This window comes from Ornithodoros turicata, chromosome 3 (assembly GCF_037126465.1).
Source record: "Ornithodoros turicata isolate Travis chromosome 3, ASM3712646v1, whole genome shotgun sequence".
Classification (NCBI taxonomy): domain Eukaryota; kingdom Metazoa; phylum Arthropoda; class Arachnida; order Ixodida; family Argasidae; genus Ornithodoros; species Ornithodoros turicata.
In genome coordinates, this window is record NC_088203.1 from 86085784 (window position 1) to 86203928 (window position 118145).

At 46.9% G+C, this 118145-nt stretch overlaps 4 protein-coding genes across 8 annotated transcripts; 2 read left to right on the forward strand and 2 right to left on the reverse strand.

The window, feature by feature from the left end:
* Positions 1 to 215: 215 nt before the first annotated feature.
* On the reverse strand, positions 216 to 20821 carry LOC135388759 (geranylgeranyl transferase type-1 subunit beta-like). Its single transcript, XM_064618533.1, has 9 exons — positions 20653 to 20821; positions 20282 to 20403; positions 20155 to 20222; positions 19932 to 20080; positions 15813 to 15945; positions 15708 to 15753; positions 10454 to 10638; positions 8341 to 8449; positions 216 to 4711 (listed from the first exon to the last, which is right to left on the reverse strand). Exons 1-9 carry the CDS (start codon positions 20745 to 20747, stop codon positions 4575 to 4577), a joined length of 1044 nt encoding a protein of 347 aa, XP_064474603.1. The 5' UTR covers positions 20748 to 20821; the 3' UTR covers positions 216 to 4574.
* Positions 20822 to 21086: 265 nt separating this feature from the next.
* On the forward strand, positions 21087 to 23853 carry LOC135387425 (regulator of MON1-CCZ1 complex-like). The gene has a single exon (XM_064616635.1). It carries the CDS (start codon positions 21349 to 21351, stop codon positions 23239 to 23241), a length of 1893 nt encoding a protein of 630 aa, XP_064472705.1. The 5' UTR covers positions 21087 to 21348; the 3' UTR covers positions 23242 to 23853.
* A 1460-nt stretch (positions 23854 to 25313) lies between these two features.
* On the reverse strand, positions 25314 to 32579 carry LOC135388761 (NADH-quinone oxidoreductase subunit B-like). The gene is made up of 4 exons (XM_064618539.1): positions 32473 to 32579; positions 31297 to 31511; positions 28944 to 29123; positions 25314 to 25596 (listed from the first exon to the last, which is right to left on the reverse strand). The coding sequence occupies exons 1-4, from the start codon at positions 32483 to 32485 to the stop codon at positions 25363 to 25365; spliced, it is 642 nt and encodes a 213-aa protein (XP_064474609.1). The 5' UTR covers positions 32486 to 32579; the 3' UTR covers positions 25314 to 25362.
* A 248-nt stretch (positions 32580 to 32827) lies between these two features.
* Positions 32828 to 63920, forward strand: LOC135388760 (acetylcholinesterase-like). Of its 5 annotated transcripts, none has more exons than XM_064618536.1 (7): positions 32828 to 33077; positions 41453 to 41630; positions 48051 to 48254; positions 55947 to 56249; positions 56410 to 56541; positions 60389 to 60567; positions 63650 to 63920. In XM_064618536.1, exons 2-7 carry the CDS (start codon positions 41586 to 41588, stop codon positions 63813 to 63815), a joined length of 1029 nt encoding a protein of 342 aa, XP_064474606.1. In that variant the 5' UTR covers positions 32828 to 33077; positions 41453 to 41585; the 3' UTR covers positions 63816 to 63920. The 5 variants fall into 5 exon arrangements, with proteins under 5 accessions (XP_064474606.1, XP_064474604.1, XP_064474605.1 ...); XM_064618534.1 differs by lacking the exon at positions 32828 to 33077 and adding an exon at positions 38578 to 38723; XM_064618535.1 differs by lacking the exon at positions 32828 to 33077 and adding an exon at positions 41013 to 41046.
* Positions 63921 to 118145: the final 54225 nt, after the last annotated feature.

A 118145-nucleotide genomic window follows, 5' to 3' on the forward strand; every position in this document is an offset into this window, starting at 1 on the left:
AATATGCATTAGTCCACCTGTAGAACTTAATGTGTGGCTGCTAAGTTGAGCTGCGCTTGAATTCTATCAGAGGCTTCATTTACTGCAAAAGTGTAATTAGGGAGAGATTTTGGAAATTGGGCACGCTAATGGTACTAAGACACTTATAGGGCGAGAGAAAAACACGTCATTTGTGCATTTTAATTTTTGTGGATAGCACCCTCACTGGACAGCAGTGAGAATCGTGAAAAAAGTTTAATCCACAACAGACTTTATATCTCGAAGGGTGGTCCAACTCACAATGATGAGACTGCACAAACTATTCAGCAGTAACAACAATCTAAACAATGTACAAACACACATACATGCGTAATTAATACTGTACTTAGTGTGCTAGTAAAGAGCAATTTTTCATGCAAAGGCAGTAATTTATGAAAGACTACTGATATATGAATAGAATTTTGAAGAACTTGTTAACAAAGATGCACTTGTTAATAGAAAAGACTGGTGTTGCAATGTTGGGTCTCGTTCTTTTGGATCGCCATATGTAACTTGCAGACAAGGACCGTGTTACAGATGAACAGCAAAACATCACTGACAGTTCGATCAAGTTCATCGAGAGAAAAATGAACAAAAATCAATCACTCCTAAGAGATACCAGCATATCAAAACAGCTAAATGTAGTCGAATTTGAAAAATACTTGTAGCACAACTATAACAAATACAATGTGCAGGTCTAACCCAGTTACCTTCCTAGAACTGCCTCTCTTGGACAAAGTTTTACCTGTGAATTACATTATATGAATACAAATATTTTGTGATAACAGCAAGCTCATGTGGCACAGAAAAGCGGAGTGTTATATATTTTCATGAAATTAGGAATGCAATGGGATTGAAGTAGCAATGAAGTTTCCAGTAATACTCCCTCAAGTGCAGTATATCTAGGGCCTGACTTTTTAGGGTTAAACCCGTATCCGCCTGATATTTACCCCCCGAACGAAATCTGTAAAATTCGGGTTTAACCCGAATCTACCCGAAAACATCCGGGTCGCGTGGCACACTCATAAGTGTGCATTAAGATAAAGTTTGATAACATTGCTAAACATTAGTTCCATGTTAAGACAAATTTTTATTAAACAACAAAAAAATCACCCGAATACACCCGAATTCCTGACGACAGCATATGCCGTAACGGGATTTAACCCGAATACACCCGAATTTTCAAATGAAAAATATCACCCGATATTTACCCCCCGAATTTGGCCAAAAATAAAACCCGAAAAAGTCAGGCCCTAAGTATATCTAATTTCCTGTAGTGCTGCTCAGCGTCTAGCAGTGCTTCTGCACCAGGTGTCGGGCTTCTTATATCGGATAACCTGTTTTCTTTTATACTGAATAGGATGCCATGTACCAAAATATTTCACCCCGATTTACAATAGCTCTAATCTGCAAAACTTATCTTATAACTGTCACTCCTCCAAGAACTTGCAGAAATATTACCAAAGCTAGACCAAATACTCCATATGCATCAAAATGTTTCCTTTCGACTATACCTAATTGCAGTAGTACACAAGACTAGAAATATAAACAGTGCATAGCATACGAAGTGACCTTATCATCAATGTTTCTCGTATGTTTGATATACAACACATCTGGCCAACAGCTTGATTATAGCGCAATATAATTTGGCTTTAACTAAGTGACATCTGGTGTGGAATGGTCATCATCATCATTATTATGCACTAACAATGTGGTACACATACAAATGTAGAAAGTGGTATGAAAGGAACACATTGTGAGGCACACACTGCAATGACACTAAGGTTATGTCGCATTCCAACGCATTGTAAGTGATTATGTTTCGAACAAGTGTGGCATCACCTCACCTGTGATCACAGTTCATTCGTGGCATAAAAGTTTCAAATTCTGATAACAAGGTATGTTATTGTTAGGGGTCAAAAATAGAGCCCAGAATCAAAGAAAACAAAAATACAGCCCTATAAAATCGGCACTAACCACTATATTGCCTCATGTAGCTTCATCTAAAATTATCAATACTGCTCAGTTCATGGCCTGTTCCCATCATTCTCTATCTACTTACCTACCCCATAGTTTCATACCCTTGTCACACGACATCATAAAAGAGCCCCCATTAATTAAAAAAGAAGCGCAATCACATTGAATGTGCACCACTGCCACTGTGGCAGCAGAATGTGTTGGGAGCATATGGTGAGAGCGATGGTGTAATTGGCATAGTGCCAACACTGCATCTAATGCATCTGAAAACTGTTGGATAGCAAGTGTGGTACAGTTGCCGTCCTGGACTACAAATATTGTTGAAAAATTGAGATCTGACTGTCGCTGTCAGATGCCATGTAAGCGAAATGCCTCTCCATAATTTTGTATCATTCTCTGTAGGAATGACTTGACTTTCCAAAACGAGGGGGGGGGATCGGGTCTTATACGAGGAGCTGTAAAGTAGGGTAAATTTGGGGGGTACGGGTACTTGCCGGGTGGGAATCCACAATTTTGGATGAAAAAGAAAAAGAAACAAAAAACGAAAAGAAGAAGAGGAACAGCCCATCTCGCATTTCAGATGAACACGAGATGCCCAGCAGCTGTGCTGAACATAAAGTGCCTGCATTAGTGGCTGAATTTGCACTTTCGCAAGTTAATTTACAGGTTTTTCCAGTTTTACTCCAAGTGACTATGATGCGAATCACAGGGTAAAAACGAGTTTTACTGGGATTAATCCCAAAAACATCGGACTCTAATTAGGCAACAATGGGAAACACCACAAACAACAATCTTTTGTTAGAGACATGCACATGCACATGGGCCTAATGTACGAGCTCAAAGAAGCGGTTTTGCAGCTTTGTGTTTAGAGTATAGGTGCCGGTCATGTTACGTTTCATGCGAGAAATCAAGCAGGTGAGCTGGCAGGCACGGCTGTCGATGTTGATGCACCATCAGCTCAGCGGAATGCCATGCTAAGACTTCGACTGAAGCACTGGAGAGACCCCATTTGCACAGCGCAAAAACATTTTTAGTCGTATAGAATATTGCTGGCAACAACCCAGGGAAGAAAAAACTTTGCGATATGGACTGCCTAACAAGTGGCCTCGGTCTTGGGTGTCTTGCAGACTGAAACACCGGTGGCAACAACAGTGTAAGCGTGCATCTAGTAAAAGTTACGGTGTGAGCTCATAACAGGATGTCAGAAGGAACACGACTTACTTGATGATATGACACGCCACATGTGTGAGGAGTATATTACATAAGCAAAAAAAAAAAAAAAACATGTTGTAGTGAGATTAGCAATGGCAAGCAATTAGTTTTATTTTTATATTTCAGCGTGTAAACAAGAAAAACTAAATTCATGTTGTAGTGAGGTTAGCAATGGTGAGCAATTAGTGTTTTTTATTTTTTGGGTACTATATTATGTAAACAAGAAAAAATAAATTCATGTTGTAGCACGATTTGCAATGACAAGCAATTATTTTGGAGTATACAGTGTCCCACTGCACTACTCGTGTGCCTAAAAAACGTATCACATGATCAAATAAATGCGTTAAGCTAATTCACAGACCATGTAACAATATCGTGTTTTACCAATACGCAGTATGAGACGTTTAGGGCTGCATGTTCAACAGCTTTCTATGTGATTGTCTGCACACTTACCCATGTAGTGATCTTAATGGCATATTTATGATGCAGGGTGACAAGGGGAAACAACCAACATTCAGAGGGACCCTGTCAAGATTTTTGCATCAAAATTAGCAAATACTGAACAACATTTGAAGAACATTTTTCAATATACAGGCTGCTACACCGTAAAAGTCTACCCACGCCAGCATGCCATGCTCGACAGTTATGCAATGCGTTCCTGGTGAATTTCATAGCACATCATAGCACAAAGTAAAAAAAAATGCAATATGTACAAAAAGGTATAAAAAGTACGAAGGTACAAACAGGTGGGGTATAAAAAATAATAAAAATCCCGTATTAAAAATAATCAAGTTTTCCACGTGTTCAAACAGGTGTCGCAGAGAGTAGTTGAGATGCTGCTCCCCAGACGCACAACACTCTTGTGGCTGTTAACAGCTCGCCGTGACCCCAGGCACTCGAGTGTTGTCTGGGGAGCAGCGTTTCAACAGTGCTTTCCTACCGAGCCATTTCAAGTGTTTGGAATGCAGGGTTGGCACCTTTTGCATTTATAACTTTTCGTTACATTGCTCAAATCACTTTAAAATTCACCAGCAATGAATCTCCTTTAGGGCCTAATACGTGGACGGCACAATGTTCCACCTGGCGTAGTTGCTGAGCGTGGCATGCCGATACGGGTATACTTTTGTGGGGTAACACACGGTACTTTTAGAATCGCTATGAGTCAGGCAACGTGTGCTAGGTGAACTAACTATGATATGACACAGTGTGCAAGTTATTCCTGTCCAAGAAGGGCAAAGCAAAATGCCCCTTTTTCGTAGCCATTGGGCTCCTAGAAGTAGTGCACTATGTTGATTCATTGCTTTTTGTAAAATGTTCAAAGCTCCCTTTCATGAGAGCCCAGGAAACGTGGAAGTGGCCCACCATGGTCAACTGGTGTCCCGATGCAATTGCCGAAGATGAGAAGCTGCTCTCTGACTCACGTTCAGCGCTGGTTCCAGTGGTGCCACACCTTCGACGCCCATCAACGACAATCCGGCTAGCCCCAAGTACGAGTGCATGGGATCTGAGCACAAGAGAGAGCGCCTTTTCGTGAAGATTAAAACGGATATTGATGCAACTTCATCGCTGACACATTTCTGGTGAAGAATTCATACCATTTCCATTCATCCATATGGCTGTATAACTTCGTGGAACTTTTTGCATTGCAGTTTGGCGTAGGGTTGAATTCATTGTTTAATTTAATTAATATCACTGGTAACATAAAGTAATTTCATTAATAAATAATTTAATTTAATTCATAGAGTAAGTAAGGATTATATTTTGTGAATTTTGTAACATAAAATTCGGTAATTAAATTTACAGACACCAAAGTAAATTCTATACCCAAAAGCTCCCCCAGACGTCTTTAATAGAGAGAGCCCATATCTCTCCACATTTCTATATTGCGCAATATATTTTTAATCTGGTTATACACCAAAGACCCATGATGGTACTACATAATGGAGGGGGCATGAGGAATTTGTATAAAAAAGAGTGTACACAGAACAGAGCATACAACTAGAAAGCAATGTCATGCTAACACTGCACTGCATCAAAGTTGTCAACCAAAACATTGTGGCAGGCTTAAAAACGGAACATTCTTAATACACGTGCTAATACAAAACAGCTTATATTACCCAAGCATTATATTACCCAATAGAGCACTGCACGGGGTCGGGCTTACCAGAAAACTGGGCCGGGCCGTGTAAAGCTTTCTTTTGTGGGCCTGGGCTGGGATTGGGTTTGACCATTATGGGCCCGTGCCGGGCTCTGGCCCATACACTGCCGGGCCTAGGTGAGACTCGAGGCTGTGTTATCCCTCTCTTTGTTAGCCACGGTCAAATTTTACAGCCTGATACAGTGGGCCGGGCTGGGCTGGGCCAGGTAGCCTATTCTCGGGCTCGGGCTGAGAAACTTAGAATCCTTCAGGCTTGGGCTAGGTATACAGCCGTCGGGCCAGACCTGGGCGGGTAAATCAAAGGAAGGCCGGGCTCAGGTCGGGTCTGAGCCTAAAAAATACGGCCCTGCAGTGCTCTATTACCCAAGCAACCTTGCACATCCGCCTACTTTTTTTTTTTTTTTTTTATTGCGTGTTAGCACCGCGAAGCAACTGCAGCTATGAGCGGCATACAGATGTGGACAGACGGAGAGAGGACAGCAGGAAGGAGTGAGGGACAGGGGGATTAGTGTGCGTCCTGGGCCGACTTCAGGGGGAAACTGTGCCGACATTCGTCTGGAAAGTCTTCGGAAAACCCAGGGAAAACCTCAGACAGCACAGCCGGCGGTAGGATTCGAACCCACCACCTCCCAGTCTTCAGCACGACCTTGGTTGCCACCACCGGACGCCTTAGCCCACTCGGCCGTGCCGCTGGTCCCGCCTACTAGTACAAGCCACATTGGTGGGACCGAAGTCAAGGACAAATACTGAAGAGCGAATGAACAGTACTTTTGACCAGGGAGGTAATTTGTCACAGCAGCCTTTGATTGTTCTGGTCCTTGCAACACGACTACAAGCTGGGGAAGAGCATACTCTTTCATAACACATGCACCACGTTGTCTAGTTTACCAACAATGGAACATGTAGTGCAAGAAATGGCTTAATGTATTTTCCGGGGTACAATGCACACATCATACATTCAGAAAGTGTCCCAACGAGTTAGACTGTGTTGTCTACCGGTGTCCGTAATACAGATCACAGAGTTTTTCGTGGAAGAACCGTTCCTAAGGAAATGCTGTGCAATCTCTAGCCTTCTTGTCTGTTTCAGTGCCATTGTTAGAGGAAAATGGAGAAAAAAATTCTATATCCTGCAATATATTTTTAATCTGGTTATACGCCAAAGACCCATGATGGTACTACATAATGGAGGGGGCATAGGGAATTTGTATAAAAAAGAGTGTACACAGAACAGAGCATATAACTAGGAAGCAATGTCTGGTTATAGACATTGAACTTTGCCTTCGGAGTGAGGAGAAGTCACGTGATGCTGACCGAAAGAGGCGAAAATGGGAGAGATGTCTTCTCACTCCTTGTGTTTTCTCGAAGGTCGGAGGATATGTCACGTGGGGCTCAAAGTGAGTGCAAAAAGTGAGCCCCCCGGAAGACGCCAAGGGCAACAACGTTGCCAGATGACAGCCGGGCGCTCCGTCGGAACCTAACATGACGTCACAGTTCTCAAAAATAAAAATTACTTTTCTCAACCTTTCACGTCACGTAGAGCAAAGATATTTTGCAGGAATGTGAAGCGAGACAAGAAGATTTCGGTAATATAACTTTAGTGGGATTCTGAAGACACGAGTTTTAGTCCATAGTGGCACTTTAACCACTTGCATGTTTCGGACGAGCCAGAGTCGTCCTCGAAGTCCAACCCCTTAATTGTTTAGGACAAGTGTGACTCGCTTCCTAAAAAAAAGCTTCTTTTGGGATTGCTTTGGACGATTCTGACTCTTCCAGATGATATTTTGGTTCTGTACGGGTCGAGGGCAGCACGGCATGTCCCGGAGCGAGTTTCATGACGCTATTTGAAGCTAAACACTCGGGATGAGCTGGCAACACAGGTTTTTAAATATGGTGTCCTGAGGACTGTTGTCTACGTCTCGGGCTTCGCAGTTATCGCAAAAATGAAGTTATCACGAGGTTTCTGAGGACTCTGACAGTGACTCGAGTTATGTGTGCTCAGCAAGTGGAACCTCACAGTGTCGAGGCAGACTTCTTGGCTGAACTGTGGTACTGACTACCTACTACATGGGAGGAAGCTCTCTAGCCTAGTTGTGCATAGGGTAGACCGAGAACCAGTACGGACCCAGGAGCAACAGACCTGCTGGACCTGTAGCGGAATCCCTGCCACTCTTTTGTATCCTGCCCTTGCCCCTTTTGCGTACGAGGAGCAGACAGGGTGAGCCTGGTTGGTGGGGGAACGTCAAGGCAATGACAAACCAGTAATGTGTGTCATGAAACACTGGAGAAACGGCACAGGTTCCGGCAGGATGGAACCTAACTGTTATGGATGCGGCATGCACAGACACATTTGACGTGGCTGGCTGCACCAAATCCTGGCCACCTCCAGAAAAAAATGGTAAGAAAATCCAGGACTCTGGTGATGGTAATCAGAGATTACACAATCCCTTTGCTGCCTGGGGAAAACATCAATAAGAAGCCATTCTGATTTCTTTGTGTTCAAGGCGCAATGCGAGTGGCAGTTGGGATCGTGAATAAAAAAGTTGTTATGGCACCTGTGTTGTTCTCTTGGCCTGGGTGACATGGATGGGTCTTGGCCCAGTGGAACAAAAAATCCCACAATGCGAAAATTATGCAATCGTACACATTATGCAAGCTAGTATGGTACTCTAGTGCATGTAAATATACCACTTCTGCCTAATAAATGTGTTTTTGCAAAAATATGTTATTATTCAACTAGGATCTGGTGGCTGATATATTTGGCCCACGAAAATCATTATGGCATCAAAGTATTGTGGCACATTACTAAAAACACTGCACAGACATAGAGAACCACACGCCCATGCCCGTTTCGTGTTTTGTTCTAAACATGAGCTCTTACTGACAGGCCTCATACACTCACACTGAAGTGGCACAAAATGTTTAGTGTTTTATGTGCTCAAAGACTGAAACATGCTAAAAGTAACAAGAAAGTATACCTGGATCACTGTCTGGCCACTTGCTAAACCCTCCAGTGATGACATCTTGTGTTGACTCAAGAAACTCAAAGTTCTTTTCTTTTTGTACAAATTGATATGCACCTAAAAGCTGAAAAATAAAAAAATAAAAATAAAATAACATAAAGGCAAGGAAAAGAAAGATTTACTACTGCTGTGCTGACTTGTGTGATATGCTAGTACTGGAAGTGTTGCAACAAACATGCTCAAGCTTTATGAAGGGCAGTACCTCAGGACGAGAGCCGCCGATATTTCGAACAGACAGTGTTCTGTTCGAAATATCGGCGGTTCTCGCCCTGAGGCACTTCCCTTCACACTTCCTTACCGATTCGCTGGATTTCTACCTGTCTATGCTCAATCTTTGTATTTTAGACTTTCGGCAGAGCTGTGCGAATATTCAAAATTTAGAACATATGAAACGAATATCTGATGCTATTCGCAAACCTATTTTCAGCACTCAAAATTTTCGAATATTTTTCAAATAATTTTGAAGCGAAGTGTCGCTATCGCCATTCTGCAAGTCGGCTTCGCCTCATTACATCCAAGAGTTAGGTGAAGCACACTTCACCTTAGCGCCATTGTTCTTTTAGTGTGCAGCTCCATTCACCAAGTCGGCTTGACCTCATTACACTCTAGCGTTAGGTGAACCCCGCTTTACACTGTTCAGAATTTTCTGTCACTGAAGTCTACAAATTTTGTGAGCTCATGGTTAGAGGTGAGTGCGGGTAAGCAAACTTGGACCTGCACCCGTACAGTACCCGCACGTGTGTGACCCGCACCCGCAAGAATTTTATCTGGGCGACCCGCACCCGCAGTGCTGTCTGTATACCCGCATTGGGACCCGCAGTGGAAAGTGATCCTCATCCGCTTTACCACTGTTTCTATTTTAAAACAATGAAAATTCTGAGTGTTGGCTACATGTCTCGGAAGGGTTTAGTCGTATGCCAATAAAACTTCAATTCAACACAGAGCCATATATGTCTGCCCCCCCCCCCCCCCCCATTAATAATCGAACTCGCCCGCCAGCACTTGCCTGCTGCAGTCTGGCACATCGATTTATACGGCCAACGACATAGGGCACTGCTGAGATCGCGTGTGACAGATAGGGATCACTTAGTTGGCCATGGAGTGAGGGTAATGCGGGTATGCCCGCATTACCCGCGGTCGCCATTGCGGTTACACCCGTATTTTACCTGCTACCTGCAGCGATCGCGAATTCCTACCAGCAAATTGTGACGATGTACGGGTAACTGCGGGTACCAGCGGGTATACCCGCACTAGCGCTCAGCTCTACTCATGGTCAACACTGTACTCTGGGCATTGCAGGTTCCGGTAAATGTATTCCCAACTTCCAGAGCTATGTTCAGTAACAGATGGAAATATGTGAATTTTTTCAAAAAAGCACAGGAAATTCACAATGTAAACATCGAAATGAGGAGATGCACACAAAACAGGCTGCATGGAACACGTTAAACAACTCTCAACGCAGTTCATCACGCTAATGCAATCTACCATACAAAACACAGAGGGACCCTTCTCTCATGGTATGTTATGCTGGGTGAAAAGGCTCACATGTTTGATGCAGAAAATCATCTAATGAGCACAACACCACAAAATATTTCACCATGAGGTATTCGAAATCATTCAAATCTGGCCTTTTGTGATTATTCAAATTCGATTCACAGTGCAAGTGAAATATTCGTAAACCATTCGCAATGGAAATTTTGCTATTCGCACAATTCTAATTAAAACCCTCAGATCCGAGTAAGAAAAGTTATAAAATTCTCGTTACAGAGCACTGCTAATCCCCTTTAATACTGTTTTTGTTTTATGTAAATTTCCTCAACAGCTAAATGGATGAGAAGTCGACTGGGGGGGGGGGATATGTTTATTAAAGAAGAAGAAGAAAAAGGAAAGGAGGAAAGGTCAGACAGGCCAAGGCCGACTTGCTATTCCCAAATGAGAAAACAGAATCAAGGCTAGGCTTAACTCATTAGCCATCAGTTTAGTCTCCAAGATATTTTTTGTTTGTTTGCAAGACAATTCAACAAACAGCTTTTGCAAGATTGAAGAGCACAAGAGAGACGTGGAATACCTGCAGAGCAGCTCCAACCCAAAACGAGTAACACGTGTCCACAGGTTTGTTGGGACGACCCTGGAAACCGGTTTGCTGCCTCAGCAGGCACCAACGTCGTAACCGATCCAGCTGTTTGTGGCTAAACACGGAGTGAAGTCTACCCATCAGCACCAGTGACGCCACAGCACAAAATGTTGGTCCACCTGTGACATTGAGAACGCTGCCTTACACAACTGCCTCTTGCACATCGGAACCAGGTATGAATGCGATACACTTTCTGACTACTGCAATTTCACGCGTATAAGCCACACCGCAGGACCCGTTTTTAGGAACGTTTCGAAAATTTTTGGGCAGGTAAGAAGCACTCGCGGACAAGCTGCGGGCAATACCACGCTATTGATTTTTGTGACAAAGGAGACCGTAGAGAACGCCATAAACCTTGTGGTACGTACTCCGGGGTCGGCATGGTGTACAACAGAGGAGGTCAGTTCTAGTGTTCCACCATGATCGGAATGTGCCCTTGTTGTGCGTTTTTCATGGATCGACGGGTCAGTGGCCTTGCAGAAGACACGAATCACTGTCACCACTTTCGTTAAAGCTGCTTGGGAGAACCAGGAAGGTCAGTCCACTCGAAGTTGGACGCGACCCTGTTACGCATTGTTCGTGTTTTGGCAGGGCGGTGCTGCTCCAGAGACACTGTCAGGCCTTTCGTCAAGGCCGGCGTAGGAAAAAATACCAGGGCAAAATTGTAATCAGATAAGCCGCACCGGTGGATAAGCCACAGAGTGCTCACAAGAAAAAAAAAAAATTACGGTATACCCAAATTTTGGCATTGAATTACCAGTTAGGAAGGTTTCAAGAAAAGCTATTCTCTCTGACTTGCTACTGTGAAGTAAGGCAGCTGGCACATTCTTGTAGGGCTCTGATGGTTTGTAATGCACAAATAAAGAAGTCACAGTCAAACCTCGATATTATGAAACGCTGTACAAGGAAATTCGGGGTAAGCAAAATAACTTATGTACTATTCCCTGCCACAGTTGGCTGCCATATTTCGTCAGGCTTGATACAACGAAAGAAATCGTCTTCCTTTTGAGTTTCGTTACATCGAGGTTCCCCAGTACCACAAGAGAGCATTGTGGTGAAGAGCTATGACTCCGTGGTGAAGTCACGTGGTCCGTTAAGAGGCCATACCAGTCGGGGAGCAACTCAGATTCCCGATTTTCCCGATTCTAGATGGCACCACGGTTGCCGTCCTTATCACGCCGTTCGCCTCCGACTCCGAAATAATCCCCATTGTACATGGTTGACGTCGCGAGTTTAAGGCGGCCTGCACCCTCTGCGCTGTTTGTCGAGAGGTAAAGCGTCGGACTTTGACACGAAAGGTCCGCAGTTCGATTCGAGACATTCACGTCTGTTTGCTTGTCTCCTGTTGCTATATGAGTACTTTGTTATTTTTATTTGGTTGTTATATATTTATGCTACAATTATTGTTTCCTCGAGTCACTGGCGTCCGTGCTGACTGATTATGAAATTTTTAGTTGCTCTTCGTATTGTTTTACTAGTGCATACTTACAGTATGCCGACGTACAAGTGTGATCGGATAGTACGGATGGCAATATGGGCAGTACACACACAGATGGTTTAATAATAATAGGGGGTTTACGTCGCGAGACAACTGAGATCATGAGCGATGCCACAGCGGTCGGTCTGTGGATTGCTTTTGCCCACCTGAGGGTTCTTTAACGTGCGATGAAAGCTCACCACACGGCACCCTGTATTTAACGTCCCTCGCGGAAGACGGCGTGTCTAAGCAACTTGTACCCTGCCACCAAGTTGCTGGCGTCCTCGGCCGGGTTCGAACCCGCGATCTCGGGACACACAGATGGTATTATAAACGAATGCTGCCAGCAGTGAGTCTGAGCACAAGGCGATTGCCAATTAAGAAATCAGGAAATGGCCAAGGAAAGGTAACTTCATATGTTATCAAAGCTTTTAGTGCACAATTATCTGCACTTTACCCACACTTTCTTTTCGTAGTAAACATGTTGTGGATTATCGTTTTTCATCTTCGCTTGCTGGTCTATTTGCGAGCACAAAATGCTATGCATTCCAGTTATTTGATTTCTAATACAATAGCAACAAAACTTTTTCGTAATCTACACCATCCCATTCAGTGGTCATTCACTGGAGTGCTCACCCTGTGTCTCTTTGGCTTTTCCATTTTCAGCCTTCTTATTTTTGGCCTTCTGAAAGTTTGGCGTTATGATTTTTCGGTCTTTTGGCTTTCGGCCTTCTGATAGCTCGGTGTTATGATTTTCGGCCTTTTGATAGGCTCAATACTTACACTCAATCAGCCTAAATAAATGCATTGCATTTAGCAATAGCTATGCAAAAAAAGAAAAAAGGATAACAAGGAAGCTCCTAAAAGACCTTGAACTCCGTCTTTATGTATAAATGAACAAGATAAAATGAAAGGAACTTGACACGCGAAGAGGTCTCGGAGCACTAATTCCGTCTCATAATGTGCTGATTATTACCCGGAAACTTTAGTACTATATTTTTAGGCACTCCTTAGTTTTCACAGGGTACTTCACATTACATCAGACCTTTTGTTCAGCGTAGAGTCACTAGTTCAGCGGAGAATCCCCAGTGACCCCGAGCTTTTCCTTATTTTCGTCAGAAGGCCTCCCTTTGTTCGCGGTTCAAAGACAGACGGGTACAGGTTTTGGGTCATCCAACGCGCAACCGGCAAGGAGTGTTGAAAGATGGAAAATCTAGGGAACCGGTATCGAAAAATTGGGCGTATCTCAAAATAAATTGATTGTGGTCCCCGCTGAACTGCCAAAGCCCACTTAGACTAACCTGAAAATGAAAATGCAAACACCGAACTTTTACTAACCTAATAATCAACTAAACAACGTGCTGTTCCCTTGCGTCCGCCTCGCTAAGCCTAAGCCTACAAAAATGTGGATTTCGTTCGCTAAAATGGCTTGGACAGACATCGAAATTTGTTGAGTTTGCGTGGCAAATAGTGATGTCGGACTTTTAACCACGGCACATCATCGTATGAAGCAATCGAGCATTGTCGCTGGTTTTCCTTGTTTCGTGGACGTGAATTTGGGTTCCGGAAAAGACAGTTGCTCATTGCGTGGGCGGAAATAATTGTGCAGCGGTCGCTTGATCGACTTTTCTTATTGGTTCTCGTGGAGCGTTGATGGGGAAAAAAAAAAAGAAAATAATAAAGATAAAAATAAAAATAAATCAAATGAATAAATGACATCTTTGGATGACGCCCCAGTATGGTATTTTCTTATTGTAGGTCAGACACAGACCTTGCAGTTGTTCTCTCATACTTTCGATGTCCATGAACCGTATCTTCAGCAGAAGGGGAGTTATACGGGCCATGAAACAGTGAATAAATGAGTGTACAGCTTTCATAGAACATAAACATCGACACAGAAAAGATGCAGGGGACAACTGCAAAACTCGTGTCTGGCCAACTGTAGAAAAATACTAGCATCTAGAGAACGATATCACTAGTGAACTAGTGTAGCGAGTTATATCGACTTTATGTTACCCATTCAATGGAATTTCAAATCAGGAGAGCGAATACACTTGGTCGGCTGTTATGTGCTCCATCGGCTATCTGCAACTACGCCCCTGTATTTTTGGCAGCGCAGGTGCCTGCGGGACCATTTTTTCCGTCCACACAAGCAGGGAACCGGGAATATAGAGATCCTCCCGAAAACTTCAGAAGTTTGGAACTGACTGAGGCATGCACTCTTAGCGAAAAGAAAAGGAAATGTCGAATTATTATTATGGGAGGCGACGGTAGAATTTCTGGTATTTTTTCAGCATTGCGAACATTACAGCACGGCCCTGTTGAAAGTTACTGTAAAGAATGACTGTAAAGCCTGGCTTGCACTAACCGGAAATACGAGAGATTCTCGTTAGCCTTATGAGACAGCTCGAAGAGCTCTAAACAGAACTCTGACATGACAATGCTGTCTCAGACGATAATCCCTTTACGAGCAGCTAAGTAAGCTTTTGTTCTGGTCTCCAAGGCCATGCCCTAAGTCAGCGGTCCATGAAAGTAAAGAGGAGAGAGAGGAACCAGCAGTACGGTGCGCATGCGCAAGCTTAATCGGCGGAAGGATATGGTCCGCGCGGTTTTGCTTTCGCGTCACTAGATGGTAACACAGAATGACGTGTTTCAGACATGTTTCGCTGGGCTTCGGTCGGTGTTTACGCGTACTCACATTTCATGCTTTTTCATAAAAAATAAAAGTGGTAGACATATAAATTTGCTGTCTATCGATTCCTGAAATATTTCGAGAGAAAGTAAATGATTATAGAAGTTTAATAAAAACCTGTTCAAAGAGGGAGGAGAAAAATTGTGTATTTTTTTCACATTCGTGATGTCGCCGTAAAATACATACGACATGTATGAGAAATCTAATAACATTATTCTCTTCATCTCGTCTTCCTCTTTATGGTGAAACCGCCCGCGTCAAAATCTGCGCGATGGTTACCGAAAAAAAGCATAAAAACTGTTCCATAGGAAATACATTGGGATGGAGAGCTGGTATGCCCTCTCAAGTAGCACCTCTTGCACTCTGGAGGGAATGAAATTTCCAAACCCGACTGGAAGCCTCTCCTTAACGCATCAAATGTGCAACACCTGGTGGCTGGTGACATACTTTAAGGTGGCCAGTTCCATTCATATATTCAGGTGTGTGTCTGCTTCTGGGGACATGGGAAACATTAACCCATCATTTGTGGAGTCTATTCGCTATTTCAGCTTGCTTTACATAATCACATGTCAGTAATGATACATTAAGCTGTTAATGTATATGTGTAAGCCATGATGGAACAAGTCTGAACATGGTCTACACAAAATCAGAAACCATTCGTCCTGCATTTGGTTAACAACTAGCTTGTGCTTATGCTAATTTATTAGTTAATAAATAAGCATCCCCCATCTTGACAGGCACGATGTCAAAATAATGCGTGGCTACCGCGTCGCGGGTTGGGGCAAGGTCATGATAGAGTCCAGTGAATACAGTATTGTGTCGATTTGGAGGCATCATGCACTTTTCTTTTCACCAATAGCTGCTGGAAATAGTTCACCCTTGGCAATGTCGCGTATTGCGCACAAAAAAGTGCACCTTGCATACACATTTAGTGCCCCCTTAATAAATCCCTCAGAATAATGGTAAACCATGGACTTCAGTATGATGCATGGTCAAAGAGGTTGTCTAAGTGATCTCACCGTGTCCTTCCGTTCCTGGGTAAGCAGAGATACCGCCGTCGTAGCACTACAATGAAAAAGGACGGTTAGCACAAACATGCGTCTTCTGCCTTACCAGTAACACACATAGCAGTCCGTGATAAACTTTGCGGCTCGCTCCATGTCAAAGCCCGACCAGTCCTGAAGGATGTAACTTATGCACGCCCCACAGTACAGGAATCGCATGTCATCTTCACTACCGTCCAGCGCAGCACAGAAGCTGCAAGAAATAGTTGGCATTTAAGCAACGCTGTGTACAAGGTGTCCCCTGAGACCACAGCATTTAAGGATGACATAGATGTTGTTGTGCTTGCACCCGTGGCATGTTAAAGGGGCAATAAACAGGCATACGAGCTGCACTTTTTTTAAATGCATTGTGGTACGTTGCCGATGGTGAACGTTTAAAAAAAATTGTTGTTGCAAAAAGTAAGTAATGGCTCGAAACTGACCGAATATTCGCAGCACTCTTTCGCGCCCATGCCCCAACCTGTGGTGTCCTGGCAACGATAGCCACACGTCGTTTTGACGTTGCGCACCATCGACTATTCAGAATGCGGGACCCTTATACATAAATTTGTTGTAATATTGAGAAGTGAGATCAATTCTAAACGTGTTCCCACTTGACGAACGCAAGACAGCCAGCTCAGACTGTACCAAAAGGCCCCAATACTCCAATACTCTAGAGCTCTGCGAATATTCGAAATTTCAAATATGAAACGAATATCTGATGCTATTCGAATGCTATTGGCAACCTATTTTCAGCATCATATGTATTCACAAAAATATCAAAAATAAAAAATTTATATAAAAAATAAAAATTATTCGCAAATATAAATTCGCAAAATTTTCGAATATTTTTCGAATAGTACTGAAGCGACGTATGGCTGTCCTGTCCCCACTCTGCAAGTCGGCTTCGCCTCATTACAGGTAAGAGTTAGGTGAAGCCCGCTTTACACTGTTTACAATATTCTGTCTCTAAAGTGTGCAAATTTTGTGAGCTCATGGTCAACACCGTATTCTCGCATTCCAGGATCCAGTATATGCACTCCTTACTTCCAGAATTATTTTCAGTAACATTACAGAGAGGGACCCTTCTCTCACCATATGTTATGCTGGGTGAAAAGGCTCACATGTTTGAAGCAGAAACTCATCTAATGAGCACAACACCACAAAATATTTCACCATGAGGTATTCGAAATTATTCGAATTGGGCCTTTTCTGATTATTCAATTTCATTCGCCATCTCAAGAAATTACTCGGATTCGATGCGCAGTGTAAGTGAAATATTCGAACCTATTTGCAATGGAAATTTTGCTATTTACACAGCTCTACAATATTCCATTTCATGTGCACACTATGTTTTCAATGCTGTGTCGCTCTGCAAGATCACCGCGATGTTCTCGCAACCGATTCCCTCGCGACCTGCAGCTTGTCTCAGAGGGGTCCTTCATTGGTCGGGAGAACGGAATCTCCCACACTTCCACGCCTGGAGTGTGTCGTTGGTACACATTGGAACGTTGTGACGTGACTCCATTCCAAGGATGAAAGAGAGACTCACGCAGATTATGTTCTTTGAATGGCAATGGTTTTGTGGTAACGACGCTCACTAAAAGCAAAAGTATTTCATATTTGGATATCGTGAGCCACATTCTTTCATGAAGCACAATTATTGGAGAATGTTCGTCGAGCTGTTTTGTGCCCCTTTAACTGTGGCATACAGTATACTTCAGTCACACACTTTTAACTGCATTTTCAAATACATTTCAGCCCACATGACAACTGCAAATATTGTTTCAGCCGACACGACAGGCAGCGCCCTCAAATTCCTTTTCCAAACATGCTTGACTTTCTTTTTACTGCTACCATGTGTAAATATTCTGCCAAATCACACCCAGGGGTTGTGTGGCATGAAAGGCATTGCCACTGCTGCATGCATTCAGACTAATTTCTTCTGGAAGTCCATGCTTTCCAAAGGAAATATCATGTCTCCCAAAGGTAGTACTACGTTCATGTCACGCGGCAAAAAAATATATGTTCAAACTGGCTTCCATGCTCCTGTAACATCAAAGTATGAAGAACTGAGCTGGCTGCACTGCACATTAATTTTGTACGCTCGAAATAGCATTGCCACCGACTGTATTGTGATTCCTCTACATCGTGTCTGGCCACTATCGGGTCAAGCTACGCCGCGCTATAGTTGCTAGGCGATGTACTCATCAAGTACATGGCCAATTTAATTTGTATCACTTTGCATATCACTGTTTAGTATCTGTGTCTTGCTCTTTTGGCAAAACTTTAGTGAGCATTCTCATTGCACTCTAGTGAACACTCAGATATATAGCCCTATCTGTGTGTTTTCGTCTTCGTGTTGTCATTTTAGCACTTTTAGTAGGGTGCATTTTTGATACTCTTTTGTGATTTTTTGTCAGAGTCCAAATTTGGGTACTTGAGTACTTGATCGGAAAGTACTAAAGAAAAGTACTTTAAGTACAGTACAAAGTACGCAATTTAAAATGTACTTGAAGTAAAGTACAAGTACAAGTACACAGAAATGTACTTAAGGTACTACTTGAGTACTTGGTACTTCAAGTACTGTCCATCACTGCCCCTTTCTTGCTTTTGCATTTCTTCTCTACTGCTAATCACTGTGGAGCTTCATCATGTTATGCATATTCCTTTAAAGTAGCACAGAAGTCATTTTTAACACCATGTTTTCTTCCTATAAAACTGTTAAGTAGGCCAGTAAGATGCACCATGCGAAGTTATTCACACCACATAGTCATATTGCAGCAATTGAATTTAAAGTACGCCGCAAAAAGCGACCATGTGCAATGGCGGTGGAGAGCGGTACCAGCCTGTGATCTGCCTGGGACCTCGCGCTGACTCTACAAGGATGACGCCCGCTGATTGGTCCAGAGAAATGTTGTCTGCTACTCGGCTGTTCGGGGTTCTAAAGAAGCATTGCTCCTGGCTCGGTCATGATTCAGCCGCTCCTTCTATCCCCAATTCTCCGGGAGAACTAGCAAAACTGGTTTATGGCGGCAAAGGGACAAGGCGCTCACCCCCACTGACCGGCGAACCAGAACAAGTTCTCCCTGTAACGTCATCGGTGACGTGGCATCATACCTTCTCCTACTCGTTATACCCAGAGTGGCGAGTTAAGAGTGAACGCGCAGAGCCACGTTTATGTGAGTTTTTTTTTCCTGGGAAACAAATTGCACACATCAAAACCTTTCGTGCTGTGCGGTAAAATGACACACAGACTTTCATCAGACGTCTTAATTTGAATTTTTCTTTGAATGGCCCTCTGTACTCCTTTAATGTACTGCTGTGACGTACTTGTCTGAAATTGACAGCTCGCAGTCACCCAGTCTGAAATCTCCATTTGTTGCAAGATTGGTTCTCTCAACTAGTAGACTCATACGGCAAACTGCCCACACTCAGACACAATAATAGTACAGCTTTTTCATGGACGGCCAAGCCAATATGGGCTGCTGTACCTTTGAGTGAAGATTTCAGACAAGTGTGCCACAAGCAGTACTCTCCTTCAATCGTTTGGGATGTTTTGACGTATAATACATTTTTCTATCTGGGACGTTCCTTCTTCCCGCTGAATATGGGCACGACAGAACAAAATGGCGATGAGGATGTAAGAAGCCTGTATCTACAGCTGCAGGATAAGTGTCCTAGGGCTGCTGCAACTTCTGTTGCAATCCTTGTCAATACCAGGAGAACTGGAAATTCCATGGGAGCAATGGCGTTGTGTTTTTCAGAACTATTTCGACACAACTGCCAACACTACATTCACGCTGGATCGGAAAAAGGCAATACTTCTACGCTGTCTCCGTGTTGAAGGGCAGCGTATCTTTCAAGCCCAGGATTCTAGCCCATTCCTTGCCTAGTCGTTCCTTTTTCCTGCCGAGTACTAGCACGACAGAACAGATGGATCTGATGGAACAGATGGAACAGAGATGGATCTGATAGATGATAGGAGTTGGGTATCACCAAAATTACAGCGGTTACAGAAAACACAAGTCTACAGATAAATAAGATTCATGACTAATCACAGTTTCATTACTACGCACAAATGACACAGTCAGAAATCAAATAAAAGGCATTCTGAATTAATGGCTGACCCAAGATAACACAATTTTCTATATTTTTGAGAGCTCTTTTGCAGTGAGCAACCAAAAAACATTCATTTACCTTCCACACTTCTGCTGAAGGGCTTTGAGGCCACTAGTGATGGCCGCCTTGTTCACCCGGCTAAGGTCGTCTCCCAAAATGATGAGAGTCACCAGTGCTGTGTACGTCATTGCTATATGTCCCCCGTCAAACCTGTGCAGCTCGCCCGTCTGCAAAGCCCGCAGTGGAATGAAATGAAGCGGGAACAGAATGCCCATAGCTTCACAATAACTGCTCTACCTACATTGCTGCTGCCCTTTGAAACACAACTGGCTGGTGAACCTCGAAATCCGCACCTAGACAGATTCGAACCTGGGAAGTCAAATACGAGTATAACAATGTTGTGCTAATAAAACTCGTGTGTATTTTACCGTCAGGAGAAGGTAGGACTTGAAGAGAGTAGATCCATTCAATGATATCTTCCTTATCTTCCAGTGTGTCCAATGCATTTAAGAGATCAAGTCCAGAAATAGCAAAATACGCAATAGTCATCCTGGAAAAAATGATAAGGGCGTGGGCAGTCGATTGGTCAGTGTAGTCCCTCCCATAGCCACTACAAAAGCTAGAAGCAATTGTGGTTAACGACATTTCACGTGGGCTGTTACAAGCACGGCATTCTTTCAAAATGGGAATCGTGTTGTTATGTTCCTCATGCATACAGTCCAAGCACCTGCTTTACGCGCAAACCACTCCTATATCCGGAAATTAACTAAACTTATCAGCGATAAGCTTTCACGCCTACCTCATTTCATCCATGGAAACAGACGCACTTGGAAGCACCTTGAGGCATCTCTGGAAGAACTTAATGTGACGATCTCTCAGGAATACCATTTTCATCAATGAATTAGGCCGGCTGCATTTGATTACGTTACGGCCAGCTACCGCATTTATCGCACGACTACCCAAATGGCTATCAACGGCTATGGGCTATGGCTACCATCGACTATTGGTTATTGGTATAAAAAAAGCAAAAAAAAAGTGACTTATCAAAACAAGAGCGATTTTGTATGTATGGTACAGAACTACAACTGTATACAAGAAAACAATTCGTTTAATTTCGTTATCGAATGAATTGCAAGAAGAGAACAACAGGAACAAGCAAAATATTGAGATTGTTTTGACCGTTTTCACTATGGCTACGGCTTTTACTTGGCTTTTATGACCAAGCTGACCAAGCCTGGCCAAGCCAGTTGGAAATGGACGGAGGTGGCTGCTCGATCACCCATTGCCGGATGGAGATCTTTAGTGGACCGTTGTTTTCCTGCGATCTTACTTTGGGATTGTGCTGCGATGAGCTTCTTGCTTCACGTCACCTGTTGAACAGAAATGAAGCCTCAAACTCTTCGTGTGCACAGAAGTAAAATGAAACTCATCGCAAGGGGTTGAACGCAGGGCATCACTGTCAACGAAAGTCCGTTTGCATGGTATTTGCTGAACCATGGAGGCTACGTCCAGTACGTCGCCGTCAGTGGAGACGTATACCTTTGAGTTGAGTCCAAACCCCATTCGTTTCGACCCCGTGAGTCAAATCACGAAAGTGTTCTTCGACGACGTAAATCAGCAGGTGTTCGCCGTGAGGTCAGGCGGCGCGACAGGAGTAGTTGTCAAAGGTCCCGAACCATTGAAGACCATAGATTTTCGGATGGAAGATAAGGGTGATGTAATGTCGATCAAGTTCTCTCCAGATATTAAGGTCCTTGCAATCCAACGATGCCAGAAGTCTGTAGAGTTCATAAATTTCAAAGGAACTCTAGATACTGTCGAGTATTCTCAAAGCTGCAAAGGGAAGTCGACAAAAATTCTCGGCTTTACGTGGACATTCGTGAACGAGATCGTGTTCGTAACCGACCACGGCATCGAGCTGTACCAAGTGAGCAGCGAAAAGCGAGCGTTGAGGCTGATTAAAACGTACAGCCTGCAAGTGCACTGGTTTGCTTACCAACCTGCAACCTCACTTCTGTTGTTGTCGTCAGGAGTGTTGGGTAATCTTCTTCACCCTTTCCACCTCAAGCCCGGAGTTGTCTCGCGTCTGCCCAAGTTCGAGGTGGACCTCCCTCACATTCCAAAACCTCCGCGGCTGTGCCTACTGGAACGAGATGTGACCCTCGCCGTGTTGTACGGCAGTGCCACAATACTGGTCCTGCGGCACCAGGCCAGAAGCTTGGGCGCCGAGATTGTCATCTACACGATGCAGAAAGAAGGACCTCCCAGAAAAACAGACATCCTTCGCCTTGACACAAGCGGGCGGTTTGCTGCCAACGTTGTCGACAACCTCGTCATCGTGCACCACCAATCTTCCAGAACATCCATGCTGTTTGACATCAGGCTCCCAGGGGAGAGTGACGGATTCGTGAACTACCACAGACCGATCGTGCCACCTTCTCCGATCCGCCCTTTCAAGTTCAGAGTTCCGGTAGTCCCTAATAGCGCAGAGACCGTTAACTGTGAACTCTACTCGCCCAACTGGGTTGTCTTCCAGCCCAACATCATCATAGATGCCAAGCTCGGCTGTCTGTGGTACGTCAAGCTTTCACTACAACCACTGGTGCTCCACTTCACTGATAAGTGCCTGCTCGTAGACTTCCTCCTGCAGCGAAACAATTCCAAGCAGGTCTTGCTCCAGGTCTGCAGGGAGGCCCTCAGTCGCGACGGAGAACTCAACCTCGCACAGATTGCCACCATTTTCGACAAGATCAACGCGACACCACAGTTTTCCGGAGGGCCGTCCGATCCCTCGGAGATGTACTCTCAGGTCTTCTCCGTATTCGAAGAGGCCGGAGAGGACAGGTTCCAGTTTGTCGTTTCGGTCGTGATCGAGTACATCCGGTCACTCGTAGAGAACCGCCTCGGAGTGCCACACTACCTCAACGAGATGATAATCAATGTCTTGGTGCGGAACGGGAGGTTCTACCAGTTACACCAATTCCTGCAGTACCACATCCTGGCTGACTCCAAGCCCCTGGCGTGCACCTTACTATCCTTGCACTCCCTGTACCCGCCGGCCAGCCAGCTGGCGCTCGACATGCTCAAGAGGCTCGGCTCGACCGAGGAAGAGATCGTGGAAGTGCTGCTGTCGCAGGGGAAAGTGCTCTCTGCCATACGCTTTGTACAAGCCAGCGGAAACGTAGACGCAATGTCGGCGCGCAAGTACCTCGACGTTGCCAAGAATCAGTGTGAACCGGCTGTGTTTTATGCTGTGTACAGGTTCTTCGAACACAGAAATACTCAGATAAGGGGACAGCCGGGTTTCGTTAAGGGTGAACACTGCGAACAGTATGTCAAACATTTTGAAAGCTTATATGGACAGCCAGAGAAGCCGAGCAGTGTGTAACTGTCATTCCTAAATGCCCTTCTGAACTGTGCTTGTGGGGTTTAATGGGCTCTGTCCACAGGACAGAGCTTGTCAAGCCTTGTCCAGGACGATGTAGTTGCTGCATAAAGGATAGGTTCCTTCCTGAAGTTTGTGGTAGTCAAATACTGTTAGTCGTTGCACTTCGTAGTATTTAAACACAAGCATTGTGCATAACATATTTACCTAACATATCGGTCTACTTGTCCCTTGTGAGCAACGCTTGCAGTGAGTTCTGTCAGCCTCTAACTGTTTGACAACAGCTGTTCTCTTTACCACACTGTGCCAACAGCTTTCTTATACTGCAAGCGCTGTCTCATCATGTTGTGATAGCAGAGAAATGTCTTTGAGCAGTATAACTTTTTTTTTGTAGTCACACAGGTGATTCCAGGCGTCTGTAAGGTACAGTGCGAACTAAAAGACACATCTTTGGCCTGCGAAAGTCTAAACGAGCTCCCTCTAGTGAATTGTTAGTACCTCTCAAGCACCTCACCAGGTCTGCATAGCAGAGTTTCCCAGTGGGGACAAAAACCATGTGAGAAATAGATTATTACATGTTTTGTATGACAATAATAAATTTTCTCACGGAATACATGTGTTGTGTGCCAGCTCTAAATGTACCTCCATAGGAGAGCATGTCTGTCATGAAGGTGTAAAAATGTTGGAAAACTGCCGAATATTCAGCAGCCTGAATGTGCTAAAAGTAGAGCTGGAAAAAAGCTTCTCTAAAAACCGTTGTCGAAGAGTTGCATGCGCTGGGCATGAAGCATATTTACTGGAACTAAACTGCAGCTCCTGAAAGAGCAAAGTGCTGATACCAAAGGATATTGGACAGCAATGGGCATATAATGAATATGAAAAATCTGTTGAAGAATACTGGAAAGAGACCGGTCATGATGTACAGCAACTGCACAAAGAACAAACAGAACAACTGCTGACTCTCAACGAACAAGTTTAATTCAAGCAGAGCAGTGTATCTTGCACTACATTCCTGGAATTGCGAGTACTCTCCTATACTTGGCTGCACCTCAACAGTGGGTACATCCAAGAGCTGCATCAAAGGATTGCTTATTGCACAAGCTGGAAACAATCAATATGTCAACACTCCTTCACTGGCCCCTTTACCAGCTGAATCGGAATACCGTAGGTATCTTGAAACCTTCACAGTTTGCTGATAACTAAATAACATGCTCTGAGTACTGTGTTTAGCAAGCCTGGCTTACTTTGGACCAGATGATAGGTCTCACACTGCCGTGTGCACTAGAGTTTTCCTTTCCTTGAACCTGCATTTAAAGGGGTTGGGACACTTTCATAAATAGGGTTAGTTATGTCATGGACACATTGTACTGCACGCGAATATCCAGGAAAAAGAGAATTCTTCTACGTACCTATCATACTTAGCGAGATACAAGCCCTCGAATGCATACCCTAGCAAAGCGCAGACGTCGGAGAGCTCAGAGATGCGTTAATTCCCGTTGGCAGCTGTAAGCACGACTCCTCATGCGCTGCCTCAGTGGTGGCAGAGAGGGCTGCCTATGTCAGAGCCGCATGAGTTCCCGTATTCGTGGTGCCCACTTTCTGCACTTTTATACCCTTTTTGCTGTGAAACTTTCAGTGCAGTGCAGGTTCGCGTCGGTGCAAATAGCTGTACGTTACGTTTACCTGGAGTAACCTGGGATGACCTGTCACAACCCCCTTTAAGCTGTGCTTGAAGTACTAGAACTTGCTAGTATTTGAAAGTCAGCAGCTGGGTGCTCTTTGTGCTGCACCTTGTTGTGCTGCTGCTTTACATAATGACTAGTTTCCAACTACCCCTTCTCTATGCTAGTAGTGGAGAGAGATTGTTCAGCCAGAAATATTTCGGACAGAGTCTAGTACACTGAGCCCACCAGACAGACTCCGTTAGAAATGCTATTTTTGGCTTCCTAGCTGATGCTTCTCCTCTTTCTGGGACTGGGAAGAGCCTGTACTACAGCACCTTGTACATGATAGTAGCAGGGTTACTGCAGTTGCTGCATGTAAGGAAATGAAGCTCTGTGGTTGTGCGTCGAAAATGAAAGAGCACAGCGAGACTTTTATTACCTATCTACAGAACATACAGCATTATTTACGGTACCACATCTGGACACCATCCATACGCTTAATCTTACGCTGTAGCTGCAGTATCCCATACATGAGCGCTTCAGCTGTGGGCGGGCAGCCAGGCACGTAGATGTCTACGGGGATGATCCTGTCGCAGCCCCGGACCACAGAATAAGAGTAGTGGTAGTAGCCTCCGCCATTAGCGCAGCTGCCCATTGAGATCACCCAGCGGGGCTCCAACATCTGGTCGTACACCTGCATCAGGCAACCGTTACGAGACAAAAATGCTTCCCCTTGCTCTGCGACTCTGAGACTGATGTAGTACTGTGAGACAGAATCAGCACCCTCATCAACACGATCGTCAGCTCCAGAGTGCGAGCATTTGGGCTCTTTCAAACGGTATCTCGTTCACTATCTTCTCCTCCCATAAAAAGTACCTGTTGTTACATTCCTCCGGCTGTCACACTTAATCATCATTTCATACTTAACAATACGTAATCTTTCTCTTTGTTTTCTGCTGCAAAAGTGATATTTGTGGCATGCGATACATTTCATTGTTGCGTTAATTGTTAAAATTTAGTTGTTTCTCAATCATAATGTTGACAATCAAACTATGCTATGGGTTGCACCAGAGAACAGGGTATTTAACCCACAAAAACAGGTAACAAATGAATCTAGCGGTAAAAGCAGGGACAACGTTTAGCGCTTTATGGGCATGGTTTCTGAATATCTGCGTACAAATGTGTAACAAATTTCAAACACTATTTTACTCCTTTGCTCATATCACGCAGGTCAGCTGTAGTACCTTGGAACTGGGTGATGCTATGTGACAGCTCAGTGTAATATTCCCAGAGAGCCTGTGGGGGGGTGCACGATTGTGGCATCCCCCAGACCATAGGTAATGGCTCTTTATTCACACGTTTTTCTTTACTTGAAAATTTGAATCCACTGCTAGATAATAAGTGTGTATACCCTTTATTCCTCAGTTGTATTTTTGACTTGAAAGGAAAAGAAAGAGAGCAAACATCCATACAGTATTGCTAAGGCCTCGGCTTTTCCGCGATTCCACGAAATATCGCGGAATCCTTCGTACGGAATTTCACAGCATCCCTTATTTTTAGGGGTGTGCGGATATTCGAGTTCTTGAATTTAAATCAAATATCAATCACTCTAAGTATTTCATTCGCGAATCGAATACCAGAGTATCAAAGTATTCGCCGAATACAAAAGGCACCTCCCAAAGGTGGGCTTCACCTGAAACTTTCCTGCATGAGGTGAAGCCTGCTTTACGAAACTGCCCATGCTGCAGGACCAGCACAGACAAACTGTAGTTTAGCTTAAGATAACGTTAGCCCAAGTCTACTGTGCTTACTTCGCCTGAGGAAGGGTCGGCATCCCTCCTGTGTGCAGCTTAGCGGTGGCAGTGGGGGACTTTGATTTTATGTCCAGGAGTTTGCCTTTAAAGACTCTTAAATAATGCCTACAGCCGAATAATAAAAAGGGTGCCCTGTAACTTCCACAGGGCATGTATTGTAGCCTCCTTCCTATAATATTCCTATAAAGTTCCTATAAATTCTGTAGGTGCTGAAATATCTTTCAGCAGGTATAAAATTATTGCAGGTGACAGACCTTTGTCTTTGTCAGAGGAGAACACAAGATATCATGTATGTAATGCTGAGCCACAACTGTGCTTTCAATCTGTAATTTTATAAAATATTTTTGTTCGCACATTATCCAAGAAAATAAAGTGCTTCCAATTTCAAGCAGCCGTTGAGTGCTTGCCGCGGAAAATCGCGGAATTTACAAGTCGGTGCCGCGGAATTTTGAATTTGCCGCAGCAGAAAACCAGGGGCCTTAAGTATTACAGTCAACCCTCGATTTGTGAACTCTCAACATGTGAATTCCCTCGCTTTACGAACAGTTCGTTGCAGCGTGAAACACTTCCCGTGTATTTCTCCCTCGGTTTATGAACCCTCGATATCCCAACGGTGAACATACTATTTTGCTGCAGCGAACCCAAGAAACTTACCATTTTTTATCTCGATTTATGAAAAGGACAACCCTGGTCGCCCGCACCAATAGCACGGAGGAGTCAATGGATGTCACAGGAAGTTCAGCGTTCACAGTCCAACATTATCTGCGGTTGAGACTATGGGGAGGATGACCAATTCGGAAAGTGAAGGGTGAGACCGACTCCGAAATGGAAGGCCGTGCGAGATTTCGAGGACAAGAATGATGTCTCTAGTGTCAGGTTATTGTCTTCTCCTCTGGGCAAAATCAACACTGGAGGGGCAATGCACCACAGAAAAATGGGCCAAAGTTGCCATCGCTCAGGAGCCTCACTTTTTTCATAGTGCTCGCCCAATTTTATGGCTCGATTTATGAATCCCTCCTTTTGTGAACGATTTTCGAGGACGGTCACTGTTCACAAATGAGGATTTGACTGTACGCAGCATAATGTGCGACGAAAAAGTTGCAAGCGTGAAAAAGCTGTAAAACACACGAGGACACCTCCAGATGTAAGTCAGCTGACGCTAGTGAAAGTTGGTCCTTGCATAACAAAATTCGAGATGGTATAAAAATGCAAAATCAGCCCCTGTGCAGAGATGGCACTTATACAACGTTTCATGAGTTCTGCCACGGACAGGTACTAAAAGATGACCCCTTTTCTTGACATAATTCATAGGGGGTGTGACATTCACTCTGAATAATAAAAGTTCTAACTCTGAGATATGCTAAGGCAGTCTCTCTGGAGCAGCATAGGTAAGGCCCCTGGTTTTCTGCTGTGGCAAATTAAAAATTCTGCAGCACCGACTCGTAAATTCCGCGATTTTCTGCGGCAAGCAGTCAATGGCTGCTTGAAATGGGAAACACTATATTTTCTTGGGTAAGATGGGAACGAAAAACATTTTATAAAATTACAGATTCGAAGCACTGTTATAGCTCAGCATTACATACATGATATATTGTGTTCTCTTCTGACAAAGAATCCCGTCTGTCACTTGCAATCATTTTATACCTGCTGAAATATCTTTCGGCATCTACAGAGTTTCTAGGAAGATTATAGGAAGGAGGTTACAATACATGCCCCGTGGAAGTTACATCTTTAGGACACCCTTTCTGTTTCTGGGTTGTAAGCATTGTTTACGAGTCTTTAAAGGCAAACTCCCAAACATCAAATCAAAGTCCCCCACTGCCACCGCTAAACTGCACACAGGAGCCCCTTCGGCCCCTTCCAGAGACAAAGTATGCACAATAAACTTGGTCTAACGTTATCTTCAGCTAAACTACAATCTGTCTGTGTTGGTCCTGCAGCATGGGCAATTTCGTTAAGCAGGCTTCACCACATGTAGGGAAGCGTCACGTGAAGCCCACTTTCGGGAAGTGTCGTCCATATTCTGCGAATAGTCGGATATTCGGAAATCCGAACATTGGCTATTCGATTTGCGAATAAAATACTTCGAGTGGTTGATATTTGATTCGAATTCGAGAACCCTAATATCCACACACCCCTAAAAATAAGGGATTCCGTGAAATTCTGTGCCAAACGAAGGATTCCGCCATATTTCACGGAATTGTGCCAAACCGCAGGAGTTGCATACCTTCCGCAAAGCAGGTGCCATTTTGTTTGTGACTGTGCCTGCAACGATGATGACATCTGCCTGCCTGGGGCTGGCACGAAACACCACTCCGTAACGGTCCATGTCGTAGCGAGGAGCCGCAATGTGCATCATCTCGACGGCACAGCACGCCAGACCAAACGTCAGTGGCCACACTGAACCCTAGAAATTAACCCTAGAGAATTAAACAACGGGCATAAAGGCAACAAATTGCACAAGCATTGCTCTCCATACATGAATATAGGTGTATATTATTTTTACAGCGTGACTGTCACGCAAAGTGCGGTCACAGCAGCGGGGGCCACAGAGCAAAGACAAGAAGACCCCACAGGGAGACGACACGATTTTGTGGGTTCGAGACGTAAACGGTTCGAGGTGTGCGTGCGTACGTGCAACTAGTAAGCATCCGTCGGAGCTTCCTGTGGCAAGAACATTCCCACGGAGTTGCAGTCAGCGTGTCGAACCGAAACGTTTTTCGTTCCAGTTTTCGTTTTGGTTCAAAGAAAACGGTTCAGTTCCAGTTCAGCTCTGGAGTACTGTTCGAAACCGCTTCAGCCAAACTGGCTTGTTTGAGGCAATGTCAAGGACGTAGTATTTTCTTGCCGTGTTCATTCAGTCGCACCCCATTGTAAGTCCTTTAGGTTACTAAGCCCCACACAGGAGAGATGAAAATGTTCTGCATGGAACAGCGAACATTGCGTCTGTGACTGCCAGAGGCATAGCCTCTAACCCCTTACGAACTCACTTAAAGTAGGACTCTGCAACAAAATCACTACAAATGTTGTGGTAGATATCTGTAATCTTTGGGATGTCAGGGACTTGTGTACAAAATATCTCATTTCAAAACTGCGCAGATTTTATTCGAACAAATTTATTACGAAGGAAGCGCATCGCCTCTGTGAAGTGAGAGGGTGCTTAAAGCAACACCGCTGACATCATCTGGCATCTTTTCCTGGTGCTGCTTCATTTGACCTGCTCATGTTTTGGAAGGGTACTACCTTTTTCCAAAGCCTATTCGCTTCTATCCCGTTGCAATCGACGCCGTAATGGTTGGCTCAATATGTTGCATGAGTGGTTGCGGCAAGACATTCGCTACACGACGGAAACGGCAACCACATGGGATGTCCGTTTTTGTTTCCTTGAAAATGCAAGAGAGAATGCAGATTTAGAAGCAGACGACAATGCGACAATGGGTGACGTCACGGTATCCTCCTCTGGACGAACGGCCGTAGTATGGAGCTCTTCGCAGTTCAGTTTCGGTTTGCTATTATCATCATTTACAAATTAATTACTCGAGCAAAGTGAATGCGAATGTTGTATTCGGAGTTGACAAGGTGGTTCGTGTTCTGTATGATGCTCACCTAATTTTTTTCGAATCCTTGCGAAGTCTCCCTTTGACACAATATCATCCGACCCACAAAAAAGGTGCCACTCCGCACGCGCATTCACTGGCAACACTAGTGTTGCCAACCTTTTTGAAGTTCCCTACCTAAATGCCAATGATGTCATGCATTGTGCACTTGAAGTCTTGCAGTATGTGCTTTTGAGGCCTAAGCTGTTCAATTTTCCACATGAAACGAAAACAATTTTTTGCGGTTTCCCTCCAGAACATCAAATATTTTTACGGTTTTCATTCCTTTCCGGTTCACCCCAAAATAACTTTTCTTTTTCTGTTTTTGGTTCCGGTTTTCAGTTCACTTCGGAAATCCTGGTTGAAGTGTCTTGCCTTCCCAACATCCTTTACTGGTCATAAAGGCCTGTTGTCGCTCTTTGAATAAAGCAAGTGTGACAACAGTTGTCTACATGAGCTTGATGGACACAACTGTAAAAACATTGTGCTACATTGCACGTAGATGATACAGCTATTGCTGTCACTTCTTTCACACTAGGGGGCCAAAAGGAGTGTTTGTTCTACTCCCTCTTACATGTTTTATTCCTCCTATTCTTGAGTAACAGTGTTGTATTTGCAATTAACTTCAGTGACCACAAGCATACTTAAGGTATCTTATGAGTTAAAAAGCATATATGACATGTAGGGGTGCAGCCTCTGTTCAAGAGAATTTGCATGTTAGTTAACCTAATTGCCACCTCATAGTTATTTGCGAAAGCTTTGTCGAGGTGACATGATCTAACCGGGTATGAGTGCATTCTTCTTCTCTATTACACAATATCTGAAGTTACAGTTATACAATATCTCTCAACAACATTGGACATTAGAAATTAGTTCACAAATGATACAATGAATTTTGTTCACGGACCAATAAGGCAATATGGCATCCAAAAAAAGGTTTAACGTATTTCAAGGGTCAGACCCCCATTTCATGTTTTCTCTTACCTTCCTTCCCCAGTTGAGAAGGTCATCAGCCCTGGCTAAGGCAAACTCCACTGCATTTGTGGGCTTGAATGGGGAATATGGCCTCTTTTCTGGGAGACCTTCTTTTTGCGATACATTTTCAGGGGTGGCTTGCTGGGCAAAGCTCACACGGTTGCTTGCTCCGAGTGGTATGAGAAATTTCTGCTGCAGGAGCTTTCCACTATGCCGTACGAGGGCTGAGAAGAGACAAAAGGTTTACTTTGCAAAGGAGCACTATAACAAAACCCTGTAACATTATTATCAATATAATTAATCTTGTCATTGTAAGCCACACAACAGGCAGCAAAATGTGCTGTCTGCTTCACAAAATGTATGAAGGTAGGGAGCAACATTAAATACTAATGAAGGAAACAGCTGCAGCCGAAAAGTGAGAATTGTGTTTGTGGCTTTATGAGGAAACAAAACCGCTTTTCCCAAAACATATGTGGTGGATGACTGCAAATCGCCCCGACAAGTGTGAACATTACAAGGACATTACAATTACAATTACAAGGAATTACAATTACTCAATTAGGAGGAACACAAACAACGTATCGGACATCCTGCATCAACAACAACTTCGATAACGTAATGAAGAAGGGAACAATTCAGTTTTTGAGAGGTAGCGTTGAGAGGTAGCTTCACGTTCATATACAAAAAGTAGTGCGCTTATGTGCCATTCCTACGAGTTTCATAGGGGAACACCTCAATCACTGAAGAGCATCAGTAGCAGCTTGACGGCAATAACAGTAGAGACAACATGCCGCTCGGTGCTGTCAGTAACTCCTTCACTGTTTACTGTTCAAAGGAAATAACGTTTCGCTTGAGAGATTTATTTTAGTCGCAAGTGCGTAGTTCAAGGATATGTGTGGATCCAATATCTAAATGTGTGCGGACGAAGTAATAGCTACCTACCCCAAATTTACATACATGTAATTATGCAATGTGCGCTTTAGTGATGCTGATGAACATTTCAGATTACTAGGATAAAACTGGAGGTCAGCACAGTCCATTTACAGAAGGGGAGAGTTTAAAAAACAAGAGTCGTTGATCACAAACGAGCGAAAAAAACGCTTGTCATAGCGACGGCTGCTATTGTTTCACCTGAACCCGGGGCGGAAAAAGGGCAGAAGTGACAGTAAATAAACATTGAATCACCTTGAACAACCATCTTCAACCACGAAAGACACGGACGAAGTTCAAAGCATTAATTGTACACTCCATCTAATTTGCGTTGCTACGCGCAGGCAGTGGATGGAGTGTCTTATTAGGCGCACTTCCGCGAAAGGCACGCATGCGCATGTCCGTAAAATATATTGGTTTTCCTTCGTACACAGAATATCGGCACCAGATAAAGTAGTTATAGTGTAACCAGTGTAACATCATGTTAGTTATGTGTCAGAATCTACAGGAGCGGTCACCCCGTCGAGTAGAGCCACTGATCTCTATGCTGGATCGCGCATAGGAGAGGGACTCGTGGGAGAGAGGCGCAGCAACCACTAAGCCCATTCTTTTCACTTGCACTGGACTGCACTACTTTGGACTCCACGCAAGACGGGTTTTCGGGAGCTGCACTTTCCAGCTGAAAGGAACTTTATTAGTAATGCCACGGTCCCTCAATACTCTTTCTGGTCAGGAAACTCCCGAGAAAAGTTCGCTTAGGGCGCCCCGACGACACGTGGCGGCGCATCGTCGCTCGGGAGGAGACTTTCGTGTCCGCCGCTGCCTGCGCGTATGGATTGCATGTGTTTCTGCGGGTGTTTGTAAGTGAGAACTTTTTTTTTTTTTGTGAGAACGTTTTGAGAAGTTTTGCGTGCGTAAACAGAGGTTCATTTTTCTAAATATCCTCGCGATGAATTTGACACCTGAATCTCGTCAGCCGATTTCTATGGCTGAAAAGTGCTATTAGGGCCACACTTCAGTAAGCGGAAATTCTATCCTGTTAATTTAGTAACCCAGCTTAAATCATGTTGGAATCTCCTTATTACAACTGGTTGGTCAGTCAGTCCAAGCCGCAAAAATAGTAGAAATACTTCAGAAATATTATCATGGGGTGATCATGTACATTATGTTTAAAGGGAACGCATGAGAGCCATTGCTATCTTAAGTCGATACATCTTCCCAATTTGTAGAGATATCTACAATACGTTAATAGTGTAATATAGATCAGTTATTGTCAACCACGTCGAAAAACAACATAAGTTTATTTCTTCACCGAAAACGATCGAGTCATGCGATTTATAGCATGTGTATCCCCCGTCTCTCATACCGCCAGAGACGACTTTCAGATGATCATGATTAAACGCAGGATTTCTATAAGTACTTCTTCTGAGGTCTTATCTGTCTTCTCTGAAATAGAATCACCTCGTAATTTTATCTCTGCTCAGATTGCAACAAACTGCATGCTACGAGGAAACCACGCGTTTGGAAAGTTTCGCCGTCACGAAATAACTACCGAAAGCGGCATTACTTTATAACACATCACTAGTTTGTGTGATTGTGTAACCGAATGAATTAATATGTTTCTCAACCTTCATTGAGAGATATGAGTGAGAGTAAAATTAATACTTTCCGTGTCAGAAAAAGACAACAACGAAAGTTGCAATCTATGCGGAAAATCTGCAAATTTACGCTAACTGAACTAAAATGTGCGGGCTGAACTCATGAACCTATTCGAGAATTATTTTTGCTCTAAACTCGAAATGAACTGTAAAAAGTAGCTGATCAAATATTCCCTAAAAACACGCAGCGCTATGGAAACGTCGTCTGCTCCACGAGGGTGTCTCCTCCCGAACGACGCGATCGCCCCATGCGGGAGCAATTGTCCCTAAGTGACCTTGTCTATTGTATTCGAGCGGAGTTTCCAGACCAGAAAGAGTATTGAGGGACCGTGGTAATGCCTTTCTTTTCAACAGGAAAGTGCAGCACGCAAATAACCCAGTTCAGATATGGTGCAGGAGGTGCAAGCGAAAAGATCAGTGGAAAAGAACGCACCTACTGGCAGCAAGCGGCCGCCATGTTGGATTGCCCTCTGCATGGAGGCAGTGTTGCCACACGTAAAACAAATTTATCTGTAGATCCGAGCCCGAAAAATCTGTAGATAGAGCTAAAAATCTGTAGCCACTCAAAACTTAGTTTCTTGAACATTTTGCCTTCAAATCCGTATTGTCTGCCTGCGCCTCTAAATTAGTGGGAGAGCAAGGGCTTATTTCGTTCCACTGCTGAGGACCACAGCCGGAATTTTTTGCTGCGGCGCACTGACATTACGCCTTGTAACTTTCGGTTTGCGATGTCGCGTGTTCAAATCTACCACAATCACAAAAAAAGTGTCACTGCACGTAGATCTTAATACTTTGGCATGTGATATATCCACATGAGCCGTGGCGCTCCAATGCAAGAATAACGCATCGCGTGTAGGATGAACAATTCTCTCGCTCGTCCCACCATGACAATGTTGAGCGAGGATCGCAATGGGACCACAAAAACAATAAAGGTCGATATTATTTCCACAGACATAATGAAAGTGTACATGCGTGACGTGAATTATAAACGTTGTTGTTTCACTTCAATGCAAGTCAAGCTGTGATGCAAACTGGTAACGCGCACACAAACACTCAAGAAAACTGATTTAGCGTTGAGGCTAGCCAATAATTCAGACGTAGTAGACGTCCTTCTCCTTCGGCGAGCCCCGCCAGTTTCGTGATCGACGGGTCAAATCCTTGTCAACGGCGAAGGCGAAGCAGTTTGACCGAAGAGCATGCGTTTTGTGTGCAGGAGGCCAGTTGGTGGTCCTTGAGAGGCTGTTTCTTTGCTTCGTTTTCGTCAAATTAACTGTGGAAAATATTATAAAAAATAGTCAGTAAAACACTCATTCCCGCGTCTGACGTTTTTCATCGTTGTTGTTTTGTCCACTGATGCGAAACACTGGGTCGACTGACTCATTCGTTGGAGCAAAAAAATCATGTGATTTTCAGAAATCTCTGTAGATCTGTAGGTTTTTCAAAAAGTAGGTAGATCTCATGATAAATCTGTAGGTGTGGCAACACTGCATGGAGGAAGGAAACACAAAGCGCATGAAAGATGAAAGTCACTGAAAAGGTTAGCCAGCTGTAGGACTCGAACCCACATCTTCTGGATTACCGGTGCAGGGCTCTACCAATTGGGCTAAGGGCCAGTTCTCACTTGGCGACGCCCGACGCGGCGTCGTGAGCGGGCGGCGGAAATAGACGCGCATTTCCGGAGTCGGGAGAGGAGAGACGTCGAGCCAAAAAAACTGCCATGTCGAACTTCTTTCACGACGTCGGCGAGAGCTGCCGAGAACGACAGCTGGCGACCAATTAGGTGACACAGAAAGGCCACGCCCCCTGATTTTTCGTTTGGACGACGGAAGGCCACTGTGGTGGGAACATGAAAATTGTGCGCGCTGACGGGGCGGAGGAAATGCACCTCTACTTCCGCCGCCCGCTCACGACGCCGCGTCGCGCGTCGCCAAGTGAGAACTGGCCCTAAGCTAACACGCCTTCTCAGTGGCTTCCAGGGTGCGTCCATCTGAAGGGACAAACCAGCCACTCTCTCTCACTCATCCTCCTTTCACTCTTACATTTTTGCACACTCATACACGCATTCATACGACGGGATCGACGCAGGCGGCAACTGATGATACATTTTTGCACACTCATACACGCATTCATACGACGGGATCGACGCAGGCGGCAACTGATGATGTTCTTTCATGTTCAAGCGCATTCTTTTAACTTGCACTGGACTGCACTACCTTGGACTCCAGGCAAGACGGGTTTTCGGGAGCTGCACTTTCCAGCTGAAAGGAACTTGAGTAGTAATGCCTTTCTTTTCAACAGGAAAGTGCAGCACGCGAATAACCCAGTTCAGATCTGGTGCAGGAGGTGCAAGCGAAAAGAATACACCTACAGGAGCGGCCGTTTCGAACAGATTTCCGTGGGACCCCTCTGGCGGTCGCTCCTGTCAAAACCGCCATTACTTCCTGTCCACCACGTGATCCTCTCTAAAGTTTCGATTTAGCAACGCTTTGTTGCTCGCGCTCCTTTCTGTGCTTTTATGCTTTTCCAAAGTCATTTACGCTTAAAATGTGAACACCAGTGCGGGAACAACGTTTTATTAGCCTGTTCTTACCGCGGTTGCCGTTCAAATCAGCTCTGTCACGGGAATAACATTTCATTCGTAAGTACGGTTGTTTGGATCGGTTGTTTCGTACTCCTGTCTGTGAGAGTCACCCTGAATCGTTCCTTTACAAACGGGCGCTGTGCTACAGTAGCAGATTCATTTGATTTCCTCCATTGTTGTACCAGTTTGATTACTGTCATGCTTTACCATGCACTTCAGCAACAAACACACAAAACGTGGTCACATCTTCACAAAAAGGTCGCTGCCACGAATGGTGTTTCTGGTCCTACGTGGTTGTCCTGCTGACCATGACCAGTCTTGCATTAGTGGGGTAAATCGAGAGTAAACTTCCGAGCACGCACTAATAAAACTGGACGCGCGGCGTTCATCACAATGCAGATATCTGAACTGCAAGACAATCACGACTCCCGGCGTCTGCTTTGGCAGCTGGCCTGCGCACGCTCTTGGGGTCACGTGAGCGGTCATATGGTAGACAGGAGCATCCCAGAATGCAGTGCGAAGCTGGCACGCCCGTCCCAATGGCCAAAAGTTGGAAGGGCCGCTCCTGTGTTTCCTTCCTCCATGGCCCACTGGCACTGCTCCCATAGGATCTGATTTGGAGTATTTATTGCGCTCTAAACGCTCCTCATTGCTGATTAGCACGCATCTTTCTTAGGAATCAGTGTGCTGATGTATTCCAAACGTGAGTCGTTGCACAGGGCGCGTACGCATTGGTGAATGTCAACCTATAAAGTTAATTATTTTTACTCAGAAGGTTTCACACTGTCTGTTATTGTAAGGTACCTCCGTTTTTATATTTTTCTTTGTTTTCGTTTGTTGTTCGGTTTTCGTGTGGTGTTCCGCTGTTCTCGTTCGTTATTTGTACGGTTCTCGTTTGCCTTTCCATTATCGTATTATGTTCTACGAGTGAATGTGCGTGTGTGCTACAATAAGACCTCGATCCTTTGAAGGGGCTCGCTATTTTATTCACATCGCCACCAGCAATGAGGTGGAGTATAGACCTTGGCAATGAAACTCCCCATTCCTCATCTTAAGATAACGTTATTGTCACGAGTGCTTTGCAGTTGTTCAGCTGTCAGCGCATTTCATTACAGAAATTCGAAGCGCTGTGCATGAAGAGTATGCACATGCATGACTTATCACACACGCTGTAGGAGCGACTGCACATACGAGGTTAACACAGCAGTTTATTTGCTCCCACCGCACCTCACAGATTAAAAGAACAGTGGAACAAATTGGCATATTGGCGTAGGTTCTGCATCCGGTTCTTCGGCACAGCTGAGTGACTGAGGGGAACCTGCAAGCACAAGCGCATTGTTTATAGAAAATACATGGTCTTGAGATCTGTAGGAGCAGTCACACGTACTTTTTTAGTACGCAATGGCTCCAGCGAAGTGCAAACAAGTCCGAGTTGCCAGATGCATGCGATACGAATAAACAGATTCCCCCCCCCCCCCAAAATAAAGAGCTTACCTGTGAAAAATTATCCCGCGTTCTCTGTCCGTGTGAAGTGTACTCAAACCTGCAACAAACTGACATGACATGCCCTTTAGTTTAAAGTAAATCTTAAAAAATACGGGCGGCCCCACTTGAAGTAAATGCAGACGACAGAATGCGTTGGGCCCACCAATATGGCGGCCGGTGACCACGCTGTGGTGCACCCTATGCGCGATCCAGCCTAGATCAGAGGACCTAACCCTCTTTCTTTCGCGAAGAAAAAGCGACAACACTATGCTTACAGAGCCGAAGTTCCGTCCCGTGTTTTGTTGAGCATTCACACGGTGCGGAATATCGGTAGTGGCGTACAGCGCACTTAGCAGACGACACCGTCAGCGTGTTTTCCTGTCGTCTGCTACGGAATATCTTGTGGCTGTGTAGCAGGATATTCCCCCCGGTCAGCAGTGTACGTGCATTTTTGAAGCAAATGGACGGAAAACACGGTCGTGCGAAACAGGCCTAATCGTATGGCCCATGCGTTAATACAACAAACTGAACGTTCAACAGACAACAAAAATTTGAGCGCATGCCAGCTCCCTAACTTGCGCGAAGAGAAGATGATGAAGAAAAAATTGTGATGAAAGAAAGGAAAGGAAAGTGGAAGTTAGTTCTTGTAGTGCTGTGCGTAGAAAGCTGCGGTGATGGCACTGCCAACAAAGCAACGTAACGCCGCTGTGCCGTGCGATGTCAGTGTCAGTACATCAGGAATCGACAGACCATCAACAAGTACTGCAAGAGATACGTTGCCGGTGGGTTCTTCTTTTGGTCATTCGTGCTGTGCTTATTATTTGTGATAGACGGTAGAGTGGAATATATCACGCCACACGGAGCCACCGACACACCCGCTATATTCAACAAACAGAACTAAAAAGCAGCAGGATGTTGGAAGCGAGACGACCGCGGAGCCGATACTTTCGCCGAAGGAAGACGTCTTATCCTATCTCCGAACGAGAGACTGCTTTCGCAGAGAAGTATTTCTTTCCTGACCCCCAATTTTCTGGTACGACAACCATGTTTAACAATTGTTCTGCAGCCTGCCAACATCCCAGGCTTCCGGCACGGATCTGCGGGATTTGTCTTCCGTTAGGACTGGCTTGCTACAAAACACTGGCGAGGACGGAAACGGAGAAAGGCGTTTTTAATGAAGATTGTATCGAAACGTTAGGAGTAGGTTTGGAGTCGCCTGGTCAAACATGCGCTGGCTTCACTACGGCCAGCAGTTTACCCTCTGACCTTCCTTTCCACTTGCTGAGTCTTTACCCCAGCTCACGCTTGCACATTACCTCCACTCTTACCCTTGCCCTTATTTCCGTTCTGTCCACTACGAATTTCTAACGGCATTGGTCAGATCCTTAATGACGTCGCAGCCCACTGGATGAGTGTCCATTGGTGTGCGTAACGTGTAGTGCCGTCGACGAGACAGGCGCAGAGGTTTCGGCGTAGCGAGTCTGATGATCAGTGCAAACAGCCACCTCCTTCCATTAAAAAAAATATTTTGGCAGAACACAATAAGAGACATGTAGGTTGCAACGACATAAATTAGGTGGGATTCTGAAGACACAAAATTTAGTTCATAATGATGAAAAAAAAGAAAAGAAAAGAAGAAAAAGAGCGAGCGAGCGAGCGAGAGAGAGAGAGAAAGGTTTTCTAAAGCCTCTGTGGCGACGCATTCTTTGCCGGTCTATTCTACGGGACTGTGATGCTTATTGTCTTACTATCCAGTAGGTAATGTATTTTGTTCCCTTCTCTTGAAGAATGTCGTTCCTCGTGTATGATATAGCTCGGATGACCCAAGAAATAGCCTTGACGGAATCGATTTTCACGCAGTCCTGATAGTTATTGCTTCCAAGGAGCATTCTGCATCTTATTGCGCCTGTGAACTGAGGACCTTTAGCTTACCCTAACCGTATATTTACAGAAGCGACATTCTCACGGAATATGCTAGTGGAAGAAAAAACAAACAAACAAAAAAACAAAAACAAACACACATTCCAAGTTATGTTGGTCAAGCGCACGGTGATGGAATGCCGGTGGTGGCGTACTGTGCATTTAGCAGACGACGCCGTCTTTTTCTGTCGTCTGCTAAGGAATGCGTGTCCCGTGGCGCATGATATTCCATGCACAGTCTCGACAGTCGAAGACAAGTCCGACAATGCAAAACATGAGGTTTAGCGGTCGCGCTCAGTTAGAAAGCTCCGACTTTTTTCTCCCATGGAGTATTCTGGGGAGTGTCGTTCATGTGAATAAACGGTTATGTCATGGTGTTTACGGGAGGAAGAGGGAGACGACGTTATATCAAATCGCGTTCTGTTAGGCATATTGTGTGTCGACTCATTTCAATCCCACTCATGAAAGCTTGGGTATCCCACCTTAAATGGGGTGTACTGAAATCACGCATGGGACAACAAAACAATGAGAGAATACGCCGTTCGGTCTTTCATCGCACCGGAAAATCTCGTAACATACATGGATACATGACATGAAGAGATCAGCTGCTACCTGCCTGATAGACGATCCAGAAGTAATTATTGGGGTCACTTAGAAATTATTTCCTTTGTAGTCAGTGTGACTGCGTCATTGCTTGGCTAGTGGATGTTACGTTGTGCGAGCTTCTCTTATTTGTTTGTGCCGTTGAGTTGCGCTTGCTCATGTGTTAGGTAGTGTTTCTAAGATAAAACATTGCGTTTGCGGCATGATGGTCACTTCGATGACTACTAGACGACCTACTCTATACTAGAGACCTGAACGACTGGCAATCGCCTATGGGAGAGCCGGGTCATGGGTTAGTTACGCTAGTGGCCGCTGCAAGCGCCACATAGCATTATTTATAACATTACTATTATCATCCTTGCCACCGTCGTTTGTCTGGTACACAGGGCTACACAGGCTGTTGCTAAGCACGTGCTACCCTCTCCCGTACCGCTTCATCGTTGTTTACACAGCCCACCATACATTGCCGCGGTTTCGGCAAATCACACGGTAATGAATAGTGCTAGCTAGCGCCAAATCCCATAGCCAAGCGGCGATTGCCAGAGATACTACCCCGGTGCTGGGAGCTTTGCGGATGTCCAGGTATATAGTATAGTAGTAGGTCGTGCACTACTATCTGTTAGGTCCGGCTACTTTTGGCTACATTTCGACACAGTCGGCTATACTTCGCGTCAGGGAGTGTGCAATCATTAAATAGTACCGCTCCTTGTCTCTTCGGGCTGTCGAACGGACATGCCGTGGTAGTACTGTACGCTAAGAAAACCAGCTGCGTAGGTGTTTTCAGCCTATGAATCGTAGAGAACACGGTACGCTTATGCCTAATGCCACTTTCAAATAAAAGAGGCTATTTCTAATCTGTTGTATGTATCTAATAATTGTATAGGCGTACATGACGAAGCTGACTGGGGTGTTTGAAAGCACCATCGCTAGTCGCTTTCCTACTTCCTGTCATTCTTTTTATATACTTCCTGTCAATTCTTTTCTACAGTTAGCGCCGTCACCCTCACACAACGGCCGATCACCGACTGCGAGAACGACAGGGCAAGAGATTCCCAGAGTTGGTTTACGCCAGTGCACCTGCAAGCCCCGTCCCACGTGGTTCCAACTCATCGCTGGCAACCATGATAGCCGAAGGCGGCCTCCCGTTAAGGAACAGTCCGTCAAGTGTAAGCGCATTCTTATCTCTCCTCGGGGTTTCTTAACGAGCTCTGCTATATAGTGCACAAGGGGGACTGGAAGAACATCAGTCCTGGCACAGCGGAGAAGCTGCAGAGGATGTGGGCACGCTTTCAAGGGGGAGAGCCTGCAAAGTCTGACACGGATGTCACGTGGAGAATGTACGGTAATTCGTGTGCAGTGTACGCATTATGACAAAAAAGGTTTTGAATCGAACTTTGTGTCACCGTGTATTCACACGAGCGGCATTCCCCCAGAAGCGGAAGATGCGAAAAGCGTGCTTTCTGTTGTCTCCGCGAGCGCTCAACGTCGTGTCTTCACGTACACTGCTAACCGTGGGGAATATCCTGCTACACAGCCACAAGACATTCCGTAGCAGACGACAGGAAAAGGCGCTGACGGTGTCGTCTGCTAAGTGTCGTCTGCTAAATGCGCAGTACACCACTTCCGGCATTCCGCACCATGTGAATGCTCAAGATAACGCGGGACGGAACTTCGGCTGTGGTGAGAAGTGATTTCGCTTTTTCTTCTTCTAGAATATTCCGTGAGGATGTCGCTCGTGTGAACACACGGTCAGGGGCGTGTTCGCGTCATACCATGCCTCTTCAGCAACGTCGTTGCAGGAAGATCTATATTTTACTCGTGAAACGTAGTTCGTGGATTAGGAATCGCATATCCATGCACTCTAAGGAAAAAAAAAGGTAATTTTACTCCTTTTGGGGATTAAATGCATTGCCACAAAAAGTAGTCCATTTCGGGAGTAAATGCACGGGAGTAAATGAACGTCACAGAGTGGAGACTGCATTTCACGTTCTGTTCTAACAGTTCCAGGTACATGATTCGCCTGCATGCATGAAAATACTTAGAATCGAACCGTCAACGGTGATATATCGAGTGATATAAAATCTTGCGACCTACATATAGGGCACAATTTGCCAAGAAAGAAGCCCTAACTGTTTCTTACTTTGTGTGGGTGGAAAATTTCTTAGTTGACTGAGTTATATTGCGTTGTGCCATCCAAATTGACCGAGAGCACATATTCACATAGTCTGTTGCATCCGGGAAACCATTTGTGAAGTTCAGTGACAATTTGCAGTCCTGGGGAGTAAATGTCGGGGTTAGTGAACTAAAATAGGGAGTAACTGCAATCTAGGGGACTAGAAGCTGTAATTATTCCCTATTTTGCTCCTTTTTTTTCCTTCGAGTGCAGTCGATACGTGATTCACATAACGAGGAAGGCACGGATACTGTCCTTGCCTTTCCAGAGCGGTGTCCGCCAGTGACTGAGTGGGATGAATAGATGTTAATGGATCCTTGAAATTTAACCGCCATTATTATTATTCGGTTATTTTGAACGGCACGTCGTTTAATGTAACGTCCACAGAACGCTCGGCGTCCCGGGTGTTCCGCCCAGGGGACTACAGTCTCTAACCATAAGTGGTTTATTCCTGTATTAACTAGTCGAATGTACGAGATTTACAATTAACAGTTTCTTAGTGAGAGATGTCAACGGCAGTTGTTATTGAACGGATGCCATTGGGGACATTCTCACTGAGAGATGCTGCTGATCGAATTGGCAGCTTGGTTCTTCTGAAAAGTCCCGATGAATGTATAGAATCCGATTTCTTCCGCCATGTCCGTGTCTGAGACTAGAACAATGCCCTTTACGTTCCGGCTCGCAAAGAATGGACCGATCCCTATTGAAAAAACCTAGTAATAGTAAAGAGTAGTAAATAGTAGCAGTAAAGAAAGTAATTCAAATAGGTCCGGTATAAAATTATATAGGATGATACAGGATCCTTATAGGTTACGTAGGAACCTATATAACTCCTATACAAGCCCACGTAGGAATCATGTAGGAGCCATAAGGTCCTATATAACTCCTGTGTAGTTCATTATGGGATCCTGTACGAGCCCATACGAGGAGTTATGTAGGACCTATTGAGGATGTAGGAGTTACACGGGGTCCTATATGCAGATCATGCAGGAGTCATACACGGTCATATACTGGCCACACAGGAGTCATCCTTTGTCGACTAGTTATGACTCTCTGAAACCATGAAACAAGTAAGAACGTGTAAGAAAGTCGGATACGTTCTTGGTGTGGCTCGAGCCACATCAAGAACGTATCGGACTTTCACTAGAATTTGTTAGTATAGGATGAAGCTGCATTAATTTTCCCTCTCCGTCCCACTTAGACTGGTTGTACTACCTGAAACTAAGAGATTTTGTTTACAAAGATTTAAAACACATATAAACTCCAGTTACTTACTTACGACACTTATCAAGGTTGCGGTTTCAAGGAAGAGTGCAATGGGCTTAGACACTGCGTCCTTTCGCGGGAGACGTTAAATATAGGGTGCTGTGCTGAGGTGTCGGCATACGATAAAGAACCCTCAGATGGGAAAAGTTATACTAGAGTCACTAAATAAGCTTCGCTTCAGAGTATCGACACTGATGTCCAAGGGAGAGCAGGAGCGCCATCTTGTTTCCGCACCACACTGGTACCATCTCCAATTGGGTATAAAGAAGTCTTACATAATGCTCGCTGTGGGATAGAGAAGCGTGGATGATTGTTGCGCGATAATCCATGTATTGTCATCCAGAGCGTCCCGAGGATGCCAAGGTGAGCTCAAGGCCGTCATCCTTGATGAGCTGCTTGCAAGAGAACATTTCATCCGCGCGCGATATATGGCGTCATGCGGTGCGCATGCGCGTGGCTACCATGGCGCGGAAACAAGATGGCGCATGCTCGCTCTTGGGACTCAGTGTCGATACTCTGAAGCGAAGCTTATTTAGTGACCCTAAATTATACCAGAGACCGACCACTATGGCGTCGCTCACGATCATAATTGTTTCTCGGTGTAAACTTCCAAGTTATATATATCTCCACGTTTCCCAATGTCTGCGTTCATGTTTTATGACAAGTTAAATAAATACTTATGTCTGCGCTGACAATCCTATAACCCGAGCGACAGAAGTTTTTCTGGAGCTATTATTTAATATCCTACAGTCAGCTGGTGTACCTTGTGAACGCCATGTTCGTCGTCGGCATCGTCATGGTAGTGTACGTGGTCGGCACCTGGGGCACAGAGTCGAGCGTACTGGTGACGACGCCTCGTGGACGATACCGAGGTGTGTCATTGGCCGTTGGTACACAAAACGTGTTTTACTTCTCCGGCATACGGTTCGGCAAGCCAGCTTGCAGCCGGTTCCGTTTTGGAGCTCCGGTGGCGTCCGCTAGCATGGACAGCCTGGTCATCGACGTTGCTCCAGCATGCCCCCAGCTGACCGAGAACACCTTCGAACAGCTGGACACTGCTGAGGACTGTCTCCACCTGAACATTTGGACACCACTCCTTCCGATCTACTGCAAAGCTGGCTGTGAACTAAGGCACGTTCCTCAGCAGCTTATCTCAAGTTAAGATATAAGGCATACGGATTCAACTGATCATAAGTCCTGCGGTTCATATCTGTGGGATATTGTAAAGAAAGATCACATGACACCTTATTCTGTGTGCTATACTAAAGCTACACTTGGGGCATGAACACTTGTTATTCAATAGCGACATTCACTCAAGACGATGTCATTCTTATCTGTTACCAAACCTAACTACTCGGCATTAACATAGGGACGCTTTTTCCTTTTCTTCTTCTTCTCCTTTTGTGTGATGAAATGAGCACAAATTTACCAAAATAGAGTGTCACAAATCTCAACGTACGAATTCAACACACAGCTAAGACATTCCTACCAGTGCAAACGCCTTACTAAGGTATAACAGATTTTTTAGGTGGTAGACGCCGTTTCTCACGGTGAGACAGACAAACATACTCGAATATTTTCTGGTTCACAAGACCGGCATCTACCTTTGCTCCCTGCTGGAGTCCACGCTAGGTGGTGTTGGTTACACGCCAATAATACAGGGTGTTTCACCTAAGGTGATAAAAAATTCTAACTGGCTACGTACTCGCCGGAGGACTGTCGGCTGGGAAAGGTAACAGAAACGGTAACAGAAACGGAAACGGTATTATACCGGAAATATAGCAGGTAACGGTAACAGAAACAGAAACGGATATCGCACAGTTAGAATCCCTGAAACAGAAACGGAAACGACAATAATTTACGGTAATAATTCGGGTACCGCAGGACCCGAATTATTGCAATTCTTTACGATATCATGTAGATAAATTTATGAAATGAAGCAGACTAGAATTAACTGAACTAAAACTAAAATGAACTATCAAACTGTAGCATATATAGGTAAGTGGTATACAGTAAATAGAAGAAGCGTAGTTCTTATACGCTTATGGTGACTTGGAAGTTGTAAGCGTGAGTCACATTCCTGGAAACCATGTTCATATTAGCTGTTCACAGAGATCACGTACCTATATGTGTATAATATGTGCAACGTTTCGAATAAACGTTGTCTCTTGTGTGCATGTGTCCCTGGAGTCCTCAAAGTAGACTTCAGAACTTAGAGGTATTAAGTTTTGTCACGGTCTCAATGCTCTTTTTTTTTAAAAAAAAAGAAAGAAAAGAAAGAAGGAAAAGAAAAAGCTGGAGGTGGGGGCGGTACCGAAAACCGAAACGGAAACGTAACGGAAAGGAAAGCAACAATGGTGGTAACCGAAACTGAAACAGAAACAAATAAGGGTCAGTAACGGAGGTGGTAACGGAAACGAAAAATATTCCCTTACCTTTCCCTGATTGTCGGACTTTCGGCAATTACCTTCTGGAAACTTTTGCCACCATTGAGGAAGGCTTTGGACAATTTTTAAATGCGGGAATTTTTTCTTTCAATTTAGCTTTGGAAATTGCCAAGCGAAGCTCACTTTTTTTTAACAGAAACATTAGGTCCTCCACGGATAACCACACACCCAACCGAAACTATGCACAGTATCGCAACAGAAATAGTATTAAAAAATTAGTAAAAATTCGGCTTTAGCCTAGCCCTGCTTGCTTAATTGTCGCAAAGAAAAGCGCACGGTATTTGCGGGGAGACGAGGAAGTGTTCCCTCTTCTTGTTTTACCTTTCTTTATCTAAATTGTCTAAAGCCTTCCTCAATGATGGCAAAAGTTTCCAGAATGTAAATGCCGAAAGTCCTATAATCCTCCGGAGAGTACGTCGCCAGTTATAATTTTTTATCACCTTAGGTGGAACACCCTGTATGTGCCAATGGAAAAACATAGCTAAACTTCCTTTCGTCACACTAAAGCTAGGGGACCAGCACGCATGGCTTCAGAAAGTTCCTCCAAGACGAGATATATGGTCTCAGTTTTGTGTGTGTAGCGTGGGGGAAGATACACAACATAATCACTGTCGTAGCATAGCACGTTTGGCTCTGCCCCTGAACCTTTCCAGAAAGGGGCAGGTGTTCTCAGGGAGGTGGTGGTATTCCTGACTGGCCGTGACTTCAGCTACGGTGCCAACACCGCGCACGACGGCCGATACCTGTCCCTGTACGGAGACCTGGTGCTCGTGGTGCCCAACTACCGTCTCGGTCCTCTGGGGTTTCTCAACGCCAATCTGAGTGATTCGCCCGGGAACGTGGGCCTCTATGACCAACGCGTAGCCTTCAAATGGATCAGCGAGAATATCGACTCTTTCGGTGGGAACGCTTCCAAGGTTCGGTTCTCTCTTCGTCGTTCTCACGATTTCTCGTATATCAGAACAACATCCAACATCTTGGCCTAATATTGGCCCGATATTGTGTTGTGTTGTACGTTGTACGATGCTGTACGTTGCGCGTTTTGGATGTATTTGTGGTATTTGCACTGTGTGGTGATTTCTATTTCTCTGCCTTTCTTTATGTCCACCAACACCAAGGAACTTGTGATTGTTCTTGGGCACGAATGAATCAATAAGTCAATCAATAAACACAAGGCCGACATTGCCAAAATTGGATCAATATTCCAATATTGGTCCAATAATTTGCCAATACGTTGTGCTGTTTGGGGTATCGGGACACATCGTGGGTAGGGACACGCAGGAACACTCGAACAGGGAGAGTGATGTGCCATGGCACGAAGACGGCTACGCCCACTCGTACAGACACTGTAAAAGTAGTAATTTTAGCAACAACCTATTTTCGGGACTTTCGCGATCGCCATTTTCCCGCGAATATAAAGTTCCGTGAAATATTGTTAATGATGACAAGAAAATTTTAACTGCAACGAATACGTTTCACTATAAGTCGAACCCACCAACCCAGAAGTAAGAAAAAAACTGTTAACTGGGCAAAAATTTCGCCACGTATCAGTGAGCATTCGCGCCGTGTGTATTTGAGTATATAGCCCCTCGAGTAAGCAACAATAGGGAGAGGCTCTTGCAGATAGTTGCCGTTGTGACATGCGGCTTTAGTCCCGAAACATGCAATAAAGTCTCACCCTAGGTAATCTCGTTTAGCAGGTGGCGGTGATTGGCCACGATGCCGGGGCAGTGTCATTGGGCTACCAGCTGCTTAGCCCAGAGCCTCATGACCTCCAGGACATGAAGCGCTTTGTCTTGCACTCTTCCTCACCATTGCGCCGCTTTCCGGACAATTCAGGCAAAGAAAACTTTATTCACCTGGCGCGCATTTTGCAATGCAATGCAGTCCACGACGCCAACAAGGTATGCTATTACTACCTACTCCGTATTTTCTCCAAGGAAGTGTAACTGTTGCGAAAGGAGAAGGGGGAACTGAGTAGGGCGCGTGATCACGGGAATAAAATCACTTGTTGTTTTTCGTTGGGGAAGAAGGCGAGCAGTCGTGGTCCATGTTACTTCGTTTCGCTAATTCGGAACATTTGGTGCCGAAACCCGGGACGACTGCACTCGACAATGCCCCGCGAGGGTCAACTAGATCGCCTCAAGAGGACTCGAGCTGGGATCCGGGGGATGGTTACCCGCACCATCGCGCATCTAGAAGAATGCCTCGCGCGCCCCGATATTCCAAAGGCCAGCGTTGAGGTAGACATGGACTACCTGGTTGCACGGAGGGCCGCGTTGTGCAACCTCTATCAGCAGATTCTCGAACTCATCGACGACGATGCTGGGTTCGATGAGGAGAACAACGCTGTCTTGGAGCAGGAAAAGCGGATCGAAGCAGCCATCAGTCAGGCGAAGCGGGCCCTCCGCGAACAGTTGCACACGACTGGGGATCCGCCGTCTCAAGCAGGCCGCACCGTATCGCTGCCGAAGCTGCAGATCCCGAAATTCGGAGGGAAACTGCAAGATTGGCAAAGATTTTGGGAACACTACGACGCTACGATTCATGGAAATGCTTCCCTAGCTCCAGTAGAGAAGTTTAAATATCTACTATATTTTCTTACGGACGACGCCAAACGAGCAATTGACGGCATCGGTCTCAGCGGGGACAATTACGCTACCGCAATACTGACTCTCAACCAACGATTCGGGCGCACAGATCTACTCTCAGCAGAACATATAGATAAGCTACTGGCCCTCCATTCGGTGAACAGCTGTAGTGACGTAGCCCAGCTGCGTCATCTGTACGACGAGGCGTCACGGCATACAAAGGCTTTGGAATCGCTTGGCATACCCCGATCGAGTTACGATGTCGTTCTATACAGGGTGCTTACGCGCTGCATTCCTACCGACCTCTTCGTCCAGTTTCAGCACAGCAGGAAAGCGGACGCTGCATCTGGCGGGAACAGTGGCGGCGGGGCTCCCTCCGCTGACGGCACAAGGACTTTCTCGACAGCGGAACAGGTGACCGCTCTTCTTACCTTTCTGCGGGTGCAAGTCGAAAGTAGGGAAGAAGCGGCCTTTCACCGTCCCCGCCACGTTCAGAAAGACAATTCGGAAGGCACCCTGCAAGCATGCTTACCGTCCGCGGCAGCCCTCCCTGCTGCTGTCAACGTCCAGGGGCAACGTCCAGGGGCTCCAGTTTCCCAGAGGAATTGCGCGTTTTGTCGTGCAAGCGACTAGAGCCCTGCGCGGATGAGGTTTTTGGCATCCGCATCCGACCCGCATCCGCGCACACGTTATCCGCATCTGATCCGCATCCACACCATACACAAGAGTTTACATCCGCATCCGATCCGCTGAGCAAAACGCACCATCCGCATCCGATCCGCAAAAATCCGCACGTTTCGAAAGACGCGTAAAGACCGCCGGAAGCATGTTGGTATAATTTCGGATGCCTCCATGCTGTCACGGAAGGACTCAGTCATGACGACAAGCAAATGTAAACCTTTCAACAAACGCGATATGGAGATACTTCTGGAACGCGTGGAACGCTACCTCGTCGGCGCTCGCGCGGTTCGAGACGCCTGAATGCCTCCTCTCCCGTCTTGGCGCCGTGCATGGTCAAAGGTGAACCAGAGCATGCGCTCGCTGTCGGCTGTCGGCGCGCAATACAAATAAATTGCGGGTGGAAAAATGACAGCACGCGGTATATCCGCATCCGATCCGCTACCGATCCGCTGCCTTCGTATCCGCATCCGATCCGCATCCGACCTCGAGCCATCCGCATCCGATCCGCACACCGCAGAAAGTGCTAAATTTTCATCCGAATCCGCAAGTATATTGCGGATATCCGCGGATATCCGCTTCCATCCGCGGATGGTGCAGGGCTCTACAAGCGACCACTTCACCGAAGATTGTCCTGTTCCCACAACACCAGAAGAGAAAAAGCGGCTGCTGAGCTCCACGCGGCGCTGTTATCGATGTGCAAAACGCTACCATCATGCACGCCACTGTCGAACCTCAGCCAGTTTAGTTTGCAGGAAGTGCAGTGGTCACCATCTCACAATACTCTGTGATATACAGCCCGTGGCAGCGTCTCTAGCCGCCGAACCCCATCCGGCAACGGCCGCAGTGCCGTCTCCAGTGCAAGCAACACCAGCTTCTATGGACAGTACAGTCATACTGCTTCAAAGTGCTGCGGTGGATGCCTCTGGCCCAGGAGGCAAGGCAAGAGTCCAGATCCTGCTTGATAACGGAAGCCAACGGACCTTTATCAGAGAGGACCTCGCTATGAGCCTACAATGTGCGACAATCGACATTGAGGACTTGGCCATCTACGCGTTTGGATCAACGCAATCTGCCCGCCACAGATGCAGTAAGGTCACTGTAAACATTACAGGCCGTGACGCCACCTTCGAGTTAGAAGCTCTCACGATTCCCGAGATATGCAAGTCCCTGAGCCCTTCGCTGGATCTGCGTTTAACACGCATGCTACTTGAGCGTGACTTGCAACCTGCGTCAACATCAGGCGTTTCCCGAAGTGTTGACATCCTGGTCGGAGCAGACAACTACTGGCGTCTTGTAACGGGACGAATTCTGAGGATGACGGAGGATCTCACTGCCGTTGAAACGGTGTTTGGTTGGGTTATACAGGGCTCAACGACCGTGCATACCCGGCTCCCCCAATCGACATGTGCCCTACTTCTCACTTGCGGAGATCCAGAGTCTGACTGTAGTGCCGAAGACTTGTGGAAACTTGACACGCTCGGAATCACAAGTACCGAGCCCACAGCCAGCCACGTGTGCAGCGCGGACCTCCAGGTCTTCGAGGCGGGCATAGCAAAGTCGAAAGAGCGGTATGAGGTTCCCTTGATGATTCAGGAGCCTGGGCTTCCACCGGATGCCAACAACAAAGCCACGGCAGTGCATAGGCTCCGAGCCCAGCTCAGACGATTTAGCAGCGCATCAGAGGTTCTGCGGCAATACGACAAAACAATAAGAGTGTGGCGGCCCGTGGAAGACGACGACGACGCGCTTCTGCTGCCACGCGCTACGGCGCTGGCACGGCAGTTCTACCGGCACCGTCCTAGTGTGAGGCCACGTCCATCTGCCCGCTGGGACATTCCATCATCGCCGGTCAGGACTCATGTAGAGGAACTCCACCTCCTCTACATTTGGTGACCCGAAACGGTACGGCAGAAACTGAGGCGACGGTGAGGTAGGCGGGCTTCAGCCTGTCGACTGCGATGACTTCATGGCGCCCCTTGATGTCAACAACGAAAGTCTTCTGGCTGCGCTGTACCACTTTGAAAGGACCATCGTAGCGGGGGTCGAGAGGTTTACGCACCGCGTCACGCCGCACGAACACATGGGAGGACGAAGACAGGTCCTGGCTGATGAAGACGTGGGGGCCAGGCGGTGTGCGGGGAGGAACGGGACGCAGCTTGCACATGGTGTCGCGGAGCGTCTGAGCAAACTGCTGGATGTCTGGGACACTGGTGGTAACCGATGAGGACGATGTGCGGAAGAATTCGCCAGGCAAGCGAAGGGTGGAGCCGTAAACTAGCTCTGCCGACGAGCACTGAAGGTCCGACCTTAGGGCTGACCGTACGCCGAGGAGGACGATCGGCAGGGAGTCTGTCCAACGGGTGGAGCCATGGGCCCGTAGCGAGGCTTTCAACTGCCGATGGAAACGTTCCACCATGCCGTTAGATGCCGGGTGGTACGCCGTCGTGCGGGTTCGTGTTATACCCAAAGTGGCTAAGAGGTCCTGGAAAAGGCGCGACTCAAACTGACGACGCGGTTTGGCGTGCCTACGCCCATCCACCTGCCCGCTGGGACATTCCATCATCGCCGGTCAGGACTCATGTAGAGGAACTCCACCTCCTCTACAAGAGAATATTTCGTAGAAGGCCATGCGGAACAAGTTACCGGCCCTGATCCCGACCGTAATCTCTACTATCTGCCTCACCATGCCGTAGTACGTAGCGAGGCCGCCACAACCAAGATCCGAATTGTTTTTGATGCGTCATCCCACATCACTGGCCAACCGTCGTTGAACAACGTGTTGTCGAAGGGGCCGAACATGAACAGTGACCTCTTGCATCTCCTACTCACCTTTCGGTACCACCCGGTAGCCCTCACTGCCGACATCCGGAAGGCATACCTCCAAATATTAATTCGGCCGGAAGATCGCGACGCCCTTCGTTTCCTTTGGGTTTCCGACCTTCCACCTGCCTCCAACCCGTACCCGCCGTTGCAGGAGTGGAGAATGACACGAGTGCCCTTTGGGGCTGCCTCAAGCCCGTTCCTCCTCGCGGCCACCTTGCAGCACCATTTCAGATCTGTCAGCCATCGTTACCCAGCCACTGCTGCACGACTTTCCACCAGCTTTTACGTGGATGACTTGGTAGTCGGGTGCAGGGATGTCGCAGAATCCCAGACTTTCTACAAGGAGACCAGAGCCATCTTGCAAGAGGCGGGGATGGACATTCGGAAATGGGCGTCAAACTCCCCAGTCCTTCAAGAGAAATATCTGAATGATGGAATCGCATACGACAACGTCTCTGAACTGGGCTCTGTTCTTTGTGTACTCTGTGTGCCGTGGGACAGACAATTCGACGAGATCTGGGTCCCCACGCGGTCCGTCCAGGCCTTCGCTAAAGACGCCCCTTCCACGAAACGGGGTGTACTGCAGGTTTTTTCTCGACTGTATGATCCTTGGGGTTTCCTCTTTCCATTCGCCATTACAGCGCGCCTACTGTTCCAGACTTTATGGAAGGAAAAATGGCCTTGGGACTCCCCTCTACAGCCGCCACTGCTGGACGCATGGCACGCATGGGTGAACGATCTGGCAACTCTCTCGGAGGTACGGCAGTCAAGATGGGTACTCGGATCCCAGCACAGCTTGCTCGATCTTCAAGTATTTGCAGACGCAAGCCCACGGGCGTACGGTGTCGTAGTGTACGTTCGCAGTCGAACAAGCGACGGCCGCATCAAGGTTTCCTTGCTCATCGCCAAGGGTCGCGTTGCTCCACTAAAGCCTCTAACATTACCGCGACTAGAGCTTCTCGGGTGCCTACTCGCTGCGCGCATTTTCTGTCGCATCATCAGTTCCTTGCCCATCGCAGCACTCCAGGCCACCTTCTGGACGGACTCTACAATAGCTTTGCACTGGGTCAAGAATGACACTGACAAGTGGCCGCCGTTAGTCGCAGCCCGCACAACCGAGATACGACGGCTCACAAACCCGCAACAATGGTTCCATTGCGAAGGCAAACACAATCCCGCGGATCTGCTAACGAGAGGCGTATCCGCGAAGGCTCTGCTCGACAGCCAGCTGTGGTGGTCAGGTCCGCGGTGGCTATCGCAAGAGTTCGACTCAGCGGCTGCTCCCGTGGTTGATGCAGAGGTCTTTCCGACGGAAGAAGTTTGCTGTGTGGCAGTCGCGACAAGATTGGACCTCCCGCTGCGGTTGGCCGATTACAGTTCACTGAAGCATATTCTAAGGCTTACGGCTCACGTGCTCAGGTACATCCACAATCTGCGCTACCCGCAGTCAAGGACGACAGGTCCACTTTCTGCAGATGAATTGACGTCAGCCGAACTTGTCTGGGTACGCAACACGCAATCACAAGCGTTTCCTGAGGAGGTGGCAGCACTTCAAAGATCCGCGCCAGTATCGCGCACCTCTACCCTACTGACCTTGTAGCTTTTCCTCGATGAGACTGCCGTGCTTCGCGTAGGAGGCCGGCTCCAGCAAATGGACGACTCCATCGATATTCGTCACCCGATTCTCCTCCCGTCGAAGCACCGATACAGTGCTCTGATAATCCTGGACACGCACGAACGTTTGCATCATGCGGGAGTTCAAGACACCCTCAGTGAATTACGTCAAAGGTACTGGATCCTCAAGGGTCGTCAAACAGTTCGCCGCACGCTGCACACTTGTCTTCCATGCAAGTACAGACGGCTGTCACCCGAAACCGCACCAGCGGCCCCGCTGCCTAGAGAAAGAATCACGCAGACTCATCCGTTTGATGTTGTGGGAATTGATTTCGCCGGGCCTCTCTACGTCTCGCATGCCGCACTTCGCGAACAAAAGGCCTACATTGTTGTCTTCACATGTGGTGTCACACGCGCCGTTCACCTTGAACTTGTACATCAGATGTCCACCGAGCGGTTTTTAACAGCATTCCGCAGATTCATCGCACGACGTGGTCTACCCTCTGTCATCATGTCCGACAACGCTAGGACCTTCCACCAGCTGTCCCGTCTTCTCGCAGTCCTCTCGTCACCTGGTGTGCAGAACTTCGCCGCCAACCATCGAATTCGTTGGAAGTTCATCGTCGAAAGGGCACCCTGGTGGGGCGGGTGGTGGGAGTGGATAATACGCTCGGTCAAAGAAGCTCTTAAGCGATGCCTAGGAAGTCGTCGACTGGACTTCGAAGGTCTGGTTACTGCGCTGTGTGACATAGAAAGTATCATTAATTGCCGACCACTGACGTACATTTCTTCGGACGTATACGACCTGGACCCTCTCACGCCGGCGTACTTTCTCGTTGGGAAAAGATCAACAGCACTTCCAAGCTACACCGCAGCTACCACGCCGCAGAACGCTGCGGAACTGCGCCGGTATTTCAGGACTCAAGAACAGATACGCATGCAGTTCTGGTCAAGGTGGCGTAAGGAGTACCTCCTACAGCTCCGGTCCGCTCACCTTGGCAAGCGGGAACCAGACACAAGGCTCAAGATTGGAGACGTTGTCGTTATACACGACACAGGAGCGCCACGAATGGTCTGGAAGCTCGGGCGTGTCCATCGGCTGATATTGGGTCGCGACGGAGTAGTCCGTGCCTGCGAGCTGACAATGGCGAACGGATCGCAAATTCGGCGCCCCGTCCAGTTACTGCATCGCCTGGAAGCGGATATAGAGCCATCGGCGGCGCGGGAGGATGTTGCGAAAGGAGAAGGAGGAACTGAGTAGGGCGCGTGATCACGGGAATAAAATCACTTGTTGTTTTTCGTTGGGGAAGAAGGCGAGCAGTCGTGGTCCCTGTTACTTCGTTTCGCTAATTCGGAACAGTAACCTGCACAGAGGGAGGAAAAGCACGTGTTTTCGTTATCGCTTAGTGGCAAATACTCCTGGCTGTTACTTGGTTACGAGTCACACGACTGCTTCGAACTATGTGCTCTTATCACGGCTCGGGGGAAATGACCAGGAAGAACCCGATTGCGATGCGGCGGGGATGTTTAATATGCGTCAGATAGTGTTCTTGAGGGCTCCAGTGTCTCGAGAAACCGATAGATTCCTCACACACCGTCTGTTCACTCTCTCTCACGTGTTTCTGACCTAGTGAAGGGTATACACACAGCGTCGTGCATTCCTCCTGCCGCAACTGCTTTCGATGTAGCATTGACCGGACTGGAGGAAGGCAAGTTGGAGGAAGGGCGGTCATCACACTGCCTTTGAAAAAAACGGATTCTTGTTAACGTGTTGAGTAGCCTGCAGCAGTTTCCCCAATGTTATTTGCAGACAGTCTTGTTGGCGTGTGTAACCTTTAACATGACTTATAGCCATCAAAGTTCAGGCTTGTCTGTTCTGGAACGCAGGTGGACTGCCTACGCGAGAAGTCTGTCGAAAGTCTACTACAGGCGAGTGAGGCGATTCAAGCGACATCGCCGGTATTTGTGCCCAGCTTTGGGACACATCTGCTGCCGTCTACCGAACTTCTTTCCCTTCCGAGCCGTATCTCAGGCAAACAGTTCCTGCTGGTGAACGTGAGAGACGAGGGATCCTACTTCCTCCAACTGCTGGTGCAGCGTTTGCGCCATGGCAACTATGTAAATACTGAGGCCGTACACCGATACATTCTGCAGCTGCTCGCTATCCTGGGTATAGGAGACCACGCACAGGTGACGACTCTCTTATAACTTGAGATTCAGTGTGACCTTCCGACAAGTGTGGTAACTTCATGCACCTACATGTGTCAGTGAAGGATATTCGGATTCTTTCGACATCTTTCGCACTGCTTTTTGTCTGGTGAATTGCTAATAGAAATTTTTTATCCCGCAGTCAATACGAGCGATGTATGCCAACGTGACATCGGATTCAGAACTGGGCGTGTGGTGCTCCATTCTGGGCGATGTGCTCTTTGTTTGTCCAATGCAGTACTTGGCCAAATATCTCGTCGCGGCCGGAAATTCGGTATGTCGTGTCCGAGAGATAGGAAACAAGCCAATCATAACCATTCCATTATACGTGGTGGATCATAGCATTATAGCTTATGTAAGTGGAAATAGCAATAGCCTGCGCACCAATACATTTTCTCTTTTCATGTGCAACTCGGGATGAACTATGCCCGACGTCGATAACAGGCGACGGAGCTGTCGTGACTGTCACACTGATTACTTGCGACCTGCGGTTACCACACTCTAAGAAAAAAAATGAGTAAAATGGGGAGTAATTGCAGCTTCTAGTCCCCTGGAGTGCAATTACTCCACATTTTATTCCCCTAACCTCGACATTTACTCTCCAGGTCTGCAAATTGTCACTGAACTTCGCAAATGGTCGCCCGAATGCAACAGTCTACCTAAATATGTGCTCTTGGTCAATGTGATGACATAAGGCTGTATAAATCAGCCAACTTAGCAGTTTTCCACTCACACAAAGTAAGAAACAGTTGGCGCCTCTTTCTTCGCAAATTGTGCCCTATGTATGTCGCAAGATTTTATATCACTCTGTATATCATGGTTGATGGTTTGACTCAAGTTCTTTTCACGCATGCACACCAATTATATACCTGGGACTCTTAGAACAGAGCGTGAAATGCAGTTTCCACTCTGACATTCATTTACTCCCGAAAGCGGCTAGGATCCCTGAGGTTAAACTTCCGATGCTACACTCTTCAAAATGAGGCTGGTGGTGGTGATGACGAAAACCGGCTTGCCGTTGTTGGCCTCACGCATGTGGGCTGCGTCACGACTGTAGCCAGCTTCTTAAAAATGAACTTCACCACATAGCACGCTCCTAGCCAACCATCGTCCCGAATGGCAACGTTCTCGCCCCTGATTTGTCGAAAACGGGAGGCGGAGCCTATTTTGTACCTATCATGCAGAGTTGTGCCCGTTACTCTCTCTCTCTCTCACACACACACACATACATACATACATACATACATACGTACGTACACATACATACATATATATATATATAAATATATTACCGTTACCGTTACTCTTCTTGCAAAAGTAATTAATGGTCTTTGTTGCCTTTGTGCCATTAAACACATAATCAATCAATCAAAAGTAATTAACTACCGTTACATATTACTCGACTCAAACTGTAATTGAGTAACGGGTATACATGTAACGCGTTACTCGGGCCGTTACTTTCGAAAAAAAAAAAAAGAAGAAGAAGAAAACAAAAAGAAAGTCCCAACTCCCATGTGATTACAACAGCGAACACGAAAGACTCGCGCGTGAAAAGCAATAATATTTTGCATGTCTCAACAAACGAGCTGCATAATGTTGCTATTTACACACTAACACAGTTAGGGCTCAAATTTTTTTGTCTTTTATCTTGCCGTACTTATTAAGGGAAATGCGACAACGCTAAAAACCCACTCTTGGTACTTGGTGAGAACTGACAGGGAAGCGTTGCTAGGACAAGACATAGGTATGCCGCCCTCGGGGTACCGCGACGCAACACCATTCCCAATCACTTCGGCGACATGGCATGGTGAAGCTGAAGTAGTCCTCCGTAATCATCTTTTTTATCGTTCGTTGTTCACTTGCCGACTCCAAGATTAGGAAGAGGGGCCATAGAATTCCAGAACGATATCACGGTGGCTTCCGCTTACTACAGTAGAATAGCCGAACGAAGACACAGGCAATTTGCCACAGAGCATTGGTATTATGAGTCAGACTCTACTTCGAAAGTAATTGGTTACTCAAAATTGTAATCGGATTACTCGAAAAATTACTTGTCCAAAAATGTAATTGATTACTGGAAAAGTTACTCAAAAAGTAACTGATTACAAGTAACGCAATTACTTGTAACGTGTTACGTACAGCTCTGCAGTATTATAAGGGAAAAGAAAATTAGCAAGAGCTCTTTGGCTGCACGTATAACATATGTTTGTAAGTCAAACGTCGCCATGCCAGTACTGGACAGCTGTTTCGGCCTTGTTGGGCCATCATCAGCAGTACGCAGGCAGGCAACGTTTGAGCGGATGGCGTCAGAAGGTCACGTGGCACGTGATGCCTCCCGTCAGGGTGTCCTAAGACACCTCTGAAAGCCCAGTGCAAAGCCAGTAAAGTGTATAAGGGAAAAGAAAATTAGCAAGAGCTCTTTGGCTGCACGTATAACATATGTTTGTAAGTCTGGTAAGACTGGCATGGCGACGTTTGACTTACAAACATATGTTATACGTGCAGCCAAAGAGCTCTTGCTAATTTTCTTTTCCCTTATACACTTTACTGGCTTTGCACTGGGCTTTCAGAGGTGTCTTAGGACACCCTGACGGGAGGCATCACGTGCCACGTGACCTTCTGACGCCATCCGCTCAAACGTTGCCTGCCTGCGTACTGCTGATGATGGCCCAACAAGGCCGAAACAGCTGTCCAGTACTGGCATGGCGACGTTTGACTTACAAACATATGTTATACGTGCAGCCAAAGAGCTCTTGCTAATTTTCTTTTCCCTTATACACTTTACTGGCTTTGCACTGGGCTTTCAGAGGTGTCTTAGGACACCCTGACGGGAGGCATCACGTGCCACGTGACCTTCTGACGCCATCCGCTCAAACGTTGCCTGCCTGCGTACTGCTGATGATGGCCCAACAAGGCCGAAACAGCTGTCCAGTACTGGCATGGCGACGTTTGACTTACAAACATATGTTATACGTGCAGCCAAAGAGCTCTTGCTAATTTTCTTTTCCCTTATACACTTTACTGGCTTTGCACTGGGCTTTCAGAGGTGTCTTAGGACACCCTGACGGGAGGCATCACGTGCCACGTGACCTTCTGACGCCATCCGCTCAAACGTTGCCTGCCTGCGTACTGCTGATGATGGCCCAACAAGGCCGAAACAGCTGTCCAGTACTGGCATGGCGACGTTTGACTTACAAACATATGTTATACGTGCAGCCAAAGAGCTCTTGCTAATTTTCTTTTCCCTTATACACTTTACTGGCTTTGCACTGGGCTTTCAGAGGTGTCTTAGGACACCCTGACGGGAGGCATCACGTGCCACGTGACCTTCTGACGCCATCGGCTCAAACGTTGCCTGCCTGCGTACTGCTGATGATGGCCCAACAAGGCCGAAACAGCTGTCCAGTACTGGCATGGCGACGTTTGACTTACAAACATATGTTATACGTGCAGCCAAAGAGCTCTTGCTAATTTTCTTTTCCCTTATACACTTTACTGGCTTTGCACTGGGCTTTCAGAGGTGTCTTAGGACACCCTGACGGGAGGCATCACATGCCACGTGACCTTCTGACGCCATCCGCTCAAACGTTGCCTGCCTGCGTACTGCTGATGATGGCCCAACAAGGCCGAAACAGCTGTCCAGTACTGGCATGGCGACGTTTGACTTACAAACATATGTTATACGTGCAGCCAAAGAGCTCTTGCTAATTTTCTTTTCCCTTATACACTTTACTGGCTTTGCACTGGGCTTTCAGAGGTGTCTTAGGACACCCTGACGGGAGGCATCACGTGCCACGTGACCTTCTGACGCCATCCGCTCAAACGTTGCCTGCCTGCGTACTGCTGATGATGGCCCAACAAGGCCGAAACAGCTGTCCAGTACTGGCATGGCGACGTTTGACTTACAAACATCTGCAGTATTATGTACGGTATAATGGTACAAATGGTACAATACTCTCCGCCTCCCGTTTTCAAAAAATCAGGGGGCGACAACGTTGTCATTCGGGACTATGGTTGGCTAGGAGCGTGCTATGCGGTGAAGTACATTTTTAAGAGCGTAGGCACGGCCGGGATCTGCATGTTGTTTCTGCTATAGCGACCAAGATTTGTTGTTGATGCAGGTGAAGGTGATGGTGTTTGGTCAACGTCCTTCATGGAAGGACACTACGACATCGGGCTATGGAGATGACTTGTCCTTCTTGTTCGGTATCCCGCTGCTTCCCAGCGGCAGTGGCACGTCTGACGAGAGGGAGTTCAGTGTGACCGTAATCAAGTACTGGAGCACCTTCGTCAAAACAGGGTGCGCGTTACGAGCGTCATATTAGTAGATTCGTCCGAGTGAGGACGCTTTCCGTTCGATATTGTCTTGTCTACTGCGTTCTGGTAGACTGCCTATTGTCCTATAGCTATAATTCAATTCAAAATTTATTGGTTTACTACATTACATGGTGGGACAGCAACGCTAAAAGTTACCGGAAGTAACTTGACGAGGCAAAGTTTCAGCAGCATACAGCATGTCATATATTACACACAAACTAAAAATAACAATCACTATTTATATCAAGCGTGGGAAATAAATAACAATGTGCAATAACTGCATGGTGATGATGAAAAATAACATTTCTATTTCTTAACAAAGAAAGTTCCAAGATATTTTTAGTACGTATGTGTGTAGAGCAGCACTATTGTTGAGTTGTTCATTGAGAAACTGCGGTAAATTATGACGAAGTGATTGATTCGCTAATTTGTGCGAAAGAACGGAATCTTCCATTTATCGTTACCACGGAGGCAGATGATACGACTGAATTCTTCTAATTCTGAAGTAGTTTTTAGGAAGTGTTTGCATGTAACATTACCAAATTGGTATGCAGACAGTAACTTATAGGTATACATATTTATTATTTACCTTTATTATGCATAGAGCCTCAGACAAACCTTCGGTTGTCCATAATGATGGGGTGTTTGTTATATGGCGAATTATTTTCTTTTGGAGTACTAGTAATCTGTTCATGTTGTTTTTTGTGGTAGTTCCCCAAACTAGAAGGCAATAGTTCAACTCTGATTGAAACAATGCAAAATGCAAAAATGCAATGCAAAAATAATTCTAGAAGACAACGTGTCCTCCCACATTTTTGTTCTTCCAGTGTCACTAGAGCCATTCGATATGGTCACCGTAAGACCAGGGTACTGCGTACCGTTGACATAAAAAATAACCGCACGTGATATAATCGTGCACCGTGCAACGTTCCACATACGTCTATGACTGCGGCGGGCACAAATAGTGCTCAAAACTGAAGCACTTGTACAGTTATTTGTCCAGACACTGTCACGGTTTCAGTCGTGTTGTTTCAATGGGTATTCTATTCGCGCTGTCCGTGTCGTGTTCCGACTCATAGCGGAAAATGAGACGAGAAGGTCACATACGCGAAAGCTAGTACAAATCACACTCATGCATGAGGACCGTAGCTGTTGTCACCACGATAAATAACTTTAGTGAATCGTTCTTACTCAAAGGGCCCCCGGGTGGTTCTGACTAGGGTTGCGGAGTTGGAATGATTCCGGAATCATTCCAGATTTAGCCTGGTGTGGCACTGGAATGGGATGACGGAAACTGTCCTAGGAATGGAACGGGAAAGACATTAGGCATTTTTCCGCAGGAATGGAATTGGAATGGTCTGGGTGCCCAGGTGGCAGTTTTGGTTTTAACCTTCTGACTTCTGCCCTCGCGTCCTTTGCACCGCACCTGCACACGACCAAGAGTGAAATAACATTGTCTTTGTGCTTTTTCCGTGTTTGGTAATGTCCATCCCCTCTAGCACTGCCGGACTTGCCAGTACGGTTGCCGGTCCCTTTCATCCATTTAGGGAATTAAAGGAATGGAATGGGGCTACAAAGCCATTCCAGGAGTGGGAATTGATCATACCTTTTCATTCTGAGGGATCGAAAGGAATGAAATTATCACAAATCTTCATTCCTCGCAATGGAATGTGTGACCCCATTCCGCAACACTGGCTCTGATGCTGTCCAACCATAGTCCAACCAGAAGATTACATAATGAGTCACTTCCTCTCCTCGTGATCATCCGCGATACCGTTCGGCAACTATTTAAAGGAAAACGATTCATTAAAGCTCACTACTACTCTGACAGTATCACGTAACAGCTTCAGGTGTTTACTATATATACGGATCTTCCTGGAGCCATAGAAATAATAAAAGTATAGTAGACAAGAACTCCTGCTCAGGCTGTATTTCGAGAAGGTCACCAATAGAGCGCATAACATGCGTGGCACAATGCACACATGGCATAAGTTGACAAGGAATCAACTAATTTCCACAACGCATGTCGCTTTCGGAATGTTTGGCTTAACACTAGAGCAGCGCGTATGCCGACACAGTACTTCGGATCGGCTTTGCCATGTTATTCGTGTATGCGTACTGTCTACATTTTCAATTACAGTTATGGAAAAACCGCACTGAGCGAGTGAATCCATTGGCTTGCGGAAATAAGATCTCACGGATTACAAGGTTCTGTAACAGGCCAAATAACAGCACATACCTTTGGGCTAGTGGGCATTCTGTAGCTGAAAATGAAAAAGCGCTGCAAAGTATTAGAGGACACAACAAGCGTATTGCAGGCGTTTGTTCTCTTTGTTGTCCCTTCACCTGTAACTGGTGTCTGTTTTGCAAAAAAAAAAAAAAAATCCCTTTACGTTACGTTAGATATTTGTATATTCTTACGGTTGCGTGCATAATTTTGCCGTTAAAGGAGTACTAAAGTACAAAAATGTCTCCTCGCAGAAACTACCTCGCTCAATGAACAGTGCTTCCTGGGACAAGACACATCTCCCCGTTTTCCATCCCTAGTTTATTAACTCTGGATTTCTGTACAGTGAACGCATATTTCGGGGACGAACCTTGGGGAGCCTACAGGTTTGACTTCAGTAACAGGTCAACAGAGTTCAACGAAGCAAAAAGTCCAGAGGGAAGGCAGTTGACGAAACGTCAGCGACTGCCTGTGGCAAAGTCGACGGAGTACTTTAACGATAGCAACGGCGACTCGACCGTTAGATTATTAACGTTCTGCCTGCAGAAGATTTACACAGGAAGAACGGCGATGCAGAGCGCTATTACGAGTGTTTAAAAAATAAACGTAGTCCCACGTTATGACGCATTTCCTCTCGTTCCAGCACTTTCGCGCTTTTCCGCTCGTTCAAAACGTGAATTTATATGAACGATTTGTCGAGAGACGTTAGCGTTCATAAAGTGGGGGCTGACCACCGACAAAAGTAGTGCAGTGACGAAGAGTACTTTCTTAGTTCTTTGCACAACTTTGCATGTGACCACACTTGAAGATTGATCATGGATGTTGCAACTTCTTACAGTACTCTTCCGAAGCTCATAAATGGAGAGCAGTGGCCGGACCTAAGAAGTACCTCCCCACTAGCAACCGTTGAGCTCAAGATGGACGGCGCCCGCCTACTGGAGCCACCGTTTCGGACAAAACAGTGCGACGCGCTTCAACACATTCTTTTGCAGCCGAGGGGATGAAATTCGTTAACTCCTCTTATTTGATTGTCGCTATAACTGTTTCATCGGCGTCGTTAGTAGTATCTTACATTGATTAATAAAGACGTAGTTCTGCTTAGACCACCATTCTACACCACCACTTACCACCATTCTACATAACACCGTATGAGATCAAACTGCAATACTGGGCGACACCTTGAACGGCGCAAACTGGAAGGCAATGTGAAGGACTTCGTGTTTGTGTCTGTCCCTTCGTGTTCCCTAGTCTCGGGGTTTTACATCATGCATCATTTTCACCAGCTCGCTTGCTTCCTAGCCATTTTTTCAACGCTATTCTTGTTCGACAAATAGGATGCTGCTTTATTAACGCGTTGGTGACCACACCAGCTCCCTCGGTCACTCGACCTTCCTACACATGACACGTCATGCTGATGCGTGTGACTCTGAGTACAGAGTTTCGCCTAAAAAAAAGCTGGAATACTTCGACTTTGTAAAACACAACGCGAGCGCTAAATCTTAGCAGGTGCCAGCCCAAGCAGCACAATGTACTGAAAGTTGAGTGCAATAGGGGTGGACGGTATGTGTCTTATCAGTGTTCTTTAGTTTCACGAGTCTGTTCAAGGCCTTCCAGCTACCCGACCACCCCTCTTGCACTCGACTTTCAGTACATTTCGCTGCTTGGGAGGGTACCGAAGACGCGCTTCGGGGAGGTGACCTTAGTCTTTTTTCTCCCATGCCATGAACAATAGCGATTTGTTCTTTGTGTCCAAAAACCGGTATTGGGAGCTCCCAATACCGGTTTTTGGATTGTTGCGCTCGGAAAGTTTTGATAGCCTGAGCTCATTCAGTGTTGTTGCCGTGTTTTCCGATATGGATCTACGGACAGACCGATCGACAAAGAAAGGAAGAGAGAGCCCGCGGACGGGGCACAGACTACAGGAGGCATGCTTGAAATGCCCGATGACGAATGCAATGGCGCTGACGGCAGGATTCGTGAAGATATCGTAACAGCCGTGGATACCTACCTCGACGTGGATTGTGATTGTCACCCGACCTGTCACCCGAAGTGTTGGTGATGCTTGCAATTTTGGGGATGATGACTGGTGTTTGATTCTAGTGACCTTCGGTGGAGGCTCCAATGCCTGCACAGACGAACGAAGTCGAGCAAATGATTCAAGCAGATTGGTCACGTGTCAGTTCGCTTTTCATTGCACCCGGGTTCACCGTCCCTCACATATTATTTTCCTAACCAGCATGGTACAGCTAAATGAAGGCAAGTATACGGGGATAAGATCATTAGTCTCCCGAAAGAACAATGATATTCAAACATAAAAAAAGAAAAGCATCACGATTTTCATAGTAACCACAGAAGTCACCACACACAGAAGACAACAGATGACCAAGAGAGAACTGATGTTCTGAGGCTGCAACAGAGAGAAGACAAGTTTAGCACATTAACTGCACGACACAAAGGTACAGTACGAACTCACACCAAAGCCATACAAACGCTATGACATGCTTCCTTATGATGCTCGTGGTCACTGTTGAGAACATTCCAATTAAATTCGCAGCCAATGACTTCTAATCGTATTTTATACCCAGCACTTTCGCTACCGCGACGGCACTGTCAGTAACTTCTGGTTTCTGTTCTGCCAAGCCACATGCTGGTTAAAATGCCAGCTGCTTTGTAAAAAAAGAAAAAAAAACTGTCGTCGGCAGGTGGTAAGATAGCGAGCTGGAGCTTTCCTCCTCTGCGCGCCGCCCTCTCACTCCTCCTCTTACGGAGTGACGTCACGCCGCTGGAGCTTCTGCAGCCGCGGAGGGACAACACCACCTAGACAGAAAAAGCCTGCGCATTGCCTCCTCTCCCTCTTTCAATTAGCAGGTCAGAATTCGTCTGCTACTGCGATTCACCTTTCTGCGAATTCAAGGACCCGCAAATGATTGCAGCTCACCTGGAACCTGCAGACCCAAAGGTTTAGATAAAAAGTGCAAAACGCTTTCCCGAAAATCAGTTTCGAGAATGATTAGGACCGTTTTGCGCTTTATTTCCAAGTTTTCCCATTCAGTACGCGGGGTCGTTCAATCACAACTCGCAGACGACGATGGTTCATCTCCATGGCCACGACCGCTGAAAGCACGTTCGTCATTGGCTACGGCGGTTGAAAACACGATCCTGATTGGCTGATTCTTAAGTGTTACGTCACGTGGACGAGCGCGCATGCTTTCTCCATCTAGGTGGTGTTGGGAGGGAGCGCTGATCTTTAAGATTTGTTTAGTTAATATCCAAGTACCTTTGGAACACAAAAAATAGCCAGGTAGACTGTTGCCCGATGCAGAACGCAGTCGGTATCGGTTTCATAGATGGGTTCCCGGATGCGACAGTCCCTTTAAAAAGTGTAAGTGGTCCACCTGCATAGTTCACTGTGATTCCGATATCTTAGTATTAATCGTTTCAGCACAAGGTAACTGGGAGGCCTATCTTGCATCTATTTTTAGTATGCGCACAGGATATCACTTTATACTTAGCAAACACTAGAACTATGATCGGCATTAATTAAGTTACTTGGATTGTCCGTGAGGGCTAAAAGTGGTTCGGCTAACAAAACGGGCTAGCAGCGTTATTATTGTGGTGTGCTTTTAGTTAAACGCGTGACACATTTATATCACACAAATTCCTGGCAATACGTGTTCGCATAATTTAAATTATTCTATCTTACATATGCTTGCAGAGTCGAGAGAATGATTTTTGTGTATACGATACAGACCCAGGCACAAATGCCCCGTCTATATAACGAGTATTTTTATTTCTAAATGTTTAAATAAAGTACGTATTTATCGAAATGGTCAGTGAGAGCAACTACCTGTAGCGGTTAGAACCCCTTTGGTTGTATACTGTTCTAGTGCTCGGGTATGAATGAAAGAATGAACCTCCATGTTGGTAACTATTGAACCAATAATGATGTAATTCCTACTGTACAACCCAAAACAACGGAAACAATTAAAATATGAGTGTCATCGAAAAAGTAAGGCATCGACGTAATTTGAACTATACGCATCTCTCGATTGCCAGTCGAGCACCAATGACCAATTCGGCCACGGAAACAACGACAGTCTAGTAGAGCGTGTTGGTTCTGAAACATATTGGTTGCAATCGTTTATTGGACTCGAGCAACTCGATAGCCGAGAGGGTCGATTCTTGCTGGTCGAAAATGCCCTGGTGAGGCTCTCGTGACGTCATCGCCCTGGCAGAGACTCCCGTTCGAAAATTCGAGGGATCAACACTAGAGGTGCACGAGAGTGGACTTCCAGCGACTCTCATATCGATGTGAGTCGCTGGAGTTGATGACGTACGATGACTCCCACACGTCACGACTCCGACTCTCGGGTCGCGCGAGTTGAATAAAACTTGAATAGTAGAAGTATGGTAGAAGGAAATACGGGGAGGGGAATAAGTGAGAGAAGGAGAATCACGTGGGGTCTGCTGATAACCGGCAAAGCGACTCTACCGCGCGAGTTACGAAGGATGGAATCTGCCTAGGTGGTTGGGGTAAATTTAACGAGAATGTGTTCTTGAATACGTCATTGGAAACTGTGAACAGTATTTTCAGTTCTCACTGTCTTGCGATTGGACGAAGATATCATCACGAAGAAGCACTCAAAAACACGTGCCTTTTCTTGCGCGATCTCACGAGTGCGTTCAACACCACGATGTGGCGAGTTGCTCACCGCGTGAAAGGAGCCTACTCTCTGCAACTTCAACTGTGCACGCTACCATTGCTGGTACGAAGTTGTAGCATGTAGTAAAAGTTCCATCGTATGAATAGGCCCTTAAGCATCCGACAGCCTTTTTCTTCGGAGTCATGATTATTCAGAGTAGCCTAGCACTCGCTATTTAGTTAGCAACCATTGAGGAGAGCGTGGAAGCTTTCATAATAATAATAATAATAATAATAATAATAAAACAGTTGTTGAAACTAGCGTTCACGTACTTCCGGCCGTGAATGTGAGCCACCCAAAATTAATATGAGTAGCCTTGCGCCTGGGGTGTTCGGCATAATATTATTTTTGTATGTTAATAGCTCGGATAAACACACATAAGCAACAATACTTTTGCCTCATACGCTGAGTGGCTTGCCACTGTGACAAAGAAAGCAAAAATTGAAATGTACTGTTAAGTCAGAGAAGAGAAAGTTGAACTGTACAGAAAACGCACAGTTACGCGCTGAAGTGGACACAGGAAAATCGGATGTACATGAATGAAGACAAGCAACAAACACATTCACTCATATTTTACGCACCCACACTCTTAAAAATGAACTCACCGCATAGCACGCTCCTAGTCAACCATCATCTCGAATGATATCGTTATCTGCCCTGATTTGTTGAAAACGGGAGGCGTACGCCTTTTTTGTGACACTTATGCTGTTCATAATTGTCAGAAAAGGCGTACGCCTCCCGTTTTCAACAAATCAGGGCAGATAACGATATCATTCGAGATAATGGTTGGCTAGGAGCGTGCTACGCGGTGAAGTTCATTTTTAAGAGCGCAGTTGCACACCTGGCAGTACATTTACCGGGAAAAAATTCAGAGTTGAATTTCGTAACTGGAAGAATGAGGTTTATAGTACATATATGAGTAGGGTGATACATATCACATATATACATACACATATACATATATGATACATATCACATATACATATATGAGTATGGTGACATTGACGTGACTAGGCCCACTGTCCAGCTTAACTGGTTTTTAATGCATCTTAATTGTTAATACAGAATGCATTCTACATATGGGGAGTGAAGTCAAACGGATCCCATGAACACCCGTCCGTCGCGGTCTCCTGTAAAGCGTGCTTTGACTGCAACAAGAGTGTGTACGCAAGAGAAGCAACGAAACAGTGTCTCTCTTCGGTTCTTTTAACGAACAGACGTAAATTTGCTGCGCTGTTGCAATGGCGTATGGGGGTGTGGTTATAATGGAGTTGCCGATACAAATCGCTGGAAGACTGTAACGCATTCTGGTACAAGATGAAGAGAGCCGAGACGGTGGCGACTAAATGAAGACATCGACGTCTGCGTACAGTTAATGGCTTACATCAGCCATCATGTAAGCCTGTCTGCGAATGACAAGTTGCAAGCCAGTTATTTGTAGCTTTCTGCCACCCGTTCCTCCCACCAAGTGGTTGCTGAAATAATAATAAGAATAATTATTAAGTTCAAATGTCCCCGAAGCGCGATTCACGCGGCACTAGACGGTTGAAGGAAGTCACAGCGGCTGTAAATCGTACCACGCGCAGGAGCACTTCGCATTCCGAGCCACAGCGAGCAAGGTTACCACTGGCGTGCCAAACCGATTTACATGCAGATTAGTCTGGTATTCTGCGCCCATACAGCTAGGATAATCTAATCTTCTAATACCCTTTCTTGTTGTGGGTACCGTCCTCATCACTGGCACGGTATTCAAAGAATTGTAGATTAAACAACAACTTTATTACAAGGTGATGGCTGGGGAGTTTCATCGCCAAGGGCGATACTCTACCCCATTGCTAGTGGTGATGCGGGGAATGAAATAATGAGCCCCTTCACAATAAGGATCGAAGTCCTATGCTATCCAGAAAGGCGAAGAGAGCTTTGAGGGCAGAGCGGTGGTGGGCTCGATGTGGCCAGGGATTACGTATTAATGTATTGCATTACGCATTATGTGTAATTAATGTGTAATTATGCATTATGTATTATTGGGATTGTGGGTATTATAGGTGAACAGCATGTGTGCACGAGAAATATCCAGCTGGACCTTTACAACTCAGGTGAACAACCCGCGTCCTTCAGCCGCGTTCTTGCAGTTCGGAAGTGGATTCCGTCAATAAATACATCTTTGCAACAAAGCCGGTTAAAAAGGGAGGGAGGTTAGCGGTTAGGTGGGAAGGTTCCGAGGCACGCAGTTGCTTTCTGAATTTTGAAAGTGTATGTGTTCATAATCACGTCATGCAATACATGAAGAACGTACTTGCCATGCAAGGAATATAACAGCGTCGACATAAAATAAAGAGTAGAAACATGCATAAGAAGGGGGAAAGGCTCGGAGGAGCTTTATTTGTGAGGTGTTTCTACAGTACCAAGCGAACGTATGCGGCACTGAGCATTTGTCGTGACGTTGTCGTGACGTGCCCTATCTTCCCCTCTCTCTTTCCCTTCTCTCTCTTCCCTTCTCTCCTGCGTTAGCGTTTCCTTACCGGTTCGATGGATTTTCTGCATTTCTACGTGTCGTACTCTGTCAGTTATCTGGTGTTGCTGTTTCGATCACCCTCCCCTGTGACGTACACTAAAGTGCTGTAGGCCCTGTTTACGTCATAGTTCAATTGAAACAGGACATGAAAGCACCGTGCGTTCGTTAAAAGCTGTGACTCTGTCCTGGTGGAAATTTTCCATTTGGCATCTACACGTAAGTTACAAGCGGAAAACCCCTAATCTCAGAATCAGTCGACGTCTCCAGACTTTCCCTCTAAGGTACACAACGTGTTCAGAAAGAATGGGATTACTTTGAGCTTTGATATGTCTACATGCTCTACTTTCCGGTTAGAAGTTGCACTATCGCAGTGGCCTCTGCGGAACCAAAAAAGAAAACTCACGATAATTCACGTGACGATAATCCGTGGCTTTACCCCGCGTGTCAACTATGATGATCAGCAAGGCCCTCAACGTCCCACACAATAGATTACTTGGACTCACCCAAATGTCTCTTCACGGGTACCAGTCGATCTTTCTAATCAGTGCAAAACTCCAGATTCCCCCTTAAACAAACGCTTTTATACCATTCTTTTTTGTCGTGAACAGGAAGTCAACACCGGATTTACAATATGGTGAAAATCCGGGCTGGCTGATAAGCCGACATAACAGATTAATAACAGCGCAAATGAAGTCGATCTCTTGGAACGAATTGGAGCAAATAAAGCGCTTGTCCCGTCTCGCTTGTTTTGTTGTGTCTCCATTTGCGCTGTTACTAATTCGTTATGTCGGATTTGCCTCATTTGCTCACAGAACCTGCTCCCTATTCAGTTGAAATGGTTTTATACAGGAGACTAGAAGCGCTCAGTGTTCCGCGGCAGATTACTTCAAGCGTTGACCTGCGTCTTTCTTTTTCTCTATCGTCAATTTTCTTTTCACCGATACTACGGACAACGAGAGCGAATGCAGCAGGAGAAGGAAACTGCAGCAGAGCAAGGAAGCTGCATCATGGCTATGCAGCCTCTTCTCGCTAGCACACGCACTGGCACACGAAAACCAACAACGCATGACGAGATCACCGCAATAGTCAATTGCAAGGTCCGAGACGCTGCAGCTCCTTGCTGATACAGCAGGCTATTGAGAGCATGCAGGCCATTCAGTACTTCCTACTTTTCTTAAATAATTACAGAATAGTATTTTTTGGGCACTGCGACCGAATCGGCGTGTAGCCGTGTAGAGAATGCATTCTAACGAGAGGCGTGGCCAGGAGGGGGGGGGGGGCTTAGGGAACTTTAGCCCCCTCCCCGAAATATGGGCGACGAACAAAATTTCGGTAGTAATTAGTATAGTTATCACTATTCTATTGTCGATGCCGCACTGCTGTATGCGAGACGAAACTCGTGAAGTAGCATCCTGCGGGTTTTTGCTCTCTCCCATTTCGCACTTTGGCGAATAAAGTATTATATTACTTTTATTCTAATCTCATTCAATAGGTTTGTTAGTGTCTGGTGCCTATTACGAGCTTGGCCCCGTGCTTGGCTCTCCGGGCTAGCTCGATGATCTCCAAAGTTTTTCTCTCGTCGTCCTATACGGTGTCGCTCCCCAGGGTCCCCGGGGTCGTGTTTTGTTTTGTGTTATTTTCGCATCTCTCGCTCTAGACCTATACTGCCAGTTACGAAGCTGCGGCTTGACTTCCTGTCCCAACTCGCCAAGCGAAAGCGAAAGCGCTGACGGGGACCCCGAAAACAAGGAAAGAGGGTCATAAAACAACTGTCCCGCGTTTCTCTTCTTCTTCTTTTATGTTTTTTGGACGGGGGGGGGGTATTCAGGTCCACACGAACCTGCATGATGTGGGATGAAGAGAGCGAGAGTGAAATCCTCCTCCTAAGTGGAAGCTTCCGCAGAACCCCTCCCGAAGAATTTTGTATTTTTCTCTCTATGTTACTGCACTGAAGTCCTAAAATAGAAGAGAACTAGGGTTGCCACCTTTCGGAGTGCAAAATACCGGCTGAGGGAGAGGAGGTGGAATAGATAGAAAGGAGGAAATGTTCGCGGGAAAGGGAAAGTGGGTGAGGGGTGGAGAGTATACAGAGAGAGAGAGAGAAAGAAAGAACGAGCGTACTCGCTCAAGACAACAATGATAATATGTAATAATGAATAACTAAGAAAACGACTGGTGACTACGAAGTTGGGTCTGTGCTCCAGATTTATTCAAGCTGTAGTGGAATGTTGAAAGGAAAACCCCGTAAAAACCCCTATGAAAGGTGTTGAGCCACAAATACCGGCAAACGGCTGCCGGTATCACCTTCCTACCGGCAACGACAGAGCGAGCAAATAACCGGCCCTGCCGGTATAATACCGTCCTGGTGGCAACCCTAGGGAGAACAGGGCAGCTGTGGTGAAAGGAAAATGAACAATAAAATGCTTCGAGCTCTTCAATTCGGCGATCTTTCGCGCCAGAGATGACACGTGATACGTCTTCATTGTCCAATGGGTAGAATTATCGAGGAGGCATTGGAAAAGCATCAGAGCCGTTATCCTCGTTTGTGAATGCCTCGTGAATTGTCATTGGTATCATACTGTCACTTATGCGATGTCCGGACCTCGGATAAGAATAAGCCGTTTCTTTGTTCCGGTGTCCAAGCATGCGTGTCTAGTACTGCCACTGTTCAAGGTAAATATTGATGTATTAATTTTTATTTGTCGTCATAGAGTAGCACATCCTGTTTGCACGCGAAATTTCTCTCCTCACTGTCTTCAGTCCTCAACGTTCTTACTGTCTTCGGTGATGGAGACGCTTCAAGAAAATGCTCGGAAGACCGCGATGCTGGATCATTTTCTTAAACCATGACCGGGCATAAGTAACATCCAGTCACTGTAGACACAATTCCATTTGTCGACTTTTAATAGCATTCCTGAATCCCGCTTTAGCCAAGTTCATTTTCCTGCCCCCTGTAATAGTATCTACCTATCCAAGTTTTCAGTTCGAGTTCTCCCAAAGTGGCATACTTCTTTTGAAAGCTTATGACCATAACTACTCAGCTTACTATCGCCCAGATTACTTGAACAGGAGTCTGCTCTCTCAGTTTACAAGGAAATACAGACAAGACAATACTTACGACCCCCCCTCCAAAAAAAAAGAAAAAAAAATAGAGGTCCCCCCCCCAACAAAATTTCTGGCCACACCCCGGATTCTAACCTCGGCGGTTCTCATCCTGAGGTTCTCCTCTTCTCTTAACAGGCTATAACATTGTTAGTCTTCACAAGAATATAATATTTCATATTCAAAGTCATAGTAAGGTTCCCCTATAATTATCGAATAATATAATACTTGATATTTCTCGTTACCCCCTTTTTTTTTTTCGTTTGTCTCCGTTACTGCCTTCGTAACTGACACCTGATAGTGGTACTGGTACAAGTTGCAAGCCAGTTATTTGTAGCTTTTTGCCGCCCGTTCCTCCCACCAAGTGGTTGCTGAAATAATAATAAGAATAATTATTAAGTTCAAATGTCCCCGAAGCGCGATTCACGCGGCACTAGACGGTTGAAGGAAGTCACAGCGGCTGTAAATCGTACCAAGCGCAGGAGCACTTCGCATTCCGAGCCACAGCGAGCAAGGTTACCACTGGCGTGCCAAACCGATTTACATGCAGATTAGTGTTGTATTCTGTGCATACAGTTAGGTTAATCTAATCTTCTAATACCCTTTCTTCTTGTGGGTACCGTCCTCATCGCTGGCACGGTATTCAAAGAATTGTGGATTAAACAACAACTTTATTACATGCTGGATGCTGGATGAACCCTTTTCCACCTGGTAGTTCGAAAATACAATCATACATTTTCAAAAATGTGTGATCGGTTCTGCGAACTACTACTAACAGGAAGACGAGGCGTCGACCATAGCGGACACGTTTATTCCAACCATAGGACAACGTCACAGATCACGAACGCCGAGGCGTCGTCGTTTTCGGCGCACAGTTTTAACAAACTTAACATACTTAACTTAAACCGAAACCAAAACTCAACATACTCCACCGCAAAATGAGCTGGGGCTCAGTTTTAACCCTTAGCCAGTACTAGTGGGAAAAAGAGCTGCACGGGCCTCTTCCTAACAGTCTCATCAGGACCAACTCCCGTGGCATAGTGGTTAGGATGATCGCTTTCCACGCCGAGACTGGGAGGTGACACGGGTTCGAACCCTGTCACCGGTTGTGCTGTCTGAGGTTTTCCCTGGGTTTTCCGAAGACTTTCCAGACGAATGTCGGCACAGTTCCCCCTGAAGTCGGCCCAGGACGCATACTAACCCCCCTGTCCCCCACTCCTTCCTCCTGTTCTCTCTCCATCTATCCACGTCTGTACGCCGCTCATAGCCACAGTTGCTTCGCGGCGCTAACACGAAATTAAAAAAAAAAGTCTCATCAGGTAAACGCACTGTGCTGGCCCTGACCTCTTTGATCTCTTCCGCAGCGGAGGTCCTCGACATGACGAGGTAAACACGACGCAAAAGATAGAGGGACGGAGGAGCAGACAGGACGAGCGTCACTTTCAACTTTACCGACACAAAAGGCAGGGCAAAAGGAAAGGAAACAAAACAGCGCCACAGATCTCACAGGTCCAAGGACACGAGTAATCAAAACATTTTTTTTTTCAAAAATCTTGCAGAAGGAAAACTGATACGAAGGTTGAAGGTGCACACCTTGACAGCGTCCTCTTTTGCGTCGTGTTTACCTTGTCGATGCATTCACATCAACTAACCCAATTGCTCGTCGTGTTGGACGTCCACTATTCTACACAATTTCCAGAAATGACGCGGCTGCTTTTCGTCGCTCAGGATGACGACGTCGCCTTGTTTCAGCTGCGTTGGTTTGACGGCGTTCGACGAAAGGTTTGAGGTCTCCTATCGGGGAGGTACTTGGTAGCTTAGAACCATTTTCGATGCAACTAAGTTCGAGTTGAAAAGCTTCCCTTTGAGTTGTCTTTATCCAGTAGATTTCTACCCCTTTCCAGCTCTTCGGTACTGACGGGCCCCGTGATCTTCTCCTTATGCTTCCTCAAGTTTTGAATGTAATGTAGCACTCGTGCTCGAGTCCCGTGAAGCGTGAGTACACAACTAAACTCACTCGCGTCCAGTATATAGCCTACACTGGGGCTGCTGATGTAGCTGCAGCCCCCAAATACCTCATATTTTCTCTCTTCTAGCTCTGACGGCGAAAATTCTGTCGTGGGTACTTCCTTTGGCCACAGTGTCTTGTCGCTGACGATCCACGGAGGTCCCTTCCACCACAATTTACCATCTACCAGCCTTTGAGCTCTCACTCCCTTGGTCATCAGATCAGCGGGATTCTCCTATAGCTTGCTACATAATGCCAGGGATGACTGCCACTGTTTCGTTGAAGTTGTGTTACACGATTCCTTATGAAAGGTTTCCACCTTTCTGCGTTGGCCCGGATCCAGTACAGCGCTATCATGCTGTTCGTCAAGAAGTGTACAGCATTAATCTTCATCCCTGAGATTACTTTACGGAAGTTACTACGTGAGGGCCGGATACGAATTGTGCGGACAGTCAGCACGAGCAGGTCAATCAGGCAGGGCTCGTCGTCGTCAGCAAATGACTCTACATATTTAAATGGTACGGTAAACGACTGGTAATAATTCGGGTCCAGCAGTACCCGATTTTACCAGCTCCCGTGGCACACTGGGTAGGATGACCACTTTCCACGCCGAGACTGGGAGGTGATGCGGGTACGAATCACCGCACTGGCTGTGCTGTCAGGGTTTTTTCCCCTGGTTTTTCCGGCATACGTTCCAGAAGAATGTGGGCACAGTTCCTCCTGAAGTCAGCCCAGGACGCATACTAACCCCCCTGTTCCTTCACTCCTTCCGGCTGTCCACTGTCCGTCACTCATAGCCACAGTTGCTTCGCGTCGCTATCACGGGGTTTAAAGGGACGGTCTCGTACACCCTGGCCCATCCACAAAGCGTACCATTCGATTCCTCATTGCTGAAAACGTAATACTGTGAATTCGCTCGTCCAGAATCGTCACGGTTATTAAATAAACGAATTAATTTGATAAGAACAGCGCCAGCACATCGCGATTTCTGTTGGCAACAGCGATATCCGCTTCGATGGCAGACCGCTTATTGGATGAACAAATCGTCTGCTCTCGCGCCTTTTTGCAGCGGTGACAGCAGACGACTTCCAAAAGGTGCTCGAGGATCACGGCGACGGCAATAAATTTGCTGCATTTGGTCAGGTCAAACGAAAGACGCGTATTGTAAAATGTGGCCGAACAACAATGTCAATACGTCTCGCATCTTCATTTCGAGCGGGAGTTTACGTGAATGACTCCACCTAATAAAGGCAGTTGACGCTTATTTACTAACTTGTCTCGTATCGTTCGGTATTTTGAGCACTTCCAGTTCATCTTACCTGCGAAAAGAATATTCCGTATGGAAGTGGAGGAAACGTAACCCGGGTGTATAACAACTCTTTTGTCGACGACAATGTGACGACAGTGGATATAGAAAAGCACTTGTTGGGAGTCACATACTCGAAGCATCTTCAACAAAAGGTCTGATTGTCACACGCGTGCGTGTACTCCGCACGTTTCGTTCACGATGCATATGAGGTAAGAGACGTTCTGCGAGCACGATATGTATGGGACGGCGCCGGACGCAGCTCAAGCTAAAAGCTGTCGACCGTCCGCAGTCAACTAGCGGCAACGGTGTCCAAAGAACTGGATACGCAGTATTGAAAGGTAGGTATTACTTTGTTGATAATATCCAAAAGTGATGTGTACAGAAATTGTCGGCACCGCACGAAGCGGCAGTCCCGCGTACCTCGGTAGTATTGCGAGAAGGAAGTGCTTGATCCAGCAGGCTACAGTTTGCTTTGCACATAGCCGGAGCAGTATATCGCCAAACTATGCTCAATAATGTTGTCTTGTACCCCTTCAGTAGCTGACACTAACTGATGAGAGTGGCACTCCTTCCTGTGCCAGAATCAACACCTATTAATGGGTCACAGATATAACAAATCAAATTCGCAGGCTTCACAGCTCTATTTAATTTTTCCCTGCACATTGCTGATGTGAGAAAAGTATTGCATAATATAAATATGTAAGTTACATCCACAAATCAGTGTTGTGATTATATGATGTTCAAGCAGCAAAAGACAAGACAACCTTGTTGACAGGACAGGATGGCAGGTTGCTTAGAGCTTGCTGCTAGAACATCATTATGACTATCCTATACCAACAACTCAATTTTAACACAATTGGTCAGTGCTGTGGACGTACATTACAATAAGGGACAATAAAAATGACTACTTAAACACTCAACTTCCACAACCTTTATAATCAACGTGCTGAAATATGTTAGCTTGCAACTGCTGACAGCGAATCAAAATCTGAGTCAGCATGGGCTCATGAACACACTGGTGTAACATGAGCAAAAATAAGACTGACAACATGTCGACAAGTTGCAAACCGCTGTTCCATCTACAAATTTGTCGTGCATGTCTAGGTATTTTTGATATTTTTTAAACATTTCGACATCTTTCATATTCAATGTGCTGGACATGTTAGGGTGCAACCCCTGATATCGAATCAAAATCTGAGCCAGTATGGGCTTATGAACACACCGGTGTAACATGAGCAAAAATAAGACTGACAACATGTCGACAAGTTGCAAACCGCTGTTCCATCTTACAAATTTGTCGTGCATGTCTAGGTATTTTTGATATTTTTTAAACATTTCCACGTCTTTCATATTCAACGTGCTGGACATGTTAGGGTGCAACCCCTGATATCGAATCAAAATCTGAGCCAGTATGGGCTCATGAACACACCGGTGTAACATGAGCAAAAATAAGACTGACAACATGTCGACAAGTTGCAAATAGCTGTTCCATCTTACAAATTTGTCGTGCATGTCTAGGTATTTTTGATATTTTTTAAACATTTCCACATCTTTCATATTGAACGTGCTGGACATGTTAGGGTGCAACCCCTGATATCGAATCAAAATCTGAGCCAGTATGGGCTCATGAACACGCCGGTGTAACATGAGCAAAAATAAGACTGACAACATGTCGACAAGTTGCAAACCTCTGTTCCATCTTAAAAATTTGTCGTGCATGTCTAGGTATTTTTGATATTTTTTAAACATTTCCACATCTTTCATATTCAACGTGCCGGACATGTTAATGTGCAACCCCTGATATCGAATCAAAATTTGAGCCAGTATGGGCTCATGAACACACCGGTGTAACATGAGCAAAAATAAGACTGACAACATGTCGACAAGTTGCAAACCGCTGTTCTATTTACAAATTTGTTGTGCACATCTAGGTATTTTTGATATTTTTAAACATTTCCACATCTTTCATATTCAACGTGCTGGACATGTTAGGGTGCAACCCCTGATATCGAATCAAAATCTGAGCCAGTATGGGCTCATGTACACACCACCATAACATTAGCGAAAAATAAGGCTGTTCCATCTTGCACATTCGTAATGCACGTCTAGTTATTTTTTATATGAAATATTATAATCATCAATGATGATAAGGGCTTATTCGATGTAGAAGCATGGTCATTGATGGTCACAGACATGTGGGATGGTCCTGAAAAGGGCTTTTTTTTTCAAAGGCCAGGGGTAATTGAAGACGTTGACGTAGTTCAGCTTATCCTTGATTTTGTCATTTGCTCCAGGTGTAATGACATGAATGGAACGTCTTCACTTATCACGTTGACAACATCCTGCCGCTTGCGGGAGTGGATAGAGAGAGCAGCTTCCTTCAGAAGACTATCCAAGTTGTGATACATATGACGAAATGCCCAAGTCTGAAATTTTGCATAACGCACCATGAAACAGGCATTTTTATATGCAAATAAAAAGCTGCACAACAAAAACAAACCTTACAACACCTTCCAGGAGAATACAACACCATGTGTACGTGACGGATCGAAACAAGTTCCGGATTGTGTGCACAACACATGCTGGTATTGGCGAGCAGAGGCTACACACACACCTGCAATGTTTGTACAATTTAGAATGGTGTCACGATCAGGCGGAACATATATACGCAAAAAAGTGCGCTTTTATGGACCCGTCAATCGATTCCGTATCATCCACTACTTCCACTGGCTAACCACGTTGAACACGTTGTTGTGGTAAAGGGTCAGCAGCTAAAGGTTCATCGACGTCCCCGGTTCTTCAATCGATCGGCGCCGATGAGCTCATCTTCACCGCTTAGTGACAGGGACCCGTCACTATCGCTAAATTTGCTATCAGACATTACGACGTCGCGCGTGACAACTTCCAAGCGCAAAGCGCATACACCTCCGACTGTATTGTGCATTGCGCTTCGGTCGCCCAATGGGCGACCTGCCACCATAAATACCATAACCATGTCACATGTGACGTTGCATGAGAAGGAGTTGAATCCAGCTGCGACTTCAGTCGTCTGCTGTCACGGCATATTCCTTCAAATTTCTCGAAAACCACTTCGTTGTTCTGGTTGAAACTTCGCGACTGTGTTTGTGTAGCACTCTTGAATATAATTTCAGCTAAGTTTCGGAATCGCTCGATCTGTACGAGACCGTCCCTTTAAAAAAGTACCCAATTTGTTGCCGTACATCATTTTCTTTTCCGTTTCTGTTATCGTTACCTGCTGTATTTCCGGCATAATACCCCCCGTTCCCGTTTCTGTTACCTTTTCCTGATTGTCCGTAATTGAAATATTTTGCACACGGTGACTGCGAGCATAAAAAAAAAATAATAATAAAAAGAAAAAAAAGCACGTGGGAGCATTATTAGTTTGGCTTTGGTTTCGGTTCGCACCCAGAAGTCCTTGGTCAGAGTTCAGGAAATCTCCTTTCCCTCAACTATGATAAATCCGTTTAAAGTATAATACAAAAGTTTTTCTAAAGGCAAACGCCCCGGATCTGATTTATTTACGACAAGTAGTTTTTTTAATAAGACTTTTCTTTTCTACGTCATAGGAATCGCGCTCTATTATGCACGTCCTGTCAGAAATCAATAGTTTGCTGCCAGCCTGAGTACGTGGGTGGCTTTGTCGTTTATGTTAGTCTCCTCGCACATCTTTTTCACCTTTACTGCTTCAGACAGAAAAGAAACAAGACGTCCTTAACTTACTCGCTCAGCGCATACTTTCTAAAAAAAAAAAAAAAGAAAAATTCGAAGGAGTAAAAACGTGCAACTAGCAATATCGGGGCACAACGCAGAGCCCAACTTTCATGGACCTTTATTCAGACTTCACTCATTCTTGAGACCCCCTTTGAGAGCACAATGGATGGTGTGTTAATGGACTTGTCTCCACTTCAAAAGATACGGTACGCCTTCGAAATCTCGCCCCTGCTTTTGTATTTTCCCTCCGCAGTGGCAGCTCAATTCCCTCGTATGAGAAGATACTATTCCAGCCTCACTTCGCACATCATTCTGGCGCTATCTAATCCAAGTATCGGTGCACCTTCGCGTTCCTTGTACAGCATAAGTTCGGGGAACCTTTGAAGCGTATCTAAGCCAGGAATGACAAGTGCGTTAGCAGGCCATTACTTGTGACGTCAATGAAGGCAATTTTTTACCTCGATGTGAGGACCTTGGAAGGAAGAGGGAATAAAGGGGTTGTCGGAAGGCGGCGCTCTGATTAACACTCGACGACTGCATCGATAGAAATTTGTAGCAGGCGAGCCCCCCCAAAAAACGAAACTGAGACGTTAGACGAGAAAGAAAGACTGCACAGGGTGTGTGCTGGACTGCGTAAAAGAAAATCAACGACGAAGGAACGTAAATAGAAGAGTGGAAGGAAAATACAATCCTAGGAAGGAAAATAGGTCCTCGCAGCGCTTCTTATGCACACTAGGGACTCGCTTTTAGTAAGTGTTAGCGCCGCGAAGCAACTATGGCTATTAGTGGCGTGCGGAAGTATAGACAGATGGAGAGAGGAAAGAGAGAAGGAGTGGGGGACAGGGGGATGGTATGCGTCCTGGGCCCACTTCAAGGGGAACTGCGTCAACATCCGTCTGGAAATTCAGCCGGAACATCCAGGAAGAACCAGTGACTCGCGGTGGCTCTATCACGTGACATAGGGTTTGTACCGGATTGGCACACGTCGTCTCTCACGGTGTTCAGGTGGTGCTCCTATAAGCACATTTTTTTCAGTCCTACTGGATACCACATGCGCAGCAGCCCGTCCCGCCCAAAGTCGTTCTTACGCTCTTAAAAATGAACTTCACCTCATAGCACGTTCCTAGCCAACCGTAATCTCGAATGGTATCGTTATCTGCCCTGATTGGTCGAAAACGGGAGGCGTACGCCTTTTTTGTGACACTTATGCTGTTCATAATTGTCACAAAAAAGGCGTACGCCTCCCGTTTTCAACAAATCAAGTCAGATAACGATATCATTCGAGATGATGGTTGGCTAGGAACGTGCTATGAGGTGAAGTTCATTTTTAAGAGTGTATAGTCAAGAACGAAGTAAAGAAGAAAAGGAAGGCAGAGCAAGAAGAGCCAGTTCTTAGCTTCGTAGTAAGGAAGTTGATTTCAAAGCCTAAATACCCTTGTTCAGGCCTTGCTAGGTGAGTGACTTTTTTAGCTGAAACATTCTGTCAATGTTATGCGTTTTTCTGAACAAAATACGTGAATAATAAGAGGATACTTTTGTAAAAGGTGACTGTGAGTAACGAATCGTGTAATACTGTTCTGTGTGTAATGCAAGGTGGCCAACCCGCTTACGCGAAATACAGCCGTCGGGATGCCAAAAAGTAGCAAAAACTAGCCATAAGTAACAAAAAGTAGTCACCAAAGTTCCCACCATGCCACAAACGCAATGTTTTATTTTAGAACGCCACATAACATAGGAACGAGCATACAACTTTTTGGTACCAAGAGATCGTGCAGCAAGATGCGCACGCCGCCGGTAATGAAGAATTCTTACTGATTGGATAATGTCCAAACATCTATTTGCCAGACACCGACTAGTGACATTGACAACAAAGGAAATAATTTGTAGAAGACCTCAAGGATAGTTTCTGACCCTTTTATCACCGAGCTAAGCTCGCAACTGTTAATGTGAATAGGAGGCCCGGTGCAATGGGAGGATGAAGGTATTACGCCTAATGTGCGAAGATCGAGCTCGCGAAACGAAGCGCGAACTTGTTTCTCGAGTTGGTTTTTGAAGCATAAAGACAGAGAACGCCGTATCAACCTCGATTCTTGCGACTGTTTCTTTCAAACAGTTGCTATTCATAACCAAGACCTTCATTTCCTGCAAAACATTTTCTGCCGAATTCTCCACAAGCCACGTAGCCAAACAAAGTATCTACACACTTAGAAACGAACTTCACCGCATAGCAAGCTCCTAGCCAACCATCATCTCGATTGATATCGTTATCTGCCCTGATTTGTAGAAAACGGGAGGCGTACGATTTTTTGTGAAAATTATGAACAGCATAAGTGTCACAAAGAAGGCGCACGCCTCCCGTTTTCTACAAATCATGGCAGATAACAATATCATTCGAGATGATGGTTAGCTAGGAGCAGGACCGGTGGTAGGGGTGTACGGGGCCTGAGGCAAAGGTACATCGCGGGGCCTGTTTCACACCAGCAGTAATGAAAATATAAGAAATCATAAGATTTTTGCAGTGGGAGATTTTAGCAGTACGGGAAATGGCAGCAGGAGAGAAGGTTGCGAAATCCTCGGTATAGCTTGCAGGGTTGGCGGATTTTTCGTAAAAGTGGAACGGAATGGCACATAACACATTCTTCTCTCATTTCTGTTTTAGTCGAAGATCGCGCGTGCGATTAAGTGCATACTTTATATTTAAAAAAAAAGTAATTCCTGGTTGAGGGCTTCGTGCAGGGGGCCTATGCGAGCGCGGGGCCTAAGGCGGTCGCCTTACACGCCTACCCCTATCGCCGGCCCTGGCTAGGAGCGTGGTATACGGCGAAGTTCATTTTTAAGAGTGTAGGAGCCACAAGGACAAGAACATAGCCATTTTGGTGAAAAGTCGCCAGAGTTAGCAACCATAGACTTCACTTTGCCAGTGCAGCGAAATACCGCCGCCGGGTTGCTGCATACCAAAACGAAAGACGCGCGCGTTCCATAGTACTGTTTTCCGCCGCGCTGTGGCGCCCTATCCCCGTGTGGGGTCACTAAAGAAGCAATGCAAGGCCTACACTCTTAAAGATGAACTTTACCTCATAGCACGCTCCTGCTTACCCTTTATCCCGAATGACATCGTATTCGCCCGTGATTTGTCGAAAACGGGAGGCGTACGCCTTTTCAGTGCTATTATGTTGAGGCGACTATTGCGACTATTCCCATTGTCATGTATCAGCATAAAATCACAAGGATCCCCTGCGGTTTAGGGAGCCTCGTTTTAGAGAATTATGCTTTCGAGAAGAGGTTTTTTGTTTCGCCAGTTACGTTTTAGAGATCATGGGACACATGAATGGGTGTACATGGACGCGTTTTGGTTGCTACTGCACTTGTTACTACTACTAGGGTACAGATTACATTTGATTATAAATCAATGGCTGCGTTAGTTGCTAGCTACCACAAACAAGTAAAGCCGCGTGCACTCACACTGGGTAAGCCTAAAACCGAAACCATCGTCAGGAAATATGGATTTCAGCAAAAGCGTACTTCTCTGAAAGGATTTTCTCAAAATTCTATTTTGTAACCATATTTCCTGAAACGTTACTCTACGACGAGGCACCCATGGAGAAGCTTATGAAATGAGCTACCGCTAACCACGACTCTATGCATTAGAGTCGGTTCATGGTATAAATGGTCAACGTATAAACTTTAGATTTAACGGGAACTCTTTGGCTGCCGCTTTACATCAGAAAGCCAACAAGAGGGCGTGGTGAAAATTTTGGACACAAGGGAAATGTACCCACGGATTCCGAGCCTGCCTTTCCCCCGTTTTGTTTCCTTTCGTCTAATAAATAGGTACCCCCCCCCACGAGACTACCCTATACAAACGGCTATACACACAACGAAACCACAAATCTAAAAGGGAACCCTAGCGCTGACGTCACACATGGGCAGTCCCCAAATTGCAGTTCACGTTTCTCTGGAATAGATTTGTTCCCTTTCCCGACATATGCGTTCTTAATGATCTCCTTCATTCTTGCTCCGATAATGTCTTGTCACACAGAGCTAGCCTCGCGGATGTCACAGCAAAAAGCGGGCCCTGGTGGTCAATTCGCGGCTAATAGGCCCCTGGTAGTATGGTCACCACCATTTCCGTGAGAATTCCGGGTCAACTGCCTTTTGCGTAGAAATAATGGGTACTTTGCGGTCGGCCGCTCATTGTTTTGTTCCCTTCGCGACAATTTAACTCGGAACGATCCTAAGGATTTCCGATAGCGGTTTTGTCACCACAGTACTGCAATGGTGATTTCGATTTTTGACCGACAAAGCAATCTGTGAATGAGACACCCCACTCACCATCATGCAAGTGTTGTTATTGTTGGTGTTGTTTGTGGCGTGAACAACGTCGCGCAGAAAAAGGGAACGCTGTACTATCTGTCTCGTTTTCTCTGTCAGCTTCAGTATTCGTGAAAGCTCCATATGGGTATGAAAGCTCGTGTGACGCGTTGCATGATCGAAGATTGGCTGGCCGCTTGCTCGCGGCGGTAAATGGTCTGTGGCGGTAAATGTGGGATGTTTCCCTGCGATGAGTGCAGGACCCTACCCCATTCCAAAAAGAAATAGAAAATAGAGAGCCGCTATAAAGTCCGCTAATTTGCACATTACAGCACTACAAATCGATATGTGAACACGAAGTAAACAGCAACTACCCACTCACACATACCCAACGTTGCTAGACACCATCCGAACTCCGAAGTGAGAGTAGCAAAACAACAAGATATCAAAACATGAAAGGAAAAGTATTGATCCCCCCTCCTTCTATAGCATGCAAAACGTGATTTGCGCTGAAATGAACCTATACGTTCATGACGCGAGTAATTTTCACTGATCCAAAGGAGGTCACGTGGGATTGGTTGACGCTTGCGAAATGTACAGCAATGAAAATGGCGAAACGAAACTTGTGAATCGTGCATTTGCTCTTCATGGTAGCTGCCAGAAAATCGAATCAAACTTATGGGACACTGAATTACAGATATGTTGGCATCTTTTTCATTCCTGCACCTGATTTACGTGGGTACATGGGTACGGTGTCTCGCGATGCTGGGGAAATATTTGCATGAGGAAGTGTGCATGGTTCTAGACCTTTTATTTTTGATCGCGTAATCGAAATATCGGCACCTCGCGTGTTGTAGCTTGCATGTGACCAACCAAGAGATGTTCCCCTACTAGCGCTTCCTACAAACGACAAAACCAAACATGTGGGAAGGTATATTTTTGATTGCTTATATATAACGAGAAAATGTACCGTTCTCAGGTTGCTACCACTGCTCCATGTGCCCGCAGTTATCCTGCGTGTATGATTAAACTAACGACGTCGCCCACCACGACGGAAGTGTTCTGCGCACAAACGTTTCAGCGTGAAGCCTGCAGGTAACATTTACCTTCTGATATATTGATTCTGAATTTACATATTCTAGCTTAGAGTAATTCCGAATGCCCAGGGTGACACACGCTTACAACATTGTGACATCAGTGCAGTGGCATAAGCACTAATGTAGTGCCCCTCAAAGATGAACGAGGGGGACTCTTCCACCCCATGTAAAGCCTCATAAAACACCTTCTGAAATATTTTTCTGACTATGCAATTGCATCATGATGACATAATCGTCATTGTTTACTGTAGTTTCTTGAATATGTTTTGAATATATGAAAAAAGAAAAGAAAAGTCTGGTTGACAACGTATGTCTTATGATCAGCATCAAACAAGAGCATATGTCGTTTTGTTCAGCACCTTATGTACTTTTTTTTAAATTTCAGGTGGACGTACATTGTAGAAGGCAGCTAAGGGGGAAAATATCATGGTCATAGGTCATATGGCTCCTGGTACATGCCCTTGTGGAGTAACCTTTTCAGAACACACAAAGACAGTTTGCTCGCAGAACCAATGAGTAGAATGTTGCTCGAATACGTTGCTCGAAATGGCGTAACAGATACATATGGGAATAAAAACATTTTTCACGAGGGATGCATGCAACTGTGTCGGAGTATTGTGTGCATGAAGCATTGTATGTGATACAAGCCGTGGGGGCACACCGCCTCGGACACACTTGGGGAAGCATAAAGCACAGCGATGGCTAATATGGTCGATGCTTCTTTTTTCTTTTTGGCCGTAATGAAACATCTTCGGTCGAAATGAGACTACCATCGGCCGTACTGTATTGCCAACTGTAGGATGGGACAAGCCGTAATGAGACACTTGGGGATTAAAGGATTTTCGGCCGTATTGAGACTTCGGCCGTAATGAGATGTTACCGTCCAAAGTCTGTGGTGTGTTGCCCGGATGTTCCGTGGGGTCCGTATCATTTTAGATCCGACTATTTACCATAATATGAGGGATATCGAGAGCTCTGTGCTTGAAGTAGGTCTGTCGCTCCCATCGAGCTTTGGTAGATACGCGAGTTTTCATGTTCCTCCTGGCGCGCAGAGAAGAGCTTCGCACGTTCAAATTCCTTGAAGCGTTTCGGTGAAAAATGGTCGTCCAGTTTCTTCAGCAGGTCATTGAAAGGAATCTCTGTTGTCCTCTCCGGCTGGATCAAGGAATGCAGAACCTTGAATGTCTCTGCTCCCAAAAGCGCGATCAAAGTATTCCTACGATCGACGTCTGAAGCGATTCCGGAAACATCGAGGCATGTTTGGAGACGGATCTGGTATAAGCTCCAATCCTCCTTCTCAGGATCGAAGGTTCCTGGGCCGATGAACCTCGAAGTTCCAGCGGGTGTCTGTACAGTCTCGGCTGTATAGCAGAAGTTCCCGACGCCGCAGGTTGTGCCATCCTTGCTGCATGCCTCCAGGAGGTGACTGCTTGTTCGTTCGTCGCCAATGTAACAGGGTGGTGGTACACTGTTTAATGAGCCATGTACAAACTTGGGTCTCAGGCAGCTCCCGGTTTCCGAATGAAACAGAATTCCGGTGTCGTGTGCCTTTTCGGAGTTTCCTTCTTCAGCTTCGTCCGCTGACGCCACCACACGAGGTACGGCAGATGTGGGTTCCAACAACACAGTAAAGAGTGAGAAGAGGACCAATATAGACTAAAAAACCGAGGACGTGGCAACCCGTGCAAACCTGTGTGATTTTGGAGCGGATATAGCTCACCGTAGAGCGAACGAAGTTTTCGATGCTCATGCCAGTATAAATTTTCATGAATGCTATTTACCGCTAAACGTAACGGACGGTACGTTAGTACAAAGATGGGTTCCAAAATTAGGGCAAGGTGGGGCAAGACTATACACAAATTTGCAATGAACCTTTTTCACATACGCGTCGTATCCAAGCGGCTCTCCAACGAACCATGCTCGGCGAGCGTCAAACCAAATCCACGTGGGTAGCACGAAGGACCAAAACCGGTCCGGAGTGGGGCCGACAAGGTCGCGCCATTCGTGCGGTCTCCCCACTGGTCCCCACTTCTGCCGTCTAGAGGCACTGTACCGGGGGAAGAGTACCGCAACCGCTCCGCGTCGTCTGCTCCGGCAGCCATATTGCTTCCAAGCTGCCGCGGATCGCGTGTTAGGATAGCTGTAGTCAGTGTTACGTCGCGTTGATTTCGCGGCTGTGCACCAAAAATTTTGTGACTTCCTGTGGTGGGACTCGGCTAATACTTAATGAAACAGGGCACTCGGCTACAACAATTGTTCTTCGCCAACTCACCCTGAGTCTGCTTCATCGCGATGAAGGCAGAATTAAAATCTTTACTGATGGCTCATCGACACAGACCGGCTCTACCTGTGCATTCGTAATCCCTGAGCTGTCGATTGAACGAAGCGCTAAGCTGTCGCACCCGACGTCGGCTGCTGTGGCCGAGCTGCATTCCATTCTTATGGCGCTTTCCTTCATTGTGTCCCGTCAACCACCGATGCACTGGACCATATACAGTGACTCCAAAACCGCCCTCCAAGCTCTGCAGTGCACCCTGGGCTCGAGCTCCCTCGCTCCACTGGTGTGTGACGTCCTCAGGGAGTATTCATGTGCTGTCACACAGACACATAACATCACCTTGCAGTGGATCCCAGGTCATTGTGGCGTCCCTGGGAATGAGGCTGCCGACCTACTTGCGAGACGGGCTCATGTGGCACGAGGCGTACCGACGCACCGTACGTATTTCACCCAAGCGGACGCGAAGCAAGCAATTGGTGCTCTCATGGGACGTCTGTGCAGTGAACACTGGCGCAGAAGTGTCCCTTCTACGTCGTTCCTGCGCAGGGTGGACCCAGATCTCCGTTTTTATATGCCGTCAGCGCTTCCTCGGCCCATCACGTCGCTCATCTACAGGCTTCGCCTCAACGTGCCATACAGTGGACGACTTTTGTTTAAGCTCGGCATGGTCCCGTCCCCCAACTGCAGTCTGTGTGATGTAGTTGAGGACGTGGATCATATACTCCAAGACTGCCCGAGGTACAGTGCACACCGATGTACCCTTGTGTCGTCCCTGTCTCGCCTGGATAATCGGCCATACTCCACCGAAAAGGTTCTTGGGTGCTGGCCAGCAAATCAGCTCATACCTGCCATGCGCGCCCTTGTGCAATTTCTCGTCTCGACGGACCTGTTTACACATTGTGACACTCTTTGTTTTTAGTGCCTTGAGACTTCGCTTTTGGTGACAAGCTCGGGGATGATGTTCTCATTTATTCTTTCAAAGCGTTTCAAAGCGTCGAGGTTAGTGTAGTTTCCCTGTCTTTTATTAATAACGCGTCCTGGAGTAGCCAGTCCCGAGTGGCTCGAGACTACCATCTCCATTTTTTTCTTTTAAAATCAATCAATCAATCAAACAGGGCACGAGCGTCACTACAGTATAGTTTGTTGTATTCTGTAGCTAACAGACGAATTATGTTGGCGCGTGTTCGCGTCTAAAAGGCATCGTCGAGTCTCGTTTGCGCTCTATAGGTGAGTTTTTTTTCTTTTAGTTCACTTGTTTTGTGGACATAAAACTATAGTGCTCGTGCGTGCAGCTTCAGATTGACATAAATAACCTCCACCAGTTTTATTCTAATCTCTTCGCAATTAAATTTCTATTTCACACGTTCAATGGCTATGTGAATGCCAACGTTTTCTCACGCGCATGTAAAGTGATGTGGGTTGTTCTTCCAATCCCCCGCTCCAACGCAAGCAGTTGATCTTCCATGAGGAGTAGACCGTGAGCTTCAGGTCACTACATTCCGTCCCAGCCTTTGCTCGTTTCTTTTAAGAATGCGACCTCGTTGAGGGGACCATCACATGACTTGTCTGCAGGTTTTTTCCTGTGCATATTCCTCGATGCTCTGGTCACAGAAATTTGTGACGGTGTTGTCTTCCTCTGCAAAGTTGATTCACTCACAATTACAGCTGAATATTCAGGAATAGTTTTCATAACTCAATATTTAGGAATAGTTTTCATAAGTTTCAATAGTTCTCATAGTGCATATCTACATATATTTCGACGCATTACCATCCTCCACTGCCCCTTGATCTTACGCTATGTTGTCATCAACTTCAGTGTGCAGGTCTTTTGGTGACTCCTCTGAGAACTCTGCGTGCGAAGAACGGGGGATAGGAGCCTTCCTCAGCCTCGTAGGTGTCCGGTATGCAAAACTGCTTGGGACTGCCGTCCACTTCAGCTTCTTTCGAATCTCCTTGTCCTCGAAGTCGTCGCGCGTGAAGTGGTCCTGATAGTGGCGTTTTGTTAGCACCGCAGGACAGGGAACGCAATGGGAAGATCCAACAAGCACTACTTTGATACGCCCGGCTGTTCTTCGCACAGTTGAACTGTTATTCAATACTGTGTGCAAAGGTTCTGCAATGAAAAATAAACACGCCACGAAATTTACCTCGCTCAAACGTATGTTATTCGTAGGCGCGAAGTTCTTCCGGCAGGTTCTGTGCCGATCTACGCGTCTCGTCACTTTTGCCCGTCGGAATGCAGAAAAATGCTTTGCCTGACTCTGTTCCGTTGCAGCACAACATCCAGACATGGTTGTTCGTAGTTCCTCAGCTCTCTGAGATCCATTTCACGTACAAAAAACCAAGAGCGGCACACGAACATACGCGCACATGCGTCCCAGCTATGCGTCCCACGTGACGCGCCTCGGCGAATGAGCAAGGCGGCGGCACGGGGAAAGCGAATGCGATACTCTTCCCCCGGACACAGTGACTCTACTGTCGTCTGCTGTCGTCCCCCATAGTGCGCCATCTAGTGAAGACGGAGATAATCCTCTCCGGCGCCTCAGGGTCATACGCATGCGCATAGGCCATTGTGAAAAAGCATTACCATTCTTTTATCTTTACTGTGCTTTTAAATGACTAGAAGAACGTTCTCTGGTGTCTAGAGATTCCAAAATTTAAATATGAAAAAACAATAAACAAAGACTGAGATATACTGGGAAGTTAAACACTCGGAATTGTGTAATTTTGCCCCGACCCTCGGGGCAATACGAGACAGAGAGTGAGGCAAAATGAGACAACCTATAGGGAAACCAGCTATATGACTGAGTTTTTACAACTGAAACAAAAGCTGCTCCTGTGCAGTTCTTCAAAGAAGCTGTCGTTTAGTTACAAGCTGTTTTTTTGTAGATGCCCTTCTCTTTGCCCACAGCCCTGCTCCGCTTCTTAAATGACTCTCGCCTTGCGTCTGCCCTCTGACTGGACGTTCTTCGAACTTTCCTTCGTGCCTGTGCTGCACTGCACTGCGTGCCAGTTTTTCTGTAATCTTTTCCTTTCTTTTATTTCTTTTGTTTCACAGTTCCTTTTTCTTTTCTTTCTCGGAATAGCAAGCTGGCATAGCCTGGCTGACATTTCCGTTTTCCTTTTCACTATTAAACATATCCCCCCCCCCCTTCTCTTTATATTCACGGGATCTTTTTGCTCGTCTTTATAGTGCATATTTCGGCAAGCAGAACAACCTGACTGCAGCACGAATTGAGTGTCATTCTTGCTCAACGTTCTCAAGGGCGTTTTTCTTCATGTCACCTTCGCTCCACGAAGCACTATTTCTTTTTCTTTTGTAAGCCCGAACCATCCTAGGAAATGGCAAAAAAGAAATAACTGAGGAAGAAGCATAATGCCACCTAATATTTGACTTATGCGTTTTCCAAATGACACATTGTCGCGTCCTGCCCCGTGCGTATCCTCATATGAATTATTTTTTCTGTTCAAAACTGAAAAACCGAGAAAGTCCATATTTTGCACGTCTCTGGAAGAATGAAGAAAGAAATAGGATGGTAACTTAGATTGCAGAAAAAGCATATGAAATGCTGGTGCACAGATGACAAGAAAAAGGACTACGAAAAACGTGTCTTTTTGACTGGTCTTCGCTCTGGAGGCAGAAGCAACCGATTTTTTTTTCTCTTAAAATTCGACAATTCTCCCGTGGAATAAAGCGGACATGCAGAGCCACCTATGAGTATAGTTTCATGTTCACGTAGCAACGCATCTGTGAGACAGGCGGTGTCGAGCAAAAATAGAGACTTACCGTACCGTACCGTACGCAAAGGCGATAGCGTACGGTCTATTAAAAGTCTCTATTAGAGAGTTTTAGCAGACCGTTGATAACGTGGCTAGCGTCTCACCGTATCAACCGGAACCAATCAGTGGATAAGATTCTGAGTCACGCACGAGTGCGATTGGTTCCGGTAGAGACGATAACTTTATCAACGGTATACTAAAACTCTCTATTGTCTCATTTTGCCACGGGTCACGATTTGCCGCATTCTTACCGTAAGTCTCGTCCTCAATATTCAAGCGTTTTACGTAAGCTTGAGATTTTTAGAAAGAAGTATCCTCAAGGTTTACCATTAGTTTCTTAGGCGATATAGGGTAGCGTAATGATTTTAGCGCATTATTTGCTTTAAAAAGTAATCTGCTAAGACAGCGGGTTTTGACAAAAAAACGTGTCATCTGCGTAAAGGACACGTGGCCGCGAACAAATTCTGGGAAGTCATTAACGAACATAAAAACGTAATAAAAGGTATAATACAGAACACTGGGGGACGCCAGTTTGCCACACCTATCTTATCATACTGCTTTCTACACTCAGGTATTCATGTACCTGCTCAAGTAGGGTAGTCCAGATTTCGTATCTTTTCGGAACTTCAAAGCTATAGTAAAGCCAGGGAAGATACCCACGGTGAGCGAACCACATGAGTGAATCATTGGGAGATCGCCAGTGAGATTCTCTTTTCTCCCTTCCTTTTCTTGTTCCCTCTCCTTTTCGTGTCATTTTTCTTTTCTCCTTGTTCTTCTACAATGGAGTAGCAAGCTGGGAAGGGTAACGGTAGCGGTAACGGAAACAGAAACCGTACATTACCGAAATTGGATATGGTAACGATAACGGAAACGGAAACGCATACCACGGTCATCCATTACCGGAAACAGAAACGGAAACGAAAATTATCGTCCGGTATTAAATTCGGGTAATGGCTATCCCTGTTGTGCGAGGCAAAAATAAAATGAAATTTATTCCATTTTATGTTTGTATTTTTGATGACTCCATTCCCTGTAATGCTCTAAATACTACACGTGAGCATGGAAACAAAGCGCAATATTGGATCTCGAAGGTTCATCTCTCGCTGACCTCGTCCCAGTCCTCATAACTACATTGGGGGGGGGGGGGGTAATGGCAGGATAGGCTCGCCGTTGTTGGCCACGTGACATGAACACCTGACTACGCTCCAACATATAGCACGAGAATGACAGCCTACGATATTTAGTTTTTTGTTTTCTACTTTTTTTTTTCTTTTCATTTCATCGTGGCTATGGCAGTGTTATTTCCTAATGAGAGCGTCCGCTTGTGAGTGCGACATTGGATGAAGGTTATGCCCATCTTGAGTTGCTGGACTCAGAGTGAGTGGAGACATGTTCGTACATTAAGAAAAAAAATCTTGCAAGATGTGCGCATACCAACGACGTAGAATCACTTGTGTAGTCTGTACGCGTGGCACCAAAGCAGCAGTTGGGCAAAACAGGATGCTGACAGAGCCGGACTGGCTGTTCTCCCGCAGCTCTGCAACAGCCTTTCCATTACCGGAAACTTACTGTTTCGGAAGCGACACGCACACACACACAAATAGAGATACGATGATGAGATGGGGCGGAAACGTAATTGAAAGGCTGGTATCAGAAATCGATAACGGAAATGGAAATATAGCAGTAACGAAAATGGAAACTGTAACGAAAATACGTCCGTTACCCTTCCCTGGTAGCAAGTAGAAGTTGCGCCTGACTGTCGTTTCCATTTATTCCGCTTTCACTTAGAATAAACATATATCACCCCTCCTCGCTCCCCCCTTTTGGTGAGCACCATACTTTCGACCATGGTCTTAAAGGGACACTAAAGCGCAAAAGTTTCTTGATACCGCGTTACCGATGCGTTACCTTGACACCAACACAAAAGGAACGTGATTCACCGGATGCGTCGTTCGTGATTTATGAGGGAAAGAAAATCGCAATTTGCTTTTCCCTCCCCTTTTCCTTCTCATGAAGGCCGACAATTCTGAGTGGGCTTGTAGAGGGGATGGTATTCCTCCACGCGAGTCCTGACCAACGGTCTTCTTGAGGAGGAGTAGAGTGGTGTAGGAAAAATCGTCCCCGGAGAAATCGTCTCCGCAAGAAAAGTATCAAGAAAAGTAGTTTTCGCCAAACGGCGCTGTGGGTAGCCCCCTCAACAACAACAACAACAAATACATTAATGATAATGAATGGGGAAATTCGTAAGCTGCGGCCCACTACCCCAGGGCACAATGGGCAGGATGAGATGCGTGATGATGAGGTGATGAACGATACTAAATAGGGGTGGATAGTCAGTGGAGTCAGTCCCCCTCAACCGCATGGTGAACTGTCAAAAACAAGCCTAAACTAACCGATCCTCTGAAGACTAACCTAGGACCCGGTTCTAACCTATAGGTTCCTGTAAAGGATTGAGTTGTGTTTGCATGACCATTATGAGAATTTGTATGAGATAAGTATGTTATATTTGCCCAAATTGTAACATCTGGCATCATCCGCCCACGTCTGGTGTTGTTGGGGGATGTTTGCCCATTTTCCTAACGAGCCTGCGACGAAGGTTGACCCGACTGGTAATGTCAGTGGGGAAAGGGAAAGGGAGTGGCATCGTTGCAGGTGCAGGGGAGCTGGGGTCCTCCAGGCAACTCGATCCGTCGCGACGGCCATAAATCTGGGTTCTGGCGCCGGAGACATGCACTGACCGAAGTTAGGTCGTGCACGGGTTGACACCTCGAAACGTTGGTCGTAAATCGCGTGGAGAGAGTGTGCAATCGGGCGGTTCAGGTCTGGACAAGTATTTAAACTGGGCCAACCACGAGTTGTAACCCTTTGAACCCAGGCCGCCCGATTGGAAGCCTTCAGCGGGGGTGGTGGCCCTATCTGTCACCCTTTTAAGCGGCCGCAGCGACGGAGAGAGGACTGGGAGCCGGACTTCGGAACATGTAACATCGAGTCCAGTGTGTAAATCTTGTATATATCCCTATGTACCATAGTCTCCAGTGAATAAAGCCCGTATCACCGTCATCTGAGTCGGGCTTCAATCAGTACCTATAGAGCAGATTCCGAATCATCCCTTCATCGAACTCGGAGCGGCGGAGAAGGATTTGGACACTTCGTGCACATCATCATCGCCCATCCGCCCCCGTCACTCGGGACGAGAAGAACGGACAACAACAACATCGAGTTCGAGTTTTTACTGGCGCAGTCGGCAGGATCTGCTCTTGGGTGGTCACTGGGTGAACTTGGTACTCGGAACGGGAGGAAAGCGCCCGAGGGATATTCATCAAGGCCGGCGGACGCTCATCGCTGAGGAGCTGGGGAAAGCGCTTCGGGACAGAAGCAGGAAGCCGAAGGGAGGTTGCGGTGACCATTGTGTGGTCACGGAGGAAGTTTGGACGCGGAAGGTTGTTCAACGGGACCCCCTGCGTGGGCAAGGGATGCAACTGCACCAACGGCGCCCCGAGGCAACAGTGATGAACAGTAAAAACTCGAACTCGATGTTGTTGTTGTCCGTTCTTCTCGTCCCGAGTGACGGGGGCGGATGGGCGATGATGATGTGCACGAAGTGTCCAAATCCTTCTCCGCCGCTCCGAGTTCGATGAAGGGATGATTCGGAATCTGCTCTATAGGTACTGATTGAAGCCCGACTCAGATGACGGTGATACGGGCTTTATTCACTGGAGACTATGGTACATAGGGATATATACAAGATTTACACACTGGACTCGATGTTACATGTTCCGAAGTCCGGCTCCCAGTCCTCTCTCCGTCGCTGCGGCCGCTTAAAAGGGTGACAGATAGGGCCACCACCCCCGCTGAAGGCTTCCAATCGGGCGGCCTGGGTTCAAAGGGTTACAACTCGTGGTTGGCCCAGTTTAAATACTTGTCCAGACCTGAACCGCCCGATTGCACACTCTCTCCACGCGATTTACGACCAACGTTTCGAGGTGTCAACCCGTGCACGACCTAACTTCGGTCAGTGCATGTCTCCGGCGCCAGAACCCAGATTTATGGCCGTCGCGACGGATCGAGCTGCCTGGAGGACCCCAGCTCCCCTGCACCTGCAACGATGCCACTCCCTTTCCCTTTCCCCACTGACATTACCAGTCGGGTCAACCTTCGTCGCAGGCTCGTTAGGAAAATGGGCAAACATCCCCCAACAACACCAGACGTGGGCGGATGATGCCAGATGTTACAATTTGGGCAAATATAACATACTTATCTCATACAAATTCTCATAATGGTCATGCAAACACAACTCAATCCTTTACACCTCCCATCTCAAGAATGTGACAGGGCGCTTCGTCCTGTCACAGTCCGCTCGCAAAAGGATTGCCCGTACATACAGCCACAAATGCACTAACAACACATACATCACACTATGTATCGTATAGCATTGCACTAAACCATAAAAACAACAAACAAACAGAAACCAAAGAAAACCAGGCGCAACTGAGGAGATCATTGGCATCAACTCAGGGCCCAAATGGTGTACGTGAATTTCCACCCTACGCTAACCTGGAAAGTGCGTCTGCATTAGCGTGCTTGCCTCCCTCTCTGTGAACAACGGTAACGTTGTATCGTTGGAGCGCGAGAGCCCACCTGGTGAGTTTCGCACCATGCGGGGTAGTTGTCGTTAGGTATGCGAGTGGGTTGTGGTCTGACACCACATGTACCCTAGCCCCAAAGAGCCAATGGTCAAACTTCCCTAGGCTCCAGATGACGGCAAAAGCCTCTCTTTCGATGGTTGCCCACCTCGATTGCGTTTCCGTGAAACGATGGCTGGCAAATGCGACAGGTCGTTCCTCGCCGTCGTCACCCATCTGCGAAAGGCAGGCACCGGCTGCTACAGCCGATGCATCCGTAAACAGCCAGTAAGGTTTGCTGGGAGAAGGCGTGGCCAGCCCTACGGCGTCGCACAACCGCTGTTTTAGAGTTTGGAATGCCCTTTGCGCTTCCTCCGACCACGGGACACGAGTCGGCACCTTTTTCCCGGTCAGTTTTGTGAGTGGTTCTGCTATCGCCGCGTAGTTCGGCACGTATGCCCTGTAATAGCCGCAGAGCCCCAGTACGCTTCGAAGTTGACGCTTTGTCTCGGGTCGCTTCAACTGTTGAATAGCCGCAATTTTGTCAGGATCCGGCGCGTGCACTCCAGATCCGACCACGTGTCCCAAGTACTTAATGCTACTTTGCGCTATTTGACACTTCCCCAGGTTAGCCGTCAAACCCGCACTTCGCAAAACGCCGAGAACCGTCCTCAGGTGCTCCAGGTGCTCCGCCCATGTGCTCGAGAATATGGCGATATCGTCCAAATACGCGCACGCGTAGTCCTGGTGCGACGTTAGGAGCGTGTTCATTACCCTTTGAAACGTTGCCGCCGCATTTTTCAGTCCAAAGGGCATAACCCGCCAAGCAAACTGACCGAAATGTGTCACGAAAGCTGTCATTTCCTGGCTGTTAGGTGCCATCGGTATCTGCCAATAACCCCGTTTGAGGTCTACGAGGGTTATGAATCTCGCGCGGCCTACTCTGAATATCAGCTCCTGCTGATGTGCCATGGGAAAGCCGTCGTCAACGGTTCCTGCGTTTAACTGACGGTAATCTACGCATAATCGAATTGCGCCGTCCTTTTTTGCTACGCACACGACGGGGTGAGCAAAAGGACTGTTCGTGGGATATATTAAGCCCTGTTCAAGTAGCCCACTCACTTGCTTCTCTACTTCCCCCCGCAACATCTCCGGCACGCGATAGGCGTGCCGTTTTGTCGGCGCGTGCCCCTCTCTGAGAACTATTTGATGCTCTCCCACCTTGGCTATACCAGGAGTTGCCACGAAAAGCGTTCGAAAATATTCAATGATGCCGCGGATTTCCCGGGCCTGGCCTCTAGTCAGGTGCTGGACTGCAGCCTCAGGCAAGGCGTCACTCACGTCGTCCGCAAGCGCAGGTGCATGCTCAACAACGCCAAAATCCTCGTCGCTCTGGAACACCACCCCCACGTGTCCAAGGCGGGCGTGATATTGCCTGAGGTGGTTCGCGTGTACTGTTTTCCGTTTACCGTCAGTTCCCAGAACGACGTAGGAATTCCGACGGTGTCCAGCCACGACCGTGTAAGGCCCCCTCCATTTGGGAAATAACTTCCCTTGCCTGTCTACCTCGAAAATGAGAACCTGGTCCCCAGGGTTAAAGCTTTTCGGTTTCGCCCGTCGATTGTACTGTGCGGCATAAGTCTCTTGATTTTTCGATGCCGTTAGACCCGCCACATCCGCAGCTAGCTGCAACTGCTGCCTTAAGCGCTCCATGTACTTCGCTGGCGCCTCCCTAAGTGTGTTGGGGATGTCAACTTCCCCCGACCACGTGTTCTTTAGGATGCCCATAGGGCCCACCGGCTTACGGCCGTATAGAAGCTCAAACGGCGACACACCTGTGGTGTCGTGCGGCACCTCGCGATATGCCCACAGAAGGAACGGCACGTGTTGGTCCCAATTTCGCGGGTCACTTTGCACAACATGGAAAAGCATTTTTTTAAAAACGCGATTCCATCTTTCTACGGAGCCGTTACTCTCCGGGTGCTCCACTGTAGAGAAACGCGGAGCAGAGCCAATTCTTAGCAAGAATTCTTTCGTAAGTGACGAAGTAAAGTTGCTCCCGTTGTCACTACACACTACCTCTGGCACCCCAGTTCTCGCGAAGATTTTGAGCAGAGCGTCACACGTCTTACGCGCGGTAAAAGTGGTCATACAGACAACCTCAGGCCACCTGGTGTGCAGGTCTGTCACGCACAGCGCGTACCTGTGCCCACGCGCAGACTTCGGCTCGATCGGGCCAATGATGTCCACATTCACCGCTTGGAACGGATACGCAGGTCGCGTTAACGGCGCTATTGGGACCCTATCGGTGACCCTCCTGTCCGATATTAGCTGGCAGCTGTTACACGTGCGGCAGTATTCCCTAACGTCACGGTCTAAGCCCGGCCAATAGAAGTTTGCCTTGACCCGCGCCAAAGTTTTGCGTAACCCCAAATGTCCTCCCCATGGGGAGTCGTGCGCCAAAAGGAGCACTTCGTTACGCCTGGACTGCGGGAGCACAAGTTGTCGAACCATTCGTCCTCGTATTTTTTCTCGGTGATACAGCGCGCCGTCTATCACCTCGAACCCATGAGTCCCGTTTTTCGCGCGTCCCCATTCCTCCGAAAGTGAACGGTCTTCACGCTGCGACGTTCTGAACTCCGCACATTCCGATGTACGTGACTGCTCACCTACCGCGTCCGCCACCACTGAAGGGGCCTCGTCGCTACTCGTCGACTCAACCTCTACCTCGAAACACGACCTCTCGTCTGTCGAACCGCCTTCCTCGATGTCTACCGACATTACTCCCTCGGGGATGACCCGGGCACCTGACGTGAGAAGTTCGTACGCCTCACCCGATAGCAGGCAGTCTGTTCCTGTCGCCAACTCTTCCGTAAAGGCACACAGAACGTATACTGATTTCGCGATGCCGTTCCCTGCGCCTTCCTCACAGAGGGCAAGACGCAGCGTCCCAAGACTAGCTCTCACTTTTTCCCCGAAAGCCGACACCAAAGTCACACTTCCCGTTGCTTCGGCGCACTCCCTTGGGAACAAGCTGGCACGCATAACGGTCACCTGCGCTCCCGTATCCACAATGGCTCTGACAGTTGTGCCGTCGCTGCAGAGGTCGACCATCTGCAGAACGGACACCTGGTCTACCCCGACCGTAAGTGCACAATTGGCCTTGCACTCTAACCTCTCATCCGACGCGGCACCACCTACGGGGGCTTCAGCCGGGGCCACCGCCACCGATACCCTCGCGACGGTTGCCGCGACCTCGCCGCGCCTGTGCTCAACCTGTTTCCGCGGACAACTCCGTGCAAAATGCGGGCCGCCACACCTGAAACACCGTAGGCCACTCTGGTTTGGCTTTTTGCCTTCCAGCTCCCTTTTGTGCGGCTTTTCATGTGCCTCCCTCGCGCTGACATTGCTTGTCGCGCCCCCCTGTGATTGCGTCTGCCCGGCGCTGCCGGACTGCGAACCACGGGCTTTGATCCCGGCGCCGATACCCTTCGCCTCCTCGAAAGCGTCAACCATTTCCGCGATACTTGCAGGCCCTGCCCAGCTGCTACCCTCCTGTACTTTAACATACTCGTACGCCGCTGGACTGATGGTGGTTTTTAACTGGTCTGCCGCTATCAGCTCGATCAGTTCATCGAAGGAATCTACTTCGCGTGATCTGACGTAGTAGGAAAGGTAACTTTTAACGCGGGATGCAAAGTGAGACCATCCCTCGTCTCTCCCCTTAGTCGCTCCGAGGAACTGCTTTCGATATTCCCCGGGCGCCAGCCTTAACTCTTTCAATACCGCGTCCTTTACGGCATCATAACTGTCCAGCTCTTCTGTGGACAATTTTGAGTACAGATGCTTCACGCGCCTCGTCACCAGAGGAAGAATCAAGTGGCTTTGTATATTTGCGGGCACACTGTATGATCGAAAGACCCCCTCAATCCCGTCAAACCATACTGGCACCTCCAGATCGGACGGTAAAGGCAAAAGAACACTTTTTAGCCTCTTAGCGTACCGCTCCAGAGCGTCCTCTCGTGTATCGGGTGACGGGGACGAACTCTGAGACGACCTCTCGCTATTACCTCGCGAAATCTCCAGCTCGATTCGCCGCGAGCGCGCGTTTTCGAGCTCTATTTCCAGCCTTAACCGCTCCAACTCGGGCTGTGAAATGCCGCCCTCCTCCGATACGCTATCCTCCCGCCTATCTAGCGGCTGACTAGTCTCAGTCGAAGTCATGTTAGCACCAACTAACACAGCCGTGTCTGCCGTATAGTGTCTTCCACTACGCGTACGCATGCATAGAAATCCTACTACTATAGGTATCCCTATCTGCACATTGGACCCTGAGGTGTATGCAAAAGACCTCCTACCTCGCCAATGGTCGTATCCGCTCTGGCTGCGACACTTCTTCTCGACCTGTCGACGGCTTCGCTTTAAAGCTCAATGTCTATGCTGCAACACAGACAGTTCGGCACTACAATGCCCCGGCGATGCTGCCGCTACGACGGTGCTTCGCCTTCCTGGGTCTCTTACACGCTGTAGTTCATCACTGTTGCCTCGGGGCGCCGTTGGTGCAGTTGCATCCCTTGCCCACGCAGGGGGTCCCGTTGAACAACCTTCCGCGTCCAAACTTCCTCCGTGACCACACAATGGTCACCGCAACCTCCCTTCGGCTTCCTGCTTCTGTCCCGAAGCGCTTTCCCCAGCTCCTCAGCGATGAGCGTCCGCCGGCCTTGATGAATATCCCTCGGGCGCTTTCCTCCCGTTCCGAGTACCAAGTTCACCCAGTGACCACCCAAGAGCAGATCCTGCCGACTGCGCCAGTAAAAACTCGAACTCGATGTTGTTGTTGTCTGTAAAGGATTGAGTTGTGTTTGCATGACCATTATGAGAATTTGTATGAGATAAGTATGTTATATTTGCCCAAATTGTAACATCTGGCATCATCCGCCCACGTCTGGTGTTGTTGGGGGATGTTTGCCCATTTTCCTAACGAGCCTGCGACGAAGGTTGACCCGACTGGTAATGTCAGTGGGGAAAGGGAAAGGGAGTGGCATCGTTGCAGGTGCAGGGGAGCTGGGGTCCTCCAGGCAACTCGATCCGTCGCGACGGCCATAAATCTGGGTTCTGGCGCCGGAGACATGCACTGACCGAAGTTAGGTCGTGCACGGGTTGACACCTCGAAACGTTGGTCGTAAATCGCGTGGAGAGAGTGTGCAATCGGGCGGTTCAGGTCTGGACAAGTATTTAAACTGGGCCAACCACGAGTTGTAACCCTTTGAACCCAGGCCGCCCGATTGGAAGCCTTCAGCGGGGGTGGTGGCCCTATCTGTCACCCTTTTAAGCGGCCGCAGCGACGGAGAGAGGACTGGGAGCCGGACTTCGGAACATGTAACATCGAGTCCAGTGTGTAAATCTTGTATATATCCCTATGTACCATAGTCTCCAGTGAATAAAGCCCGTATCACCGTCATCTGAGTCGGGCTTCAATCAGTACCTATAGAGCAGATTCCGAATCATCCCTTCATCGAACTCGGAGCGGCGGAGAAGGATTTGGACACTTCGTGCACATCATCATCGCCCATCCGCCCCCGTCACTCGGGACGAGAAGAACGGACAACAACAACATCGAGTTCGAGTTTTTACTGGCGCAGTCGACAGGATCTGCTCTTGGGTGGTCACTGGGTGAACTTGGTACTCGGAACGGGAGGAAAGCGCCCGAGGGATATTCATCAAGGCCGGCGGACGCTCATCGCTGAGGAGCTGGGGAAAGCGCTTCGGGACAGAAGCAGGAAGCCGAAGGGAGGTTGCGGTGACCATTGTGTGGTCACGGAGGAAGTTTGGACGCGGAAGGTTGTTCAACGGGACCCCCTGCGTGGGCAAGGGATGCAACTGCACCAACGGCGCCCCGAGGCAACAGTGATGAACTACAGCGTGTAAGAGACCCAGGAAGGCGAAGCACCGTCGTAGCGGCAGCATCGCCGGGGCATTGTAGTGCCGAACTGTCTGTGTTGCAGCATAGACATTGAGCTTTAAAGCGAAGCCGTCGACAGGTCGAGAAGAAGTGTCGCAGCCAGAGCGGATACGACCATTGGCGAGGTAGGAGGTCTTTTGCATACACCTCAGGGTCCAATGTGCAGATAGGGATACCTATAGTAGTAGGATTTCTATGCATGCGTACGCGTAGTGGAAGACACTATACGGCAGACACGGCTGTGTTAGTTGGTGCTAACATGACTTCGACTGAGACTAGTCAGCCGCTAGATAGGCGGGAGGATAGCGTATCGGAGGAGGGCGGCATTTCACAGCCCGAGTTGGAGCGGTTAAGGCTGGAAATAGAGCTCGAAAACGCGCGCTCGCGGCGAATCGAGCTGGAGATTTCGCGAGGTAATAGCGAGAGGTCGTCTCAGAGTTCGTCCCCGTCACCCGATACACGAGAGGACGCTCTGGAGCGGTACGCTAAGAGGCTAAAAAGTGTTCTTTTGCCTTTACCGTCCGATCTGGAGGTGCCAGTATGGTTTGACGGGATTGAGGGGGTCTTTCGATCATACAGTGTGCCCGCAAATATACAAAGCCACTTGATTCTTCCTCTGGTGACGAGGCGCGTGAAGCATCTGTACTCAAAATTGTCCACAGAAGAGCTGGACAGTTATGATGCCGTAAAGGACGCGGTATTGAAAGAGTTAAGGCTGGCGCCCGGGGAATATCGAAAGCAGTTCCTCGGAGCGACTAAGGGGAGAGACGAGGGATGGTCTCACTTTGCATCCCGCGTTAAAAGTTACCTTTCCTACTACGTCAGATCACGCGAAGTAGATTCCTTCGATGAACTGATCGAGCTGATAGCGGCAGACCAGTTAAAAACCACCATCAGTCCAGCGGCGTACGAGTATGTTAAAGTACAGGAGGGTAGCAGCTGGGCAGGGCCTGCAAGTATCGCGGAAATGGTTGACGCTTTCGAGGAGGCGAAGGGTATCGGCGCCGGGATCAAAGCCCGTGGTTCGCAGTCCGGCAGCGCCGGGCAGACGCAATCACAGGGGGGCGCGACAAGCAATGTCAGCGCGAGGGAGGCACATGAAAAGCCGCACAAAAGGGAGCTGGAAGGCAAAAAGCCAAACCAGAGTGGCCTACGGTGTTTCAGGTGTGGCGGCCCGCATTTTGCACGGAGTTGTCCGCGGAAACAGGTTGAGCACAGGCGCGGCGAGGTCGCGGCAACCGTCGCGAGGGTATCGGTGGCGGTGGCCCCGGCTGAAGCCCCCGTAGGTGGTGCCGCGTCGGATGAGAGGTTAGAGTGCAAGGCCAATTGTGCACTTACGGTCGGGGTAGACCAGGTGTCCGTTCTGCAGATGGTCGACCTCTGCAGCGACGGCACAACTGTCAGAGCCATTGTGGATACGGGAGCGCAGGTGACCGTTATGCGTGCCAGCTTGTTCCCAAGGGAGTGCGCCGAAGCAACGGGAAGTGTGACTTTGGTGTCGGCTTTCGGGGAAAAAGTGAGAGCTAGTCTTGGGACGCTGCGTCTTGCCCTCTGTGAGGAAGGCGCAGGGAACGGCATCGCGAAATCAGTATACGTTCTGTGTGCCTTTACGGAAGAGTTGGCGACAGGAACAGACTGCCTGCTATCGGGTGAGGCGTACGAACTTCTCACGTCAGGTGCCCGGGTCATCCCCGAGGGAGTAATGTCGGTAGACATCGAGGAAGGCGGTTCGACAGACGAGAGGTCGTGTTTCGAGGTAGAGGTTGAGTCGACGAGTAGCGACGAGGCCCCTTCAGTGGTGGCGGACGCGGTAGGTGAGCAGTCACGTACATCGGAATGTGCGGAGTTCAGAACGTCGCAGCGTGAAGACCGTTCACTTTCGGAGGAATGGGGACGCGCGAAAAACGGGACTCATGGGTTCGAGGTGATAGACGGCGCGCTGTATCACCGAGAAAAAATACGAGGACGAATGGTTCGACAACTTGTGCTCCCGCAGTCCAGGCGTAACGAAGTGCTCCTTTTGGCGCACGACTCCCCATGGGGAGGACATTTGGGGTTACGCAAAACTTTGGCGCGGGTCAAGGCAAACTTCTATTGGCCGGGCTTAGACCGTGACGTTAGGGAATACTGCCGCACGTGTAACAGCTGCCAGCTAATATCGGACAGGAGGGTCACCGATAGGGTCCCAATAGCGCCGTTAACGCGACCTGCGTATCCGTTCCAAGCGGTGAATGTGGACATCATTGGCCCGATCGAGCCGAAGTCTGCGCGTGGGCACAGGTACGCGCTGTGCGTGACAGACCTGCACACCAGGTGGCCTGAGGTTGTCTGTATGACCACTTTTACCGCGCGTAAGACGTGTGACGCTCTGCTCAAAATCTTCGCGAGAACTGGGGTGCCAGAGGTAGTGTGTAGTGACAACGGGAGCAACTTTACTTCGTCACTTACGAAAGAATTCTTGCTAAGAATTGGCTCTGCTCCGCGTTTCTCTACAGTGGAGCACCCGGAGAGTAACGGCTCCGTAGAAAGATGGAATCGCGTTTTTAAAAAAATGCTTTTCCATGTTGTGCAAAGTGACCCGCGAAATTGGGACCAACACGTGCCGTTCCTTCTGTGGGCATATCGCGAGGTGCCGCACGACACCACAGGTGTGTCGCCGTTTGAGCTTCTATACGGCCGTAAGCCGGTGGGCCCTATGGGCATCCTAAAGAACACGTGGTCGGGGGAAGTTGACATCCCCAACACACTTAGGGAGGCGCCAGCGAAGTACATGGAGCGCTTAAGGCAGCAGTTGCAGCTAGCTGCGGATGTGGCGGGTCTAACGGCATCGAAAAATCAAGAGACTTATGCCGCACAGTACAATCGACGGGCGAAACCGAAAAGCTTTAACCCTGGGGACCAGGTTCTCATTTTCGAGGTAGACAGGCAAGGGAAGTTATTTCCCAAATGGAGGGGGCCTTACACGGTCGTGGCTGGACACCGTCGGAATTCCTACGTCGTTCTGGGAACTGACGGTAAACGGAAAACAGTACACGCGAACCACCTCAGGCAATATCACGCCCGCCTTGGACACGTGGGGGTGGTGTTCCAGAGCGACGAGGATTTTGGCGTTGTTGAGCATGCACCTGCGCTTGCGGACGACGTGAGTGACGCCTTGCCTGAGGCTGCAGTCCAGCACCTGACTAGAGGCCAGGCCCGGGAAATCCGCGGCATCATTGAATATTTTCGAACGCTTTTCGTGGCAACTCCTGGTATAGCCAAGGTGGGAGAGCATCAAATAGTTCTCAGAGAGGGGCACGCGCCGACAAAACGGCACGCCTATCGCGTGCCGGAGATGTTGCGGGGGGAAGTAGAGAAGCAAGTGAGTGGGCTACTTGAACAGGGCTTAATATATCCCACGAACAGTCCTTTTGCTCACCCCGTCGTGTGCGTAGCAAAAAAGGACGGCGCAATTCGATTATGCGTAGATTACCGTCAGTTAAACGCAGGAACCGTTGACGACGGCTTTCCCATGGCACATCAGCAGGAGCTGATATTCAGAGTAGGCCGCGCGAGATTCATAACCCTCGTAGACCTCAAACGGGGTTATTGGCAGATACCGATGGCACCTAACAGCCAGGAAATGACAGCTTTCGTGACACATTTCGGTCAGTTTGCTTGGCGGGTTATGCCCTTTGGACTGAAAAATGCGGCGGCAACGTTTCAAAGGGTAATGAACACGCTCCTAACGTCGCACCAGGACTACGCGTGCGCGTATTTGGACGATATCGCCATATTCTCGAGCACATGGGCGGAGCACCTGGAGCACCTGAGGACGGTTCTCGGCGTTTTGCGAAGTGCAGGTTAGCGTAGGGTGGAAATTCACGTACACCATTTGGGCCCTGAGTTGATGCCAATGATCTCCTCAGTTGCGCCTGGTTTTCTTTGGTTTCTGTTTGTTTGTTGTTTTTATGGTTTAGTGCAATGCTATACGATACATAGTGTGATGTATGTGTAGTTAGTGCATTTGTGGCTGTATGTACGGGCAATCCTTTTGCGAGCGGACTGTGACAGGACGAAGCGCCCTGTCACATTCTTGAGATGGGAGGTGTAAAGGATTGAGTTGTGTTTGCATGACCATTATGAGAATTTGTATGAGATAAGTATGTTATATTTGCCCAAATTGTAACATCTGGCATCATCCGCCCACGTCTGGTGTTGTTGGGGGATGTTTGCCCATTTTCCTAACGAGCCTGCGACGAAGGTTGACCCGACTGGTAATGTCAGTGGGGAAAGGGAAAGGGAGTGGCATCGTTGCAGGTGCAGGGGAGCTGGGGTCCTCCAGGCAACTCGATCCGTCGCGACGGCCATAAATCTGGGTTCTGGCGCCGGAGACATGCACTGACCGAAGTTAGGTCGTGCACGGGTTGACACCTCGAAACGTTGGTCGTAAATCGCGTGGAGAGAGTGTGCAATCGGGCGGTTCAGGTCTGGACAAGTATTTAAACTGGGCCAACCACGAGTTGTAACCCTTTGAACCCAGGCCGCCCGATTGGAAGCCTTCAGCGGGGGTGGTGGCCCTATCTGTCACCCTTTTAAGCGGCCGCAGCGACGGAGAGAGGACTGGGAGCCGGACTTCGGAACATGTAACATCGAGTCCAGTGTGTAAATCTTGTATATATCCCTATGTACCATAGTCTCCAGTGAATAAAGCCCGTATCACCGTCATCTGAGTCGGGCTTCAATCAGTACCTATAGAGCAGATTCCGAATCATCCCTTCATCGAACTCGGAGCGGCGGAGAAGGATTTGGACACTTCGTGCACATCATCATCGCCCATCCGCCCCCGTCACTCGGGACGAGAAGAACGGACAACAACAACATCGAGTTCGAGTTTTTACTGTTCCCACCGGGGACAATTTCTCCGGGGACGTTTTTTCCGGATCCAGGAGCAGAGGGATAGCGCAAATTGCAATTTTCTTTCGCTCATCATTCACGAACGATGCGACCGGTTAATTCAGTTTCTTTTTTGTTTGTGTCAAGGTACCGCTGTCTTTCATTGCACGAGGAGAAATTTTCTCACCTTAGTGGCCGGCCCCTTAATCTTTTCTGTGCTGGCGATATGTGCCGTAGTTGTTAGATTCATCTTCACGAAACCACAACTGCGAAGGTTACACGAGCTGAGGATAATTAAGAAATCTTTCGAGACGAAAGGGAATAACAATTGCAAACACTTCGTTAGGAAAATCGGGCGATAATTACACAGGGCAGATCGATGATCCTAACTTTCGCCAGCTTAAGCTCTCCTGGAAATACGCCTTTAAGAAACAATGTCAATACAATTAGCAACGTCAGGTATTGGTTCAGCAACAAAAGGAACTGAAACGTTTAAGAAAGCAGCCGACCGACTTGTATCAGGGGTTCCATCGATCGTATCGCCAAACGCACCTCATTAGAAGCGGGAGGAAAAAAAAAAGTTTTGGACAGCGCGTGAAAAAAGGCACATAGAGTTAAGATACTGGCAAACTATCAAAATTATTCGCAATCTTTTTTGAATCCGGACACAAATCGGAAATGAACGAGGACGAATGTTGTATATTAGGGCATTGTATATTCGTCAATGATCTAGTTGCCGCAGTTAAACACTCCAATATACTTTTGTTTGCAGATGATATCGAAATCTTCAGTCTTATTGAAAATGTTAATGACTGTGCACGTTTACAAAATGATGCTTGCTCTGTGGTAAACTGGTGCGATGGTCTGGAGCTTAACCCAAAGAAAACAACTCAAATGATTTCTGTTTCAAGGAGGCGGCAGTGTATAGAGCGTGATTATGTCCTTTCCGGTGAAATTATCTCAAGGGTTGTAATTGTACGGGATTTGGGCGTGCATTTTGATGTTCAGTTGACTTTTCGTTATCATGTCCAGGTGATCTGTAGCGCTGCCTTGCGCTCACTTGGAATGGTGTATCGTGTGTCTAGAGAAATCTCAAATATTCTTTGTATAGGGAAACTTTATTTCTCCCTAGTCCGAAGCAAATTAGAATTCGCATCTGTTGTCTGGAATTCAGTTTCATCAACGGTATCATCGGGCATAGAACGCGTTCAAAGAAAGTTTGTTAGATTGGTCTACGATAGCTTTTACTATCGTAGGTTTTACTATAGGTATGGTATTATGTTATCCACACTTTGCATTCACTCCCTTGAGCACAGGAGGCTATGCCGCGACGTAATGTTCTTAAGCAAGCTTATCCACGGATCAGTTGACTCTTCCTTGCTGCTTAGTTTAGTAAATTTGCACGCTCCGCCGAGGCAAATGCGCACCGTTTGTCCTTTTTATCCCACTGTTCCAGACAAATGCTGCCCAATGTCACTGATTCAGATGACTTTTAATGTTTACGTCACGATTAACAATCAGCTAGACATTTTTAATGCCTATTCAGGCATCACTCTCAAGCGCATGTTGCATTCCTGTAGCGTTTTAATTTGTTCGCATGAATTAGATTGTTTGTTTGCATTTTTAAATTTGTATTTCTGTCATCTTCTTTATGTATGGTGCACCGCTATCAAAGGCCTAACAGCTGTTTGTGGGCACTCAGTGTGGAAATAAATTAATTGGGCGCTGTGTATTTCATTGTACATACAACCTTTAATGTTGTTTATGTATCTGTCTGCTTTCAGTGAGCAATGTTTTTCGTTTTAGGACAAGAGTAGTACTATTTCTGCAATCGATGTGGTCAGACGTTGCGTAATTGCCCCATCGCGATGGTCTTCAATCGCAGAGGCGGAGAGTTTTCATTTTCCCAGGGGGGGGGGGGGGGGGTAATCGACTCGGACTTGCGCTAGGCTCGGCACATTAAACACCTTGAAACTAAAGTGCAGCGATGGCTCCCCGCATTTCAACATCTTTCTGGCTCAGGATGGGGCTGTGATCAGCGTTCCCTGCTCGCGGTTCACGCGGCATTGGTGAGAGCAACTGTGCTTTACAGCCTTCCTATTCTGCACAGGATATCAACAACTTCATTAAATACACTTCGGTCCCTGTTTGCTCGAAGCCTTCGTCGATGCCTCGGAATTCGAAGAATGGCTGAAACACGGCAAGTACTGGCTGAAGCTGGTGAGCTCCCGATTGAAGTTCTCCGTGAACGGGAAACGGCTCGGCACTACCTCCGTTTGCGTGCTCACATTCCCCGCCACCCGCTACTCAGGAAAATTCGATAACGCCCTGAAAGCGACTTCTATCGAGTAGCGCAGAGGACACGCCAGACTCTCACTGGCTTCATAACTAAGGACACTATAGCGCCGGAAGCCCGCTGGTCTCTACCGGTACCGCCCACTTTTGTGCGCCTCCCAAACATTCTGGAAAGAAGAGATCAGGTCCCCCCTCAAGTCCTCCGAGCCCATTTTCATGCTCTGGTAGACGAGAAGTTTTCTACGTTTACGGCAGCATATACTGATGGCGCATCCCGAAACAACAAGTCCGCCTCAGCATTCGTCCTTCCATCCGAAGGCGTCGTGCACGGAAGACGCCTTTCACATCCAACCTCCTCCACAGCTGCGGAACTCTATGCCATCCTTTTCTTTCTACAACACATCGCTGATTTTACACCCCGGGAATGGGCAGTCTTTACAGACTCCAAATCTGCGCTTCAAGCAATTGAAAATTCCGGCATACGAGGCCCATCCGCACCCCTAGTCACAGACGTGTTAATGGCTTACCACACTATCTACGCCGCAGGCCACAGGCTAGTTCTCCAGTGGGTTCCAGCCCATTGTGGTGTCGTGGGGAACGAGCAGGCGGACAGCGCCGCAGAAGCAGCACTCTCGTATCGGAGACGGACCCGTATTGTTCTGCTGAGAGGAGACCGCCGTTCAATTCTGCGACGCCTAGTGACACCCCTGGCTTCCCGCCAACGGACAACCGACATTCTTCCCCCCTCTATGTTGAACAGAGTTGATCCCACGCTCGCTTTCCGCATGCCACGAAACACCTCTCGTCAAGATGCTGCATTAATCCACCGAATGAGCCTCGATGTGGCCTTTACAGCTCAGTGGCGTTACCGCTTGAGACAAGTTGACTCTCCCACCTGCTGCCACTGTGGTGCTCTTGAGGATCTGGAGCATATTCTTCTTCGTTGCCCTCACTACGAACCTTCCCGAACCACACTCTCCGAGTCTCTTCGTCAGCCGGACTCTCGCCCTTTCTCCCTATCGAAATTGCTTGGTCCCTGGCCCAATCCAGCCCAGCAACGCTCTGCGCTCAAAGCTCTTCTGACATTTCTGGACATCATCGGACTTCGATCGTTATTGTGAGGGGGCTCGTTATTTTATTCCCCCCATTCCATCCAGCAATGGGGTAGAGTATCGCCTGTGGCGATGAAACTCCCCACTCTCCAAGGTCGATAATAAAGTTGTTGTTGTTGTTTGGCGTGTTATTCAAAAAAAAGTGAAAGGGGGAAGACAAAAAAGGCAAAGAAAAAAGAAAGCAAAAGGAAACAAAAAGAAGGAAAGAAAAGGAAAAATGAAGAAGACAAAACTAAAGCTGAAGGAAATGACATTTCTTCGGGGGGCAGTGTGTAGGAACTGTTGTGAAGGAAGACGACGAGGAGGGACGATGAGAGGAGAACGAAGTTGGAGTTGAGGTTTTTTTTGGGCTTTGGAGTTCATGGAGGTCGGTCACGCGGTGGATCCGTTCCGAAATAAATAGGTGTTACTTTGGCCAGAAGTCTCTCTATTAAGGTCCGGGGCAAGAATTTTCTACAGATACACACACTGGCGGGATCTTATGATGTATGCAGAACTGGTATAGAAATAAGAGGAAGGAAGAACAGAAAAGAAAAGAAAAACAGAGAGAACGTAAACAGTGAACATGTGCACAACTGAAGGCGTTACGCCTTTGAAAACTGAGTGCAAAAGGAACAAAATGCATTGAATCCTCGGTGTTTGACGCGAAATGCGCGCAATATATGAATATGGTCAATGAAATGGACCAGCGGGAGTTGAACCCGCTCCCAAAGGATATGCGTTCCGAAGATTCTACCGTTGCACCTCACTGGCAGCTGCAGGTACCTTTTCGACTGCTTTCGTTTCACTGATCTGATTGCTTTGGGCGAAATTCAGGCAATGTGTTGTGTCATCCTTTGTGTTTCTTCGCCTCACTACTACTGTGATAATGAGTATGGTGGGCGGATGCATATTTAACAAATTGCAAGATGCATTTTTGGGGTTGGTGCCTCTTCGCTCTTTTGACCCGGGCGCTCCGAGCCCCAAAGGTTGGTGTCAGTCTCTTAGCGGGACTTCCCGGGGGAGGCGGCGCCCCCCCTAGTTCATGTTCCGGGGGGGCAAGGCCCCCCCACCCCCCGCAGTCGGCGCCTATGTTCAATGGGATATCTTTCTCTTCATTGAACCATACGTCACGATACAGAAACACGCGTCACAATATTGTAACTTTGTGGATTTCAAATAAATATTATATGGATCTTTAATGTGCATTGCAGAAGCAGAAACTATCCACAGTTCTGTGGTGGCTGTGAATATAGTAGATACGCCAGTGATGGCGTCAGAATATTGCGCTACGACTGGCCGGTAGCGCTACCGGTACCTCACGATCACTTCGTTTTGTGGATGCACATGACGCAGTTCGGTTTGTGTAAAATTGTTGGATGGCACGACATTACACCAAAGAAGTCGTTAGTTACACAGCATGCTGGATAGTGGGGTATTGTCTCGAAAAAGTACCCGATGCGCCATCGCGCTTCCGCCCAAAAGTGCGACGTGGTTAGCACAGCTGGCCCCATGATTAACAGTCCTGACAGGCACTGCAGCATCAAAGTGGTGTACCTGTGTATTCATTATTAGAAAACCACCACAACATCGGGACACCACCAAAAACAGATAAAGTAATGATGATGAATGGGGAAATTCGCCATATGAGGTGCGGCCTGCTACCCAAATGCACAATGGAGATAATTAGATGTGTCCTGATGATGAGACGCTGAACGACGGTGAATAGGAGGTCGACAGTCAGTGGAGTCAGTGAGACAACATCAACAGAACGCTAGGCAAAACCGCAACACACAATAACACACACAAAGCACACAGGTACGCAGGCACATCATATAGGGTAGAGAGGAGACCGGTGTCCCGGAGAAAGAAGTACTCCAGAGCTTGACGATGGTCGACGCCAACCTGGCGTGAAATATCGCCTTTTTCGTTGTCAGTCTATAGTTTCTGACATATTCAGTGCTTTCCCTGGCGGAAAATTGCATCTTTATTGAGAAGACTACAATCTCAAACGAAAACTTGGCCTCACCGACATACCACCATGCCCCAACCTTCTCACATCGCCCCAGTCGCGTCGCCCCATATGTCTGCACTTCTGTTGTCAGCTAGCGTAGTCGGACTGCATCTGAACTGCACATCAGTGATGGCCACTAACTACTTCTACAGTAGTTTAACTATAACTACTAACTACTTTGTGATTGTGTAGTTTAACTAGTAGTTCAACTACTTTTCAGGGGAGTAGTTAAAACTACTTTTTAACTACTGCAATGTAGTTTAACTACATCTATAACTACTTAACGTTGTCCACCAACATGTTCTTGAACAGCTAAATCTGAATCACAAGCAATAAACTTTGGCTCAAGCCATTGCTACGATCGTCAAATACAAAGCTTGCGGCGGGATTCTTTCTGTGCCTACGCGATAAACTAAGTTGCAGAATTATTTCGCAGCAAATGAGGCTTCACTAGACAAGCATTAAAAGTGAAGATTTAGTACACATGCACGACGCAATTGCTCTGCACCTCCGTTCTCATCAAACAAGTAGCTCAAGGTAAAAGTCGGAAGCACAATCGTGCCGTAAAGCTTGCGGCAAAATCGGAAGTAGTTGGCGCCTTCAGTAACCTAACTACTGTAGTTAACTACTTAAAATAGTAGTTTAACTAGTAGTTGCCACTACATTTCTGCAAGTAGTTGATAACTACTTTTTAACTACAATCAGGTAGTTTAACTCGTAGTTTAACTACATGTAGTTAACTACTGGCCATCACTGCTGCACATCACTCTCGGGTCAACATCTGCACGTCGGTGGGCAGGAACCTTCCGAGCGAGCGTTTCTCATCGAGACGCAACGTCATGCTGACGCAGGGAGACACGTCATAGCTGGGCGGAGCTCCTGGGCGCCGGGCAATATTCGAGACAATACCAGCTTCGGTGTTGGCTCGACCCGAAATGGGTAAATAATCGAAATCCGTGTACTACTCGAAATAAAAAAAATATTCAAAAGCATACAGTGAAAAGTAAAAAAAAAAGTCAAAAGTATTCTGTCATTAAAAAATGATTGCCCTTTTGGGCAGCGTGCCAAACGAGTTTAAATGATGTACCTTCATCATTTTGGCGAAACTTTTTTGGAAATGCTATTAATTTTTTTTATAAATCCCCGTGAAACCGTTCAATATTGTTTTTGCATTGTTACTGCGGTGCTTACCACTATAAGTCTGGCAATCACTGTCACGTGTACCTACAAAGCCATGGACGGACTTACAAACACCACGGAATTACACGCACCAGAAGAGACCTTCTCGTAAAATCCGATGCAAAGTACATGCCAAGCTGAGTACGAGAGCGGCTCAGTAAGACCATGTGGCTAAGTGAAGACACGCAATAGTCATTCCTTGCAGGAATCAACACCAACAGCACCTATCGTATCCCATGTAAGGTACCACAGTCCTTCTCAGAGTCTATCGTCTGCAGAGCCTCATCGAGAGTTCTTCGAGAACTCATCGAGTTCTTCGAGTCCTTCACGCCTAGCCGACAGGGTGCCCTGGATAGGCTGGACCGTCAACAACACAAAGTGGAAAAGGTACCGTAGGTGCGGTAGGATGAGTAGAGAGAATAGCACTTTGCGCCCTGTGGCGCTTTCCTAAAGACATAGGTGCCGTATAACATCGTAACTATAGTCATGTTCAACTTAAGAAGGAAAAGAAATCTAGTCCGTCAACTACATACGCTGTTGGAGATAAGGACAGGTAATTGGGCGCCAGGAGAAATACTGCAGCGCCACCATGCTCCATCAGTAGAGGAGCGCACTTTCTGCCGCAGCGTAATGCCATGCGGCTAGTCTTAACAGCCAATACGGAAGCAGAGTGAGTATGATGAATCACATTATCTGGCGCAAGGAGGGAGCGTGACATCTCTGTGTCCAGCCATCCTATCCGCGGCGCAGCAATATTTTGAGAGCCGACGGAGAGCCGACTTCTTTAGTTGAACACGACTATAGATGATTCTCGCCTTGGTTTAACACGCACTTCAAGTATCCTGGAGTAGCTGACTGCACCAGCGCTGTCGGCGTCTCCGGTTTTTTCTTGTGTACCTCTGTCTGTTCGCAAAAAAATACAATAAAAGACATTTATGTATCTCATTGGCTGCTTTTGTTCTAGAACAAATATTATGCCAATACGCTACAGCAGAGTCGATTCTCGCAGCAAAGGAGGAGAGTTCCATTTATTTTCCTCATGTCCACTTAAGAAGGCTTCTTTGCAACTTCAGTTATTGTAACCCGACCGATTGTAACTGGCCCTCACTTACAGCCAATCGCTGATTACACAGCAGCTATCGCTACTGACAATCAATTCTTTTCTGGCAGTCTCTTCTACATCTGACAGAGAAGAGCTCGTTGAATTGAGGCTTACGTCCGCTGGAAGACAAACATCGATTTCTCATGTTGTTTATAAGCTTCAGAGACGAGAAAAATGTACGTCACATGCAGTCCCGCATATTCTTTCTATTGGGATACTTCGGGGATTCTAAACGAAAGAAAATGCGGGAAAGGAGAATAGATATTGCAAAACGGACTACAGAGAATTTGGAACGAGAATAAAAAAGAAAGAAAGAAGGAAAAATATTTAGGCTATATCGTGGCACGGGTTTGGGAAACCACTATTTCAGGATACGCGCAATTCTGTAGCATTTAGAAAGCTGGTGACTTTTTCGCCCTGTGTTTGTTCATCTTTTTTGTTCTTTTTGCTGGCTCGTCTGTTTCTTTTTTTCTTCTTCTTTTCTGAGGTTTTGATATTTGCTATTCCGTAGCGTCCTATAAAGTACATTCTTGCCCAATGATCCTGAAATACATTGGCGCCGGTCGTTCACTTTGGTGGCGCCAGTTTCGCGGGGCCGTGATGGTTATCTCGATGCAGTTGTCGCAGTGCCGTGCTTGACGCAGGTGACGTCTGCTTTGTTCTCGAACAAGTTGGATCATGTGAAGTGGCACAGAAAGAAAACACATCACACAGCATGTCATTAGACGCAGAAAGAGAACACATCACGTCCTATATAGTGGCTGGTGTTATACGGACCAGAAATGTACGGAAAGTTATTCTGTTTTCGAGTGGTGCGACATATGGTAAATGAACTTGAATGCAAAGGAATGTGTTCAAATTACCGCGACCACGGGATCATCACCCATACTGTTTTCTTACAATATCGACAACATTCCACTTACAAGAGTTCGCGAGCGTAAACATCTTGGAGTTATTATTACGTCTAACCTTAATTGGTCTGCTCATATTATTCACACTGTCCCGAAGGAAGGCGTCCCACAAACTTTGGTTTCTGCGGAGAAAAATACGCCATTGTACCTCTGCAACTAAACTGTCAATACTACTGGAATATGCTGGCATTCTGTGTGACCCTCATGCTCAGGTGCAAACTGATGTATACTGGAAAGCGTTCAAAAGAAGGCACTAAGATTCGTTTACAATGCGTATGGAAGAGATACATCGATTTCAACGTTGTACGATGTATCAAGGCTCGCATCACTAGCTTGCCGTAGAAAGGACAGGCGCCTAAACTTTCTTTCTTTCTTTCTATTTCATTTCATTTCCAGAAATACAGAAATGAGGTCCAGGTACAAAAGGGGGAGCCTGACGGGGTACCTGGACCGACAAACAGGAATGAGTACAAACATAAACATAAACAGTCGGCGGATATCTGACCGCCAGTACAGTGTCCATTGCAACGTGATCATGCAGTAGCAACAGCGATAACAAAATTTTTCTATAATATATACAGTACAAGTGTCCCCCACTGGTCGTGGACAATCATCTAGATGGTACACACAAAAGGAGAAAAAAAAAGTACAGCGCTGTGCAAAGTGTCCTTTACCATACCACGTACCACTACAGCGTACACACTACGGTATACCACTGTGGTATACCATACTTAAGGTCGACCACTTTCTAATAGCGTAAGATTATAATTAACATCTAAATATGAGCGAAAGAGTCCTCTGAACCGTGCCTGTGTGTACTCGGGCTATTTCCTGCATAGTGTCGTATATGGGAAACGGAAACTTAAATTCGCTGACTACCTAAAGTACAATAAAAGTCGTAACGCAAGGCAGAAACACGATAAGCTGATTTGCGAGTTTTGTTGCAGAAAAGACCCATTTCATTTTTCTTTTTTTCCTCGTATACTGTGCGAGAGCGGAAAGAGTCGCATCAAAGTTTGACAGACATTCCAATTTCAGCGACCTTATCCAGTGCTCTTCTGGGTCTCTTGAATTCAGTCGACTACTTGTTGTTAGATCATTTCTCTTTCGAACGCTTTTTACTTGTTAAACTTGTCTTGTGTGAGTTTGATGACGTTTTCATCTGCCTTGACCCTCAACTGTAGGGCCGGCAGTATCTTTCAAATAAATAAATAAATATATGACGCAGTATGAAAACGTATCAACTCTATCAGGCACGGCGTTTTTACGACAATCAGTGGCGTAACGGGCGAAGGCAGACACCCACTCACCCACCAAGGACAACGGACTTTTTTTTTCACAACGACTTATGCGCATGCGCATGACCTTTAAGCGCCGCAGAGGGTTATCTCCGTCTTCATTAGATGGCGCAGTATGTGGACGACAGGAGTGGGGACACAGGGGTGACACAAACCCGCCATTGTTGTAACTACCCTCAAGCGGGTGCTTTTGTCAAAACTGCCATTTTGTCCTGGTCGCACGTCATGGAAAACGTCATTTTGAGGTCATGTGACTTTGTTTACATGTCGTTTTGCCGCTTACCGACATCTTTCCGTCATCATAAAGCCAAGAGATGGACGTATTTTGCCAGCGTTAACTATGCGGTCATTGAGTCTTAACGCGCGGTCGTCATCAAATCTTTGGAAGTCGTCAACAGTACGAGGCCTTATGTGCAAAACTGCTCGTTTTAATGGGACATTATTTATAAAAATAACTACCGTGATCGAAAGACAAGAATGAAACCGAAAGAACCGTTTCGAAAGAAACGTCGCGCAGAAACAACAACCGCATTGTTTATACAAACGGTTTGGCCGACGATCACGGGCGCCGCCATCTTTATGGCCACGTGTGCCTTGACGTTTGCTGTGACGTGCGACCAGGACCTGTCCAGGATGTATTGCGTTCGCCCAGCACGCTTTCGTCTACGGAGCAATACAATGGATGCCACCCCTGTGAGTGGGGACCAGTCGGGAGACCGCACGAACGGCGCGAGCTCGTCGGTTCCACTGAGGACCGGTTTTGGTGCTCTGTGCTACCGACATGGTTTGGTTTAGACGCGCTCCGAGCGTGGTTCGCTGGACAGCCGCTAGGATACGTCGAGTATATGAAAAAAGATCCATTACCGGTGATTCCTGCGGCAAAGCTGCACCACAAGCATTTTGGTATGCACAGAGTATATATAGGGAGTGACTCTTTCGGGTTAAACCCGATTCTGCCCGGTCATTCCCTCCGAACTGACCTACGACCAATTCGGGCTAAACCCGATTTCTCCCCGAATTCCAGTCACTATGAAATCCTCAAGTGACGTTTCCACTGAAGACGAACAAAGGTCGCCACGTGTAACACATGTAAGAATGGGTCACTTACGTTCCCAGCAACACACCCATGTGTGCCAACACTGTCTATGCC

Excerpts from the sequence above, each read along its gene's own strand:
- LOC135388759 (XM_064618533.1), bottom strand. The coding sequence starts at position 20,747 with ATGAAAATGGTATTCCTGAGAGATCGTCACATTAAGTTCTTCCAGAGA. Across the intron at positions 20,404-20,652 it reads GTTTCCATGGATGAAATGAG|GATGACTATTGCGTATTTTG; the intron begins GTAGGCGTGAAA and ends CATTTTTTCCAG. Across the intron at positions 8,450-10,453 it reads GGGTTGGAGCTGCTCTGCAG|CTTTTAGGTGCATATCAATT; the intron begins GTATTCCACGTC and ends TTTATTTTTCAG.
- LOC135387425 (XM_064616635.1), top strand. The coding sequence starts at position 21,349 with ATGGAGGCTACGTCCAGTACGTCGCCGTCAGTGGAGACGTATACCTTT.
- LOC135388761 (XM_064618539.1), bottom strand. Across the intron at positions 29,124-31,296 it reads TTCTCAACTGGGGAAGGAAG|GGTTCAGTGTGGCCACTGAC; the intron begins GTAAGAGAAAAC and ends GTTAATTTCTAG. Across the intron at positions 25,597-28,943 it reads TGGCACCTGCTTTGCGGAAG|GTGTACGACCAGATGTTGGA; the intron begins GTATGCAACTCC and ends TGCCTGATGCAG.
- LOC135388760 (XM_064618536.1), top strand. The coding sequence starts at position 41,586 with ATGATAGCCGAAGGCGGCCTCCCGTTAAGGAACAGTCCGTCAAGT. Across the intron at positions 41,631-48,050 it reads TAAGGAACAGTCCGTCAAGT|GTGGCGGTGATTGGCCACGA; the intron begins GTAAGCGCATTC and ends CTCGTTTAGCAG. Across the intron at positions 60,568-63,649 it reads AGCACCTTCGTCAAAACAGG|TACTCTTCCGAAGCTCATAA; the intron begins GTGCGCGTTACG and ends AACTTCTTACAG.